Genomic DNA, 144,179 nt, shown 5'->3' with positions numbered 1-144,179 from the left:
AGAGCCCTTAAAGAATGATAGCAAAGTTGTGAGGTCCAGGTCGGCATGAGAGAGACAATTGGGAGGATTAGATTGCCTGGGAGGCTGGTGAAGTACCTATTGGCTGGTCAGCTTTCCATCCCAGGACCATATCCTTCAGACTCAGCCCTGGTCCAGCCAAAGCTCCAGGCTCCTTCCACTGCTGCTTTCTTCTGACCCAGTCTCCAAGCTGCCTTTGGGGATACCCGCCCCCAATGCAAGTGGAAAACAAGTTAAGTCTTTGCTTGTCTCTACTCACCAATTCCAGTTACCCAAGTTCATTCCTATTCTCCATTTCATCGTTAGGCATTTGAATACCAGAGATAAATAATGATGATGCTGTTGAAGAAGGAGAGGAAGTCCAGAAGGCCTTACTTCTTGAAAAATCTTTATGTTTTTCAAGGCTGTGTCATCTCTGCTGTTTCAGTGGCTTTTCACATCAAGCCTATAGACAGAGCAGGTGTTTTTATTCCCATATTACTGTTAAAGAAACTGAGTCATTGAAGAGCTTAAAAATGTGGCTAGACCATCAAAATGATTGGTGAGATGGCCGGCACTAGAAAGTGTTCTGAAGGCCCAGCTTAAGGCTCTTTCCAATATAATGAGCTGAGTGAGGTATGTGGTATTGTAATACCATGGGTCCCCAAGGGAGCAATCGGAGGGGTCCATCACTGTAGTGGGTTGAATTGTGTCCCCCTGAAAGATGTGTCCAGGTCCTAACCCCCAGTACTTGTGACTGTGACCTTATTTGGAAATAGGGTCTCTGCGTATGGAATCAAGTTAAGATGAGGTCATACTAGATTAGGGTGGGCCCTAAATCCAATGGCTGGTGTCCATACAAGAAGGGGAGAAGAGACACAGCCACACACACAGGAAAGAAGGGCATGTAAAGACAGAAGCAGAGACTGGAGTGATACAGCTATAGCCAGGGAACACCGAGGATTGCCAGGAGCAGCCGAAAGCTAGGGGAGAGGCCTGGGGGACGGGAGAGGGCCTCTTCAGAACCTTCTAGAAGAACCAGTGGAGAATCCACTGCCCCCACGGACATCCTGATTTTGGACTTCTGGCCTCTTGAAGTGTGAGAAAATAAATTTATGTTGGTTTAAGCCACTCAGTTTGTGATAATTTGCTATGGCTGCCCTGGGAAACAAATACAGCCTACAGGCTTGGGGTGATTCCAGTGGAGGTGACGTCTCAGCTGAGAACGGAAGGGCTAGAATAAGGATGGTGCTGGGAAGGCGTTCAGCCACAAATAACAAAAATCCCATCCAAGGTGGCTGAAACAAATAAGTTTCCTTTGTTTTCACATAACAAGAGGTTCAGAGATAAGCAGTCAGGGTTTCTGTAATTGCCCATGCCATAGGGGACCCGGGCCCTTCCATATTTTTACTCTACCATCTCTAACTTGTTGGCATCTTTTTTCCTCATGCTTGTTGCTTCATGGTTGAAGCTGGCCCCTGAGCCACTCGGCCACACATCTGCGTTCTAGGCAGAAAGAGGATGGAGGAAAAAGGAAGAGCCTTTTTCAAAAATCACCAGCAGAATTCTACTTAGATTTCTATGGCCAGAACTGGCTTACATTTCATATGGCCATCCCAGCTGCAAGGAAGGGACATAGATCTTTGTATTTTTAGCTTTCCAGCCTCTAAAATAGAATGTAATAGAAGGGCACATGTGAGAAGAAGTTGATAATTGGTGTTGAGTAAGCAATTCTACAATACCTCTAAAATACCATTGTTTTAGATCAAATTTTAGGACTGGCAGCATGCATTGAGAAAATCAAAATAATAGTAGTTTAAACACATAAGAGTCTAGATGTAGGCAATCAAGGGCTGGTACGGAGGCTCCATAATCATCGAGAGGAAAGATTTCTTCTATCTTTCTTTTCCTTTATCCTTAGCGTTAGCTTCCATCTTCATTGTGGACTCATAGACCAAATGGCTGCTGAAGTTCCAGTCATCACAGTTTCATTCCAGAAAGCAGGAAGGATGAAGGGGGATGGCAAAATAGCATACTCTAGACACTTGTCCTTCTTTGGGAGAGTCTTCCAACCAATATCTCCCATTCTACCTCACTGATCAGTATAAGAGAGAAGAGAGGGTGAAAGAAATTGCTTTTATTGAATAAAAACAGGGCTGTCTCAGTAAGGAAGAAGAAGATATGTATTTGGGTATGCAGTAAGCAGCTTCTGCTTCATAGGGCAAGTTAGTTTCAACTCAAGTGGCGATCTTATTTGTAGTGATTTCCCAGAGCACTGTGTTAAAAAAGATTCTGAGGCAAGAATCTGGGCTCAGCGTGTAGAGTACAATGGCTGATTTGGATCTTGATCATGGTCATGAGAGTGGGGGATAATGATCTGTATATATGTGTCTTGAATTTGCTATTCCTGGATATGCTAGCCAGCGAACACTGGGATTTAAGGAAAAAAAGAACCCGCCTTATATCCTTCCCTTCCCTTCCCTGGGTAGCTCCTGTGCTGCCACAGCGCCTGATGCCTTACCGGCCCCTGCACAACAACTGGTTGTTGAATGGATTCCTCTTCCCTTGGAAAGGGTGGGAGAAGCTCATCTGCTGGTGACAAGGGTGACTGCGGGAAGATGTATTAGTTTGCTGGGGCTGCCATAACAAAGTACCGCAGACTGGATGGCTTAATAGAAGCAATTTATTTTCTCATGGTTCTGGAGGCTAGGAGTCTGAGATCAGGGTGTCCGCAGGGTTGATTCCTACCGAAAGCTGTGAGGGAAGGATCTGTTTCAGGCCTCTCTCCTTGACTTGTAGATGGCCATCTTCTCCCTGTGTCTTCACATGGCCATCCCTCTGTGTCAGGGCCCATATCTTCCTCTTCTTATAAGGACACTAGTCGTATTGGATCAGGCCCATCCTAGGGACCTCATTTTAAGTTAATTACTTATTTAAAGGCTCTATCTCCAAGTACAGGCACATCCTGAGGTACTGGGTGTTAGGACTTCAACATATGAATTCTGGCGAGGGGTCGGGGGTAGGTTTTGTCCTGTTACAGCCCATGACAGAAGATGTTCTTTTCCCCCCTGACTGTGTCAACCTGCCAAGCAGCCCAGGGGTTTAATAACATTGACATCCAATTACCAATCCGTTATACTTCAGTTTAAATCAAAGGAATACATGCGTGTGCTTTAAGAAAAAATCCAATTGTTCTGAAGAGCTTATGCTGGAGGATGGCAGTCGCCTGTCCAGCCCCTCCCTCACCCAGCCCATCACGTATGGACCGCTTGCTTTAGTTCACGTGCTGACTCCTGCCCTTTTCTAAAAAATAGATTTTTTTTTTTTTTTGCGGTACGTGGGCCTCTCACTGTTGTGGCCTCTCCCATTGCGGAGCACAGGCTCCGGACGCGCAGGCTCAGCTGCCATGGCTCATGAGCCCAGCCGCTCCACGGCATGTGGGATCTTCCCAGACCAGGACACGAACCCACGTCCCCTGCATCAGCAGGCGGACTCTCAACCACTGTGCCACCAGAGAAGCCCTGTTAATTTATTTATTTAAAAATAAACAGACATGGCCCTACCAATCATGGGGACTATTAGGTGGGGTCATTTATAATACACCCTATGCCATTCCCCTGTCCTCAGAGACTGGTCCATGTAGAGTCATGTAGCTCAAACTAAGCCAACCAGAGCTCTTCCCTGGAATTTTTCAAACACATCAGAGAGAGAGTCCTCCTTCCCTTAGATCATTAAACCTGAAGGCTGTAAGCCCAGACCAGCCTGTGCCATGTCCCTTGCCATGTGGAGAAAATCCACTTGCAATAAAATAAATGAAGCCAAAGTACAAAAAGGAGCAGAGCAGATTAGAGAGACAGAGTTCTCCATAGCATTTGAGTCCCTGCTTCTGGGGCTCCCTAAGACCAGCTGCATCCATGACTGTGGATTCCGATACATCTCCCAGTTTGGGGTGGTAGAATTGGGCATCTGTCATTGGCAAAGAATCCAGATGATTCCCCAGTAGATGGAACATAAACACATTCAGCAAACTTTCTATCTAATCCATAGGATCACTAATCACAGGCCCAAAACTTTCATTTCTAGGTTTGTTTCTTGGGGGCCCTTTTCAATTTATGGGTCCCTGATTTTTAGCAAGGCTATTTACAGCACTAGCTAGCCTATAGCTATGGGCTGGTGGTTCCCAGAGGAAAATATTATACCTTTCACTGAGAAGATGTTTCAGGATACAGAAAAGTGGATAATATTAATATTAATTCATACAGGAACTATGATTATGTAAGTACCATTTACACATTTCTCTTTAAAATAACTTTTATATTGAACCTCTTTTCTATATACAGATGTGGAGCTCCTCTGATGGGCTTCTAACAGTGTCTAACTCATAAATTCCCTTCTTGCTTTCAACTATATGATATGTAAAACACTTACAAGGCATTTACATTTGAGTGCTGGTTAGTATATAGATATGATGGCCAGATTATATTTTCAATGAAGCATCCCATCTAAATGAACGCTTGTATCTCTGCTCCCAACAATATTTATAAGAAAACTTCATATTGTGACAAAATATACACATTCCATTCTGGTGAGGTGACATTGCTAATAGCAGAGAATAGTGGCCTGACAAGTCTATTTTTTCACTGGAGATACATAGAAACACTTGCCATTGAGGTTTTGTTTGCCCTTTAATGAATTGCATAATCTAATAATAACTAATTATACCTTCCTTCTGTCATAAAGCTCTTAAAGCACTTCACAATCAATTAGCAGCTCAGGGACATCATTATTATCAGACATTTTGCAATACGAATGTATTCAGAGTTAGTACAGAGTAAACTTGACTTGGTAACAAGTAAAAGTGGGGTGAGGTAGTAAGGCAAACCAGCAGGCTTTGAAGTTTCTGAGGAAAGCTTTCTTTTTCTTTTTTTAAAAAATTAATTAATTAATTTTTGGTTGCATTAGGTCTTCATTGCTGCGTGTGGTCTTTATCTAGTTGCGGCAAGCCGGGGGCTACTCTTCATTGCAGTGCGTGGGCTTCTCATTGCCGTCGCTTCTCTTGTTGCGGAGCACGGGCGCTAGGTGCACGGGCTTCAGGAGTTGTGGCACGCGGGCTCAGTAGTTATGGCTCTCGGGCTCTAGAGCGCAGGCTCAGTAGTTGTGGCGCACGGGCTTAGTTGCTCCGGGGCATGTGGGATCTTCCCGGACAGGGTTCAAACCCGTGTCCCCTGCATTGGCAGGCAGATTCTTAACCACTGCGCCACCAGGGAAGTCTCGAGGAAAGTTTTCAATGTCTCACCAGCTTACTGGCAAAGCTTCTTGGTCCCTCGCTTTTATTTTTCTCTTATTGCTTTTCTCATTATTTATGCATCGTCCATTAAATTCAGCACTGGAGCCAAGGTCTGGTGCTTCTGCTTTTCCAAGTTGCATTGCTGCACTGCTGCTCTTGCTTAGATAAGTTAAATGTGTGTACCCAACTGAGACAATGTTCAATACTGCATAATTATCCAGTGTATTTGGTTGGCACAGGTCAGCAAGCTGGGTGATTTAGGTCAGAGTGGATTTTAGGTTAAGGTCATGCTAGAAACTATTCAAGACTCAAATCTAAAATTCAAATGCCACCAACCTCTGATCCAGCCCTTGAAAGGCTGTTGAAGCCCTGTCCAATGAACTATTTGCTCATAACAATGGGTGACCTGAAAGACGGTAAAATAATATGGTACAGTTACATACAGTGTTAGATATAAACACTGCCCATGACATTTTTAGTTTACATGGTAAGTTTGTTTGAATCAAACATAGGCCAGATTTAAATAGCTCTTTATGGATCCTCCTAAAGGGAATTTAAGGTAGTTTGAAAAACCTCCCACAATTTACTTCCACTCTCTGGAGGTTCTCAACGTAACTAAAAGCTGAGTATTCTGTCTTATTTGCTAGTTTAAATCAGGGAGGGCCCTAGGAGCCTGGGATGACCTGTAAGGTGTCCCAAGCTGGAATGGACTACTCAGCTCTTTTTTCTTAGCTAACCCCTGCCTTCAAGTGAGAGACAAGTCATGTTTTAGCAATCAGTAACAGTGTGGTAGGCTGAGTAGTGGCCCCCCAAAAGATATTCCTTGTTTTAATCTGTGGAGCCTATGAATATTACCTTATATGGCACAAAGGAAAAAAAGAAAGAAAGAACTTTGGATAGGATAAAATGAAGATAGGCTAGGATATAATTAAGGATGTTGAAATGGGGAGATTATCCAGGATTATCTGGGTGAGCACTAAATGTAATCATTTATATCCTTATATGAGGGAGGCAGAGGAAGATTTGACACAGATAAGAGGAGAAGGCAAGGTGGCCACAGGGCCAGAGATTACAGTGATGCGGCCACAAGCCAAGGAATGCCAGCAGTCACCAGAAGCTGGACAAGCAAGGAATGGATCCTCCCTGAGAGCCTCTGGAGGGAGCATAGCCCTGTCAACACCTTGATTTTGGACTTCTAGCCTCCAGAACTATGAGAGAACAAATTTCTACTGTTTTTAGACATCGATTTGTGGTAATTTGGTATAGCAGCCCTAGGAAACTAATACAAACAGTGAAGTGAAGTGATATAAGGGCACAGAAAGGAGGATTCACAGCTGTCCCAGGATCTGCCTCAAATTAGGAAGTCTAAGGGCTCCAAAAGACAAACCGAGACTAATTGTTTGTGTCCAATAATGTTAATTGCTAAAGAAATTAAGGCGAGTTTGAGACTGGTGGTAGAAATCTGGGGACTTCCCCAAACTTGGATTACACCCTGCACCGCAGACTGTACAGTGTCTCAAATCTGTGTTGTGTGTGTGTGTAAACACGTTAGATGCTAATAGTCTGTGGAAGTTTTCCTTTTTCTCAGCTTTGTCTTGATCTAATGGAACTTCATTCTGAGAGTTATTTTCTCTGGTTCACTTACCTCTGTTTGTGGCAGGAGACTTTTTACAGGATGGCTCCTCACATGGTACAACTGCACTATGCAAATCTTTTTGAAACCCAGTATCTTGGTGGTTCTTTCAGGCAAAAAGGAAAGTCTGGCATCTTGGGGGCTCTGCCTGCTGGGAGTGGACATACTGCCCCCATCAGGCTGGGAAGTGTCAGAGCTTGTGGGGCACTGGAAAAGTGAGCCTGGAGCTGGGTGGAGGGGAACTGCTGCGCTATCCCGGGCTATCCGAGTTTGGCTGAGAAATAACATGTCTGTTGCAGTAGGGCTCTCACGTCTGACCAGAAGCCCCTGGGGGAAAGCACACACTGGGTGTGCTGCTCACTCTTAGGGGCTGGAAGAAATTTGGCTGAATAGAACAAAGTGATTCTGAGGACAAAATGGCTCAATCAAGTGAAAAGTGATTTCAGAGCTGACATCAGCCTGACGTTAACAACCAGGTTCTTATTATTATCTGCTTTTGAACCTCAGTAGGAGAACTTGCCTACCTTTGATACTATAAGCACAATGCTTCATGTTTAAAGATTAAAGCAGCTTTCTGGCGTGTTGGAAGGAAATCACATGGGAATGGTTTTCACAGCGAGAAGCCAGGCTCCCTCAAAAGGATGTCACTCTGCAGCAAGATTACCGTCTCCTCCCATGAATATCAAAAAAGCCCATGATTAATTCTTTCCATTAGGAGCCCCATCTCCTGCTACTGTTACGTTTAAGACTGAAACAATATAGTCTGATTACCATTGTCCTGTGCAGTTTCGATTGCAAGGGCAAAATGTGAAATGTAGGAATTTTTTTTTTTTTTAACGTCTTGTCACTCCAGATGCAGATATACTTTGGAAATGGAATTAGAAACAATGCAACGGTAATTAAAGACTGGTGTCTTCCCTGGCACTAAAACACAGCCCGTAATGCCAAGAGTTTGATTGGCAGTATGTAATTAAAAGCTGCTTTAAATGGTTATACTAAACATAACCAGCTTCAAAAAGGTGACAGAGGGGAACAATTTTAATATAGAAGTTTTTAAAAAAGTTAGACACATTTAGAATGTGTGTAAAACACCTGATTAAACACTTAAAAGGAAATCCCTAGGGTGCACTGAAAGGGTAATATTCCACAGTTTTTGCTTTCTTATTTACATGAAGTGATAATTTAGTGCACACTGTATTTGCAAAAATTACCAGTTAATGTGTATAAATTTTAGAGAAAAGGAGAAGTTTGAAACAACAAAATGATGGAATTTTAGAAGATAAATTTCAATATGCCTGAATTTATCCCTTTTCATTGATACAATTTAATATCATTCAAATAGAATTTAATACTTTTAAAATTTCAATTTTTGGCTTTACTGTATATAAATTATACCTCAAGTATAAATATTAATTGTTGGTCAATTTGAGTACAATATCTTGGTGGGGGAGGAGGAAACATTTAAGAGAAAGAAAAGGAGGAAGCAGGAAATGCTTCTTCCTGCTCCCTAAGCAATACTTACATGAAGGCCCATTTATTTGCAGAACCATTGGAGTTGCAATGTCACTAGGGAGTTACCAAAATGCAGAGAAAAGCTTGTTTTAAAGATAGAAAAAAAATTAACTTGATTTAATATACATATTTATGCGTTTAAAATGGTTCACATACATTTTGTTAGTGTGAGTTTTATTTGCTTTTGCTGAGAACACTACCCCTGACGCTCAAGCCTGAGGCTACCTGGTTATTCATATCCAGGCCCACAGCTGGGAAGAGGCACTGACAGGATCAGAGAGCATGCATCCAGGTCCGACAGGCCTTCCCCGGTCCCCTTAGATGACTGGTGGTTTTCTCACCACTGCACTTACAGTGCAGCAGACCCTGTTACTTACTCATGTAACCCGCCCTGAACTTTCTTCTTTTAGAGTTTAAGGAAGAGATGGAACTCAGCTGACCACAAGTAAACAGGCACAGGAAGTCCTGATTAGCATTATTAACCTTCCCTAAAGAGAAGCACAGCAGGGCCCTTGAAAATGGCAAGTTGAGAGCTTTTGACAAATCTGAGCAGCCCAAGAGAAAAATGCTGCTAAATGGGTTCACAGCCAGCCCCTTCCCTCCCTCCCTTCCGCTGTAAATTGCTTTGTGACAGCAGGAGAGGTGGAGAGGACCTTTACCTCCGTTGGAGCAGCGTGGGCTCTTTGTCAGGACTCGGTTCCATCCTGACTCTCAGATCAAGTATGATGACAATTGAGATAACTATCCGCAAGGGACCTGCTGTCTTTTTCAGCATTGGCAGTAACCGCTATTGTCTCATTAAGTGGCCCAATCACACATGGGAAAGTCTAGAACTGCTGGTAGGTGTTGTGGGGGTAACAAAGGTGTAAGGTGAAATCCATCGGGGAGCACTGAGTCTGCGTGGGAAAGTCACACACACACACACACACACACACACACACACACACACACAGTGCTTATTTGCCACCAAAAGAAGGAAGGGAAGAAGGATGGATGGAAGGACGGAAGGACGGAAGGAAGGAAGGAAGGGTGGAAGGAGGGAAGGAAGGAAGGACGGAAGGAAGGAAGGAAGGAAGGAGGGGAAAAAGGAGGTAATTTTATTTTATTTTTAACATTTTATTTTATATTAGAGTATAGCTGATTAACAATGTTGTTTTGGTTTCAGGTGTACGGCAAAGTGATTCCGTTATACATATACATGTATCTATTCTTTTTCAAATTCTTTTCCCATTTAGGTTGTTACAGAATATTGAGCAGAGTTCCCTGTGGTCTACAGTAGGTCCTTGTTGGTTAGCCGTTTTAAATACAGCAGTGTGTACATGTCAATCCCACACTCCCTAACTATCCCTCCCCACCCTCCCCTCCGTAACCATAAATTTGTTCTCTAAGTCTGTGAATCTGTTTCTGTTTTGTAAATGAGCTCATCTGTATCAAAAAAGAGGTAATTTTAAAACAAACCCCATTGCTTTCCAAGTGATCCCTGATCATTATTTTTAAACTGAATTATTTAAGATTAATTTATTAGAGGTTCAATGCTTAATTTTTTTAAAGACTAATTGACTTCTTAGCATTAAAAAAAAACCCCAGCATTTAATTCCTAGTAATGTGGGTTCAGACATTACACTACCTATGTCTTGCTACCTATTTTGCTCATAACAAAACAAACAGAAAAGTACTTCCCTGGAAAAGCTCTGCTTTTCACTGTGTTCTCATCCTTATTGTTTGTAATAGCAGTGAAGTAATATTCTTGCAGTATCCAGGAATCCTTGAGTTTCCGGGAAGTGAAAAAGAAGCTTCTCCACTTCTCCACAGACCCAGGAGAAGGGGGTGAGAGCCCAGGAGACATTGCGTTTAGTTACACGGGATCACAAACGGCGATTTATGCATTCCTATCTTTCCTTTAGTATTTCTCCAACTCTGTGGGATGTGAAAGGGGCTGAACTCCCATCAGACCCAGCAGCAAAAGAGGGGAGCCACAGCCCGACTTAAAAGCATTTGAGGGGCTTCCCTGGTGGCACAGTGGTTGAGAGTCCGCCTGCCGATGCAGGGGACACGGGTTCGTGCCCCGGTCCGGGGAGATCCCACATGCCGCGGGGCGGCTGGGCCCGTGAGCCATGGCCGCTGAGCCTGCGCGTCCGGAGCCTGTGCTCCGCAGCGGGAGAGGCCACAGCAGTGAGAGGCCCGCGTACCGGGGAAAAAAAAAAAAAAAAAAAAAAAGCATTTGATTAAAATACAATTCTTTAATATTTTGGGGGGAAATAATTACAAATTTACAGAAAAGTGGCCCGAATAGTAAAAGAACGACTATATAGCCTCCACCCTGTTTCCTGATCCCAAATTCCCTAATGTGGTATTAACAGTTTACCACATTTGCCTTGTCCTTTGCTCTCTTTCCATATTTTTTTCCACGTACAGGTTTTTTTTGAACCTTTGAGAATCAATTGCAGATATGATGCCTCATTACCCTCTAATACTTCACTGTACATGTCCTAAAAACAAGGACATTCTCCTACATGACCACAGTACAGTCATCAAAATCGGGAAATGAACACTCATACACTACTCCCATCTAGTCCTCAGAGCCCACGTCGATTTCTGTGGTCATCCCCGTCATGTCCTTTTCTGTCCCAGGATCAAACCCAGGATCACATGTTGCATTACTTGTCATGACTCCTTTGTCCCCTTCAATCAGGAAAAGTTCCAGGCTGTGCTGCTAAACTGGCTCACTGGGAGAAAAAAGAAGCCCTAATTTGTAGTGGTTGCCAATTTTTATGGGGTACATATTCCCATTCTAGACAATTTCAAGTTACCAACTTGATATCACTGTCACTGAGCAGCAGTGTTAGGAAGAGATGCACGCAATTGATTTTCTAAAGTGGGTCTGAGCCAATACCAGCTGGCTCCCATACACTGCTGACTTCCTCTGTCTTTTTGTATTTCATGACTACGGTATGATTTTTTTTAAAAGAGTACAGGCCAGTTACTTTTTAGAATGTCCTTCATTTGAAGTTTGTCTGATACTTGTTCATGTTTAGATTCAGTTTATCCACTTCGTGGCAGGAATATCACAGAAGTGATGCTGTATTCTTCTCAGTGCATTGTACCAGGAGGCACATGATGGTGATTTGTCCCATCACTAGAGATGATAAAAGAGATGTTCCATTCTGTTATTATGTGGTAAAACAGTATCTAACCAGATTTCTCCACTGTAAAGGTAAACTGTAAGCATTTTACACCTTATACAATAAGTCATCAATAAGCATTTTATAGGGAGATACCTCTAGACTTAAATGTCCTCCTGAAATTTTTACCTACTAGTTTTAGCATCCATTGATGAATCTTGCTGGATCAATTGTTCCTATTATAATCACCAAATTGTTCAGTTCCATGAACCCTTTACAATTATCAGTTGTCATTCTACAGTAGGTCGATCCTTCCCTTTCCCTCAATTTCTTTATTTTTATTTGTGGATTCATGGATCTCTATTTTATTCCATGAGTTATAATTTGTTACTATCATTTATTTTGATACTGAAATATTGCAGATTTGGCCAGGATGAGCCCTTTTAAGATGGTGCCTATGTTCTTCTGACAGACTCTCAGCATTCTTGGATCAATTTCTTACTTTATAGCACAAAATGTTCCAGGTATATCTTATGCTTTCCCTGCATCAGCCGTGAAATTAGCCATGTTCTGAATAGTCTTGGTTCCTTTGAGAGAATGGATTTCATTGCTCCTAGGCCTTCTCAGAGAGCCAGGAAATCTATGTACACACCCACACGCATGCACACACACACACACACACATATGCATTGTGGTAGACATGAAAATGTACCACTCAGATCCGCCTACAAGGAAGGACTTGTTGCGGAGAAATGTCTTGCCCGGTATCACCCCTCTCCTGGGCAGCCAGCCCGCATCTAATGACTGATTGAAGAAAGGGATACAGATTGGTCATTTTGGTGCAGTGAGAAAAAATCTGACAGGCCATGTGTGCTCCAGAGTGGAGCTGACCAAGACTGCCCTGGGCTGGCATCGCAGTTCAACGTCTTCTTCTGCCCAAGCTGTTTCCTTCCACGTGTTTTGATCCCTAGTAAATATCCTATACTCCAATCTTCATCTTAGTGTTTGCTTCCAGAGAACCCAATCTGCAACACACACACACACACACACACACACACACACACACACACACACACACACACACCCCTATTTCTACATTTGTAAATATATAAGTTCAGACCAATATTTCCAATTCTAACCGAACACCACGGGTTTATTCCAGTCTTCCCCTCCCCCACCATCACCAATATATTCACTTATTTCTCCATCCCTCCCTCTGTAAGCAGTCTCCTAACCAGGCAGGATGCCTCTTCATCCATAGCCCCAACACCAGGACCACGCTGGCCCTGCGGACCCCCCTGACTGTGTTAGCTGCATCCTCATCACTGAACAAGGGGAAGGGGAATCCAGTTCACTTTATAAGATAGGGGTTTAAAAAACTCCATATGGAAATACACTTTAGTCCATTCTCTACATCTGCATCTTTATTCCTGTCCTGCCCCTAGGTTCATCAGAACCAGGACACTGTGGGGGTGGGGCGGGGGAGGGTAAGCTGACAAAATGAGAGTGGCATGGACATATATACACTACCAAACATAAAATATATAACTAGGGCTTCCCTGGTGGCACAGTGGTTGAGAGTCTGCCTGCTGATGCAGGGGACACGGGTTCGTGCCCCGGTCTGGGAAAATCCCACATGCCGCGGAGCGGCTGGGCCCGTGGGCCATGGCCTCTGAGCCTGCGCGTCCGGAGCCTGTGCTCCTCAACGGGAGAGGCCACAGCAGTGGGAGGCCCGCATACCGCAAAAAAATAAAAAAATAAAAAAAAATAAATAAAATATATAACTAGAAGCAGCCACATTGCACAGGGAGATCAGCTCGGTGCTTTGTGTCCACCTAGAGGGGTGGGATAGGGAGGGTGGGAGGGAGGGAGACGCAAGAGGGAGGTGATATGGGGATATATGTATACGTAGAGCTCATTCACTTTGTTATGAAGCAGAAACTAACACACCATTGTAAAGCAATTATACTGTAATAAAGATGTTGAAGAAATACATTTGATTTGATTTGAGTGTACGTTTCAACAGTATATACTTACTTCCATTTTACTGGTGACTGAGGTCTATTTAAAATGAAATTCTTGGGCTTCCCTGGTGGCGCGGTGGTTGAGAGCCTGCCTGCCGAGGCAGGGGACGCGGGTTCGTGTCCCGGTCCGGCAGGATCCCGCATGCCGCGGAGCGGCTGGGCCCGTGAACCAGGGCCGCTGGGCCTGCGCGTCCAGAACCTGTGCTCTGCAACGGGAGAGGCCATAGCGGTGGGGAGCCCGTGTACTGCCAAAAAAAAAAAAAAAAAAAACTTTCTTAGAATTTCATCTTGTGTCAAATGGAGAAAGGGTTATCAAAATCAACATTCTGACACATATGATAGAAGAGAAGTGTCAGGAGACAGCCCTAATTACTTTAGGAAGTTGCTCAGTAGAAATAGCAATCTTTACCAGCTAAGTCTTCACAGAGGCAGTGGGGCTTTGAACTGGCTTCTCTAGGATGTATTGGATTTGAATAAATGGATCAGAAATGGATCAGGAAAACAGAAAGATGGGACGTGGTGCCAAGAATAGGTAGAATGAGTAAAAACAAGGAGTACTGGGGGGAAGTGAGTAGATCAATTTGGCAAAAGAGAAAAATTCATGCAGGGGGAATGAGGAACATAAACTTGGAAACTTAGTTTGTGGAGAGGATCCTGATGATGCTTCAGATTTTATTTATTTATTTTTTTCGGTACGCGGGCCTCTCGCCGCTGTGGCCTCTCCCGTTGCGGAGCACAGGCTCCGGACGCTCAGGCTCAGCGGCCATGGCTCACGGGCCCAGCCGCTCCGCGGCATGTGGGATCCTCCCGGACTGGGGCACGAACCCGCGTCCCCTGCATCGGCAGGCGGACTCTCAACCACTGTGCCACCAGGAAAGCCGCAGATTTTATTTTATAGGCAATGGAGAGCTACCTTTCATCCTTGGAGTGTAAAGATAAAGATGTATAGCAGCAATGGTCAAGAGGCGTTGGTGGGAGAGAAAACAGTTAGGCCATTATTGCTGTGGTTTGAGTTTTGATGATAAAGGCACCGGTGGGTTGCTGGATCAGTCAGGGTTCAATCAGGAAAGAAGATCCACTCTGAGTATATGGAATAAGGATTTGTTATAGATACAGACCTTAAGTATCATGAGAGAAGGCATGGAAGTAAGCGTCTGAAAGGGGGAGTTGGAACATTTGAGAAAAGTCCACTTACTAGTCTCCCTGAAGCACTGGCACAGGTGGAAAAGTTGGAGCTTCAGTTTGGAGGATAGGTATGTGTAGCCTCCAGGGTGGGACCACAAAGGAGAGGTGGTAGAAATCTCTATGGGCAGTTGCATCTCTGTGTAGCTACTGTTTCTGTAGGTTTCCAGCCATGTGTCTGGTAGTGAGCCCAGGCTACTGTTAGTCATAAGGGCCAACAGCTGGGAAAGAGAGCCAATCATGAAGTAGATGAGAGCAAGACAGCCAGATGAGAAAGAACCCCCCTCCAAAAGACCACCTCTGCATCTGTCTGTCTTCACTTCTCATCATTATGACCTTCAGAGAGCAGTGGCTGCTAATTCACCTCACCTTTCAAAACTTGCTCAGATTCTTTGAATTACTGTAGGTCCTCTGGGAAGTAGAAGCCAAAGTGGGGTTAACAATGCAAGAGACTTTTTTTTTTTTTCCTGGCTGCGTTGGGTCTTCGTTGTTGCACACGGGCTTTCTCTAGCTGCGTCGAGCGGGCGCCACTCTTCGTTGCGGTGCGCGGGCTTCTCATTGCAGTGGTTTCTCCTGTTGCGGAGCACAGGCTCTAGGTGCGCAGGCTTCAGTAGTTGTGGCACGTGGGCTCAGCAGTTGTGGTACGCGGGCCCCAGAGTGCAGGCTCAGTAGTTGTGGTACATGGGCTTAGCTGCTCTGCGGCATGTGGGATCTTCCTGGACTAGGGATCGAACCCGTGTCCCTTGTACTGACAGATTCTTAACCACTGTGCCACCAGAGAAGTCCCTGCAAGAGACTTTTTAAGGGAACCATCTGTGAAGGAAAATGGAGAGAGAGCCAGGGTAGGAGGGAGGCTGAAAGAACCATCAGACCATGAAGCAGGTCTGGCCCTAGGTGAAGGAGAGAGGGAAGAAAGGAAGGTTGGGTGGATCAGTATAATTCTAAGAGAGTTTGGCAAAGCCACTGGGGAGTCCTTAAACAAAATCAGAGGAAAGTCCATCAGAGGAATGTTCCATCTCACAGTACAAGCCTGCTTTAGTATCCCTGCCATGCTCAGTCATTGTCTGAGAGTGGCCAATGGGAAGTGTGACTTGGGTGCTTCATGGTGACGGACTTGAGAGTCCAGCATCTGGGGCCAGTCAGTTGCCCTCCCTCTAGCTATAAATCCAAGAATCTTATTCTCATGGCCACCACATTCTTCTCTTGATCAAGTCTCACCTGGAACCCTATAGGGAATGGATTAAGTTCCAGCTTTACCAAACTGGCTACCGTTGGTAATAGTAGGGATAAGCAGAGGACTTGGGAAATGCCTCATTAAGGCAGAAAATGACAGGATGGTGACTGGATGGATGAAGGGGCCCAATAGAAGACTAAGGTCAAAATGTGTCTTGTCTAGGCTGCGGGGGATCCTTAAGAGAAAGAGAGAAGGAAATTAGAAGCAAGAGCTGGTCTGGAGGACAGCTGACAAATCCAATTCTAGATGAACCGGAGGTCCTGGAAGGAGATGCAAGTAGAACTATCTAACAAGCATCTGGAAACACTAGACTGGCTCTTGGGCAAAAGTGCAGGGAGAAAGATTGGATGGCCCTGCATGTAGAAGAATTTGTGGAAGGCATGAGACTACGTGGGTTCTGAGAGAGTGGAGAAAGGAGAGGGGACTTAATCCAGGCTTGTGCCCACATCTAGGGGGACTCAGAGAGTAAAGGGACAGAAGGATCATTCCAAGATAGAAGGGAATTGAGAACCAAGATCACAGGCTGCCACCAGGGCCAGAGAAAGTAGAGTCTCAGGGAGGAAACACCAGCAACGTCAATGCTCCAAAGAGGCCAGGAGATTGAGGACACACCACAGCTGCCATGAGATTTGGGATTAGAAGCTCATTTGTGTTTTGGCATAGTGTAATTTCCAAGGAGAGGTAGAGGCAAACGCAGATCTCTGGACATGAAGAAATGAGCAGCGGGTTACAAAAATGAGGGATGTGAACGTAGGTTAGTGGAGCCGTCTGACCTGCATGGAGAACCAATGAAAGTTTCTCCAGCCAAGGCAGATTTGACCAGAGTTGTACACAGAGAAGGAGGAGCCAGTGGAAAAAAGAGAGACTGACAATATTAAAAAGGACAAAATCCTGAAAGAGCCTGGAAAGGTGGAATCAAGAGCTCAGGGGAAGGAGAGGTTAATGTCAGAAAGAAGACACGTGTATTCTTTTCACACATACATATCCCCTCCCCTGCTCCCAGCAGAGGAAATCCTGGCTCCTTCTCTAGAGGTCATGACCATTATCCTCAGACTAATTAGCATCATGCATTTTTACTACTAACAATACCTCATAAGCCGATCGTATGTTCACAAAGTAAAAATGTAAGTCGCTTGGCTTTTGCTTATGAAAACTAACTGCATGGAACAATTAATAAAGAGAAATATCTTGCAACTCACTAGAGAAGAATCCTCCATAGATGTCAGGGTTCTGGTATTTTATTCCTACATTAAATTTAAGGACATGGGGGCTTGTTAAACTGGCTTTCTATTTGGAGATTTGTGGAGTTAGCATATTCCGAATGTCTTTGGCAAGATAATTTAGGTAAGAAAGTTTGTGCCTATCTTTTAGTGCAGGTGACAACATTCCAATAACGTATTTTACAGAGAGCAGAACACAGTCATTAATAACGCAACATCCTCACCAGTCATGCATATTTCTTTTTTGTAACAAGCATCTTGTTTGGTAATGGCAGGACAGCAGAGTGGCTATCCTGTCACACTGACATTCATGAAGTCCAATCCATTTTATGAAATGCACATATAGAGACTTTCTGCTCGACTCTTTCTAAACTGCTGTCTCTATTCTTACGACTTAGGGATTTGGGAAATACTCTCCTGGTAAAATACTTTAAAATGCATCTCCCCTGCTGTATATCCATTATGTCAATTGAACTACATAAGAAATTCTTAAAATATAGCCTGCTTTATTTATTTTTTAAAAACTTTATTGGAGTATAATTGCTTTACAATGGTGTGTTAGTTTCTGCTTTATAACAAAGTGAATCAGTTATACATATACATATGTTCCCATATCTCTTCCCTCTCCCTCCCTCCCACCCTCCCTATCCCACCCCTCCAGGTGGTCACAAAGCACTGAGCTGATCTCCCTGTGCTATGCAGCTGCTTCCCACTAGCTATCTACCTTACGTTTGGTAGTGTATATATGTCCATGCCTCTCTCTCGCTTTGTCACAGCTTACCCTTCCCCCTCCCCATATCCTCAAGTCCATTCTCTAGTAGGTCTGTGTCTTTATTCCTGTCTTACCCCTAGGTTCTTCATGACAATTTTCTTTCTTAAATTCCATATATATGTGTTAGCATACGGTATTTGTCTTTCTCTTTCTGACTTACTTCACTCTGTATGACAGACTCTAGGTCTAACCACCTCATCACAAATAGCTCAATTTCGTTTCTTTTTATGGCTGAGTAATATTCCATTGTATATATGTGCCACATCTTCTTTATCCATTCATCCGATGATGGACAGGTGACTTCCATGTCCTGGCTATTGTAAATAGAGCTGCAATGAACATTTTAGTACATGACTCATTTTGAATTATGGTTTTCTCAGGGTATATACCCAGTAGTGGGATTGCTGGGTCATATGATAATTCTATTTGTAGTTTTTTAAGGAACCTCCATACTGTTCTCCATAGTGGCTGTATCAATTCACATTCCCACCAGCAGTGCAAGAGTGTTCCCTTTTCTCCACATCCTCTCCAGCATTTATTGTTTCTAGATTTTTGGAGGATGGCCATTCTGACTGGTGTGAGATGGTATCTCAGTGTAGTTTTTTTTTTTTTTTTTTGCGGTACGCAGGCCTCTAACGGCCGCGGCCTCTCCCGTTGCGGAGCACAGGCTCCGGACGCACAGGCTCAGTGGCCATGGCTTATGGGCCCAGCCACTCCGCAGCATGTGGGATCGTCCTGGACCAGGGCACGAACCCATGTCCCCCGCATCAGCAGGCGGACTCCCAACCACTGCGCCACCAGGGAAGCCCCATTGTAGTTTTGATTTGCATTTCTCTAATGATTAATGATGTTGAGCATTCTTTCATGTGTTTGTTGGCAGTCTGAATAATTTCTTTGGATAAATGTCTATTTAGGTCTTCTGCCCATTTTTGGATTGGGTTGTTTGTCTTTTTTTCATTGAGCTGCATGAGCAGCTTGTAAATTTTGGAGATTAATCCTTTGTCAGTTGCTTCATTTGCAAATATTTTCTCCCATTCTGAGGGTTGTCTTTTGGTCTTGTTTACGGTTTCCTTTGCTGTGCAAAAGCTTTGAAGTTTCATTAGGTCCCATTTGTTTTATTTTTTTTTAATTTCCATTTCTCTAGGAAGTGGGTCAAAAAGGATCTTGCTGTGATTTATGTCATAGAGTGTTCTGCCTATGTTTTCCTCTAAGAGTTTGATAGTTTCTGGCCTTACATTTACGTCTTTAATCCATTTTGAGCTTATTTTTGTGTATGGTGTTAGGGAGTGATCTAATCTCATACTTTTACATGTACCTGTCCAGTTTTCCCACCACCACTTATTGAAGAGCCTGTCCTTTCTCCACTGTACATTTCTGTCTCCTTTACCGAAGATAAGGTGACCATATGTGCATGGGTTTATCTCTGGGCTTTCTATCCTGTTGTTGGAAGATTTTTAATCACAGTTTCAATTTCAGTGCTTGTGATTGGTCTGTTCATATTTTCTATTTCTTCCTGATTCAGCCTTGGCACGTTGTGCATTTCTAAGAATTTGTCCATTTCTTCAAGGTTGTCCATTTTATTGGCATAGAGTTGCTTGTAGTAATCTCTCATGATCTTTTGTATTTCTGCAGTGTCAGTTGTTACTTCTCCTTTTTCATTTCTAATTCTATTGATTTGAGTCTTCTCCCTTTTTTTCTTGATGAGTCTGGCTAGTGGTTTATCAATTTTGTTTATCTTCTCAAAGAACCAGCTTTTAGTTTTATTGATCTTTGCTATCATTTCCTTCATTTCTTTTTCATTTATTTCTGATCTGATCTTTATGATTTCTTTCCTTCTGCTAATTTTGGGGTTTTTTTGCTCTTCTTTCTCTAATTGCTTTAGGTGCAAGATTAGGTTGTTTATTCGAGATGTTTCGTGTTTCTTAAGGTAGGATTGTATTGCTATAAACTTCCCTCTTAGAAATGCTTTTGCTGCATCCCATAGGTTTTGGGTCGTCGTGTCTCCATTGTCATTTGTTTCTAGGTTTTTTTTTTTTTTTTTTGCGGTACGTGGGCTTCTCACTGTTGCGGTCCCTCCCGTTGCGGAGCGTAGGCTCCGGACGCGCCGGCCCAGTGGCCATGGCTCACGGGCCCAGCCGCTCCGCAGCATGTGAGATCTTCCTGGACCGGGGCATGAACCCGTGTCCCCTGAATCGGCAGGCGGACTCTCAACCACTGCGCCACCAGGGAAGCCCTCTAGGTAGTTTTTGATTTCCTCTTTGATTTCTTCAGTGATCACTTCGTTATGAAGTAGTGTATTGTTTAGCCTCCATGTGTTTGTATTTTTTACAGATCTTTTCCTGTAATTGATATCTAATCTCATAGCATTGTGGTCGGAAAAGATACTTGATACAATTTCAATTTTCTTAAATTTACCAAAGCTTGATTTGTGACCCAAGATATGATCTATCCTGGAGAATGTTCCATGAGCACTTGAGAAAAATGTGTATTCTGTTGTTTTGGGATGGAATGTCCTATAAATATCAATTAAGTCTATCTTGTTTAATGTATCATTTAAAGCTTGTGTTTCCTTATTTATTTTCATTTTGGATGATCTGTCCATTGGTGAAAGTGGGGTGTTAAAGTCCCCTACTATGATTGTGTTACTGTCGATTTCCCCTTTTATGGCTGTTAGTCTTTGCCTTATGTATTGAGGTTCTTCTATGTTGGGTGCATAAATATTTACAATTGTTATATCTTCTTCTTGGATCGATCCCTTGATCATTATGTAGTGTCCTTCTTTGTCTCTTCTAATAGTCTTTATTTTATAGTCTATTTTGTCTGATATGAGAATTGCTACTCCAGCTTCCTTTTGATTTCCATTTGCATGGAGTATCTTTTTCCATCCCCTCAGTTTCAGTCTGTATGTGTCCCTAGGTCTGAAGTGAGTCTCTTGTAGACAGCATATATATGGGTCTTGTTTCTGTATCATTCAACCAGTCTGTATCTTTTGGTGGGAGCATTTAATCCATTTACATTTTAGGTAATTATCGATATGTATATTCTTATTACCATTTTCTTAATTGTTTTGGGTTTGTTACTGTAGGTCTTTTCCTTCTCTTGTATTTCTTGCCTAGAGAAGTTCCTTTAGCAGTTGTTGTAAAGCTGTTTCGGTGGTGCTGAACTCTCTCAGCCTTTCCTTGTCTGTAAAGGTTTTAATTTCTCAATCAAATCTGAATGAGATCCTTGCTGGGTAGAGTAATCTTGGTTGTAGGTGTTTGTCTTTCATCACTTTAAATATGTCCTGCCACTCCCTTCTGGCTTGCAGAGTTTCTGCTGAAAGATCAGCTGTTAACCTGATGGGGATTCCCTTATGTGATATTTGTTGTTTTTCCCTTGCTGCTTTTAATATGTTTTCTTTGTATTTAATTTTTGACAGTTTGATTAATATGTGTCTTGGTGTGTTTATCCTTGGATTTATCCTGTGTGGGACTCTCTGTGCTTCCTGGACTTGATTAACTATTTCCTTTCCCATATTAGGGAAGTTTTCAACTATAATCTCTTCAAATATTTTCTCAATCCCTTTCTTTTTCTCTTCTTCTTCTGGGATCCCTATAATTTGAATGTTGGTGCATTTAATGTTGTCCCAGAGGTCTCTGAGACTGTCCTCAGTTCTTATCATTCTTTTTTCTTTATTCTGCTCTGCAGTAGCTATTTCCACTATTTTATCTTCCAGGTCACTTATCCATTCTTCTGCCTCAGTTATTCTGTTATTGATCGCTTCTAGAGTATTTTTAATTTCATTTATTGTGTTGTTCATTGTTGCTTGTTTCCTCTTTAGTTCTTCTAGGTCCTTGTTAAATGTTTCTTGCATTTTCTCTATTCTACTTCCAAGACCTTGGATCATCTTTACTATCATTATTCTGAATTCTTTTTCAGGTAGACTGCCTATTTCCTCTTCATTTGTTAAGTCTGGTGGGTTTTTATCTTGCTCCTTCATCTGCTGTGTGTTTTTCTGTCTTCTCAGTTTGCTTATCTTACTGTGTTTGGGGTCTCCTCTTTGCAGGCTGCAGGTTTTTAGTTCCCGTTGTTTTTGGTGTCTGCCCCCAGTGGCTAAGGTTGTTTCAGTGGGTTGTGTAGGCTTCCTGGTGGAGGGGACTAGTGCCTGTGTTCTGGTGGATGAGGCTGGATCTTGTCTTTCTGGTGGGCAGGTCCATATCTGGTGATGTGTTTTGGGGTGTCTGTGGACTTATTATGATTTTAGGCAGCCTCTCTGCTAATGGGTGGGGTTGTGTCTTGCTAGTTGTTTGGCATAGGGTGTCTAGCACTGTAGCTTGCTGGTCATTGAGTGAAGCTGGGTGTTGGTGTTGAGATGGAGATCTCTGGGAGATTTTCGCCGTTTGATATTACATGGTGCTGTGAGGTCTCTTGCGGACCAGTGTCCTGAAGTTGGCTCTCCCACCTCAGAGGCACAGCACTGACTCCTGGCTGCAGCACCAAGAGCCTTTCATCCACACGGCTCAGAATAAAAGGGAGAAAAAGTAGAAAGAAAGAAGGAAAAAGGATAAAATAAAATAAAGATAAAATAAAGTTATTAAAATAAAAAATAATTAAGAAAAAAATTTTTTTTAAGTAAAAAAAAATGGACAGACAGAACCCTAGGACAAATGGCGAAAGCAAAGCTATACAGACAAAATCTCACACAGAAGCATACACATACACACTCACAAAAAGAGGAAAAGGGGAAAAAATCATAAATCTTGCTCTCAAAGTCCACCTCCTTAATTCGGGATGATTGGTTGTCTATTAATGTATTCCACAGATGCAGGGTACATCAAGTTGATTGTGGAGATTTAATCCGCTGTTTCTGAGGCTGCCGGGAGAAATTTCCCTTTCTCTTCTTTGTTCGCACAGCTCCCGGGGTTCAGCTTTGGATTTGGCCCCGCCTCTGCGTGTATGTTGCCTGAGGGCTTCTGCTGTTTGCTCAGACAGGACGGGGTTAAAGGAGCAGGTGCTTCGGGGACTCTGGCTCACTCAGGCCGCGGGGAGGGAGGGGTACGGATGCGGGGCGAGCTTGCGGTGGCAGAGGCCGGTGTGACGTTGCACCAGCCTGAGGCGCGCCGTGCGTTCTCCCGGGGAAGTTGTCCCTGGATCCCGGGACCCTGGCAGTGGCGGGCTGCACAGGCTCCCCGGAAGGGGGGTGTGGAGAGTGACCTGTGCTCGCACACAGGCTTCTTGGTGGCGGCAGCAGCAGCCTTAGCGTCTCATGCCCGTCTCTGTGGTCCGCGCTTATAGCCGCGGCTTGTGCCCGTCTCTGGAGCTCCTTTAAGCGGCGCTCTTAATCCCCTCTCCTCGCGAACCAGGAAACCTAGCCTGCTTTATTTATATAAGGATAATTATTTTTGGAGGATGCCATGCTTAGAAGGAGTAGGGGGAGGAACTAATCGCTGTATTGGAGGACCATCCTGGGACTCATCATCTTTGGAAGAGCAGCTAGGAGACCATTCAAAAATATTGGTTTGGCCAAAAACCTCGTTCGGGTTTTTCTATAACATCTTACACGGAAAAAACCTGAACGAACTTTTTGGCCAACCGAATACATCAAGCAAATCAAAATATCAGCATTCCTCTCCTTTTGTAAATGAAAGGGGAAAATGAAGAAGGCGCATGCTCAGCATCGCTCTGGTTAAATTCCTTCCTGTGGGCTGACCTGCCAAACCTGGCTTATGGAGACTACCTGGAGGGAAGTGTCTGATTTATAGAATGTTTTATAAGAAATGCACTTAGTAACTCAAACCTAAATGCAAATGGTAACTCAAACCGGGTACAAATTTTGCCAGGTGGGTGTCCTGGAAGCACCAGTTCCCAGACTGGAGCCGACAATGCTTTGTAATTAGCATAGCGACTGTGTGTGCAGTACGTCGATGCTCCTAAAGGGCTGTCTTTAAGCCCATTTCTTAATCTTCAGTATTCTCCCTGCAACTTTGTTTACCCTAGTAAGTACACTTTTGGAAATAAACTTTAGTCATGTCCCTGTTCCATGAACTCAAATTTAGTGAGACCTCAATTAAGGAGGATTTATTTGTGTGTGTTTGTGTGTGTGTGTGCACGTGCACATTTGTATGCATGTTTTTAGCCATTTTATTTTTAACCCAGGAAGGAGAAAAATAAAACACCAAGACATCACCAAGTTATAGGCCACAATGCCATATAAGTTCTGCACATGGTGATAAGGGCATGGTCCTCAAGGGAGGTGAATTGATATTGTTTGAATGTATGCCAAGTTCCAGACCCTGAATTAGGTGATTTTATATTAGAATCTAGGATTTATAAATCTCAGCCCAGGGATTCTTGTAATATAATATCCTAGTCATCTAACTCTTGTAATATCAAAATACACTCCCTTGAAAAGACGCAAAGAAGCTCAGGAGATAGCAGAGTAATCAGGAGTCACTTAGGTAGCAGCCTCAACTCGCTGAAAAAAGTAGATGACCTAGAATAAAGACAAAGAAGAAAAAACAACCAGAAAACGTGTGTCCCTCAAAACAAGACAACAAAAAACTCTGAAGCAAATCAAATACAGAGCAAGTAAAACAAACGGACTCAAATCAGCAAACTTGAACTCATGCACTTTTCTTATAGTAGAGCTTTACGACTTCACTGAGAATCAATATATTCTTATATTGGACCCAATTTTAAATTGCTTGAATGAGTGCTGTCTTAGCCAGCTGGAGATTAGAAGCAACCTGTTCAATTAAGGTGCTGTTGGTGGCAGCTCTAATTCTAACTGAAGGAAGAGCTATCGTCCTCTATGTCTAGCAGATGTCCAAACTCAACACCTGCCAATCTAGGATCTCTGATGTAGAGGATGAAGTGCTTCAATAATCCCCACATGTATTTCTATATTATAGCACAGAGAACTATGACCCACATTTAAATTTTATTTTACTTTTAAAATTTTTATTGAAATACAGTTGATTTACAATGTTGTGTTAGTTTCAGGTGTACAGCAAAGTGATTCAGTTATATATATATATATATGTGTGTGTGTGTGTGTGTGTTCTGTTTTACATTCTCTTCCATTATAGATTATTACAAGATATTGAGTATAGTTCCCTGTGCTATATAGTAGGTCCTTGTTGCTTATCTATTTTATATATAGTAGTGTGTATATGTTAATCCCAAATTCCCAATTTATCCCTTCTCTCCTTAAATTTTATTGATGAAGAATATTTCATTTGTGACGGAGATGGAAAAACACTATTTTTTCTTTTACTGTCATTCATTCTTTTCCTCAATCATTTACTTGCTCATTATTTTCATCCACTCAACAAAATCTGATGTGGTTGAGGTGTTTCTATATTAAGACGTTAAGGAAATACTGTATTTTCAGGTGGTCTGACTTCCGATTGATCTTAAATCACTTACACAGATCTAGCAACTTTTAGGATCCAAATGCAATCTGGGGAAATGTTTCCCTGATGAAAGGGAAATGAAGAACTCTGGAGTAGCCATGAGAATGAAACCACAATCCAAGGCAGTTCTTTTGAGAAAATTTTAATTGTGAGTGAATGAATGCTCTTTGTCATTAATATAGATCTTGTCCATATAAACAGAGAAAAACCACTGAGGCAATGTTATAGATTTAAAAGAATAAAAGGGAAAAGGAACGGAAGAGAAACAAAGAAGAAAGAAAAGGAAGAAAACATTAAATAAAACAAGAGGAGGTCCCACTCTGAGCAATGCGAATACGCATTAAGCTACTTCTCAGCTCAGGATAAAATAAACTCAACTGCACCAAAATAATGTACCGACCCAATAGGTACAGAGAACCAGCCTGAACTATGTCCTAAGGCAAAGTTTACCTTTGCTTGAAAACTCTCTTTCAGAATTCGGTTCCATTTATATATTCAGTTCTGTTTAGCTAATTTCTCAGACATTTATTGAGTCTTAAAATAGGGTAGGCCTATTCAATCTATGCACGCTGTTAAAACTGTCTCTTACCAATTAGTTCCCAAAATATTTGGAGACACACACACACACAAACACACACACACGCCTACATTTTTATTACTTTTAAATAACCCTAATCAAGTGTGCCACTTCCTTGTGATTACTGTCTTTTCTTTTCCTAAACAATTGGAAACCAGAGATGTCAAGTCTTACACAAACAGCTAAAAGTAACTATAATAAAACTGATTCAATAAATCTGTGAAATTGGCTAACTTGATTTTCTTTGCTTTCATGACTTGCCTTTCCTGTAACATCATTTAATTTCCTCATTATTGAGCACTTACTGTCAGGCATTAATACACCTTTTCTCAGAAAATATTTTGATATCAGTTATTTATTTACTTATTTATTTGTTTATTTACTTACAAATGAATATCTATCCATCTGAAACAAGAGGGAAGGGGACAGGGCACAACCTTTAAAAGAATGACATAGCCACAGGACATGACAAAAACTGGTTAGAACCAACTAGGTCCAAGATGGTAGAAGACTGACTTCCAGTAGACCTTGAGCCTCATTATACACTCATTGTAATACATTAGCATCTACATGACACACCCACCAGCACCATGACAGTTCTGAGGACAACCATAAAAGGCCAAAAAGTGGGCGGTGGCCCAGTTCCTGGAAATCTCCACTCTCTCCCCAAATAATTGCAATAATCCTCCCACTCATTAGTCTATGAAATTACCGAGCCCATAAAAACTAGCCATGCCGTATTTCAAGCTCTCTCTCACCTTCTGAGATGACCCACACTCTGTGGAGTGTGTTTCTCTCTAAATAAATCCACTTCTTACCTATAACTTTGTCTCTCACTGAATTCTTTCTGTGATAAGACATCAAGAACCTCAAATTCACCGGGAACATTATCTATCTATCTATCTATCTGTCTATCTATCTATCTCTTCCTTTAAGTGCCAGGCTAGGTACTGGTGTTTCACCAATAAACAAGATAAATATATTTACAGTCCAAGAGTATGGTCTGTAAATCAATGTGTTGTCTTCCCCAGGATATCTGCTTTTAAACTCTCTCAGATTGCAGAATAAAAGGCTTCGAGCTGTAAAAAATCGGAGTAAAAAACTATTTCCCTACCCTCTTATCATGTGTCTGAGGCCTGAGAATTAAACAGACAAAAGACAGACTAAGAGAAGAAAAGTCATACACATTTTATTTGATGTTAATATTTTAATTTTTAGCGCATAGAGGCCTTCGCAGAAAAGAAATGAAGACCCAAAGAGGTGGTTAGACCTGGGGGCTTATATACCATTTTAACAAAGGGCGATATATTTGTAGAAAAATGACAAGACAAAGGAAAAGGGGTTTGGGCTTCTGGGAGCAGTAAATTGTGGGAAGGTAAATATATGGGGAAAACTAATGGAAGATAAGTGTTATTTTATTAAGACTTGTTTGTGCAGACCCATCTCGGGGCTGACTTTCTATCTCCAGTGGTAAGGGTTGTTCTCCACCTTGTACGAGAGAGAGGAAGGAGAAAATGTTCCCAAAGGAAACTTTTTAATCTGCTTTTAGGCAGATAGGGGGAGGGCAAAGAGCTCCTTCTGTGTTTGCTGCTTCTTAATTTCTTCAGCTCAAAAGTAATCCTTATGCCAAAGTGGCATATTTTGGAGTGGCATATTCTGACCCCTTTCAGTACCTTATTAAAGGACTCGTTATAGTAAAGGGGTGGGGTATTGGGGCCTGGAGAGTGAATGGATGGGGACCACATCACCATCTGGCATTAGGAAGGTGGAGGCTTTCTTTCTGGAACAAGTTACTGGTTATCTGCACAGCATACTCTCCAGTAAACCTTCTGCGATGGTTTCTTCTAAGCTGTTGAACTTGCCTTCTTCTTTTAATCAGGCTTTAATTTGGGCTTCTATTCACTGAACTCCCTGGTTCCACCCCAGTGTTACGCTCTTCGTTTTCCATTTCCCCTGTCTTCCCCACACTCCACCCCCCTGACCTGGTGGAGCTAATTTCCTTGGGCTGTGAGCTTTCCTATTGGTTATGAATGTAGGTGAAAAGAGGGCCTTGGAGACAGAAAATCAGCACTCCTTAGTCTATAACTCAGTGACCTTGGGCAACTTACCTAATTTTCTAAGCCTAGTTGCTTCAGCTGCAAAAGGCGGTGTTAATAACTTCTGCCCCAATGTCTCTGTGAGAATTATATGTACGAGAAACTCTCAACTAATAATAGCTAGTGTTTATCGCGTACTATGGAATGCCAGGCACTTTTCTAAATACCTGAAGTGTATTTATCTCACTAAATCATTAACAAAAATTGTATAAGTAGAAATCATTCTTTTCAATCTCCTTTTTTAGAGGAAGAAATTGGGGGCAGAGGGGAAGCAGAGACACCTGAGGTCATATGGTTATTTAGTTGCTAGAGCTGGGTTTGGGATCCAATCTGTCGGTCTCCAGAGCTCTGTTTGTAACCCCTATCTTATTGGCAGCCAGCACAGGCTAATTTTCTCTCATTTCTTTGAGTGTTTCCAATGCTTGCCTACCGGCCTCCTGGTCCTCACTGCAGTGCCGTACTGGACACCAACACAACAGCACCAGTAGTCCCTTGGGCCACCGAGGGCTCCCTTTCATTAAAGCTTGTGGCAGATGAAACCTGGCAGGAACCTTCTCCTCAGGGATCCCCCTCTCCCTGCCCTATTGCATCACACCATCAATAGCCAGTCTCTGCCCACAGGTCTAACCAGCTGCAGAAACCCTGAGTCTCTGGAAGGCAAACATGAAAGCTCACAGGGTCTGGCGTTCAGATCCTTCTCTTCCAGTTTTGACCCAACTCCCCAGAACAGTCACTTAGACATAGTGCAGCGAAACTGGTTTGATGAGTGATTTCCAGGCTTCGGTTTGTTCTCTCTCCTGATAGCTGTTCTCACGTAGCTGAAGGCCCGTGGACTGGAAGAATAAGAAACTCTCTTTGCGGAGCCCAATGAGAAGAAACTACCAGAGGTCAATTTCAGCTCCACGCAGAGGAGACATTTTTTTTTTCTTCAACAATTGAGCTTGTTTCCATCTATAGAAAGGGCTCTCAGAAGGATGGACTCTCTGCCTGTGGAAGTGTTCAGGCCCAAGGAGGACTCATAGTCCAAGGCACTGGAACGTCATGGTTCCCAGTAAAAGCAACGTGGACTTTGAAATCAAGCTGAGCTGGGATCCCAGCAACACAACCTTCTTGTGCATTGAATGAGTCACTTAATCTTGCTGAGTTTCCTTGTGTATGAACCGGAGTAAGGGCTGCGGAGAGGGTTGGATGATAAGACACCTTGACTGGTGCCACACCTAGAGGGCACTCAACAGATGGTGTTTATTTATTTAACTGACACTCGTAGAGGCCTTATTATGTGTCAGACATTATTCCAATTGCCTTGCAAATATTAACTTATTGATTCTCATGATAATCTTATGAGGTAGTACTCTTTATTATATCTGGGTAGAATATTGGATGCAGTGATTTCTAAAGTCCTTTGCAACTCTGAGAGTCTATGACCAGGATCCTGTCATGGTGATGCTAATAACAGATCCAGCCGGGCAGCTCTTGGTGAACAGAACTGATTCTCGAAGGACTGTTTGATTATATTAGCTACTAGCTTTCCTGATCCTAAGGGTCAGGCATTTAGATGGATGCACTCCTCAACTCTCATACAGCTCAGGGCCCATGAAAATACCTCCCAATCAAGCATTTTCTCCCTTACAGTCAAGTCCATTAACAAAATTTTCCAGTGTCTTTGAAAGCATACTCTGCCTGCCTGGAAAAATGTTCTCCTTTTCCCCCTTCTCTCCCTTCTCTGCCTTCTTTTGCTTCTTATAATTAATTGCTACCATGTACTTAATACTTATGTGTGCCAAGATCCATGTTAAACTATACACATGTATGTGCATATCTATACACATACCTATATACGTACATACACACATTTTTGAGTGATGTGAAACAGTTGTGTTTTGGTAAATTCTTAAATATGGTCCAGTCTGATTTCATTCAGGTCCTTCGCTTATTTACATAGCTGCTTTATGTGCCTGGGATCTATTCCTGTCCCCGAAGATCCCTTCCTCCCTGTCTGGGAGCCCCTGCTCCAGCTAAGTAAATAGCAAACCTCAGGTTTCCCCTGACAACAACTTTCTCATTATTTAGAAGAAAGGAAAAGTGCTTTATAATGAAAGGTGATCAAAACAAGATTGAGGTAAAAGACAAGGCAATCAGAAGGTAGAAAATGAACATGGCATCTGAAGAACTGCATAAGGCCGTGAGAGACCAGGCCAGTACAAGCTGGTAATTATGTGTTAAGACTGAAGCATTACTCACAAGCTAACATTTTGCATGATGGATTTTCTGTGAGTAAATGCATGGGTCGTTTTTTTTTTGTTGTTGTTGCTCTCATAGATATTTTTAAACCAGAAACATAGCCTAGAAGGAGGGAGGAATAAAAGGAGAATCATTCCTTCATTATTGATATAATTATTCAATAGTCATAGATGAAGTTTTTATTTTGGCTAGTTTGGGGTCCCCTAGTATGGGAAGTATTTGGAAAACTATAAAAGCAAACAAATTGATAAAAGGGTAAAAAAATGGGCTTTGCTAAAAGGTGAAAAATGGTTATCCATTCAAGAAAAAATATGGAAATTTACCAGTCAGTGCCTTTAATTATAGGAGAGGTTATAATAAACAATAATGGTCAATAATTTTTCTTTGCCAGGTGGAAAAAATAAGAAGAAATAGGTCTCAGCTACAGCAAGAAGAGTTGAGAGGCTATAATGGAATCTCATTATAGAATTATTAAGAGCCCGTGTGACTGGGCTGTGTTAGCACAGGGCATGGCTGTGAGATAAGGACCTTCTCACTCTACTTTCTGTTGGTCTCATTACTCACTACACCCACACACCCTCAATCTCAGTTCCAGTGGGACAGATTGTTGGAGCTGCTCCTGCCACCTGCCTAATCGGCATTGCTGGGCGGCCTCTGCTGTGTCTGATTTGACTCCCAACATCACACCTCCCAGGCTCCAGCTGGGGCAGGGGACAGGGCAGCAAGCCCAGCATTAGGGGACCTGGCTGGCAGGTCCTGCTCCCCAGGTTGCTTTCCTTCTTTGGACCCCCGTTTTCTCATCTATAAAATAAGCAAGTTGGTCTTAATGCTAGTAGTTCTCCAACTTCGGTGTAGTGAAATCTTTACAATTATTGGATTTTTTTTTTTTGAGACAGTGCTTGTTTAAAATTTAGAATTCTACCTGTTTCCCCACATAAATTTTTATTTAGTTAGTCTGGAGTGAGGCACAGGACCAAAGATCCTGTGTATTAATAAGCATTTGAGTGATCCTGGGCTAGGGTATTAGTTTGCTTCGGTTGCCATAACAAAGTACCACAGACTGGGTGACTTAAACAACAGAAATATATCTTCTCACAGCTCTGCAGGGTAGAAGTCCAAGATGTAGCTGTCGGCAGCTGTGGTTTCTCCCGAGACCTCTGCCCTTGGCTTGCAAATGGCACCTTCTTGCTATGTGTTCACATGGTCCTTTTCCCTGGTGTCTCTGCGTGTGTCCTAGACTCCTCTTAGAGGGACAGTCAGATGGGATGAGGGCCCGCTCTTGTGACCTCATTTTAACTTAATCACCTCTTTAAGGGCCCTATCTGCAAATATAGTCACATTCTGAGGTGCTGAGGGTTCGGGGTTCAACAAATGAATTTGGGAGGGGGACACAATTCAGCCCCTACCAGCTAGATAATCTCTAAAATTCTATGACTGATGACAGCTAGTTCATACCTGTTTCCACGCTCAGCTTCCTTTATGAGTCTTCTTATAGAACTATCGTGGAAGAGCGAGACGCCTATATTTATAGTCTCTCCACTTCTCCAGCCAGAGTTCCCAGCATTACTTTGGTGACATCTGGCCTTAATCTCCTGGCCCTAATTGCTATTACCACCCAATCTAAGGTGCCTGCCACCCCGCCCCCCCAACTCCTGCACTGATCTGAGGTCTATTATTGCTTTATTTATTTGTTTCCTTATTTCCTATCTTTCTCCCCTGCTAGACTGTAAATTCCACAGATCAGCCTATCTGTATAGTGTGTTTTGTCCCTAGCACCACACACAGTGCCTAGCATACAGTAGGCAGTCACTAAATATTGATGCATGAATCAATGACTGAACAACTGATCTGAGTTGCGATGACCTTAGGGTCCCGTCAACCACAGATTTACCTTTTCCTCTTTATTCTTTCACAGGGACAATGTTTAAGAGACTTCTCCCCAGCCAGAGGGACTAAAATCTTTGGAATACTATCCACCATATCTATGTAGACGCCTGGGAGAGGTGAAAATTATGCTCACTTATCATCCTACTAATGTCTTAGTCACCAAAGTCTTCATAGTGCCCTGGATCTAATGTACCCGGACTGTACTACCCTGAGACAGGTCAGGGACAGAGGGAGGCAGCTCATCAGCCAGGAACAAACGTCACACACCACCCGCGATGTCTAAAGTCCTGCACGGATGAGTCTGCATGTGAGACAGGCTGGGACCTGGGACACTCTACCAGAGTGCTTGCACCTGGACAAAGTCTCCTCAAGCAACAGAATACAAAGAAACCATACAGGCCTAAAGGTAACTGCACGCAGGCATGGCTGGGGCAATGATGAACAATAGGATACCAAAAGGCCACAAACCAACTGCAATTTCTGAGGTGCTGGGAGCAAAAGCAGGGTATTACGCATGATCCCTGAACACAGCACCACCATAGGGGTGGGCAGACCACCTAAGCCACACCTCCTGCCCAACCCACCCATCCCCCCCACCCTCTCCCCATTTAAGGGACCAGCTCCCCCCTGCCCCTGGTTGGGGAGCAAGCAAGAACACCTGCTTCTTGTTTTTGCTCCCTTGTGCTGCAGCATAGCCCCTATAAAGCCTTGCCTGAAATTCTCATCTGGCCTTATTAATTTCTACTGATTAGAGAGTTCAAGAGCCTGGGGCGGTAACACATGGGTCCCCAACTGGAATCTAGATGTGGTCATCCATCTTCTTGCAGATGGCCAAAAGCTCTTTTTTATAAACTTTGGGCCTGAGACATGTGCTAGGAAAACAATTAAGCTTTTTATTGCCTGTCATTCTTTTAGCTTGATGGAGTAGATGCTGGATTATATCAATAAAAGCAATACTATTAATGCAATAAAACTAAAAATAAATTAAAAAACAAAGATATCAACAATAGTTTAAAACAGAGACAGTCTGCGGCACACTGAAGATAGGTGAATTTTAATCTCAGATTGGGTTGGATCTACATAAATGAAAGTGGGATCATATCTTCGGGCTACAAGGAGGCAATATTTTTAGATAGCGCTCATATGTATCTTCACTGAAGGCCTCAACCCCACACTGAGTTGATTGCTTTTTCCTTATATTTATTAAATTTGAGAGCAAATATTTGTTTCCATGCCTATTTCCTCTACTATACCAGTGGTTCCTAGAGAGAAATAATCACATCTTATTTATTTCTGCATCTCCTACACCTGCTACATGGCCTCAAAAATTGAATAACAAGGAGATTTAAATATTATTGACTAGTAGATATTGCCAAAATGTTTTATGGCAGATTAGACTGAGACACATTAATTATTGCCATGATCATTCTAACATAGCCCACTCTCAATAATTCTATTTACAGAATTAAAAAAAAACCTGGTTTTAGTCTAAGGCTAAAATTTCTTAGAATGGAGAATGCCACGCATGTTTGGGGGAAGAAAGAAGCCAGAAGAAGGATGCCTGCATGGCCCACCTCTGGGACTGCAAAATGATTTTCAAATTATCCCAAGTCAGACATAATCAAAAAAGTAAATGTATTGGAGCGGAGTCAAATATCTGTAGCACAATGCAAAGCATTTTAAAAAATCATCTTGTGCTCCAAATTCTACACAGTGTTATGCCACTCAATAATGTACATAATAGTGAACGAACTCTAATTATTAATATCAATAGTCCCATTCACTGAGAAATCAGTTTATAATAAAGAGTTATTTAGTTTCCAAGCTCCCGGGGCCATAGCCAAGCACCTACCTGCCAGAGAGAGGCAGTCATGGGGGATCACTATTAATTATCTGTCCTATTATTCCTCTTTCCCTGAGAAAGAGCAACAATATACGCTCCACATCTAATGAGGGCATGAAGGATCCATCCGTGCGCACCTCACTATTTCAGTGTCCTTCTATCAGGGAGATTGTCCTGCGCTGGCACCTAGGACCACTCAGCAGGTAACACAGCTCCTTAAGAAGCCTTTAGAGCTGACCAGAAATTCCCTTTTATTTTTTTTTAAGAAAACATCTTTAATCTTACAGTACAGTACCTTGAAAAGTACAGTAGTACGGCACAACAGCTGGCATACAGGGGCTGGCATCGAGTGAACAGGCAAGAAGAGTTACTGACTGGAGGAGGGAGAGGAGGTGGGAGATGGTAGAGCTGAAGGATCGTCAGCAACAGGAGATGGAGACCAGGCTGTAATTTCACTTACGCCTGATGTCGATGGTACAGGTCCTGGTTCCTTGCTGGATTCGATTCTGTCTACCCTCTTGAAAAAAAAAAACAACGATCCAGTGATGTCTGGGTAATAGCTCTTTTTTTCTCGTCATAGACGACACGGTAGCCCTGTATTGCATTCTGAATGGCTGCTGCAACTTTCGTGTTCCATTCTATGTTCAAGAAATTCCCTTCTTGAGCTAATCTTTCTCACTGTGCTCCCAACCAAACTGTTTTTTTCTTGGTGGGGAGATTATAAAAGAGCCATGAATCATCCTTAAGTTGAACAAGGCTTTTACAACTGTCTTTTATTTATTTATTTATTTATTTATTTATTTATTTTGCGGTACGCGGGCTTCTCACTGTTGTGGCCTCTCCCGTTGTGGAGCACAGGCTCCGGACGCGCAGGCTCAGCAGCCATGGCTCACGGGCCCAGCCGCTCCGTGGCACGTGGGATCTTCCTGGACTGGGGCACGAACACGTGTCCCCTGCATCAGCAGGCAGACTCTCAACCACTGCGCCACCAGGGAAGCCCTGAACAAGACTTTTAAAAAAAAATTATGGTAAAATACATATAAAATGTATCATTTTAACCATTTCAAAGTGTACAGTTTAATAGCATTCAGTTCATTCACGATGCTGGGCAAGCATCACCACTACCCAAGTCCTGAAGATTTTCATCAGCCCAAAAGGAAACTCCGTCACCATTAAGTAGTCACTCCCCATTCCCTCTTCCCCCACACGTGGCAACCACTAGTCTGCTTGTTCTCTCTATGGGTTTGCCTACTCTGAATATTTCATATTCAGTCTGTGGCCTCTTGTGACTAGCTGCCTTCACTTAGCTAGGTTCATCCACTTTGTGGCATGTATTAGTACTTCATTTTTTTAATGACTGAATAGTATTCCATTGTGTCACATTTTGTTCTTTAGTTGATGAACATTGGGTTGTTTCCATCAACCAAACTTTTTTTTCTTTTTAAAAATTTTTTATACAATTTTTAAAGATTACTTTCCATTTATAGGTATTACAGAATATTGGCTCTATTCCCTGTTCATCAACCAGACTTTTTAAGGAAAGCCACTATGCATTATCTCCACCTCCTTAATCTAGTGGGGTCTGGCTTCTGCCCTAACAAGAATAACAGCCAGTATCGACAACAGCCGATGGTTATGGAGAGCTTGCTCTGTTCCAAGCATTGTGCACAGTGGTTTACGAGTATAACCCCACTTAATCCTCATAGGGAAAAAGCTTGTGCAGGTTAGTCTTATACCAGGCAGCCTAGCAGAGGGGCTGGGGACTGAAATCCAGCTGAGACTCCACTGGCTGTGTCCATCCTGTGGGAGAGGCACTGGGCTCCCCAGTGTGCACAAAAGCAACTGTGTCAACAGCACTTTGGGTAAATATTATCATTATTCACAACCTATACTTAAGGAAAGTGAGAATTAGAGAGTTTCCATAATATTCAAGATTATACAAAGATCTAACAAAGAGGAAGACACCAGGGCTTAAACCCAGAGGCAACTGAGTCCATATCCTCTGCTACCATCCTGTACCAGGATAACGTTGGAAAGGACTTCTGTGGTCTCCCTTCTTCTTCCAAGATTTTCTTCTACCATAATCCAAAGTAAAATATGTATTTTACACTGTGACCCAGTACCTAATGCACATATATAACAAAATAAATTTCATGAAACTACACTTAACCTTAGTAACTGCAATGCACTTTTCCATATTATTCCATTAAAAAAAATACTGGTGAAGCTCCACTAAATTGACTTCTAACAGACAGTCACTCACACTTTAAAAACCATGGCTGAAAACTCAACCATCCATTTTTTCAGTTTTTTTTCACTTGAACTTCTGGTGACATTTGACACTGTTAGATGGACCTCTACTTCTTGAAATTCAACCTGTTTTTGGATCACTCCCTCCTGAGCTTGAGAACACTGTTTCCAGCTCTTTCCCCACAGCTCCACACTCCTAATCTCAGTTAATGCCTTCTCTACCTTTCCAATCTCTCAAGGTATATAAAGAGCTCTTACAACCAAAAGATAGAACAGACGCTTCAAAAAAGCATATATACAAATGAACAAGCACATGAAAAAAATGCTCAACGTCATTAGCCGTCAAATAAATGAAAATTAAAACCACCATAAAATACCACTATATATCCACAAGAATGTCTAAAATTGAAAAGACCAACAATGCAAGTGTTGGCAAGGACATGGAGCAACGTATATTGCTGGTGGGAATACAAAATGGTGCAAACACTTTGGAGAATTGTTTGGCAGTTTCTTGTAAAGTTAAGTTTACATTTACCATGTGCTCTAGCAATTCACTCCTAGTTATTTCCCTGATGAGAAATAAAAACATATTCCACACAGAGACTTGTACAGAAATGTACATAACAGCTTCATTTGTAGTAGCCCCAAATGGAAACCAACAGAAACATCCATCAACAGGTGATCATCGGTACATATAAACAAATAGAATTTGGTACATCCACTCAACAGAATACTATTCAGCAAAACAAAGGCACAAACTACTGACACAGACAGTATTCTATATGAATTTCAAAAATATTATGCTGAGTGAAAGAAACCACACACAAAAAAGAGTGCATACTGTAAGATTCTACCTATATGGAATTTTAGAAAAGAAAAAACTAAGTTCTAGGGACAGAAAACATATCAGCGTTTATCTGGGTTGGGTGGCGTAGGGGACTTGTTTACTGACTGTCGAGGGCATAAGAGAACTTTTGAGATAATGAAAATACTTCATGTCTTGGTTGTGTATATATTATATATGTATTATATTATATATTATGTATATATTTTATATATATTATATATGTGTATATGGGTATATATATTTGTCAAAACATCAAAACTATATACTTAAAATTGGCACATTTTAATTTTATGTAAAGCATACCTTTATAAAGTTAATTTAACCAGTCAACTGGAATTTTTTAAAAAGTGTTCAACCTCTTCCTTCTCTTCCTTTTTGTCACCTCCTACAACTAATCAGTTATTCAATCGTCCTGCCTCAACTTCAAACATTTCTCTCAAATGAGTCTCTCCTCTCAGTCTCTATTGCCTGGTCTTAGTTCGGGTCCTCAATATCTCTCTCCTGCACCGAGGTGAAAGCATTCCATTTTTCCCCACTCCCTCTCCCCTCAACTCCAGCCAATGCTTTCCTTCTCATCCATCTAATCATATCCTGTCACTCCCTTTATGAAAAGCTTCCATTGGCTACACTTTTTCTACAGGTTGAGATACACTTTCATACTTTCCTCTCTCCCTCTCTTCGTCCCACAAATAATTATTGGCAAGAGACAGGCATTCAGCACACCATGCAGAAACATTCACAAACTAGACCCTCTCCAGGCTCACCTTTAGTCACCTGGAACTTTCACAACTCCATATCTTAATACATTCTGTACCTGTCACCTGTTTTTTGCTCTTCCCTCTCGCTCTTCTTATCTTTTTCTATTTCTTAGAGATTCCCCTTCTGTGAAGCTTTCCCCCACCTACCCAGGCAGATATAGGTGTCTCGAAACCTTTTACTTAACCCTCACATAACATTGCCTGGTTATCATTTCACGGTCTATGAAGTCTGTTCCCTTTTTATTTTCTTTTAAATTTTTTAAAATTAATTTTTATTGGAGTATAGTTGCTTTACAATATTGTGTTAGTTTCTACTGTACAGCAAAGTGAATCAGCTATATGTATATATATATCCCCTTTATTTTTTTGGATTTTCTTCCCATTTAGTTCACCACAGAGCATTGAGTAGAGTTCCCTGAGCTATACAGTAAGTTCTCATTAGTTACCTATTTTATACATAGTATCAAGAGCATATATATGTCAATCCCAATCTCCCAATTCATCCTGTTCCCTCTTTCCCCCTTGGCGTCCATACGTCTGTGTCTCTATTTCTGCTTTGCAAATAAGATCATCTATACCATTTTTCTAGATTCCACATATATGCGTTAATATGTGATATTCGTTTTTCTCTTTCTGACTTCACTCTGTGTGACAGCCTCTAGGTCCATTGTTCCCTTTTCAGACGGTATGATTTGTTGGTACAGACTGCTGTATTCATACCTGTGCCTCTAACAACTAACATGATGGTGCTTAATAAATGTTTATTGAATTAGAAGAACCAGGCACATACATTGGCTATATTTCTGTTGATGATGAAGTTAGTTAGCAACATAAATTCTCCTGTTAAAATTAATCTTTCCTTCTCCTGTCCTCCCATAATCTTTTGTCAATGTCTCTCCTGTATCACTTATTATTTCCTCACTTGATTGTGAACTTTAAAAAAGTTTAGAAATATTTTAAGCACCTCAGAAAGTGTAGAGTGAATAATAAAATAAACTCCCAGGTACCCATTCTTGTCAAATCTTAGCACTTTTGCTCTATTTGCTTCAGATGTGTTAAAAAGTTAAAAATAACTTTTATAGATACAGTTGAAGGTTCCTAGGACCCTTTCCCAATGTCTTTCCCTTTCCTTCCCCTCAAAGGCAATCGCTGGGCTTCCCTGGTGGCACAGTGGTTGAGAGTCCGCCGGCTGATGCAGGGGACACGGGTTCGTGCCCCGGTCCGGGAAGATCCCATATGCCACGGAGCAGCTGGGCCTGTGAGCCATGGCTGCTGAGCCTGCGCGTCCGGAGCCTGTGCTCCGCGACGGGAGAGGCCACAACAGTGAGAGGCCCGCATACCGCAAAAAAACAAAACAAAAAGGCAATCATTCTCTTAAATTTGATGTTTATCATTTCTTTGCATATTTTTATACCATGTACGTACAAATTCACAAACAATGCATGGTGTTTTTACATATTTAAAAAATTTATATAAATAAATATAATACTGCACATATTATTCTGCAAGTTGTTTTGTCTTAACATTATATGATGATTTGTCCATGTTGATACCTGTAACTCTAATTTAAATGAGTGAGATAAAAAATATATGGCAGGGAATTCCCTGGTGGTCCAGTGGTTAAGACTCTGCACTTCCACTGCAGGGGGTCCGGGTTCCATCCCTGGTCGGCGAACTAAGATCCCACGTGCTGCATGGCGCGGACAATAAATAAATAAACTTACACATTAAAAAATATATATATGCTAGCATAAATGTTCAACGAGGTGTAATCTAACTTTGTGTAAGCAGAGAACGTGTTATATTGTGCAGTCATGATTCTCATAATTTGCCAGCTACAATATGTGACTTACCAATCATTAGCCTGCCTTCTGCTGACTGCCGTACTGGAGACCATGTCACAGTATAGTACAGATATCTCTGAAGACACATTACATTAAGAATCAGGACTGGACAGCATCTTTCATAAACTATAGAGATGGACTAAATCTACAGGTTTGAAATTTATCAAGGACAAGTGTAAGGTGCTGCTTTGGGGTAAAAAAAAATCCAATGGCACAAATATAAGAGGGGAAGATGTGGCTTAGAAGCAGAACATGAGCAGAAAATGGTTTTTTTTTTTTAATTGACAAATAAGAAAGGCTGTGAAAGGCAGCTCCAGTGGGGAACCGCTGAGCTGGAGTCTGGAATGAGGAAGTTGGGCAATGGAGGGCTGCTTGGACCTTACCGGAAGGCAGGCTTCAGTTTCTGAATGTGGAGCTTGTGCAGAAGAAACTAACGAGAATGGTTGAAGGAAAAGGTAATGTTTTCAAGAAAAGCGGTTGAGCCCCATGGGGATCTTGATGTATGATTTCCATGATGGAAAGGGAGTTCCGTGTGGCCCTGAGAGAGGCCTGGGCCAGTCCTGTTCCTCTTTCTGAATTGCTACCTCGGCACCACCACCTGCCCTATCACAGAAGCTGGAAACCTGGGAAGTGTCCTCAGCTCTCCCTCACATCCTGCCTTCCTACCTACCTGACCATCATTTTACCTAATCATTCAGCAGCTTTGGATATTGGAAACAGTCTTCCTGCATGAAACACTATCTTCTGTTGGTTTTGTGGGTCGCCTGTATTCCTAAATTTCCTCCTACCTCTAAGAATGCCAGAGGTGCAACTGGATTTTGTGGAGCCAGAAGGAGTTTCAATTTGGGGGTCTTTCTTTAGAAGAATACCAAATTATTAATAAAAGGCCTTGAATGGGGCCCATACAAGAGAGAGAATTATTTTTCAGCAAATCCATCTCAGGCCTTTTTACACTAATCTTCTTTCAAGCCACATGGTAAAATTCCTGAAGACACACCCAAACCCTTTTCTCTTCTAATGCTGTACACTTTCCTGGTTTGGAGGAATTCATATCTTAAATGTCCATGACTACCTGGTGACTCCCAAGATTATGTCTCCAGCTCTGGCCTTTCTATCTCCAGTCCCATGCTCAGACTTAGTCATCCTGACTAAGCTATCTCACAGACACTGCACATTTCCTGTTGCTGAGACTGAAAGGTGGCCTTCTCCCTCACCACCTGGTCCTTTCATAGGGTCCCCATCTCATCAAATGGCACCAGCATCTACCCAGCTCTGAAAGCTAGATGCCCAGGCACCATCCTGAACACCTCCTTACCCCTCAGCTTATATACAGTCACATTTAACTTTATCTCTTTTCTCTCTCTATCTACATTACCACCTTCCCAGCCAAGACACCATCAGGTCTTGGCTGGACCACCACAATGGTCTCCTGACTCATCTTCCTACATTACTGTCTGACATCCTCCCCCACCCCTTCTCTCTTCTACACAGCTGCTGGGGTATCTTTCCAAAAGGCCTTTCTGATCAGATATGAACCTGATCTTAGAATGTTTTGAATGCATCTATTACATTTAGGATAAAGATCAAATCCTTAACTAGGCCCTAAAGGCCCTGCCTGGTCTAGTCCTGCCCAGCTCTCAGCTCCCCTCCCACCAACCTGCCTCTGCTCTTCAGTCTCTCAGGCCCTCCGGCATCCTAGCCTTTGCCTGGAAATCTCTTCCTCAGCCTCCCACTCCTGACTCCTCAATCTAGGTCAGGTTCCCTGGTTACTCTCTCTTAAAGAGCATCATTTCACTCCCGAGTCTATGGATTCAGTATTACACATTCACTAGTGTGATTGATTTGATTGATTTAATGTCTGGCTTTCAACTAGACTCGGCTCCATGCAGGCTTAGACCATGCATGTCTCTGTTTGCTTTTCCATGTGTCTAGACCTTGCTCATAGCAAGTCCTTCGATACATAATTGTTAAGAGTGAATAGACCCCTGGGAAGTGGATAAAACAAAATAAAATAGGATGATGCAAGCCTAGCTTCTAGGTCTTGGGCCAGAGAATCTTTAACTTTGAACAAACAAGATTCAAGGACACTATAAGTTGTGGAGGCATGTGCCCTGCTACGCCAGAAAATATATTCCTCTCCAAAGGTTAGGATTTGGCAATTCCCAAAGTCCAAGGACACGGCTTTGCTGTCAGGGCCATCTGTCTGCATGCCTGTAGCTTTAATAGACTGTTTTCCAAGTATGCATTGACGTCAGCGGGAGTTCCTTGGGCTCAGAGCACCTGACTCAGCCTCTGCAGTGCAATTTGGAGAGAAGGATTTGTCCTGAAGACATTTCACCTGCTACCTCTTTGGGGCTTAAAGTGACATTTAGCTTTTATATGTTTTTTTTTTTTGCCGTGGTGTAATTTAATCTTCAGTTGCTCTTTGTATTTCCTATTTCATTATTTACAGACTATTAAATAAAAATCTAAATGTGGAGCTGGGGCTGGGGGAGGGGAGCAGAATCAAATTCTTTTTGGTCTTTTGCCAAAGTTCCAAACTGGCATAGTTAAAGGTACAAGGAGAAATGTTTTGTCACTTTGGGGTACGATAGAGGCTGCAGGATTTTAAGTGTTCCATGCCTTTATTATTATTAAAAAAAAAAAAATCACCTTCAACCTTCAAAATAAAATGGGATCCCAGAAAACCCTCGCCAAAGGACTAATCAGGGCAACATATTATAACACAAGAAATATGCTTGTAGGGCTTCCCTGGTGGTGCAGTGGTTGAGAATCTGCCTGCTAATGCAGGGGACACGGGTTCGAGCCCTGGTCTGGGAGGATCCCACATGCCGCGGAGCAACTAGGCCCATGAGCCACAACTACTGAGCCTGCGCGTCTCGAGCCTGTGCTCCACAACAAGAGAGGCCGCGATAGTGAGAGGCCCGAGCACCGCGATGAAGAGTGGCCCCCGCTTGCCACAACTAGAGAAAGCCCACGCACAGAAACGAAGACCCAACACAGCAAAAATAAGTAAATAAATTAATAAACTCCTACCCCCAACATCTTCTTTAAAAAAAAAAAAAAGAAATATGCTTGTAATGAAACAGATACCCTGTCAACTGTTCATAAAAAGTAGTCACATGAAACCTTACATTTCATACGGGCTTCTTTAAAGTACAATATAGCAAGATGCTACAATATTGTCAGAAATGTTTGCAAAGGCCTCAAAATAAAATTCTCCTTCATTAGTGCTCTCAAAGTGTCTTGGACGCACCTTCATATAGTGCCTCTCACAGCACTGTGGTAAGTTGTTTGAGTGTCTCCTTGTTGAGACTGGGAACCCCCTGAGGCTGGAGCACATTTTTTAGCTATTTGTGATAGGCCTAGCTTCAGGGTGTCTGGCACATGGTAGGTGCAAAGAGAACAGGAATCAGATTCAGAGAATTCTGTGCTCCAATCCTGCTCTCATATTTTCAGACTCTATGACCTTGGCAAATTCCTAAACTCCTCAAGTTCCATCATTCTGTAAAATGGGGAATCACATTTCCTCACAGAGCAGCTATGAGAATGAAATGTGTGTGTCCTGCATGTGTGTCCTGCATGCAGTAGGTACTCAATAAATGTTATTATTAAGGACTTAAGAACTAGGATTCTGGGCTCTGCCTTTTGCTAGCTCTGTGACCTTGGGCAGTCCCATAACCACTCTGAGCCTTGGCTTCTCCATTGCAAAATGGGAATAATAATATCTACCCATCAGAATTGCAGTGAGGAACAGATTTTAGACTATTGGATTCGAAGGACCAAAAACAGTCTAGTGACTAATACACGGTTGTCAATCATTTATTTTTTCATGTAGGAATGTTCCAAAAAATAAACGATCATCTACCCTCACCATAAAATAAAGCGTATTTTAACACCAAAAGAATAGGAAGAACTAATTTCTTTAAATGAAGATATCTTTAAAGAAAAATGTTTTCCAATGGCTTTATTTTAGACTGATGACAACTTTAGTCTTGTGCCAGCACTAGTCCACATCCAGCCTTTGGAAACCATTCACTATGAGGATTAAATGAGATGATGTGTGTTAAATAGCTGAGCATAGAGCCCAGCACACAGGAAACACTAAATAAGTTTAACTGCTCCTATTTCATATTATTTTATCATCATCATAAATTAAAATACATAACTCTTCCATTAAAAAGACTGATAACTGAATGAACAAATGCCTGTTATGTTTGTAATCAGTGGAGCTAAAGAAGGAAAAGAGGTAATGATACGAATGACTGGTCAGAGGCTTTGGGAAGAAGAATATTATCGGTAAACATTCACTGAGGGCTTCCTACGTTTCAGGTACTCCTCTTAAGTAATTTACACGTATGATCTCATCTGTGCTTCATAAAAGCCCCACTTTTACAGATAAGGCAACAGAGAGGTTACAGAGCTTGGTCCAGGTTACCCGTTAGGAAGTGGTGAGGCTGAGATTCCAACCCAGACAGACTCCATCACCATAATCTTCTGCCTCCCTCTAATAAACATAAGATATAGGATAAATTCCAATTTAAACGATACATTGAAAAAAATAGAGAAAAGAAGTAAAACACAATTGAGAGGGAGAGCAGCAGACTGTGTCATTGAACTAGATGCTGGGCAGCAAAGAAAAGCATTAGAAGATGGGCACGTTGCCCCATAATCATACCTAGTTTTATGTAAAAATGTCATGCTCTGGAAACGTGTCAGATACCATTTTCAGTGCAGTTCTGAAGAATTTCATGTGTCAAGGGCTTGGCACGTCATCTTTATTTTCTGCTGCGCTTCTCCATCTGGGTTTTCTGAAGTGTGTCATACCTTTGATAGCAATGCTTGGAAGGGGTTAGGGGTGAGAGTGAGGGGGAAGCATTCCCGTTTGTCTCTGAGTCTTGTTGAAGTGTTTTCAATCCTCGGTATTGCCAAGACCACTAGGGGGAAGTGCTGGGAGGGCACCATGTTCCAGCTGGGGTAGGGGTGAGAGGCCAAGTGGGCAGGGGTAGCCTCCTTGGCACTGGTCACCTGCGTAGAACCCAGGCTGTTGAATCAAACTGCCTGAGAAGTAGCCACTGCTTCATTGCTCTCCACCAGCTCCATGACGGGGGCCAAAAGCCCGCTCCGGAGACAGGCCCATGCAGAATAGAATGAAACAAGAGGTCACATTTTCCCAGAGCCTCACTGTCAACACGTGGCCAGCGCCTAGCTAAAATTGGCAGCCGTGGCCACCCAAACCTCCCTCCAGCCCAAAGCAGAGAGACTGGCTTCTTGGAGATGGTTCAGTCACAGCCATGCCCTGGATCGTTCCCAAGCTGATGCTCCACAGGGACCCGTGGAGGACCCAGCCAAGGTCCCAGTGTCTTGGAGGGGGCTGCCAACGCCAGTTGCTCTTTTGAAGACCGGATACCTCTGTGTGGGTTGAGATCAAGGCTCTGGGGTTCACGGGATGCCAAATCACACATGCTTTCTGCCGTCTCGTTATCAATCTTGTTTCTTATTAACCCAAACAAACGCTTTAGCCTTGACATCTGTGTTAGCACAAAAAATTATACCCTCTTCAAGGTTTAAATTGATAGCATTTTCTGTGTTCCAGGCACTGAACCAAGCACTTTATGTGGATTATCTACTTCTCCCAGCCACCCTTCGCAGAAAGTGATGGGAAAGCACAGAGAGGTGTAGTAACTCACCAAGGGGCACACAGCGAGTGTGCTTAGAGACCAGATTAACTCCAAAATCTAAGAGCTTTAACCACACATCAGCATCTCTCTCCCGTGAGGGTTGCAAAAAGAACGATTATTTAAGTGTTCAAGTCTCTATTTCTTCCTGAATGAATTACAAGCTCCTTGAGGGAAGGGACCATTTCTTACCAAGGTGCTTCCATAATGTCTCCGTCATCTTGTATTGCTGTAAAAAATGCGACAGGCTGGGTGGTTTAAATAACGGGCATTTATTTCTCAGGCTGGAGGTTGGAGATCAGGGTGGTGCCAGCCTGGTCAGGTCCTTGTTGAGGGCCCTCTTCCTGGTCATGTCCTCACATGGCTTTCCTTGGGGAGTGCATGCAGAGAGAGACCGTTTCCCCCTCTTATAAGGGCACAGATCCCATCCATAAGGGATGAGACCTAATCATGACATAATCATCTCCCAAGGGCCCTACCTCCTAATACCATCATGTTGGGGGTTAGGATTTCTACATACAAATTGGGAAGGGGATGCAGACATTCAGTCCATAATACATAGTATTCATTGGTGCATTGGGGAAACATTTATCAAGGACCTATTATGTACTAGGGACTGTGCTAAGCATTTGCCAAAGCAAAGATAAAAAATCATCAGGTCTGTTCTTCGGAAGCTAACAGTCCTATGAGGGTAATACCCAGGGAAGTCGATGAGTTATTACAAAATAACCAAGTCTACCTGGAATGACATATGCCATGCTAGCAGATCTGCGCAGTTTTTTACAGACTATTAACATATTTTACCTTAGATGCAATAAACCAGAGTGTTATGATCAGATAAAATCCTTAAATTAGTCCAGTGGTGGGTGTAGCATAATCAGAAATATATATTTGGTCTTTATTTCCAGTTCCTGACACAGAGCTCCTAAATCCTTTTGGAATTTCCTGAGTGATAAGGATGCTAGGATATTTTTTGTTCTAATGAGGTACTCTTGGTGGGGCCCCCAGATAGCTTCAGGATGGGGGCATGTTGCCAGAAAGACCAAATCTTGATTAGAAGCCTGTAAATTTCAGCCTCATTCCCCAGCCTCTGAGGAGGCGAGAGGGGCTAGAGATTGAGTCAATAACCCATCATGCCTACATGATGAATCATCCAGGAAAAAAAAACCCCCTAAATAACAAGGTTTGGAGAGCTTCTGGTTCGGGGAACAGATCGAGGTACTGGGAGGATGGCATCCCCAGAGAGGACAGGAAAGCTACGTGCACTGCCCTTCACTTTCAGGCCCTCTTCATCTCGTCCCTTTGGCTGTTCCTGAGTTCTAGCCTTTACAATAAGTTGATAATATAGCAAATGAACTGTCTTCCTGAGTTCTGTGAGCCGTTTTAGCAAAGTATCAAACCTGAGGCGGTGGTGGTGGGAACTCCCAACTTCTAGCTGGTCTGTCAGAAGTACAGATGCCTCAGGACTTGTGACTGGCGTCTGAAGTGAGGGCAGTCTTGTGCAACTGAACCCTTTAACTTGTGGGATCTGATGCTAACTCCAGGTTGATAGTGTCAGAATTTAATTTACCGGCAGGATACCCACATGGTGCCTGGAGAATCAGAATTGGTCGTTGGTGTTGGAAAGCACCTCAGTGGCTTTCCAACACCAACATAAATTTGTTCATCGTTAAACGCGATGAACATCAGAAGACACAAACTTTTCTGTCAAAAGTGGGTAGCCAACTCGAAAGCACATACAATTTTATTTTTTTAAAAAATAAATTTATTTATTTATTTTTGGCTGTGTTGGGTCTTCGTTGCTGCGCGTGGGCTTTCTCTAGTTGTGGCGAGCAGGGGCTACTCTTCGTTGCGGTGTGCGGGCTTCTCACTGCAGTGGCTTCTCTTTGTTGCAGAGCATGGGCTCTAGGCATGCAGGCTTCAGTAGTTGTGGCACACGGGTTCAATAGTTGTGGCTTTCGGGCTCTAGAGCTCAGGGTCAGTAGTCGTAGTACACGGGCTTAGTTGCTCTGTGGCATGTGGGATCTTCCTGGACCAGGGATCAAACCCATGTCGCCTGCATTGGCAGGCGGATTCTCAACCACTGTGCCACCAGGGAAGTCCCACAATTTCATTTTTTATGAATTGTATTAAGATCAAAATAAGAGATGGGTGTTCAGACATTTTACCTTGTGTAACCTCGTGTCCAGATTCTTAAAATGCCCTCCTAACTCATCTCCCTGCTTCCACTCTTGTCCTGCTCTAATCTTTCTTCACTGAGCAGCCCGGGGATATTTTTGTTTTGTTTTGTTTTTGTTTTTTTTGCTGTACGCGGGCCTCTCACTGTTGTGGCCTCTCCCGTTGCGGAGCACAGGCTCCGGACGCGCAGGCTCAGTGGCCATGGCTCACGGGCCCAGCCGCTCTGCGGCATGTGGGATCTTCCCGGACCGGGGCCCGAACCCATGTCCCCTGCATTGGCAGGTGGACTCTCAACCACTGTGCCACCAGGGAAGCCCCCGGGGATATTTTTAAAACAATAAATCAGACCACGTCACTTGATGTGCAAACTCCTCATCAATGACTTGCAGTTCTTTTTAGATTAAAACACAGATTTCCTACCACGGGCTGCAGTGACCTGCATGATCTACCTCCTAACTCTACAAACTCATATGATGATGATGATTGATAGACAGATAGCACTTATTGAGCATCTACTATGTACTCTACACCCTTTGTCTCACTGAATCATTTCGACAGCCCTAGCTCCCCTGCTCTGAAATTTACAAAGCAGCCACACTCTGCTCCTTTCTATTCCAAATACCCACAGAGCCCTGTCCCACCTCTGGACCTCAGCATTTTCTCTTGGTCCCAGAGGCTCTTGTTCCAGGTCTCATGGCTGGCTCATGTGCCATCCAATCAGGAGTCTGTGCAAATGTCACCTCTTCAGAGAGACCGTCCTTGACTTAATCTAAGCAGCTCCCTCCCATTGTGAAATCCTTTCCTCTTGCTGATGAGGACTTATTGGAGCCTGCCATGGCTACGTTTATTTCTTTTCTTGTGTTCGTTTTTCCACCTCGAACATTTCTTTTTCTCTAACAGCTCTTGATTTTAATACTGTTACTGGTTTTTCAACATAATGAATACATTTAAAAATTCATAGCAAAATCCATACACCTGTGGTCAATTAATGACGACAATGGAGGCAATAATATATTAATACAATGGAGAAAAGACAGTCTCCTCAACAAGTGGTGGTGGGAAAACTGGACAGCCATATGAAAATCAATATGAACACTCCGTCACACCATACACAAAAAAACTTCAAAATAGCTTAAATACCCAAGTATAAGACATGACACCACAAAACTCCCAGAAAATAACATAGGCAAAACACTCTCAGACATAAACTGTAGCAAAATGTTTTCTTAGATTAGTGTCCCAAGGCAAAAGAGATATAGAAGCAAAAATAAACAAATGGGACCTGACCTAAAAAAACTTAAAAGCTTTTGCACTGCAAAGGAAACCACAAACAAAACGAAAAGGCAACCTAGGGAATGGGAGAAAACATCCGCCAATGATGTGACCCACGAGGGGCTAATAACCAAAATATACAAACAGCTCATACAACTCAATAAAACAAACAACCCAATCAAAAAATGGGCAGAAGACCCAAACAGACACCCCTCCAAAGATGACACACAGATGGCCAACAGGCACCTGGAAAGATCCTCAACATCAATAACCATTAGAGAAATGCAAATCAAAACCATCACGAGATATCACCCCACACCAGTCAAAATGGCCACCATCAGAAAGTCCACAAACAATAAATCTGGACAGGGTGTGGGGAAAAGGGAACCCTCCCACACTGCTGGTGGGGATGTAAACTGGTGCAGCCCTCATGGAAAACTGCGTGGAGATTCCCCCAAAAAACAAAATTAGAGCCACCACACCCAGCAATTCCACCCCTTGGCATACATCCCCAAAAGATGAAAACTCTAATTCAAAAAGATACATGCACCCCAATGTTCATAGCAGCACCATCCACAAGAACCAAGACACTGAAGCAGCCCAAGGGCCCATCAACAGATGACTGGCTTAGGAAGATGTGGCATGTTTACATACAATGGAATATGTATTACTCAGTCACAGAAAAGAACTAAATATTGCCATTTGCAGCAACATGGATGGACCCAGAGAATATCACACTAAGTGAAATAAGTCAAACAGAAAAAGATAATTAAAGATTTCACTTATATGCGGAATCCAAAAAAATAATACAAATGAATCTACACAAAAAACAGAAGAACTCACAGACAAAGAAAACAAACTTACGGTTACCAAAGGGGAAAGGGAGGGGTGGTGGGATAAATTAGGAGTATGAGATTAACAGATACAAACTACTATACATAAAACAGATAAGCAACAAGGATTTACTATATAGTACAGGGAACTATATTCAGTATCTTATAATAACCTATAATGGAAAATAATCTGAAAAAATATATATAACTGAATCTCTTTGCTGTACACCTGAAACTAACACAATATTGTAAATTAACTATATTTCAGTAAAAAAAAATATATATATATATTCAATGAACAATGCTATGACGCACCATACTTACCCCACCTCACTGTCTTGTTCTTCTCGGAGCATAGCAAGCCACTGCTGTTTATACACAGAAGATAGCCATTCTGAAGGTACTAGAGAATCTTGTTCGATAATTCTCGCAGAGGCCAAATCACTGATAATATACTGTAACCTTAAATGTCTGAATACTGACACAAATGGTTTTCCTTGCTCAGTTTCAAGGAAGGTCATACCTTCAAAATCTTTTCTCCTCTTAGAAAACCAGACATCTGTTTCAGTCAAAAGCTGTTTTAAAGATCCATTCCAAGAAAGCACAAGTTGAAGGAACATCCACTTTTTGTTTTGCGGTACGCGGGCCTCTCACTGCTGTGGCCTCTTCCGTGCTCCGTTGCGGAGCACAGGCTCCGGACGCGCAGGCTCAGCGGCCATGGCTCGCCGGCCTAGCCGCTCCGCGGCATGTGGCATCTTCCCAGACCGGGGCACGAACCCGTATCCCCTGCATCGGCAGGCAGACTCTCAACCACTGCACCACCATGGAAGACCAGGAACATCCACTTTTTAAGGTCTGTGTATACATCCATCTCCACTTGCATCACAAATAAGTTAGATGAACCAATGAGTTGTTTCATGACATTTATACTGAGTTCTTTAAAAAGTTCAACATTCTGGTGAGTCATCAAATTGTTTAGAAGCCATTCAAGGCACTTTTTCTTTACAGAATCCAGTCCATAGGTCCCTGCCGATGTGTCATAGCCACATACGGGTTTTCACATTAATTGTTTCCTTCATTGTCTCACCACACTGCTGTATTAAACCATCCAACTGTAGCATACGAGCTGCTGCCAAAATGGCAATAACTCGACTGGGCTCTATTAAGACATCATCTCGATACAATGACCCAAATGTCACCTGCAGTGCTTCTATATCAATATTCTGGTCTGGAGTCTCCAGTTCAATAATATTCATGCTGGACTCCTTCCATGAACCACTGAACATACTAGGAAAGTAGCCAGATTGACATAAATACATTTTGTGTAAGCTCCACTCTTCCAGAGCACAAATCTTAATGTCACTGTTTTCACCATTTAAAAATAATGTTTGATAAATATATTTGGATGTACTCTTCAGTGTTTTCCTCCGAGGGGTGTTGAGGAGTCGCTGCAGCCCGTCCCCTTCCTGCTCATCCTCGTCTGTCTCGGAACCGGGGTGACAGTAGCAGAAGGCCCCGCTGCTCCGCTTGCGCTTGCGGCTGCTCGGACAGTAATAGAAGCCGTGCGCGGCCGCGTCGCCACCAGTCTCCGGCCTCCGGGCCGAGCCCCCAGCCCCAGAACCCAGCTCCTGCTGGGCTTGGGCTCGGCCCTGGTGGCGCAGCACTCGGCTGCTCAGCGAGCGCATGGGTCACGGCTCGCAGGGACTTCAGAGAGCGCACCTCAGCGAGCCCGACGAAGGCGGTTTCCCGCCATGGCCCGGCCGCCACCGCCGGCCTCCACGTAGCCCGCGTGCCTACACCGCCACCTTCTCATGTGCAGCCCGGACCGTTGCAGAGGGCGCTGCTGCCTCCATCCTCCGCCCTGCTCCCCGCGTCTGCCTGCGCCGCGCGCCCGGACCGCAGGTGAACATTTTTTTTTGAATTTTAGTTTTTTTAATACAGCAGGTTCTTATTAGTTATCTATTTTATACATATTAGTGTATATATATGTCAACCCTATCTCCCAATTCATCCCCCCCACAATGTTTTGCCCCCTTGGTGCCCATATGTTTGTTCTCTACATCTGTATCTCTATTTCTGCCCTGCAAACTGGTTCATCTGTACCATTTTTCTAGATTCCACATGTATGCATTAATATACGATATTTGTTTTTCTTTCTGACTTACTTCACTCTGTATGACAGTCTCTAGGTCCATCCACATCTCTACAAATGACCCAATTTCATTCCTTTTTATGGCTGAGTAATATTCCATTGTATATATGTACCACAACTTCTTTATCCATTCGTCTGTTGATGGGCATTTAGGTTGCCCCCATGACCTGGCTATTGTAAATAGTGCTGCAATGAACACTGGGGTGCGTGTGTCTTTGAATTATGGTTTTCTCAGGGTATATACCCAGTAGTGGGATTACTGGGTCATATGGTAATTCTATTTTTAGTTTTTTAAGGAACCTCCATACTGTTCTCCATAGTGGCTGTATCAATTTACATCCCACCAACAGTGCAAGAGGGTTCTCTTTTCTCCACACCCTCTCCAGTGTTTGTTGTTTGCAGATTTTCTGATGATGGCCATTCTGACTGGTGTGAGGTAATAACTAACTCATTGTAGTTTTTATTTGCATTTCTCTAATAATTAGTGATGTTGAGCAGCTTTTCATTTGCCTCTTGGCCATCTGTATGTCTTCTTTGGAAAAATGTCTATTTAGGTCTTCTGCCCACTTTTTGATCGGGTTGTTTGTTTTTTTGATACTGAGCTGCATGAGCTGTTTATATATTTTGGAGATTAATCCTTTGTCCGTTGCTTTGTTTGCAAATATTTTCTCCCATTCTGAGGGTTGTCTTTTTGTCTTGTTTATAGTTTCCTTTGCTGTGCAAAAGCTTTTAAGTTTCATTAGGTCCCATTTGTTTAATTTTTTTTAATTTCCATTACTCTAGGAGGTGGGTCAAAAAAGATCTTGCTGTGATTTATGTCAAAGAGAGTTCTTCCTATGTTTTCCTATAAGAGATTTATAGTGTCCAGTCTTACATTTAGGACTCTCATCCATTTTGAGTTTATTTTTGTGTATGGTGTTAGGGAGTGTTCTAATTTCATTCTTTTACATGTAGCTGTCCAGTTTTCCCAGCACCACTTATTGAACAGACTGTCTTCTCTCCATTGTATATCCTTGTCTCCTTTGTCATAGATTAGGTGACCATAGGAGCGTGGGTTTATCTCTGGGCTTTCTATCCTGTTCCATTGATCTATATTTCTGTTTTTGTGCCAGTACCATACTCTCTTGGTTACTGTAGCTTTGTAGTATAGTCTGAGGTCAGGGAGTGTAATTCCTCCAGCTCTGTTTTTTTCCCCCCAAGATTGCTTTGGCTATTTGGGGTCTTTTGTGTCTCCATACAAATTTTAATATTTTTGTTCTAGTTCTGTAAAACATGCTGTTGGTAATTTGATAGGGATTGCATCAAATCTGTAGATTGCTTTGGGTAGTATAGTCATTTCACAATATTGATTCTTCCAATCCAAGAACATGGTATATCTCTCCATCTGTTTGTGTTGTCTTTGATTTCTTTCATCAGTGTCTTATAGTTTTCTGAGTACAGGTCTTTTACCTCCTTAGGTAGTTTTATTCCCAGGTATTTTATTCTTTTTGTTGCAGTGGTAAATGGGAGTGTTTCCTTAATTTCTCTTTCTGATCTTTCATTTTTAGCATATAGGTATGCAAGAGATTTCTGTGCATTAATTTTGTATCCTACAACTTTACCAAATTCATCGATTAGCTCTAGTAGTTTTTTGGTGGCATCTTTAGGATTCTCTATGTATAGTGTCATGTCATCTGCAAACAGTGACAGTTTTACTTCTTCTTTTCCAATTTGTATTCCTTTTATTTCTTTTCTCTGTTTGCCATGGCTAGGACTTCCAAAACTATGCTGAATAATAGTGGTGAGAGTGGACATTCTTGTCTTGTTCCTGATCTTAGAGGAAATGCTTTCAGTGTTTCACCATTGAGAATGATGTTTGCTTTGGGTTTGTCATATATGGCCTTTATTATGTTGAGGCAGGTTTCCTCTATGCCCATTTTCTAGAGAGTTTTTATCATAAATGGGTGTTGAATTTTGTCAGAAGATTTTTCTGCATCTATGAGACGATCATATGGTTTTTCTTCTTCATTTTGTTAATATGGAGAATCACATTGATTGATTTGTGTATATTGAAGAATACTTGCATCACTGGGATAAATCCCACTTGGTCACGGTGTATGATCCTTTTAATGTGTTGTTGGATTCTGTTCGCTGGTATTTTGTTGAGGATTTTTCCATCTATAGTCATTAGTTATATTGTTCTGTAATTTTCTTTTTTTGTTGTATCTTTGTCTGGTTTTGATATCAGGGTGGTGGTGGACTTGTAGATTGAGTTTGGGAGTATTCCTTCCTCTGCAATTTTTTGGAAGAGTTTGAGAAGGGTAGGTGTTAGCTCTTCTCTAAATGTTTGATAGAATTCACCTGTAAAGCCATCTGGTCCTGGACTTTTGTTTGTTGGGAGATTTTTAATCACAGTTTCAATTTCATTACTTTGTGATTGGTCTCTCCACCTAGAATATTTTGTAAGCTCTTTTTGGCAGTTTCCTCATCAGTCTTGCCCGCTACTCTATCACCAATACCTAGTGTGTGCAAGGAACAGAGGAAGTGCTCAATATGTATTTTAAAAAATTTTTATTGGAGTATAGTTGACTTACAATGTTGTGTTACTTTCTGCTGTACAGCACAGTGAATCAGTTACACATATACATACATCCACTCTTTTTTAGATTCTTTTCTCATATAGGTCATTACAGACTATTGAGTAGAGCTCCCTTTGCTGTACAGCAGGTCCTTATTAGTCATCAATTTTATATATAGTAGTCTGTATATGTCAATCCCAATCCCCCATTTATCCCTCCCCACATTCCCCCCTGGTAAGCTCAATATGTATTTGGTGAATGATATCTTAAGAATATTAAGTAATAAATTCTAAAAAAATCCTATACATTTCTTTGTGAGTAGTGACCACCTAACCATGTCAATATTTGTAACTTAACATGCCTGGTTTTAGTACGGTCACTAGATAGGCATGCATTTGTTGCCTGAGTAGCCATACAAAAAGCAGGTCAGGTGAACCTTGGGGAAACATACCTAAGGGTTTCAGATGTAACTGGATGATCAGGTGAGTACTGCCACGCAGTTAAGAGCAGAGACCTGTGAGAGGAAGGAGTGAGAGCTGTCTGGGGCTGTCAGAAAGTCAGCTGGTACGTGCTGTTTTGTTGGGGAGTGGTTTGGCGTGGGCTGGGCCTTGGGATAGAGGGTTAACGATGGAGGGGTGAGGAGTGGCAGGAGATTAGGTTGAAGGTTAGACCACAAACCATGGAGAAGGGTGCTGAATGCCACGCTAAAGAGGACGAACTTTGCGCTGGAAGCATGGTTGGCCGTGGAAGTGGGAGAGAGCTTAGGAAATCAGAGCGATTAGATTAATGCCACACAGGTGAGGGAACATGGATTAGAGAAAGCAGGGCCTGTGGGCAAGACATGAGGCCTGTGGTGCAGTAAGAATGAAGAGGATGCTGGGCATTGAGTTAATGTTCAAAGTGTTTGCTCAGTAAATGGCAGATGTTCAAAATATGCAAGATGAAATATACAACACATCATATGAACTGGTTAAAGGAAATCTGGGTGGTGCGATAGAGAGGCATATGCTTCTTTAACCCCAGTGTGACTGTTAATGTATAGACAAGCATTGTGTGTCCTTGAATGAAGGATTGTAGATACAATTTGTAGGTAAGGCACAGCATTAAGAACTAGAAGGGCTTCAGAGCGGACCTGTGCCCTATTCTCATTCTCACCTGTGTAGCCTTGCTCTTTTTTTTTTTTTGTGGTATGCGGGCCTCTCACTGTTGTGGCCTCTCCCGTTGCGGAGCACAGGCTCTGGACGCGCAGGCTCAGCGGCCATGGCTCACGGGCACAGCCGCTCCGCGGCATGTGGGATCTTCCTGGACCGGGGCACGAACCCGTGTCCCCTGCATCGTCAGGCGGACTCTCAACCACTGTGCCACCAGAGAAGCCCTAGCCTTGCTCTTTTCACCAGGGCTTTTTTCACATTCCCTGACTATGTCACATGCTTGCCACCTCCAGATTTTTGCCCCGATGGTTTCTTTCCCCTATCCCTGCTGGCTGAGATCCTACTCATTTTTCTTGGCCAAGATACATAGTCATGTCTGATGCCTTCCTTACTTTCATTCAGATGAAATCCATTGCTCTGCTCTATGCTCCTGTGTCATTCGCATTGAGGTCTATTATGTGAATATGCACTGGGCACAATCTGTGGTGAGTAACAGGGTAGACTCTTTTTTAAATTGAAGTTTAGTTGATTTACAATATTGTGTGACTTTCAGATGTGCAGCATAGTGATTCAATATTTTTGCAGCTTATATTTCATTATAGGTTATTATAAGATAATGGGTATAATTCCCTGTACTGTACAGTAAATCCTTGTTGCTTACCTATTTTCTATATATAATAATATCTGTTGATATCATGGTCCTAATTTGCCCCTCCCCCCTTCCCTTTCCCCTTTGGTAACCAGAAGTTTGTTTTCTATATCTGTGAATCTCTTTCTGTTTTGCATATACATTTATTTGCATTAATTTTTAGATTCCACATATAAGTGATATCATATAGTATTGATATTTGTCTTTCTTTGTCAGACTTATTTCACCAAGGATAATATTCTCTAGGTCCATCCAATTTGCTGCAAATGGCAGTATATCATTCTTTTTTATGGCTGAGTAATATTCCATTGTGTATATGTACCACATCTTCTTAATCCAGTTGTGTGTTGATGGGCACTTGTGTTGCTTCCATGTCTTGGCTATTGTAAATAGTGCTGCATCAATCTTTTCAAATTAGTGTCTTTATTTTTTCTGGATCTATACCCAAGAGTAGAATTGCTGGATCATATGATATTTCCATTTTTCATTTTTTAAGGACCCTCCATACTGTTTTCTATAGTGGCTGCAGGGTGGTCTCTTAAACCAGACTACCTATGTTTGCTCTTGACTAGCCAGGTAAGTGACTGAACCACCCTGTGCTTTAGTTTCCTCATTTGTGAAATGAAGGTAATAATAGTATGGATAATACTATCCACTTGTTGGGTTGTTGGAAGGATCTTATGAAGTAATATGTATGAAATGCAAGAACAACCCCTGGCACATAGTAAGGCATTGAGTGTGTTAGCTACTTCCCTGCTTGACTGTGGGTTTCTGAGAGTAAGTGGTGTAGGTCTTACTCTTTTCTGTGACCCCAGAGCCTGGCCAGTGGGTGGCTCACTGTGGTCCTCAGAGAGTGCTGCTGAGTGAATGGACGGCACAGGTGAGGAAACTGGGGCTCTGAGCAGTTAAGGGGCATGTCCACAGCCCCACGGGAGCATGCACGCAGGGCCTCCTGAGACTCAAGTCAGTGCTCTTAGGTTGGCCATTGAATTGGTCATGTATGAATGTAGAGTAAGCTATTCTGTCTGTGTGCCTTTAGCACAGAAGACTCAGTGCATTTAAACTCACTTTTCAAGTTGCCTTTTATGACATCTAGGAGAGCGACATTTACAGTTACAGAACATAAAAAAAAAGTGAATGTAAATGTAACCTTCTGAAATTACTGTGATTTAGGGAATGATAGGTGTTATTTTTTCACAAGCTTTATGTACTGTGAGTGCATGCTATAGAATAATCTGAACAACAGTTGAAAATAAGCCTGAAGAGTACTTATTTCTATGATAGGATATGATGGCAGTGTGTGCCTTATCTTTCAAACATTTGCAAAATGTGTGGCATTTCTGACAGTTTAAGTGTGAGATATTTCCTCACGATATTTATTGGCCTAAGGCACTGTGAAACAGAGGCATATGCATGTTTTGGGGCCCTGATTCAGAACCTCCATTCCCTAAGTGTGTGCGCTAGGGAGAGGCAGGAGGGCAAGAGAGGGTCCAATTTCCTTCCCTCACAACGAAGACCTCTTGTCCTCTACCTGCAGCTGTCCCCTCTGCCCCGACTCTGGGTCCAGTTCTGGTTTGAGTGGGAATTTAAGGAACCCAGATCCATTGCAGGTTAGCTCTGCTGTTGGGCCTACTGATCTGGGTCCTGATGCCAGGTGAGGAAAACAAGTTATGGATTGCCTTATCTATGTCAGGCTCCTACATGCTTTATCTCACTTACTCTTCGTAAGAAAGCCACATGTGATGAAACAGGTGCCTAGAGAGGTTAAGTGACTTGACTTAACCAGGATTCAAAATCTGGTGCATGGTGGAAACAACCCAAATGCCCATCAACTGGTGAATGGATTAACAAAATGTGGTATATCCGTACAATGGAATAGTATGCAGTCATTAAAAAAGTGAAGTACTGATACATGTTATGTATTAGGATTCTCCAAAGAAAGAGAACCAATAGGAGATATGTATATATGTATGTATGTGTGTGTGTGTATATATATATATATATATATATATATATATATAAAATATATAACACCTATATCATAATATATATTAAATATATTAATATTGGTATACCTATATATCTCCTACCAATAGGAGACATCTAAAATATATTAATATATTATACACACATAATAAGGAATTAGCTCACATGGTTATGGAGGCTAATAAGTCCCAAGATCTTCAGCCTGCAAGCCAATACTCAGGAGAGCCAATGGTATAGTTCCTGTCCAAGTCCAAAGGCCTGAGAACTAGGAGAGCCAACGGTGTAAGCTCCAGTCTAAGTCCAAGTTCATGCTTGAAAACAGGCAGAGAGAGACAGAGAACAAATTTCCCTTGCTCAGCATTTTTGTCCTCCTCAGCCCCTCAGTGGATTGGATGAGGCCCACCCTCACTGGGGAGGGCAATCAGCTTTACTCAGTCTACCAATTCAGATGTTCATCTCATCCAGAAACACCTTCACAGACACACCCAGAATTAATGTTTAACCAAATATCTGGGCACCCCATGGCCCAGTCAAGTTGACACATGAAATTAACCACCACAGGTTACTCCATGGATGAAACTTGAAACCATTATGCCAAGTGAAAGAAGCCAGACACAAAAGGTTACCTGTTGGGCTTCCCTGGTGGCGCAGTGGTTGAGAGTCTGCCTGCCGATGCAGGGGACACGGGTTCGTGCCCCGGTCCAGGGAGATCCCACATGCCGCGGAGCGGCTGGCCCTGTGAGCCATGGCCACTGAGCCTGCGTGTCCGGAGCCTGTGCTCCGCAACGGGAGAGGCCACAGCGGTGAGAGGCCCGCGTACCGCAAAAAAAAAAAAAAAAAAAAAAAAAAGGTTACCTGTTGTATGATTCCATTTATATAAAATGTCCAGAATAGACAAATGCAGAGAAACAGAAAGCAGATGAGCGGCAGCCAGGAACTGGTGGGCAGGTGGAATGTGAGTGACTGCCTAATGGGTATGGGGTTTCTGTTGAGGGTGATGAAAATGTTCTGGAACTCGACAGTAGTGCTGGTGGCACAGCACTGTTAAGGTAATTAATGCTACTGAATTGTACACTTTAAATCAGTTAAAAGGATAAATTTTATGTTCTGTGTATCCTGCCACAATTAAAAAACCAGCACATCTATCTTTGAAGACCTTGTTATTCTCATACAGCAGGATGTGCTTTGGCTGCGTCCCTGATTCACGGTGATTTCTCTCTGGAGAAACTGCTTAGTCTTCCAGTTCCCCTACTGCAGGGGCTCCTTGCTTTTTAAGGCCACCCCTCCATGTCTCTCCTCTTCCTGCAACAGCTGGGTTGGAGCTTTGTCCTGGGGGGCAGGGGACCTATGACGTCACTCATTCTGACTTCCTGCCTGCTTGTAGCTTTTGGCTGGGTGCTCCTACACCTCTCTGGTTCCACCTGATACCTGCTGCCCGTCTAAACGCTCATCTTCGGCCTGTCATTTTGCGGGCTGGATTTCCATAGTCTGTTGCTGGGCCAGCTTGGCCTGGCCCCATCTCAGGGAGCTGGTCAGGCTGACCTGAGTCAAATGCTTTACGTGTCCTCCTCTCACTCACCTTATGCCCTTTCCCTCGTAGACACTTCCTCACTCTCCTACCCTACTCCTGACTTACCTGTTCTGCTTTTCTGACTGCCTGTACCTGTCAAAGTGTCCCCAAAGTGACAACTAGTCCTCTGCAGAAATTGGGTGAAGCCTACTCATTCTGGTGTTTCTTACCCTTCACCAGCTGGGCCCATCTTCCCAGAAAACCAGTGTCACGCATACCCACCCCACCCCTAATTAATCTTCCTAACATGTGCATCTAAGGCAAGACAGTGTAGAAGGAAAGAAGCCACATGATCTAAAACAGAGAAGAAGTGAAATGATAGGAATTTTGAACACAGAAGGAATGAAGAAACCATCACAAGCTCAAAGGAACATGGTAGGGGACCCTTGGGGTCTTACAGCATCACTGAAATCACATGATACAGGCAGCTATGGCTTTCATCCAATTCCCCCATCCCAAGGACCCTGTCCTCTCCTGTGGGTGCCTAATGCTACTGAACCCTTTCCTCCTGCCAACACGATCCACACACCACCTCCTCAGCAGCCTTCGGTCACCGGGAGACAGGGCACAGCCTGCTGATTCTCTGAATAAGCAGCCATACTTCATTGCCATGAATTTCCCAATGTCCCCGCCTGAGAAGGATGATGTCATTAGACATGTAAAGGGAAAAAAGAACGCTTTTCATCTTCCAGCTACAAAGGAAACAGGCTGCCTCTGGAAGAGGTGGTAGAGCAGGAAAAAAGCCCCAAGTGAGGCCGGGCTCACCTGTGCGGGGCAGGCTGCGTAGAATGACTTGGAACCTTGTCAGGCTTCCCCGGGAGGAAGGAGAGGTACAGAAGCTGGGCAATAGGCTCAATGCTTTGGCCTGAAAAAAATCGATCTCCTGCTGATTGAGAGAATCAAGCACTTTCCATCTCTCAATCCTATCAGGTACTGCAGTAAATACAAAGAGGAAAAGGACACAGTCCCTGCCCTCAGAGAGGATTTTTGCTGAAGGGGATGGGGGTTGGGGGCGGCAGGGAGGCAAGATACAGCCTCTGCCAGGCGATCCCTGCACATGGTCAGTGAGCAGTGGGTGGTGTAATAAACGGGGATTCGGAGGAGGCCGGAGCACTGGGGGCTGAGAAAGCTTCTTGGAGAAGGGGGAGCCATACCCTGAGGAATGGGGGGATTTGGGACCGAGAAGGGAGAGCCATTCTGGGTGGAGGTCCCTTGTGACACAGTCAGGGGACGGTGAGGAGAAGCCCGGCTGAAGCTGAGTACAGAAATGGCCGAGGAAGGATGGAAAGGAAGGTGGCAGGGAAATGTGGGGAGGGCTTGACCAGTGTGCGACTTTGAATGACCTCGAGCCTGATTTCCTCATCTCCAAATGGCCGTGAAAAGACCATGATGCTCATAAGCATCGTTTAAGGCACTTGATGGGAAACCTAACCAAGCACTCACCACTGTCCGGGGCCTCAAGAAACGGCAGTGCTGGGCTGAGATGCTTGGGCGTCATCCCGCAGGCTGTGTGGAGACACAAGGTTGCTGAGCAGGAGAAGGATTTCAAAACCCAGGCAGAGAGGGAATTATGAAGGATGTGAGAGGGGCTTGTGAAAGGTTAATCCCCGTCTGCTCTGACGGAGGCTGGCAGAGACCGAGAACTCTGATGGGAGACACTGAGGTCCTGGAGTTACCGGAATGGGAAGCCTTTCAGTGATCTCTCAGACGCTGCTTGAGGCCATCAGATCATGTCGGAAATCTTTTCCCGAAAGCTCTCTAGAGCTCTCAGGCGGTAGGGGCTGCCAACCCCCAGTTCCCCCAAGCAGAAGCAGCATGTGAGGGATAGGACAGGAGAGACCCTCCTCCCTTATCAGTCATCACTGCCAGCCGTTTTTCACTCCAGCAGAAATTTAGCAGGTATATTAAAATGCATCCAGGCACAATAAAACCTTGTTTGAGGTTTAAAATACAGCTTGTCAGATGAGTATTTAGTGGTGTGTTTTAATATGCGTAAGTGCAAACTGGAATTTAATGTGTAGGCTAAAGTACACATTAGCAATTTCATAAGTGAGCTAAAATTGTAGTGTACATGAGCAACTCGGGGGGCCTGTGGGGGGAAGGGGAGAGAGGAAACAAAATAGCATAAAACTTTGGGATCTTTTTTTCTCTTTATTATTTATTTTATTTTATTTTTTAAATTTAATTTTATTTATTTATTTTTTATACAGCAGGTTCTTATTAGTTATCTATTTTATACACATTAGTGTATATATGTCAATCCCAATTTATTATTTATTTTATTTTTTAAATTAAATTAAATTAATTTATTTATTATACAGCAGGTTCTTATTAGTTATCTATTTTATACATATTATTGTATACATGTTAATCCCAATCTCCTAATTCATCCCACCACCACCAACCCCCGCTTTTCCCCCTTGGTGTCCATACGTTTGTTCTCTACATCTGTGTCTCAATTTCTGCCTTGCAAATTGGTTCATCTGTACCATTTTTCTAGGTTCCACATATATGCGTTAATATACGATATTTGTTTTTCTCTTTCTTACTTCACTCTGTATGACAGTCTCTAGGTCCATCCACATCTCTACAAAGGACCCAATTTCATTCCTTTTTATGGCTGAGTAATATTTTGTAGTATGTATGTAGCACATCTTCTTTATCCATTCGTCTGTCGATGGGCATTTAGATTGCTTCCATGTCTTGCCTATTTTAAATAGAGCTGCAATGAACATTGGGGTACATGACTCTTTTTGAATTATGGTTTTCTCAGGGTATATGCCTAGTAGTGGGATTGCTGGGTCATATGGTAATTCTATTTTTAGTTTTTTAAGGAACCTCCATACTGTTCTCCATAGTGCTGTATCAATGCACATTCCCACCAAGAGGGCAAGAGGGTTCCCTTTTCTCCACACCCTCTCTAGCATTTGTTGTTTGTAAATTTTCTGATGATGCCCATTCTAACTGGTGTGAAGTGATAGGGATATTTTTTCTTCATTCCTCTAAGTAGGCCCTTGAATTCCCAGGTGACTTTATAATGGAGTTTCCTCTGACTTATTGACTTTTTAAAAGATTTATTTATTTAATTTATTTATTTTTGGCTGCATTGGGTCTCCGTTGCTGTGTGCAGGCTTTCTCTAGTTGCAACGAGTGGGGGCTACTCTTTGTTGTGATGCGTGGGCTTCTCATTGCAGTGTCTTCTCTTGCTGTGGAGCGTGGACTCTAGGCGCTTGGGTTTCAGTAGTTGTGGCACGTGGGCTCAGTAGTAGTGGCTTCACGCTCTCGAGCGCAGGCTCAGTAGTTGTGGCACACGGGCTTAGTTGCTGTGCGGCATGTGGGCTCTTCCCGGACCAGCGCTCAAACCCATGTTCCCTGAATTGGCAGGCAGATTCTTAACCACTGTGCTGCCAGGGAAACCCTGATTGATTATTTTACCGTATGTTTTACTGAGATAGAATTCACATAATATAAAATTAGCCCTTTTACAGTGGATAATTCAATGGCATTTAGTACATGCACAGGGCTATGCTCTGCATCCATCATCTCTTTCTAGTTCCATAACATTTCCATCACCCCAAAAGGAAACCCTGCATCCATTAAGCAGTTACCTCTCCTTTCCTCCTCCCTCTGGCGCATGGCAACCACTCATCTGCTTTCTGTCTCTATGGATTTAACTATTCCAGATCTCTCTCTCTTTAATTTTAAAATTTATTATTAATTTTTTGCTTTTCTCTGTCTTATGATTCATAGAAGTGTGTGTGTGTTTCTCTGGGTCACAGGCAATAATGCCTGCTGCTTTGGAGAAATTCAGAGGTAGCAATGCTGGGAGCCAATATGTCAGGTTGTTGAAAGGAGAGGAACTACAGGATAGAAGGTATACAGGTAAGGCTGTAGAACCAATACCCGTAAGGCTAGGAGACAGTCCTACCAAATTTTTCCCAAGGGGGCTAGTAACCTTTTTGTATTATCAGCCCCTTGGCAGTCTGATGAAGCTCTTGGACCTTTTCTTAAGATTATAATTTAGATGAAATAAAGCATACAGGATTACAAAGGAAGCCAATTATACTGAGATGCAGTTATAAAATATTAAAGTATTTGGTGATCAAGTGTTATGTATACCTCGTTAATACATTGACTAATGAAACCTAGCTGTGGATCTAATAACACTGTAATTTTAAAGTAGTGAGAGGTGTAAATTATATTTTGAGATATCTGCAACACTATAATGTGATATGAAAATATCTGAGTTCTATTGATGCCAAAGTCACAGGTATTGCTAATAATACTGTGGTTTGTTGCTTATATTCATAATGGAAAGGAACAAGCATGGAAGCTAGTGAAAGCAAAGATATCATTTTCCCCCAACCAGATTTATCCACAGACTTTGCTTAAGAATCCTTGTTCTGGAATCAGCGGTTTCTAACCTATTTTCAGCCACGGATTCTTTGAGAATCTAATGAAAGCTATCTGTAGGCCATCTCACCCCCAAAATGCATTATCTACAGGTATAAAAATTATATCATATTTGTGGAACTCCTAATGGACATCCATGGACCATTTCCAACCATGGACCCCCCGTTAAGAACTCCAATTCTACATGTACCAGCAGTCAAGGGCAGTGTATGATTTAGCATTTCTTAGCTGTAAATAACAGAAACTAACTCTGGAGCCAGGCAGTTTTAGAGGACCTCTGTAGCAGAAGCTTCTGGACAGTCTTATCTGTATCCCATATCTAGAATAAGTAAGTTCCATCTGGGGCCAGGTTTTCAACCCTTGATCATTGTTCCAATGTCTGAGTGGGCTTAGCTCAGGTCAGGTGCCCATCTCTGCACTAGAGGAGAGCTGGGCACCTGATCAAATACCTCAGCAGACTGTATCTAGTGAGGAAGAATAATTTCTCAGAGGAATTTGAGGCACTATTATCAAAAAAGAAAGGAAGAAAACAGAAAAGAAAAAAAAATTACTGTGGCTATAAGGCAGGCAAAAGAGAAGATAAATTTTAAGTCCCATGAAAACTAATGATGAGTACTGATTTTTTAAATTATTATTATAAGACATACTTTTTGGGAACATGTTGATGTTTCTGAAATCAGGATATCGCTCTCAATATGTGTATACACTGAAAGCAGCTCTCTCCTCCCAATGCCCAGAGAAGTAAACTGTTGTTCAATCAAATCAGCGTTGCATCTTACAGCTGAGTCTTAGAACCGGGGAACTGTGGTCTCTCAGAGTCAATCAAAGCCATACAGGCCAGATTTCCTGAAGCTTCAGAAAGTGCTTCTATTCCTATACTCATCATGCCATTTTCTTTTTTTTTTTTTTTTTTTTTTTTTTGCGGTACGCGGGCCTCTCGCCGCTGTGGCCTCTCCCGTTGCGGAGCACAGGGTCCGGACGCGCAGGCTCAGCGGCCATGGCTCACCGTCCCAGCCGCTCCGCTGCACATGCGATCCTCCCGGACCGGGGCACGAACCCGTGTCCCCAGCATCGGTGGGCAGACTCCCAACCACTGTGCCACCAGGGAAGCCCGCCGTTTTCTTTTAATCTCTGCTCTTCTAAAGCATACTTACTTTGTCTAGTGTGGCTCTTCTTTCATATCAGATGTTTACCACACAAGTAAACGCTGAGATGAAATCCAATTCAATTAAGCAGGTGTTCACTGAACAGCAGCTACAAGGCAAGCTCTTTTCTAGGCACTGTGAGCATCGCGCAAGGAGAATAAAACAGAGTCACCTGCTCTCCAAGAGCTTACAGCTTAGGTGTAGAGGCTGCTCACACACAGGAACCAGGAAAAACACTCACCTGGACTGGTAACCTAAGTGATCCTCACTTGATGTGCTCACCCAAGTGCCGCCGCCAGGAATCAGGAGTTGAGAGAGCGGAGTGTGGGTTGAGTAGTGAAGGAAGACCATCCCTGTCCTGTGTCTGTACCTGTGAGCCCACAGGTCTCCCAGGACCCCTCTCTAAAAAGCAATGAGGTACCGTGGAGTTCCACTCCTTGTCCTGGCCATCATCCAAGAAATACAGACTCCCTGGGTGAGGAGGACCACTACCCCAGCATGGGCTCCCCATGGAGCCACCCCCCATTCATTTCGCAGGTCTCTGCTTTAAGGTCACTTCCAGAAAGGTCGTCCCAGACCTCTCAATTTAGAATTAGGTCCTGTTATTAAACTTTCTCAAGGTGCCTTGTTCTTTTTCTTCAAAACACTTAAAATCATTTGTAATTACATGTTTATTTTTCTCTCCACTGGTCTGTGAGCTTTTCTAGGGAGGGAAAGGACTGTGTCTTTTTTGCTTGCCTCTGCATTCACGAAACTCAACAGCAGTGCCTGCACATACGAAGTGCTCAGGAAATACGCGTGGAGTGATGGGAGAGTTAAGTATAGGCTAGAAACCGCATCAGTGCTTTCTGATGATGATGAAGCTCCTTTGAGGACAAGCGCACAGTTGATAGGAAATGCCGTTTGATATTAAAAAATGTGCCAAACCACAGGGGCAGCTGGTATATGAGTCATTGATGAACATCTTAAGGGTTATGAGTCTGAGAGTTAAGGTAGTTAAGAAATATTGCTTTTTGGTTTGGAATTGAAAACCTGTGGTGAAATACTTACAACCTATGCAATAAAGGTGGGGTCTCCTGCTCTGTTCCACCCACGCCAACCATTCCAACTGTTCTGCCTTTAACGGGGCTCTGGGGAGTTGTGTGTTACTGTGGTCTTACTTTCCCGAGCCCCCCCCCCAAAATGCCATGAAACCCTGAAAGGAATTAGATGACCATGAAGACAGGCAAGTTAATGAAGCTCTTATTTCTGTTGAAATAGAAACTTAACACTTGTCAGCAGGGAGAAAGTTGTGAAGAAATTAAGTTGAAGGAATCCACTGGTGTTGCTGGCTTGAGAGTTTGCTTTGGTTGCTAGCGGTGGGGTGGAGTAGGGATTCCTTTCCATTCTTTAGCTGAAGACTTAAATTTCAGAAACCCAGAAGCAGTGAGCATGAAGATCTTGGTTGAACTTTTCATTACTGCTCCAATGTCTTTGTACAAATGAAAGCAGAGATCCTAAAACTTTCCTTATATGGGATTTTACAGCTTTATAAAAATGGGCAAGTCTCCCTTTACTGCAGAATTGAATAGGTATAAAATTTGGTTTCAAGGCTTTATTTTTTTAAAAAAGTATATATGTATGATATTACTACCAGTGAGAAAAAGACTTTTTTTTTTTTTTTTTTTTTTTTTTTGCGGTACGCGGGCCTCTCACTGTTGTGGCCTCTCCCGTTGCGGAGCACAGGCTCCGGACGCGCAGGCTCAGCGGCCATGGCTCACGGGCCTAGCCGCTCCGTCGCATGTGGGATCCTCCCAGACCGGGGCAGGAACCCGTGTCCCCTGCATCGGCAGGCGGACTCTCAACCACTGTGCCACCAGGGAAGCCCCCAAGACATTTTTATTATAATATTGATACTTATGCAGTAGTCTTCTCTGAGGAATTCAAATTCCAGCTAAGAGTATGAAATGGGTAGGCTAGCTTCTGGTGGAAATGTAAATGTATGGGACTTAATGCTACACCGCTTGTCAAATACAAGAAATTGGGTATTTTCCTCAGTTTAGGGAAGATAAATTTCACCCCTTTTCTAGTTCTAGAAGAGTCTTTCCAGAATGTCAGCTTCTGGGAATTCTTATTGGATTTAACTTTAACACCAGTTGTGTACCTGTGGAGGGAAACATTGCCAAAGGTGTTAACTGTTTGACGTCTGTATTCAGTTGGGCTTTAGGTGAATTACTTAAGTGTGCTAGGTCTCAGTTTTCCCCTTTGTAACACAGGGATTAAAAACAATATCTCCTCTTAGGAGTAAGTAGCCCCCCTCTGTTGGAACAGTGTTGGTGACCTAGAAGGACTCCCTTTGTCACAAGCACACACCTACATGCCTGCATGCATACACACGTGCACACGCACATACACACGTACTCTGTCATTGACCAGACCCCAAGCCCAGAGCCTCATTCCTGACCGGACATCTCCGGAGCCACCACCAACCTCCTCCTGACCCACGGCCACAGACGTGGTCCTGGGAGTGAAGCCTCTTTAGGCTGTACATTCTAACCAGCTAATGTGTCTGCCACGTAGGCGACAGGCAGGAAAGGAAACAGAGGCACGATTCAAACAACAACAGCTGAATGAGTGATGGTCTATTGAGTCTGCTGAGCCTTTGCAGGGGTCACCCAGGTCTCTGAGATTGTAAGGTAGTAACGTCCAAGGCTTTCAGGTTGCATGGCCCTGTAACATTACAAAGACGTTTAGGGGGGGTACTGAGATTGCCAACTTTTTATTTTGCTGAAAAATGGCTGAAAACAAAACCCCAAGCTCTCACAAGTCTCATATTCATTGATACAAAAATGGAATGCATTTAGCTTTACATTGCTCTAATAAGATCTTGTTTTGCCCCTGAGTAGTAAAAACATCTCCAAGGACCTGCGGCCGTCAGCAGATGAGCCTGGAACCCTGCTGCAGAGGCTGCACAGCCGGGTACGGAAGGGGCCGAGGGAGCAAGTTTATGAACATACGCGGCTAACCTGTGCTCCTGGCAGCTGCAGCCAGGCCACGAACCCAGTTTTAGCTTTGAGGCTTCCTACTTCTGCAAACACACTCTGAGGCACGCTGCCTTCACCACTCTAGACCTCCCCTTTCTTACTTCACTGCTTCTATAATTTATCTCTCAAGACTGGCACAGCCCAGCGCAACATGGCACATCTAATGCACAAGGTAGTGTTTCCTCCTTCATCCTGAGTGTGAGTTCCTGTCCTCTCCACAGTGTCACAACAAGGTGTGTCTTCCACAGACCTATACCCTCATGTTCTCTTTGTTTTTTTCACCATTCTTACAAAGCTAATGTCATGCGGACTGAGTCAGAAGAATCATAAGGCCCATATTATTCATTCATTCATTCATTTAATAAATATTGAGAGCCAATTATGCCCTAGGCTCCACACCAGGTGTTGGGGATATAGTAGTGGGTAAACAAGCACAGTCCCTTCTCTCGTGGAGGGAGACCATGACAGAAACAAACAAACAAATAAATATATATTTATAAAATGTGATGAGAACAGTGAAAAATCAGGAGTGTCATGAAAGAGTATCACAGATGGAGTAGTTAAAAGCTTCCCTGAGAAAATGACATTTAAGCTGAGGCCTGAGAGATAACATAGTGGACGTTCATTGGCTTTGGTCACCTTCCATCCACTTTCTCTTCTTTTGGTAACAACACCTGATGATTAATTTTGGGGGATTTCATTCGGGGAGCCCCATTCTTCTTGGGTTGGGGTTGTGATCAAGCTAGGTCATGTGACCAAGCCAGGTCAAGCTGGCTTTCATTCAGGGCTTGGAATCTTGTATGGAGTGACGCGAGGACAGAAAAAAATTGGAGTGGGCAGAGTGTTCTGAGGGATGGGTTTGCCAAACGAATGCCTCTGGAGGGCTAGCTGCACCAGACCCTGTGGGGCAAGATGAAGACTTTGGATTTTATCCTAAATGCAAAGGAAAGTTGTAAAGCTCTTTTGAGCATGGGGAGGATATTTTTAGTAGCAGCCAATGTCACAAAGAAAAAACAACCCACCAAACAATCCAATCCAAGAAACAGCGTAAAGATCTTTGAGTTGGTCATCTCAGTTTTGCTCTGAGCCAGCTCCAGGACCCTAGGAATTTGTAAGGCTCTTCTAATCTCACTTAGCCCCAGTGTCTTTATCTATAAAATGAGGTGGTAGATTAGCGGATCTAACTTCCCTTCCTTCTCTGATGTTCATGATCTATAGTCAAACCTTGTCAAATTGGACAGGGTGTCCATCATCAAGAAGTTAATAATAAAATAGAGAGATAAGGACTTCCCTGGTGGTCCAGTGGTAAAGAATCCACCTTCCAATGCAGGGGATGCGGGTTCCATCCCTGGTAGGGGAGCTGAGATCCCACATGCCACAGGGAAACTGAGCCTGCACGCCACAACTACTGAGCTCACATGCCTCAACGAGAGAGCCCACGTGCCGCAAACTACAGAGCCCACGCGCTCTGGAGTCCGCGCACCACAACCAGAGAGAAGCCCGCGCCCGCAACAAAGAGCCTGCGCCCCGCAACAAAAGATCCCACATGCCGCAACTAAGACCCGATGCAGCCAAAAAAAAAAAAAAAAGAGAGAGAGAGACATAAATACCCAACCTCTGTAACACCTGCTGTGCTCCAAGGAGTTATAATGTTTAACGTGGTTTTAAAGCTGATTTTGCCAGCTTATTGTCCTTTTGGCTGCAAAAGGATTTTAACCAGCACTAGGCTCAGTAGCCATTCAGTGAAGAACTTTGAAAGAAGGAATGACTTAAAGTGTGATACTCTGCTAAGCGGAGACACATTAACTTCAATTGAATGCTTCATGACAGAAAGCACTAGTGAGAGTATTGACTCTTGGCTGAATTTCACCGAGACCTTGCACCTGTCGAAACGCCTGTGTGTGATGTGTCTATCAGTTATCTATTGCTGCCAGCACTTAGTGGATTAAAGCAACCACCATTTTATTTTTCACAGCTATTGGGTTGCCTGGGTCATTTTGGCTAGTAGTGCCTAGGCTCACTCATGTGGCTACATTCAGCTGGTGGGTTGGCTGGGGTTTGCTACAGCTGGGGTGGTGAGCCTCTCTCTGCCTGAGTCTTTCATTTTTAAGGAGGTTGGACCAGATTTCTTCACTTTCTTCACAGTGTTTCAAGAAGGCAAGGAGCGAGGCACACGTGCTCATCAAACATCCCTGCGTTTGCCATGTTTGTTGATGTCCCAGTGACCAAAACACGTCGTGTGGCCAAGCCCAGGGTTAATACGGGAGGGGGCTACATCATGGGCATGGGTAGGCGGTGTGATACATTAGATGTCCACAGTATGTGGACTTTCCCTCTTAGATATGCATTGCAAGATATGCAACTTTAACTTATAAGTTCTGGTGCTCTCACAAAAACACAATGTACATGTTATTTCTAGTATAAGGAAGCATTTGGAGTCACCTTATTAAGGGACTGAACCCTACATCAAATGGTTCTGTTTGCCTCACAAAATTATCCATTAATTTTTTGCAGTGGTCTTGGAAAGTTATGTACATATTTAGAGGAAAATGGCATTTACAATTATAATGAATTGAAGCAATCTATATTGCAGAAACACTGCCCCAATTTGGAACTGAGGCTTGCTAATTTCATATTAGCAGCATGTATATCCTCCCAACCCCTCTGCCCTAGCATGTGGGTGCCTGTCTCATCCACTAGACCTCAGACTCCTTTGAGTGCAAGAATCGTACCTCACCAATGTTTGTTTCCCTCACTCTTCCAGCACCTACAACACTCAGTGGATGCTCCCTAAATGCTTGTTAAATAAATGAATCGATAGTTGCCTTTTATTAAACACCTATATGTTCCAGGGACTTCACTCACAGACTGGATCACCAATTCTCTCAATGTCACAGATAAGCATCATTCTCCACAATTTACAATTGAGGGGACTGAGGTGCAGAAAGCCCAAGGCGGATGGGCTGGGATTCCAGCCCAGTCCTGTCTGATGCCACTTCATTGCACTCACTGCTGTTTTATGTGCAGAGCAGGAAGGAGACTGTTAAAAATGAAAAGACGGCCTCAAGGTGTTGAGAGAGGGCAAGGAGAAAACAGGAAGAATCTGTAGACCACAGGGGCCCTTAAACATTGACTGCCTTTGCAATAAAATAAACACTTGTTCATTAAGAGATTGGCCACCGAAACCCCGGGGGAAAACCTACAGGAGAGCCAGTTCTACAGCTCTTAAGACCAGCTCATAACTGGTCTTAAAACCCAAGACCCGTTAATTCTTCGGGGTGGGGAAGAAGAGTGACTGGAAAGGCCTTGCTCCCGGGGCTGGCTCTCCTGGGTAGGTGACAATACCCCACATACAAGGGTATTAAGGTGTCCCCAGATGAAAAGGTAGCCATTATTTTAATTTTTGCCTGTAGTTTTTATTACCTACTAGATTAGTAATAATAGTAACAGCAGGTACCACTTAGGTACGGTATAGGTGGGGTGGAGGGGTTGAGCAAAGTGCTTTACACAGAGTGCAGGATCTCAATTAATCCTCACAACAACTCCATGAAGTAGATTTTATTACTCTTAATTTATAGATGAGGTAACTGCCCAGGGAGATTAGCTTTCCCGAGAGTTCCCAGCTTTTAAGTGGTAGATCTATGTAAAACCTAAGTCTGTTTGACTAAAGGCCCTGAGTAACTTAGAGCTGCGGGCCTTGTGCAACTTTGGTGCTAGTCTGAGGTGGGGAATTGTGAATCCTATTTGTTCATGCAACGCTGCGCAAGCGTGTGTGTGTGTGTGTGTGTGTGTGTGTGTGTGTGTGTGTGTGTGTGTGTGTGTGTGTGTGTGTGTGTGTGTGTGTGTGTGTGTGTGTGTGTAATTTACAACAAAAAAAAATCCAGGTGGGGATATCTGTCCTCTGGAGGTTTAGAAGCCTACGTGGGTGGAGAGCGGCCCAAATCTCTACTCATTCATTCACCCTTTCACTGCTTCAAGAAGTATTTGTTGCGCCCTTGGGTACTCCAGGCAGGGCGCTAACCTAGCCCTAGGAGAGAGAATGACGAACACGAGAGACGTGGCGTTTGTTCCCCAACCCTATTTTACTTTTTCGTAGGCGAGGCATTCAGATTTAGAGAAGCAGGAAATGTATCGACCCAGGTGGGGCACGGAGGAAGGGCGCCGAGAGGCTGGCTGGTCAGGGCAGGCTCCCCGGAGGCAGCGGCGGGGCCGGGGCCGCCACAAGGGAGGGTCTCCGGCAGAGCGGAACCGGGCTGGGAGCGAGCCTTGGGGCGGGGGCGGCCGGCGAGTTAGGGTTAGGGCGAGAGGATTCGCCTTCCCGGCGGCAGAGGGCGCCTGGCGCTGCGGTCCGGCGCGCCGGAGCCGCCCGCGCGGACGCCGAGAGAAGAGGCGAGGCGGGGAGCTCGAGCGGCGGCCACTGCCACGTCTTCCCGGCAGTGGCGGCGGCGGCGCGGGAGGAGGTGAGCGGCGGCGGCGCGGGCGGGCAGGTGGGCAGGGAGCGGCGCGGGCGGGCACCGGGCACCGGGCGGGGGTGCCGGCGCCGGGACAGCGCGGTTCCCGCCACGCCGGCTCCTCCTCTGCGCCGGGCGGACAGCCGAGGCCCGGGCGCCGAGCGAGTCCCGAGCGCAACTCGTGCCGGCGGGGCGGGCCGGGGCCGAGGGGACACGAGCCCGCGCGCCATTCGCGGCGCGGGACGCGGTATCCCTGCCGCTGCGGGGCCGGCGCCGCGGCCGGGAAAAGTTGGGGCGGACAGAGCCCGAACGGGCCGGGCGGGAAGTGCGGGTGCACGGCTGACACCCGGGGCGCGGAGGGACGCGGGGAGAAGGGGGTCTGGGCCGGAGGCGGGAGACGCGGGTCCTCTGCGGGCGGAGAGAAAGGGGCGCGCTCAGATTCTCGGGCTGGAGCAGGCAAGTGTCCGGCGGGGACCCCGCGAGTGAGGAGGGAGGGAGGCCCACGGGGGGCGGCCACTGGGGGGACCGGAGGCGAGTGGGTGGCGGGGTAGAGCGATGGGCAGTGGGCTTTGCTTCTTCGCGCCTCTGTTGGGGCAGACGCTGAAAGAGGGGTCGGGCTCAGAGTGGGGGACGCCTCTTGGCGTCTGAAGATCCGGTGGGGAGTTCCAGTAACTGGTGGAGGAGGGAGCGGAGCGGTGCTTCCTCTAAGGCTTGGGTCAAATACCGTCCCTCCCGGTCTGCCAGATTCACCTCCCAGACTGCAGTGCTTTTGTCCTGGGGAAGTTGAGGAGGGACCCCTGAGTGGATGGGATATTTAGATGTTCCCAGGGGAGTAAGATGGGGCTGCATGAAATCATAACTGTTGCCGGGAGAAAACGCAACTCTGACCCTCCCCTAGCCAACCCCCCACCCCCCCCACCCCCATTCCCTCTCCAGTACCGGCAACGTCTGGATTCCCTGGGCTGGGCTAGCAGATCCCCAAAGCCTTGCAGCGCATCTGCTCACAGGGTCGTGGGTATCCTAAAGGGGCATAAGACATGGCCTTTTATTCTCTGGGACTGAGGTTGGCTGTTTCAGAAACAAGTGGTTCTGGAGATGCTGGATGCTTTATTAGAACAATCTGTGTGGTGCCCCTTGACAAAGGAGATGACTCATGTTAGCTTTTTTTTTTTTTCTTCCCCTTCCAAATAAACTTCGTATTCACGACACAAGTATGCCAGGTCATTTGCAACAGTGATAGAGCTGGAGATCTACATTGTAGGCCTTGAGCCCTTGTGCTAGTCCTAGATATATTAGCAAGGATTATGGCCTTGGATGCATCACTTCCCCTCTCTGGAACTCAGTTTCCTTATCTGCAAAATAGTGTATAAATAAAGAGCTAGACAGTCTGATGACGCAGGAGAAGGTGTCTGAGGGAGACTGACATCTTTTTCCTTGTAAGTCGAGATCGGCCACACAAAATCAAACTCAGCCTATTACGAAGAAACTAGGGTGGGCTGAACACAGCTAAGAAGCAAGAAAGGCTGCATAAAGTAAAACAAACCCCAAAACTAATAATAATTGGTATTAGATTTACAGTATGGATATTGCTTTCATGTAGGCAATTAGTGTACATGGCTGTCCAGCTGTCATTACCATAAAACTGTTAACTGTGCTTAAAAAAATTACCTATGTTTCATCTGTGGACCTGAATTTTATTCTTTTGTTTGAACCTTCAAGCCTGGAGTAGGTGCTCAGTTGGATGGGTCTTGGCTCAGCCTTCCTCGAAGGACCTCCCCAGGATCTCTCATTGCCATAGTAGCCTAGATTTCCTCCTGTCTGACTGATGCTGCCTTCCTTGTACCAACACACTTCTGTCATCTTTTCCGTTCTAGCTTGAGAAGTGGGGAGCTGATCCCTGTTGCATCTGGCATTTCTGAACTTCCCAGGTTTCTTTCCAAGTGAGTAAAATTAAGTGAGGCAAACAACGCGTTAGATGCAGCACATTAAAAATAGCTCAAGGTAATAATGTATCTGCCCCACCCCTATTCCCCAGACCTCCTGGGCGACCTCTCACTAGAACATCCGTGTCACTTGCCGGCCATCTCGTTTTGGACACTGAGGGTCATCACAGAGCTGAAATGACATGGTTGGGTCACACAGCACATTCATGATCAAGCCGTGATGCTGGAGGGAGAGGAGGATTTTTTGTGTATTTTATCATAACTGAATGCTCCTGCCGTGTTCTCTTCCATTCGTAGCTGTCAAAGTCCGTATTGGGTTTGACCACATCACGTTCAGTAATCCTTTTCTGTCAGTGTCTTGGCAGCAGCAGTTAGTGGTTATCTCTAAGTTTGAGGTAGTGGTAAAATTATATCCTCTCTAGCAGGTAATTAAGTTGAATCTTTAAAATATCTGTAGTTTATATGTGTGTGTGTGTGTGTGTGTGTGTATAAATTTTACTTTAGCTGAGGGCTATTAAATGAATAAAAATCATGTTGCTAATAATAGTTGTCATTTGAGCCCGTACCATTGATCTGGCGCTGTGAGGTGAGGAAGCAAAGCTTCGACAGGGTACAACTCTAAGTGCTACCACTGGCTTTCACAAGTTACTGGTGATCTTTGAAACCAAACAGTGTTTTACAATAGTGGAAAAGTAATTCTTAACTATCCTACAGGGCTGTGATATTGAATGAGATCTCGTATATGAAAAGCAATGTGGAAACTTGTAAAGCGCCCTCCAACCTAGGACAGTGTTTTACCCTAAGCACCTGGGGACACCCAGGTGCTTAGGGTAAAGCTTATGAGTCCATGAGTCTTGATGTCTGATGGGCCTGGTGTACATGCTGAGCCCATCGCCTGATCCCTCTGAGCCCGATTTCCCCGTGTGTAACATCAGGATGATAGTATCTGCCTTGCATTAAATGAGATGCACTTGTGAGTTGCAGTGGGTGCTCAGTGACGGTTGGCATCCAGCCCTTTCTCTCCCCTCGCCCATGGGCACTTGGGATAATGGGATTAAGTCTTCCAGTAGGAATTGTCCTCGAGGGAGAAAGGCTTTTAAAGTACATTTTTGTACTTATAAATAATTCTTTTAGCTTTTAGCTGCCCACTCCATCCTCAGCACATGCAGTGGATATTCTAGGACCTACCGTCATCTAAAAGGAGGGAATTGCTGGGACTGGCACAGCATTGTGAATCAACTATATACTTCAATAAAAATTTAAAAAAAAAGAAAAAAAAAAAAGAAAAGGAGGGACTTGAACCAAGCCAGAAGCCAGAAGGGACACGTCTTTGGTAGGAGGCTGAAGATGGATGTAGCTAGTTTCCCCTTTGCCCATTGTGTGCCCTTCTCTCCTCTTTTATTCATTTTGTGGGACAGGGAAAAGATACTGAGTTTTGGGACTTCGAGCTGGTAGGAGGCATTGTTAGAGCTATAGTATAAGGTGGGAGGGCAGTGCAGATGTGGGCTGGGAAGGAGATGGAAGAGTTGACTTTGCCAGTAAAACCTGGACAGTTTGGTGTGGGGGAAGTCTCTTTTAGATGTAGGATTTGGCTAAATATGGGGCCAATTTGTATCGAGTGCTATAGGCTGTCTTGTGGGGCTTGGAAGTTCTTATGCTCCAAGCGGAGTTTGACTGGTTGCGGTGGCATCATAAATGAGTTGCCATAGTAAGTTGTATGCGGAAAAGGAAATTAAATTCCGGGAGGGTGTTTGTTGTGACTGATGCCAGAATTTCTCTGCGAATTTTATTAAGATTCAGTCAGTCTATAAAAGTACTTCTTAGTCCTCTGAAGGTATTAATTAAGAAATAGTTTTTTTAAAAAAACCAGAAGGGTCTCCTTTGTGAGCTTTTGAAATGTAATCTTCCTAAATCTTTGGAAAAAATGAAGTCTTTAAAAAAAAAAATCACAGAGCTGTCTATTTTAAAAGCAGTCCCTCCAGAGTAATGTTTCCTTCTCTTCCCATCCCTTCATTCCTCTCACATTATTTTGATAATGAGTTAATTTTGGGGTCCTCTACATCTTGGGAGCCTAATGTGTACGCCCCTTCATTTTTAGATCTCGGATATGCCTTCTTCTGCGTTTACTCGTATTCATTCGTTACGAGGAGGCAGCACCGCAAGGTGGTGAAGAGCAGAGAGGCTGGAGCCAGCTTGGGGACAGGGAGAGTCGTGGTCATTCTTGGAGAGCCGGGCTCTCCTCAGCTTGGATTACCCCCCGTAGAAGCGCGGGAGGGCGATCCTGTTATTCCCGTTGCACAGATGAGGAAACAGAAGCCTGCGCATCCTCATGGTTGGGGGCGGGGTGGCATGTGTCACAGTCCGAGCGGCAGCTGCGATCTCTGTGACGGCACAGCCTGGGCAGGCCGAAGTCGCGCCCACCCTGCCAAGGTTGGACTCCGTCCGGAGGCTGTGGTGTAGAAGGGTGGCTCTGTAGGCTGTGTGGACTATGAAATGCCCTGAAGAGAGACAAGGCCATCAGGGTAATGGGCATGAGAGAGGATGAGGGCTTGAACTCAAGACGTTAAGACGGTGGCAGGGGTGATGCAGCAGAGGGAACGGGCCAGCATGGTTGGTGCTCAGTGCTCTGGACTGGGGTTGAGAGAACGAGCAGTCAAGCCCTCTTTTCTCTCCTCACCCCTTCCCTGTTGCCCCTCTCATCCTCACAAGCTGGGTAGTGGAGACACTGTCTGTAGACTGCAAGCATCTCTGTAGAAACTCAAATTTGCCTCCTTTGGTCTCTCATGACAGCCAGAGAAAGGTGCCTGAGGAAAACCCCAAAGCGCCTTCCCCTGTCTTTACCCACCCACCCTGGCCTTAGTTTCTGCCTTTCCTGGAGCATCTCAGGATGGAAGTCAGGTTCTCAGACCCCATTCAGAGAAGTGCTGGTTTGAACATTCAAATGTATAGTGAAACTGTTGAAGGGGAAAAGCCCCCAAAGGAGGAAGTCTCCCTGGGGTGCAGTCGGCACCCCACAGTTCCCTGGTGGACCCAGTGGACCACAGTGGCTGTGGTCCTCAGTTCGGGCTGTTCCCCAAGGGCTGATCTGCCTCTAGGCGGGGGTGACTTGTGGTCACCAAGCATGCAGGGGCTGGTCGGGAACGGGGAGTGGAGGTGGGCGAGTTCTCAGTGGTGGCCAGCCCTGCAAGGAGGGGAGAACACCCTCCCCCGAAGGGTGCAGCCTCGGTGGGGAGCTGAGCCATACTCAGGAGAACCGGAGTCAGAGCGAGGGGACACGGTTGGTCCTGGTTGCTAGCGTCCGCATGTCCCCACCATAGGACGCACCACTGCCGCATCAGAAATATGCTGGTGCCGTGCCCTCTCCCCTAGTCAGTGCCAGAGTCTGTAAGAAACTTGCCCAGGCGTCCGTTTTCCAGAGTGCATAATAGCCGTGCCCTTCAGATAGTTTGTTCTTGCTGGGCTCTGGCCAGTTGGTCGGGTTCTGGCTTTGCTTGGGCTGCGTCCTCATGGAGAGGAGGCTGAGAGTTACTTTATTGGTCTGCCTGCTTCCTGGTGTCCGCAGTCACGGCCATCTCTGCGGTGAGTCACTGCACAAGGACTCCGCTCCCCTACTGTTCGATGGTCACCCCTTTCCCTCCGAGATGGGACTTCTTTTCCTTGTCCTGTGGGTAACCCCCAGCCGTGGACTGTTGAAGTGCCCAGTGAGTGTGGCGCACTAACAGGGTACCTATTTAATGGGAGGAGAGCATTTTGTGTGGGGATGTCAACTGTCAGGCTGCCTCCTGAGCAGCATGTCCTAAGCAAAGCCCCTCTGGTTTCCTTTTTGCTCCGTGTTTAGCTGCGTATGTTTAGCTGCGTGTGTGTGTTTGGGCTGCGTGTTTGTTTTAATTATTACTAGGAAGCCAAAAAAGGTATTTATCAAATGTTTGAGTTTACAGAAGTGTTACTATGGACAAGTAGAAATAGTAGCTATATGTTTATCCAGGATACCACTGATTTATCTCTCCTTGTTCCACCTTGTTGCTGTTTTGTTGGAAGAACCCTCTGATTTGTATCCTGGTTCAGTTTGGATTTTACTGTTGAATGTGAATAGAGGCTGGCCTGGTTGTTTGCTGAAGTGGAGGGACTCGAACGGGTGGGCTTCAGGCTGCCAGCCTTGGCTGTCCCTGCAGCCCCAGGAGCCTGACACGCAGTGCCTTTGTCGGGAAGGTGGAGTTTGGCCAGGCTTTTTCTTTGGCTTCGCCTGGGAGCAGCTCTGCTGGCGACAGCAGGTGGCCTCCTCTCTGCTGCGGGAAAGGGAATTCTCTCTTCATCTGGTTTTTACTTTCTTCTCATCCTATGGAGGTGAGAGGGAAGAGAGTCTCAGAAAAGTGCGTCGTGGAGCCAAGCGGGTTCAGGGCAGGACAGGTTTGCAGCTTCCACAGAGCTTACCCCAAAGTTTTCCTTGCACCCGGCATTTCCCTTCTTCCCTGTTGATCCCGATCCAGTCTTGTCATCTGTGGCTTAGAGACTGCACTTGAACTTTATCAGTCACTCTTGGGAAGACCTTGGAGTGTGGCACTAAAACTTGTCCAGATTGCTCTGTCAGTTTCACACCAGAACACGAAACCCTGTTTCGGTGGCTGTGGTGCTATTTTTAAATCAGTTCGATGGCTTTTTTCTAAATGATATAGGGGATACATGAATATATTATGCTCGTGCACCTCACCCTCCCATCCAGATAGTGGAGAAGTGAACAGCAGATGTAGAGTCCTCCTTCCTCTGGCACCCTTCCCCCCTGTGCCGCCTCCCTGCTGGGTCCTCAGCACTAACTCATTGTAATTTCCATCAGCCTATACAGACGCAAACACATACAGTTTTGTTTCTTTTGTAAGCATAAATCTGACTGCATGATATATATCGTTTCATTATTTTATCTTTTCACATAATGGATCTTGTAGATCTTTTCTTGCATGTAGTTCTTCTCTCTTTTAATTTGTCTACAAAACATTTTATAGTATAGATATATCATAATTTATGAGTCAGTCCCCCATTGATAGGCATATAAAGGGACTCATTAGTTTTGCTATTATATCTTCATACATACATGCTGTTATGCACACATGCGTGTGTTTCTCTAAGAGTGGAATCAGTATGCCACAGGTTCTACTCATTTAAACTGTTACAGCAAATCCCGACACTGTGCTCGCCAGGGCTGTACTGGTTTAAACTACCAATAGTGTATGAGGCTGCCCATTTTCCCACAGGCTGCCATTCTGCTAGGTGATAGAAATGGACAGTGTTTAGTAGGCATTTCACCCATCACTGGTATGGCTATGAGACTCGTTTGGCTTCCGGATCTTAATTGGGCGGGGGGAGGTGTCTATCATAACCATGGAGGATGAGGGAGCTGAGCCCCCGAGGACCAAGGCTCTGCTCAGGGTGTCCCGCCGCCAGGGGTGGCAACGTGGCCCTGGAAGCCAGCGCTCCTGGTTTCACGTTCTCTCCGCTTTTCCCAGAGGCTGGGCACTGTAATAGAGCACTATAATTTTGGTGTCACCTGCCAGAGTCTTTCTGCGAGCCTCTCCCCGAGGAAGCAAGTGCTTATAAGCAGCACATTGATACCAGTTGTGTTCTGCACAGCCAAGGCAGGGATTCCAGGCTGGTGAGCTGAACTGGGGGAACGTATAAGGATCACATGGTGGAAAATCAGACTCTCTCGCTTCTGAAATAGCCTCCATGCATGTAGTGAAGCGCGGTTCTGCGTGTGGTGGGGCTTTCCTTCCAGCAGTGTGGTGATCCGTGCCCCACTTCCCTGGTTTGTTATGGGAATATTGTGATGGTTTGTCTCTGAGCAGGGCTCCTTAGAAGGTGTTCCAGGGGCCTGATCTGGTAGAGGATACATCTGGAGGCCGTCACCTGGGCCGTCCCTGCAGGCTGAGCAGCCCAGTGGGTTTTGGGAGGCTCTGACTTACTGAATGACAGCGTCCTTTACCTGTGGTTCAAAGAGGGCCAGGGAGAAGGAGTGATGGAGGGGCAGCCCGGGGTGGTGAAGAGACTCTAGGATCATTTCCAGCTCCCACTCCGTCGTTTATGGCTATGTGACTTAAGCACGGTTACCCTTTCTCCCTGGGCCTCGGTTTCCTCACCTGTAAACCAGGAATAGTATCAGTACCCACCTCACAGGGTTGTTCCGGGGATTCAGAGCGTAATGTTTGTAAAGCTCTGAGCGTATTACCCAGTGAGTACTCAGCAGTTGTAAGCAACTACTACGCTTATTTGTGTCCTCCTGTCCTTAATAAGTGTTTTTTAAATGCATGAACGAGCGTTACATTTGCTGACTGTAAAAATGCACATCCTCTAGTAACGAATGTCAGGGAGGGCAGAGGCAGACCTGGATCAGCTGGGGTTGTGGGAGGGTAGCCGGCGAAGGTAGCAGGTTGGGCAGGAGAGCACATTTGATGTCCTCTTCCGACACCAGTCCTGCTGTGAGACGCCGAGGCCCCAGAGCAGAGGCCTTCCCTTTTCTTAAGTAGATTGGGTGCTGGCGATCCTTCGTGCTGCCTCTCCCTTTTGTTTTGGAGGAGGCCGAGCCAGGCCCTGAGAGGTGAGGTGCAGCTACGGGCCTGGTCGTTCAGAGCAGAGGTGGGACCAGGTCTCCAAGCCCTGGGAGGTTGAGGCTCCTTACCCTGCTCTCCACGCAGGGTGAATGGGCCACGTGCTGCCCATTTCAAGATGCAGGAAAAGAGAAGCACACGGCGTTGGGCGCTTTGCAGAGCCTGCTGTCTGCTGCTACTGAGTTCGCTGTGAGCTGAGGTCGCTCGAGTGCAGGGAAGGTAACGGAGGTGTAACCCGCAGTGGGGCGGGGCTGGGGCTCACGCCTGGGTCTGCCTGGCTCATGCTTTACCTTCTGCCTCGTCACAGCCCTAACGGTGCTGGCCCTGGGATGCTGTCTGTGCGTGTTTCATACCCCCGACCATGCACGTGTGCGTGTACGACGGCAGGTTCGTCTAAAGTCCCTGCTTTGTTTGCTGATGGTTTACCCAAACTGGAGAGACCTGCGGTTGAGTGTGGGGAGGACTGTACTCAAGGCTCCAGAGCCGCCCAGGCTGCCCAGGCGCAGGTGGGCAAAAGGAAACCTCACTCCTGGGAGTGGAGCTCGGTGGAGGAGCCTGGTGTCTGCGGGCCTGGGAGGACCAGAGCTGGCTGGCGAGGCCTGGGCAGACTGCAGGGCTTACAGAATGCCAGGTGCAGAGGCCTGAGATGTGAGTCCAGTAGTGTGTGTGGAAGTGAACTACGAAAGCAAGATCAAGTGGCCTGCGGTGTGAGAGAGGTTTCAGAGGTTTCAGAGCGCGTGGTGTGTGCCGGAGGTGCTGCCCTAAGTGTGCATCAGCGGCACGGAGATGTCACCTTGGCTCCCGGGGTCTGAGAGGGCCTCTCAGAAGCGGCACAGATTAAAACAAGCCTTGCTTGCTCCTTGGAGAGCAAGTCGACCTGGCTTGTGATCCACCCTCAATTTGCAGATGCGGACCCTGAGACCCGGTGAGCTCCCTGGTTCGGGGTCACAGCCCTAATGAGGACAGGCGAGCCTGGAGCCTGCCCTGCCTGCCCTCCGCTCCACACGTGTGCTCACGGAGTGCCGCATATAGCAGCTGTTTGCTCGGCACCTGGAGTTGCTCAGGGTTACTTCTCAAAGGAGCAGGCTGGGTCCCAGTTCAGTTCTGGTCCTGGCTCTGCTGTCTCTGAGCAGAGCTGGGACGTTAGCCCCTCAGTTTTGCCCTCTTGTAGGGTGGGTATAGCACCCTATATGTAGGGTGGGTATAGCACCCTATATGTCTCCTTTCTAGGCTTGTCTTTGTTCACTCAAGAGCTGTTCAGCAAATACATTTTTTTATTCTGTGTGTCGGGCGTTTTGCACCAAGCAAAGGATGTCAAAATCTTGTTCTCCTGGAGCTTATTTTCTCCTGAGGGGCAGCAGACAGTAGCTGGTTATAGTTGATGGTACGTGTCCTAATTTCTTAGGGTGCTGTGACAAAGGACCACAAAGCGGATAGCGTAAACCTCAGGACCTTACCCCCTTGCGCCCTGGGGCTCTGAGGGAGGACCTGTTCCCTGCTTCTGCCCCAGCGTCTGGTGGTGCCGGTGTGCTTGGTGCCTGGATCTTGTGGTTGCACAGCTCTGCTCTCTTGCCTCCCTTACCACACGGCCTCTTTCCCGGGTCTGTGGCCCCTCTTTTCTTATGAGGGCCCACCCCCCTCCAGTGTGTCCTCATCCTAACTACGTACTTCTGGGAAGACCCTCTCTGCAAATGAGGTCACATTCTGAGGTTCCAGGTGGACGTGGATTTGAGGGGACGCTGTCCGACCCAAAACGGTATGCGAGGTAGTAATGGCTGCTGAAAAGTCCGGGCAGTGCCTGGGGCAGGGGGTCGGTGAGGTGCTGAAAGGTGGTGCAGGCAGGCCTTGCTGAGCAGGTAGTGTTTGAGCTTCCATGTGGAGGAGGGGGGAGGGGTGGAGGAGCTGAGGTATGGAGGGGATGTGGTCCAGGCCGAGGGAACAGCAAACACGGAGGGCTTGAGGTGGGCATGTGCGCCTGCCAGACTGGTATGGGGACAGTGACGTGGAAGTCGTGTGTGTGTGTGCATGCACGTACGCGCGCGTGTGTGTTCGTGAGGCTTTGGCCTTTTGCCCCCGCGAGATGGGAGCCACTGTTGAGTCTGCGAGCATGCCGACAGCAGCGTTGGCGTGTGGACCAGCTCGTCAAGGGTTTTTCCAAGTTCAGACAGCCATCGCAGCGCCTCGTCCGTGCGCCGAGATGTTTTGCAGTGATGGTTACTCGGCAGTTGCTTTTTGAAACGTCAGTGCTCTGTTGACCCTTGATCCACCGCCCTTTCCAGTCGGTTCTCTGTTCCTTCTGGATGCCTTTCCACCCACCTGCTTCCCCACACTGAAACCACAAGCATGAAGAAGAGAAAGTAGACAAGGCTGGGGGTGGCCAGGGCTGCTGGGAAGCCCGGCACGCATGGCAGCCCTGGCGGGAGCTGCGCCTGCCCGCCAGCCCCGGGCCATCTGGTGAACGCTGTGCCCATGGTGAAGGTGTTCCTCGCCCTGGCAGATCTAGAAACTGCTGAGGTCAGTGTGAGGTCAGTGCGAGCTCAGGGCGCTCAGCTCCCCGCATCCTTCTGTAGATCAAGTCACTGTGCCGTGAAAAGAGGTGAGTCAGCCGCCTCGGGCAGCGGCCTCCCTTGGCCTGGAAAATTCGGGGCAGGGAGGGACTTGCAGAAGCACCTGTGCAGAGCCCAGGAGCCTGTCGGGCAGTCACTGCACTCACTCGGCCCGGGGCCCTCACTGCCACCCACTTTGTCACTGGCCTGCAGAGCTTTACATTCTCATTCACATTTGCTATAAAAACACTCAGGCCTGCGATGCGAGTGCCGTCATTACAGAGAAGAAGGCACCCCAGGTGTGGCTGGCCCCGTAGTCCGGGGCCCTTGCCAGTTTGGTTTGCGTGGTCCTGGGGGGAATCATAACTTTGGATTCCCTGGCGTCAGAGCTGAAGGGAATCTCCTTATCTGGCTCACATTTAATTTCCTCCCTAGGCCTCCCAAGGAAAGGGCCTGGCATGTCTGTGACTGGGGCTCCGGAGGAGCGGGCCACGGGTGGCCTTGATTTCAGGCGCTCTTCCCGGCCTCCGCCTGCGAGGGCGGTGCCAGGAGCAGCCCGTCCAGGGAGGTGATCCGGGAGGCCCCTGGCGCCGCCGCCCCTCCGGGGAGCACCGCTTTAGAAGATAGTTCCGTGTAAGCGGAGATGGAAATAGAATTCCCCGGCGCTAGGAGCAGCTGCTCCTCTGTAGGATTTCAGGAGCTGCCTTTGGGCACCAGTCACTCACTAACCCCTGCCTCCCAGCAAAACACACACCCACGCAAAGTGAAAGTGAGGCAGACTGTGCCTGGCTAGAGACGGAGCGTTAGAGTGTGTTTTGTGGGACTGTAGTTCCTCTCCAGAGTCTTTTCTGAGGGTGCTTCCCCAGCACAGCAGAAGAGCTTCCTTGTTTGCCAGACGCTACAGGAAGCTTTGAATCAGGTAGCGTGCCCAGGAGTCTGTGGAGTCTGGCCTCGATTCCGCATTAGAGGCAGGGAGGCCATGCCCAAGAGTGGGAGCCAGGCAGGGCCCCAAGGGTTCTCGCAGAACAGGCTACTTGTCCTGTGCCCAGGTGGCCTTTGTCTCTGTGCTGATGGATCTCAAGCACTTGGTAAAGAAGTGCTTGTACATAAGTACAGGATATGGGCCCTGATTTTTGCTTGTTTGTTTGTTTGGTTTTGGTTTTGGTTTTTTAAACTGGGCATCTGTGAGTTAGCTCAGGACCCTGAGAGCTCAGTCTCCTGGCCCCGCAGCGAGACTGGTCTCATCCCTGCAGCCTTGGGGCATCTTTAACCTGGGGGTTGGATGACATGGTTGTCACGCGTGTCTCCTTCCTTGTGCTCCTCGCAGCCCTTTGCACAGGTCCTGGGGTGATTCGCCTGCACCTACGGTGGGAGCTCCCTGAGGGCAGTGGGAGCCTGGCACATGCGGAGCTTCCAGGAGCTTCCCTGCGGCCCTTGTCCTGCTTGGCCAGATCCCCAGTGTCTTGCTTTCTGGGTGAGCGTTGAGGCGGAAGGAGGAACAGGTGGGGGGATTTGATGTGAACCCCGCTCCTGGCTCTGGAGGCAGGCGTCCCCAGCTGTTCAGCGTGAGCTCCTTGTTCCCGTCTCAAGTTTCATGCAACTTTTGATCCTTGTGCTAAACAAAGTGCCTTTATTTCTGGATGTTGTCATGAGAGTTGTTTTTGCAATTATTGGTGAGGCAGAAAAGAACGGATCATGATGACAAAGTTGTCTGTATATTCCAAATTTAAGAAATGTCTCTGCATTAGAAAAATACTACAAAGAATTTAATTTCAGTGGTTGTGTCTGGATTCTGGTATTACAGGAGGTTTTTTATCTTTCTGTTTTTTGGCATTTTCCATGTTGAGCATGTATTGTCTAGATAATAAAAGCTATAAAAATTACTACAAATAATAAATAGCTGTGTATTAGGATCCAGTATGTGCTGTACACTGTAAGAACTTGCCATTCCACTCTTATTTGATCCTCACCATGAACCTGTAAGGTTCTCTTTTTAAAAAAAATACAAATGCTGACGTATTTTATTTTATTGTGGCGAAATCTACAAAACTTACCTTTTTAACCATTTTTAAGCTCTGTGGCATGAAGTACATTCACTGTGAGATCCTTTCTTTCAATTCCTTGTTTTATAAATGAGGAAGCTGAGATTTGGAGAAACACAGCTGCTTAAGGTCACAGAGAGTAAGTTCCAGAGGCGGGATGTGGATGTAGGGCGATGATACTCGGAGGTCTGGGATCTCTGGTTTGTGGCTGTTGGAGTCTGTGATTACTTACCCTGCCCCATGATCGCCGCTTGATCGCAGAAAGCCTGTGTGTGTCTCGTGTGTGTGTCTCCTTTGACAGCTCTAGGGTTGGGCTTTGCGTTTTTACAGGGAGGAGCGTGGTGAGCCTGGCTCGGGGCACGAGTGGCTGACATAAGTGACACCAGGGTTGATGATTTCCGTAATCCTGTTTGTCTTTGTTCGACCCGTGGAAGCGTGTGTGTACATGGGGTGGCAGGGTGGCGAGGCCTGTGTGTTAAGAGTTCTGTCTCCAGCAGGTGCTCAGCCGTAGGGGACAGTGGAAGGAGCAGTGGCCTAGAGCTTAGACACCTGGCTTCCTCGGGTCTGGGTGCACGGCGCGGGGTGATTTTAGAGAAAGGGCCTTGCACTTGGAGTTACAGGTTCTGTGCTGCAGTCCTGATTTTACCACGTGGTTGACACGCTTTGACCTCAATTTCCATATTTCTAAGTGGGTGATAAAAATGCTTGTTCTGCTTGCCTCCCGTGATTGCAGAGGATTAAATGTCATGATGGGGGAAAAGCGCTAAGTAAACGAAAGGCCTACCAAGGAAATGTCTAAGATGGGAATTTTGAGTGCTCAGTGGTGGGGGAGGAGTGTCTGTGCCTGACCCCGGAGACTTGAGAAGGGAGGATTTGGCTGTGAAGAGTGGCAGGTTTGCTTTGGCTCGTTTTCTTTGGTTGGGGCCATCAGCGTGCTTCCTCCACCATTGCTTAGTTGGTGATATATAGGGTCCCGTTGCCTGCCTGTATGTTGGGATGCTCTGGGATTTTACTGGCATGTGACTCTGCCAAGGTCCTTGGTCCACGCCCCCCACCCCCAACCTCCCCAAGACTCACATCCGCCTAGTGAAATGAATTGTAACGGAGGAGGTCACTTTGTAGCCACATGGTGGTTGAAACTCTGCAGCAACTTTCCCTAGTTTTGTCTGTCTTCCTCGTCTTTACAGCAAGTACCAGTCTGTCTGTTTCTATTCCCTAACCTTGAGGAGACAAACACAGGAGTGGGTGGGGCCTGGAGGATTGTGGCTGGTGAGGGAAGGCTCTCCCCATCTTACGGTGGATGCAGCGCTTGCGTCTTTCTGCACCAAGACACCGTGCTATGCAAGACGCTGTGAAATATCACAATAAAGAAGACAGGGTCTCAGCTCTCAAAGAGCCCACTGTGTCCTGGAGAAGACGCAGCTACTCCAGAAACATCTAGGAGGGTGAGGGCTAGGTAGCTTGCAAAGCAACTGTCAAGAGAGCTGGTAGCCCTTTGTCTAAATGAATGAAAATGCATCATAGGGGCTGAATTGTCAGCATGACTTTGGGACTCTTTGCTTTTTAACAACCACTTGAATCAGCTGTTTTAAAGCTAGGGCTTCTGTCTGGCTACCCCCAAGATAATTTTTTGAGCCATCACTGTTTCGGTGCACATTTCAAATGACAGGAAAGCCAAGGATTCTGTGTAGGGCCCTGCGGAAGTCAGTGGTCCCATCTCACCGCCTGCTTGCTTTTGGCTTTGGGAATGGTACTAGAAGACTAAGTAGGTCACGGAGATCTATTTTGAACTGAGTGTGGCTGGGCTGCCTGGACATTTAATTTCCGGATCAAATCCTGTTGGACTTGTTTGCCCAGGAGGTTGGCAACGGGCATTCTCTGGTCAGTCGTGTTGTATATTTATAAAGTGTGAAGAGTCTGGAGGTAGGGAGACATGCCAGCCACTTCTCCGTTCCTGTAGGTGCGCCGGTGGTGGAGAGGTTTCAGAAACCTTCCAGAAGCCAGGGGAGTGTAGTTTTCCCACGCTGCTTCCTTGAATTTTCTGAAAATGGTCGGTCCTCCCTAACTTCATGAAACCTTTTTCTTTTAAAGAATGAAATTTAGTTAGTACCCAGAGCCGGTTGGCTTCTGTTTATATTAGTAAGAGCTGCTAGTTGCTGATTGGACCTTTTATGTACATTATTTTTTTTAATCCTCACAACAACTTTGGAAAATGGGGATTACTGTCCCCATTTTGTAGGCCAAGAAACAGAACCAGAGTGATGCAGTAATTTGCCAACAGACCCGGTGTGTAAGTAACAGGGCCAGAGATTTGAACCCAGGTCCTTCTGACCAGAGTCTGGTCTTTTGTGCCACGCCACACTGGTCTTGGGAGCCCTGGGAATGGAAGACGTGCCCCGTTGGGAGTGGGGAGTGTGGTAGCAGCTCCTGGGCCTGTTGTGAGGCAAGGTGTGGCCTTCCTCCCAGGAGGGGCCCGCCGTGGGCGTTGAGGTTGCAGACCCCCCAACTCAAGGGGGCTTCTGTGTGCAAATGGAGTTGTTTTAAGCTATCGCTCTGATATAACTGGACCACAGAATCCTCAGAATTTTTACTCTTTGTTGGATTTGTCTCCCGTTTCACTCTTTTGCTCTAGGTGTTCTTGCCTAAGACCTAGGGTGAGTGCCGTGAGGGGGTGAGGTCCCTGAGAAAATGTAGGTGGTGATGGAGTCATTTAAACCTCCTCCCCTGCGTGCACGGGCTGTCCACCTGAATATCCCTCTGTCTTCCCTACATTTTTGACAAGGAAACACAAGCTTTTGGGTATGCGTTTGCTTTGTCTTGCTCTGCAGTTTCTTCCCCCAAGCTGCTTACAGAGTCCCAGCAGTAATGCCGCTGCTCGAGGTTGTTTATATTTGTAGATGTGTTGGAGTTTTGGGTGCTTTGCACAGACATGGCCTCACCTGATGTTCCCAGCGAGGCTTCATCACCCCCAGTTCACAGACAGGGATTCTTAAGGGACATCACAGACCTGAGACTTTGAGGTAGCATACGCCATAGCCTCCTCTGAAAGTTTCGGACACATCAGAGGAGGAGTTTATTTAAAATCAGTTGTCTGGGGACTTCCCTGGTGGCGCAGTGCTTAAGAATCCGCCTGCCAAGGCAGGGGACACGGGTTCGAGCCCTGGTCCGGGAAGATCCCACATGCCGCGGAGCAACTAAGCCCGTGTGCCACAACTACTGAGCCTGTGCTCTAGAGCCCGTGAGCCACAACTACTGAGCCCACGCGCCACAACTGCTGAAGCCCGCGCAACTAGAGCCCATGCTCCGCAACAAAGAGAAACCACTGCAATGAGAAGCCCGAGCACCGCCACAAAGAGTAGCCCCCCGCTCGCAGCAACTAGGGCAGCAACGAAGACCCAACACAGCCAAAATAAATAGATAACTAAATTTAAATCAATAAAAAAAAATAAAATCAGTTGTCTTCTGAAAGTGAAAGCATGCCCCCTTCAAGTGCTGTCCCCGCTGGCGGGTATGCAGTGGGGCTTGGGGGCAGCATCCTAGTTGGATGCTGGACCCAACCTAGTTTCCCTCCCAGTCATTTCCTAGCTTTTTACTTAACCTCTGAGTCTGTATCCTATAAATTGGGCATGATAATAATATCTAAAAGAGCTGGGTGAGATGTAAATGACACAGTATACATGAAATCACCCAGAACTCAATGAACAGGTTATTATTTTCTGTCTTTATTTTATTTTATAGTTAATTTGGGTTTTCATTTACCTTCATTATGTAGAAAATGACACTCTTAAAAAAAGAGAGAGAAAAGAAAATAGCATTCTAGACCTGAAATTCAATTCAGAAGCAACCAGTAAGACAATTATTGGATCTCATTCTTACAGAATTCTGAGCAGATACATAAACTATGTGACACCATAAGCAATCTATTATAATATTAAACACATGTTCTACACATGTTCCGTCTTTGTTTTAAACCAGCATGACTTGGAGAAATCAGTCCTCAGCTATAGGAGCAGAGACCTGGGAAACTGTCCCCTCCCTAAGAGCCTTAGTAACTGACCTCTCCTGTAAACTCCCTCCTCCAAAGCAAGAGGGAGAGGATGAACTATAAGGACCCTAATTTTAACTAGAATTTTTCCAAGATTTTCCTATTCTTTTTGGTTTTGCAGTGGAGTAGCTGATGTATGCTTCATTTGCTGGGACCAGAGCTCTGAGGAGTCCTTATTAATAACCACATGGCCACTCTCAAGTGCCCAGGCCCAGTATTTTAAAAAATGAAGAGATGCTGAAACAGGATTTTAGAAACAGGTATTTTAAATTTACACACTGGACACATTAATACTTTTAACCTACACACATGTAATGACTGTATAATTATGTTGAGATGATTTTTTTTAACATCTTTATTAGAGTATAATTGCTTTATAATGGTGTGTTAGTTTCTGCTTTATAACAGAGTGAATCAGTTATACATATGTCCCCATATCTCTTCCCTCTTGCATCTCCCTCCCTCCCACCCTCCCTATCCCACCCCTCTAGGTGGTCACAAAGCACTGAGCTGATCTCCCTGTGCTATGCGGCTGCTTCCTACTAGCTATATTTTACGTTTGGTAGTGTATATATGTCCATGTCACTCACTTTGGCCCATCTTACCCTTCCGCCTCCCCGTATCCTCAAGTCCATTCTCTAGTAGGTCTGCATCTTTCTTCCCATCTTGCCCCTAGGTTCTTCTGACCATTTTTTTTTCTTTTTTTACATTCCATATATATGTGTTAGCATACGGTATTTGTTTTTCTCTTTCTGACTTACGTCACTCTGTATGACAGCCTCTAAGTCCATCCACCTCACTACAAATAACTCAGTTTCGTTCCTTTTTATGGCTGAGTAATATTCCATTGTATATATGTGCCACATCTTCTTTATCCATTCATCTGTCGATGGACACTTAGGTTGCTTCCATGTCCTGGCTATTGTAAATAGAGCTGCAGTGAACATTTTGGTACATGAATCTTTTTGAATTATGGTTTTCTCAGGGTATATGCCCAATAGTGGGATTGCTGGGTCGTATGGTAGTTCTATTTTTAGTTTTCTAAGGAACCTCCATACTGTTCTCCATAGTGGCTGTATCAATTTACATTCCCACCAACAGTACAAGAGGGTTCCCTTTTCTCCACACCCTCTCCAGCATTTATTGTTTCTAGATTTTTTGATGATGGCCGTTCTGACGGGTGTAAGATGATTTCTCATTGTAGTTTTGATTTTCATTTCTCTAATGATTAATGATGTTGAACATTCTTTCATGTGTTTGTTGGCAATCTGTATATCTTCTTTGGAGAAATGTCTATTTAGGTCTTCTGCCCATTTTTGGATTGAGTTGTTTGTGTTTTTAATGTTGAGCTGCATGAGCTACTTGTAAATTTTGGATATTAATCCTTTGTCATTTGCTTCATTTGAAAATATTTTCTCCCATTCTGAGGGTTGTCTTTCGTCTTGTTTATGGTTTCTTCCCTTTGCTGTGCAAAAGATTTTAAGTTTCATTAGGTCCCATTTGTTTATTTTTGGTTTTATTTCCATTTCTCTAGGAGGTGGGTCAAAAAGGATCTTGCTGTGATTTATGTCATAGAGTGTTCTGCCTATGTTTTTCTCTAAGAGTTTGATGGTGTCTGGCCTTACATTTAGGTCTCTAATCCATCTTGAGTTTATTTTTGTGTATGGTGTTAGGGAGTGTTCTGATTTCATTTTTTTACATATAGCTGTCCAGTTTTCCCAGCACCACTTATTGAAGAGGCTGTCTTTTCTCCACTGTATATTCTTGCCTTCTTTATCAAAGATAAGGTGACCATATGTACGTGGGTTTATCTCTGGGCTTTCTATCCTGTTCCATTGATCTATATTTCTGTTTTGGTGCCAGTACCATACTGTCTTGATTACTGTAGCTTTGTAGTATAGTCTGAAGTCAGGGAGCCTGATTCCTCCAGCTCCGTTTTTCTTTCTCAAGATTTTTTTGGCTGTTCGGGGTCTTTTGTGTCTCCATACAAATTGTGAAATTTTTTGTTCTAGTTCTGTGAAAAATGCCAGTGGTCGTTTGATAGGGATTGCATTGAACCTGTAGATTGCTTTGGGTAGTAGAGTCATTTTCACAATGTTGATCTTCCAATCCAAGAACATGGTATATCTCTCCATCTATTTGTATCATCTTTAATTTCTTCCATCAGTGTCTTATAATTTTCTGCATACAGGTCTTTTGTCTCCTTATGTAGGTTTATTCCTAGATATTGTATTCTTTTTGCTGCAATGGTAAATGGGAGTGTTTTCTTAATTTCTCTTTCAGAGTTTTCATCATTAGTGTATAGGAATGCCAGAGATTTCTGTGCATTAATTTTGTATGCTGCTACTTTACCAAATTCATTGATTAGCTCTAGTAGTTTTCTGGTAGCATCTTTAGGATTCTCTGTGTATAGTATCATGTCATCTGCAAACAGTGACAGCTTTACTTCTTCTTTTCCAATTTGGATTCCTTTTATTTATTTTTCTTCTCTGATTGCTGTGGCTAAAAGTTCCAAAACTATGTTGAATAATAGTGGTGAGAGTGGGCAACCTTGTCTTATTCCTGATCTTAGTGGAAATGGTTTCAGTTTTTCACCATTGAGGACGATGTTGGCTGTGGGTTTGTCATATATGGCCTTTATTATGTTGAGAAAAGTTCCCTCTATGCCTACTTTCTGGGGGGGTTTATCATAAATGGGTGTTGAATTTTGTCGAAAGCTTTCTCTGCATCTATTGAGATGATCATATGGCTTTTCTCCTTCAATTTGTTAATGTGGTGTAACGCGTTGATTGATTTGCGTGTATTGAAGAATCCTTGCATTCCTGGAATAAACCCTCCTTGATCATAGTGTATGAACCTTTTAATGTGCTGTTGGATTCTGTTTGCTAGTATTGTGTTGAGGATTTTTGCATCTATGTTCACAGTGATATTGGCCTGTAGTTTTCTTTCTTTGTGACATCTTTGTCTAGTTTTGGTATCAGAGTGATGGTGGCCTCGTAGAATGAGTTTGGGAGTGTTCCTCCCTCTGCTATATTTTGGAAGAGTTTGAGAAGAGTAGATGTTAGCTGTTCTCTAAATGTTTGATAGAATTCGCCTGTGAAGCCATCTGGTCCTGGGCTTTTGTTTGTTGGAAGATTTTTAATCACAGTTTCAATTTCAGTGCTTGTGACTGGTCTGTTCATATTTTCTATTTCTTCCTGGTTCAGTCTCGGAAGGTCATGCATTTCTAAGAATTTGTCCATTTCTTCCAAGTTGTCCATTTTATTGGCATATAGTTGCTTGTAGTAATCTCTCATGATCCTTTGTATTTCTGCAGTGTCAGTTGTTACTTCTGCTTTTTCATTTCTAATTCTACTGATTTGAGTCTTCTCCCTTTTTTCCTTGATGAGTCTGGCTATTGGTTTATCAATTTCGTTTATCTTCTCAAAGAACCAGCTTTTAGTTTTATTGATCTTTGCTCTCGTTTCCTTCATTTCTTTTTCATTTATTTCTGATCTGATCTTTATGATTTCTTTCCTTCTGCTAACTCTGGGGTTTTTTTTGTTCTTCTTTCTCTAATTGCTTTAGGTGTAAGGTTAGGTTGTTTATTTGAGATGTTTCTTGTTTCTTAAGGTAGGCTTGTATAGCTGTAAACTTCCCTCTTAGAACTGCTTTTGCTGCATCCCATAGGTTTTGGGTCGTTGTGTTTTCATTGTCATTTGTTTCTAGGTATTTTTTTGATTTCCTCTTTGATTTCTTCAATGATCTCTTGGTTATTAAGTAGTGTGTTGTTTAGCCTCCATGTGTTTGTATTTCTTACAGATTTTGTCCTGTAATTGATATCTAGTCTCATAGCGTTGTGGTTGGAAAAGATACTTGATGTGATTTCAGTTTTCTTAAATTTACCAAGGCTTGATTTGTGACCCAAGATATGATCTATCCTGGAGAATGTTCCATGAGCACTTGAGAAGAATGTGTATTCTGTTGTTTTGGGATGGAATGTCCTATAAATATCAATTAAGTCTATCTTGTTTAATGTATCATTTAAAGCTTGTGTTTCCTTATTTATTTTCATTTTGGTTGATCTGTCCATTGGTGAAAGTGGGGTGTTAGAGTCCCCTACTATGATTGTGTTACTGTCGATTTCCCCTTTCATGGCTGTTAGTATTTGCCTTATGTATTGAGGTGCTTCTATGATGGGTGCATACATATTTACAGTTGTTATATCTTCTTCTTGGATGGATCCCTTGGTCATTATGTAGTGTCCTTCTTTGTCTCTTCTAATAGTCTTTATTTTAAAGTCTATTTTTTCTGATATGAGAATTGCTACTCCAGCTTTCTTTTGATTTCCATTTGCATGGAGTATCTTTTTCTATCCCCTCACTTTCAGTCTGTATGTGTCCCTAGGTCTGAAGTGGGTCTCTTGTAGACAGCATATATACGGGTCTTTTTTTGGTATCCATTCAGCCAGTCTATGTCTTTTGGTTGGAGCATTTAATCCATTTACAGTTAAGGTAATTATCGATATGTATGTTCCTATTATCATTTTCTGAATTGTTTTGGGTTTGTTTTTGTAGGTCTTTTCCTTCTCTTGTGTTTCCTGCCTAGAGAAGTTCCTGTAGCATTTGTTGTAGAGCTGCTTTGGTGGTGCTGAATTCTCTTGGCTTTTGCTTGTCTGTACAGCTTTTAATTTCTCCGTCAAATCTGAATGAGATCCTTGCTGGGTAGAGTAATCTTGGTTGTAGTTTTTTCTCCTTCATCACTTTAAATATGTCCTGCCCTCCCTTCTGGCTTGCAGAGTTTCTGCTGAAAGATCAGCTGTTAACCTTATGGGGATTCCCTTATGTGTTATTTTTTTGTTTTTCCCTTGCTGCTTTTAATATTTGTTCTTTGTATTTAATTTTTGACAGTTTGATTAATATGTGTCTTGGTGTGTTTCTCCTTGGATTTAACCTGCATGGGACTCTCTGTGCTTCCTGGACTTGATTAACTATTTCCTTTCCCATATTAGGGAAGTTTTCAACTATAATCTCTTCAAATATTTTCTCAGTCCCTTTCTTTTTCTCTTCTTCTTCTGGGACCCCTATAATTCAAATGTTGTCCCAGAGGTCTCTGAGACTGTCCTCAGTTCTTTTCATTCTTTTTCCTTTATTCTGCTCTGCAGTAGTTATTTCCACTATTTTATCTTCCAGGTCACTTATCCGTTCTTCTGCCTCAGTTATGCTGCTATTGATCCCTTCTAGAGAATTTTTAATTTCATTTATTGTGCTGTTCATCACTGTTTGTTTGCTCTTTAGTTCTTCTAGTTCCTTGTTAAACGTTTCTTGTATTTTCTCCATTCTATTTTGAAGATTTTGGATCATCTTTACTATCATTATTCTGAATTCTTTTTCAGGTAGGCTGCCTATTTCCTCTTCATTTGTTAGGTCTGGTGGGTTTTTGTCTTGCTCCTTCATCTGCTCTGTGTTTCTCTGTCTCCTCATTTTGCTTAACTTACTGTGTTTGTGGTCTCCTTTTTGCAGGTTGCATGTTTGTAGCTTCTGTTGTTTTTGGTGTCTGTCCCCAGTGGCTAAGGTTGTTTTAGTGGGTTGTGTAGGCTTCCTGGTGGAGGGGACTAGTGCCTGTGTTCTGGTGGATGAGGCTGGATCTTATCTTTCTGGTGGGCAGGTCCATGTCTGGTGGTGTGTTTTGGGGTGTCTGTGGCCTTATTATGATTTTAGGCAGCCTCTCTGCTAATGGGTGGGGTTGTGTTCCTGTCTTGCTAGTTGTTTGGCATAGGGTGTCCTGCCCTGTAGCTTGCTGGTCATTGAGTGGAGCTGGGTCTTGGCGTTGAGATGGAGATCTCTGTGAGATTTTCGCCATTTGATAGTACGTGGAGCTGGGAGGTCTCTTGTGGACCAGTGTCCTGAACTTGGCTCTCCCACATCAGTGGCACAGCCCTGATGCCTGGCTGGAGCACCAAGAGCCTGTCCTCCACATGGCTCAGAATAAAAGGGAGAGAAAAAAAAGAAAGAAAGAAAGAAAGAAGAAGATAAAATAAAGTTATTAAAATAAAAAATAATTATTAAGAAAAAACAATTTTTAAGTAAAAATAAATAGACCGAGACAACCCTAGGACAAATGGTGAAAGCAAAGCTATACAGACAAAATCACATACAGAAACATACACATACACACTCACAAAAAGGGAAAAAAAAATATATATCGTTGCTCCCAAAGTCCACCTCCTCAATTTGGGATGATTTGTTGTCTATTCAGGTATTCCACAGATGCAGGTACATCATGTTGATTGTGGAGATTTAATCCGCCGCTCCTGAGTTTGTTAGCGGAGATTTCCCTTTCTCTTCTTTGTTCGCACAGCTCCCGGGGTTCAGCTTTGGAACTGGACCCGCCTCTGTGTGTAGGTCGCCTGAGGGCGTCTGTTCTTCGCTCAGACAGGACGGGCTAAAGGAGCAGCTGATTCGGGGCTCTGGCTCACTCAGGCCGGGGCCGAGGGAGGGGCACGGAGTGCGGGGCGAGCCTGCGGAGGCAGAGGCCGGCGTGACGTTGCACCAGCCTGAGGCGCGCTGTGCATTCTCCCGGGGAAGTTGTCCCTGGATCCCGGGACCCTGGCAGTGGCGGGCTGCACAGGCTCCCCGGAAGCGGGGTGTGGAGAGTGACCTGTGCTCGCACACAGACTTCTTGGTGGCGGCAGCAGCAGCCTTAGCATCCCATGCCTGTCTCTGGGGTCCGCGCTGATAGCCGCGGCTCGTGCCCGTCTCTGGAGCTCCTTTAAGCGGCGCTCTTAATCCCCTCTCCTCGCGCACCAGGAAACAAAGAGGGAAGGAAAAGTCTCTTGCCTCTTCGGCAGGTCCCGACTTTTCCCCGGACTCCCTCCCGGCTAGCCGTGGCGCACTAACCCCCTGCAGGCTGTGTTCACGCCGCCAACCCCAGTCCTCTCCCTGGAATATGACCTCCGAAGCCCGAGCCTCAGCTCCCAGCCCCGCCCGCCCCGGCGGGTGAGCAGACAAGCCTCTCAGGCTGGTGAGTGCTGGTCGGCCCTGATCCTCTGTGTGGGAATCTCTCTGCTTTCCGTCTGCACCCCTGTTGCTGTGCTCTCCTCCGTGGCTCCGAAGCTTCCCCCATCCGCCACCCGCAGTCTCCGCGCGCGAAGGGGCTTCCTAGTGTGTGGAAACATTTCCTCCTTCACAGCTCCCTCCCATTGGTGCAGGTCCCGTCCCTATTCTTTTGTCTCTGTTTATTCTTTTGCCCTACCCAGGTACATGGGAGTTTCTTGCCTCTTGGGAGGTCTGAGGTCTTCTGCCAGCGTTCAGTAGGTGTCTGTAGGAGTTGTTCCACGTGTAGGTGTATTTCTGATGTATTTGTGTGGAGGAAGGTGATCTCCGTGTCTTACTCTTCTGCCATCTTGAAGTTCCTAGAGATGATATTTAAAGTCTAAATTTGCGGCCTCTGGACTTGCCTCTCAGAAGGCCTACTTAAGCATCTAGCAGATTCAGTCTCACATTTTTTTTTTTTTTTTTGCGATATGTGGGCCTCTCACTGTTGTGGCCTCTCCCATTGCGGAGCACAGGCTCTGGACGCGCAGTCTCAGCGGCCATGGCTAACGGGCCCAGCCGCTCCGTGGCATGTGGGATCCTCCCGGACCAGGGCACGAACCCGTGTCCCCTGCATCGGCAGGCGGACTCTCAACCACTTCCTCACCAGGGAAGCCCCAGTCTCACATTTTTGACCGTCTAATGGGAGGCCTTTCATCCTACTTACCCTCCCTACCTCTTGTAAGTTTGATTCTAGACAAGTATAGAGCAAGTTCCAGAGGAACTGGAAGAGTGGTCAGCAATTTTCGATCATTGGTGATTCCAGTTTTGTGAATACTTGTCATGTGATCTTGAGCAGTTCACCTTACGTCCAGCCTAAGGAACTTATCGTCTCATCGGGGGGGCAGCCCTGGAGTTGTGACAGTCCTGATATTGCTGTGGGTGCAGACAAGGGTGCTTTTCTTCCAGGCTTGAGTCTTGGCTTGGTGGTGGTGGTTTCTAATTCTTAATACATGAGCAATTTGTTAGCTTTGTTTTTTTCTACTAAAAGAATTATAAATAGGATTGTGGAGTGGACTTTTCAGCATGAGCTGCTCTCTCCTTGGGCTCCTGGGCTTCAGTTACACCGTCTGGCACAGTGGGTTACAGTCAGCTGTTTACCTTTCCATCTGCCCAGCTTGACGGCAAGCTCTGCAGGGGCAGGCACTTGGCCTCGGCCCTGTTACAGCTTACATGTCATGCTTTCACGTGGGACACAACAGTTACCTACAGAAAAGATTTGAAGGCGTCGGGATCACTTGACATGATGGAGAGGCTGTCGGGGGAGTCGTCAACCGCAGCCGTGTATTTTGCAGAATTGGCTGTCAACCACCAGGGGCCGTTGGGAGCTGTGTGGGCCCAGAGAGGCTGACAGTCCTCGGATGTTCAGGCCAGTCCTACAGAAGAGGCTTGTCTCCCTTCCCCACCCCATGCCCATAGCACCTCTGTTGAGGAACGTGGAACCAGGTACCAGGCAGGTGTCTTATAACAAGCCCAAGGGGTGAGTAGTATTATCTCCTATTTTATAGGCCAAGATCTGGAGGACTCACCCAGCTAATACGCAGGCAGGTCAGTCACCATTTGAATGCAGGTCTACAGATTCCAGATCCCAGGCCCTTAACTAACATGACACACTGCTGCCTCTGCCCTGGAGACATATCCAACCATACATATTTAATTAACCTGACAGCCCAAGAAACTTAAATTAGACGTAAGGGAGAACTTTCTGATATTTTTTGCCTTTTTAAAAAAAACCTTAAAGTTAATGGGGCATTCTAGAGCAGGACTTTTCAAGCTGTCATCCAGAATCCATAGTCACAGAATGAGTTTAGTGGGTTGACACATTTAAAAAAAAAAGGAAAGGGACCTAGGGGGAGGAGATTAAGAGATACAAGCTGCTATGTATAAAATTAATAAGCAACAAGGATATTCTGTACAACACAGGGAATATAGCCAATATTTTATAATAATTTTCAATGGAGTAGAATCTATAAAAATATTGAATCATTATGTTGTACACCTGAAACTGTAATATTGTAAATCAACTGTACTTCAATTAAAAAAAAAAGGAAAGAATTAAAAATATCAGTGCCTCACACATGGTAAAGCTTAGTATATGTGAATGTGTCCCAGATTGTGATGGAAATACATTTCTGACTGGAAATACATTTCATGGCCAGAAATGCCCTAGAGAGATAGGGATTCGTTTAGATCAGTATAGGTTAGATGGTAAAGTCCTTGGGGGTAGGGATCTGCTTCCTCTTCCTTTTTATGCTCCCACCATCCTTAACCCAGTGCTGGGTACATAGTTGGTCAGTTGGTCTGTCTGGGACAACTCGTTAGAATTTTCCCTTCAGACTGGAAGAAGTCAGAACCCGCCCTGCACTCTCCTCTAGAAGAGATGACAGTGGTGGTTCTTCCTGGGCTTTGTGTGTGAGGAGAGCAGAGAGCCACCCAGTGTGTGATCGTTTAGAGCTCGGCTCTGAAGTCCGAGCAACCTGGGTTCGTATTGTGTGTGCAGCGCCCAGGTGTGTGGCCCTGGGTCACTCTCTTAGCTTCTCTTACTAAGCTTCACTTCCTCTGTCTTTAAGCTGGGCGTAGTAACGAGGGCACCTACCGCAGAGTATGGTGAGGATGAGAAGAGGGAACTTGAGCTGAGGGCCTTTAGTACAGTGCTTGGCATCCGTTGAGTGGCAGGAAGCCTTATCTGCTGCTCTTGTTTCTATGATTCATATTAAGAGAGATTAAGTGACTCATGCTGGACCTACTGCAGGTGGCCCCTTTTCAGGGCTCCAGTTCTGTGATGGTTGTGGATCTTGAACGGAACTAGCAGCCCAACCCTGTGGTTTGGTTGTGTAGTAAAAGGACGTGGTTGTTGCAGTGGAGCAGGTGTCTGTGCAGGGAGATGTTCTGGTTTCATAGTTTCGAGAGAACAAAGCATCTTCCGCATACAATGGGATGGCACCATTGTTGTAAAATCTGAGAATATAATGGCATTTCTTAGAAAAGTCAGGTGCTTTTTATTTAATGAAAAGGCATCAGTTTCAACTTAATGTTATTTTTTTAAACCACAATTTTCAAAATAACTGTTTTCTGAAACTGAACATAGCCATGTATATGATTAAACTGGTGATTTTGTAATGTTTTTTTAATCTTTATTGGAGTATAATTGCTTTACAATGGTGTGTTAGTTTCTGCTTTATAACAAGAGTGAATCAGTTATACATATACATATGTTCCCATATCTCTTCCCTCTTGCGTCTCCCTCCCTCCCACCCTCCCTATCCCACCCCTCTAGGTGGTCACAAAGCAGCGAGCTGATCTCCCTGTGCTATGCGGCTGCTTCCCACTAGCTGTTTTACGTTTCGTAGTGTATATATGTCCATGCCACTCTCTCACTTTGTCATATTTGAAGCTCCAAGATCTGGTACATACTGATTTCTGAAATCGCCACCTGGGCCTGGCAGCACCACCGTCCAGTCAGAATTAACTATGTGAAAATAAATATGTGACTTGTTGAAGGTGTAAGACACTGGGCAAAATCCCAAAGGGACGCGATTTTGGCTTCAGCTTCTAATTTTTCAGGTCTGAGTCTGATCAGTTCTGTTGTCTAGGCTGGAGAGCCTTGAGCCTTCCTTCTCCCCATAGTTAAAAATATTTTTGTTCTTTATATCCCTTAGTGCTAATTGGTTTTTTTTTATGTCTTGGAGGGAAAGGTGATAGACACTAAAAATTATCTGGTGAAAGAAAGTTTCTGGTGTATACTTTAGTTGAAAATGTGATTTCCTCCCTTGCTTGGAAGCAGTCAAGTATAAATGTTAAGAGCACGGATTTCAGCTAGACCTAGATTTCCATCCTGCCTGTGTAGCCTTTTTTCCCTCTTATTTTTTCCTGCTTCATTAAGGCATAATTAACAAATAAAAAGTGTATATTTTTAAAGAATACAGTGAGATGATTTGATATACATATACATTGTGAAATGATCGTCACAATTAAGTACATTGACACATCCATCTCCTCACATAGTTACCACTTTTCTGTGTGTGTGGCGAGAACGTTTAAGATCTACGTAGCAAATTTTAAACATACAACACAGTATTATTAATTAGTCTCCATGTTGTACATTACACCCCTAGAATTTATTCATCTTATAACTGAAAGTTTGTACTCTTTGACCATCATCTCCTTGTCTCCCCACTCCCCCAGCAAGCACCATTCTGTTCTCTGCTTCTCTATGAGTTTTGACTTTTTTAGATTCCACATATAAGTGAGATCATACAGTATTTGTTTCTCTGTGTCAGGATTATTTCACTTAACATAATGCTATCCAGGTTCATCTATGCTGTTGCAAATCTGCCTGTGCTTCTAACAAGCTGTGTGACTTTGGGCAAGTAGCTTAACCTCTCTGTACCTCATCTGTGAAATGGGCTAATGATAGTACTACTGCCTTATAGTTTGTTGAGGACTGAATGGGATAATATATGTAAAGCCCTCATTGTAATGTCTGCTCGTAAACTCTTCAGCATGTGGGTGCTATCGTCGTCGTCGTCATCATCATCATCATCATCATCATCGTCATGAATGTTGTTTAGAGGAAGGCCTTCCAGGAGACCAGGATTATAGACCTGGCTTTGCCATTGTTAACAGTTGGTCCTGGATATGTTGCTGAACCTCTCTGTACCTCGGTATTGTTTTCTCTAAAACAAAGGAGTGGCACGGATGCCTCACACTCCTTCTGGCCCTAATACTTGGCTTTGCATGCCAAGCATTCTGTTTTTTCTTGGGCCCGAGTGACGTGATGCTGGTTGCCAGGAGGATTGCACTTTCTGTGAAGGAACTGTAGCTCTCTGCCAGCTGTTGGTCCTGATAACCTTTGTTTGTCTTTCCTAGATTTTATATTCTCAGCGAATATCTCTTCCCCTAGCTTCTGTCAAATGACTCCTTGTGCTTTTCTATATTCCTTCCAGTGTATTCAGACCATACGTATGCCTGGTGGGCTGGAGTTCTCAAGTCTCAGTTTGACAGAGCCTTGCATGTAAGGGTTGTTTCAGATAAGGGCGATCCCATCACTTTGCTGTTGGTTTTAAAATCACGTCTGTGTTTGTCTTTATCACATTCCCCTGTCCAAGCACCAGGGCTGCCTGTATCTGAAGCAACCAGGGAAAGCCACTCACAAGAAAAGCATGACTTGTTTGATTCATAATAAGCTACCTTCTCGCTTTGTTTCCTTCCTGGGTTTAGTTCGAACTTCAAAGGGCTTACTAGAACTAATCTGGGTGTGATTTTATCTTTTGCAACTGCATCTTTGCTAGACTCTGCTTTTGCCAAAAGTGGAGCTGTGGAGTTAATCTCTGGCCTGCCGCTGGTATTTCAGGTGTATCTTTGTGTTCTCTGGGACAGGCGTGCACAGTGAATTAATTGAGTTGTTGTCAGCCCGCTTCCTAATCGAACACCTGCCCAGCGAATGCCACCAGCACGCCTGCCTGTTTCCTGACTTGCCAGCCGTCCCAGTCATGTCGGTGTCTTGCTTGTATGAGAAGAGTCGGTTTTGTCATTTGTGGTTAGCTGACTGTGCCTTCAGAGAGCTATTTTCTTCTTCACTTAATTTAAAGGTGGCGACGTGTCCTCTTTTGGTACAGTCCCTCTGCGTTCCCATCTTGCTACTGTCCTCCCAGCTAAAATCATTGGTGATTATCAGCCTCATAAAAGCTTCTGGAAGCAGATGTAGAGAGAGGGTATATGTGCACCCTGGGCTGCTTCTCAGGCTCGCTTCACTCTCCCTTGGTCCCAGACTAAGTTTCAAGCGAGTCATTCTTAAAGTGGTGCTCGTGGTTTAGAGCTGATTCGAAATACTACTTTAAGGGACAGGACGTACAATTATTTTTATTAAGACTTTACCTTTTTAGCGCAGTTTCTGGTTCACAGCAATCTTGAGTAGGAGGCACAGTGATTTCCCACATTCTACCTGCCTGTCCCCACCACATACGTAATCCCCCCATTATCAGCCTCCCCCACCAGAGTGGCACGGTGGTTACAATTGACGACCCTATGTTGACACATCGTAGTTGCCCAGAGTTCATAGTTTCCCTTAGGATCCACTCTTGGTGCTGTACATTCACTGGGTTTGGAAAAATGAGTAATGACATGTATCCATCATTACGGTATCATACAGAATGTTTTCATTGCCCTGAAAATCCTCTGTGCTCTGCCTGTTCGTCCTTCCTTCCCCACTAACCCCTGGCAACCACTGATCTTTTTTTTTTTTTTTTTGCGGTACGCGGGCCTCTCACTGTTGTGGACCCTCCCGTTGCGGAGCACAGGCTCCAGACGCGCAGGCTCAGCGGCCATGGCTCACGGGCCCAGCCGCTTCGCTGTATGTGGGATCTTCCCGGACCGGGGCATGAACCCGCGTCCCCTGCATCAGCAGGCGGACTCCCAACCACTGCGCCACCAGGGAAGCCCAACCACTGATCTTTTTACCATCTCCATAGTTTTGCCTTTCCCACAATGTCGTATGGTTGGAATATACAGTATGTAGCCATCTCAGATTGGCTTCTTTCACTTAGTAATATGAACTTAAAGTTCCTTCATGTCTGTCCATGGCTTGATAGCTGATATGTTTTTAGAGCTGAATAATACTCCATCGTCTGGATGTATCACAGTTTATCCATTCACCTACTGAAGGACGTCTTGGTGGCTCCCAATTTTTGGCAGTTGTGAATAGAGCTGTTATAATCATCCAAGTGCAGGTTTTGTATGGACATAAGTTTTCACATCTTTTGGGTGAATGCCAAGCAGTGTGATTGCTGGATTGCTGGTAGAATGTGTGTAGTTTTGTTAGAAACTGCCAAGCTGTCTTCCAGTCCAAACTGCTTTATATTTCCACCGGCAGTGAATGAGAGTTCCTATGGTCCCACATCCTCGCTAGCATTTGGTGTTATTATCAGTGTGCTGGGTTTTGGCCGTTTTAATAGGTGTGTAGTAGAATCTTGTTGTTTTAGTTTGCATTTTTCTGATGACAAATGATGTGGCAAGATGGTTTTTTAAAGGGTGCTGGGGGGTTTTTTGGGGGGGTTTTTTTGGCACCAAGGGTTTGTCTTTCCCAAAAGAAAAATGGTTTTACTAAAAATGAGAGCCAGAGCAGAGAATCCAGTCTTCCCTGATAACAGGAAGCCTTCCCAGTTTAGGGCCTGTGCTGGGTCCTCTCGGCTGTTTTCTTTGGTTCAGAAGTCTCAGAGCCCACCTCGTGGTTTTGAGTGGACCCTTGGCTTGGGTGTGATTTTGTTGTTAAAAATATTGTGGAGACACTGCAACCCTTGTTAATTATTTGCTAGAACTGCATTTCTTAACTTTCTCTTCTTAGTGTTTTTGGCCTTTTAAAAAGAAGTGTACCGTTTGGGTTCCTTCTGCCCAGATTCGAACTTATGGAAAGAAGGGGTGAGACTAGAAAAACATTTTTTTAAAAAACTTCTTTGATCTCACTGAGGTTTTGCATTTTGCTTTCAGTGTCCTTTTGGCTTTTTGTAGTATTTCATAGTTTCAAAATATTTTAAAGGGTTCCTCAAAAAGTTAAATGTAGAGTTACCGTAGGATACAATAGTTCCACCCTCGGTATATGTGTGAAAGAATTGAAAACAGAGATTCAAATCTTTATGCACATGTCCATAGCAGCACTGTTGACAATACCCAAATGGATACAACCCCGATGCCCATCAGTGGATAGATGGGGAAACCAACTATGGTATATCCATACAATGGACTGTTACTCAGCCATGCAAGGGAATGGAGTACAGGAAGATACTGCCACATGGATAAACCTGGAAAACGTTATGCTGTAGGTGAAAGAAGCCACAAAAGGCCACATGTTGTATGATCCCATTTATATGAAATATCCAGCGTAGGTAAATCCGTAGACAAAGAGGAAGCAGGTGGTTGCTAGGGGCTGGGGCGAGGGGAGCATGGGGATTGACCAGTTAATGGTACAAGTTTTCTTTTGGGGTGATGAGAATGCTTTGGAACTAGATAGAGGTGATAGTTGCATGGCATTGGGAATGTCCTAAATGCCACTGAATTGAACACTTTACCATGGTTAATTTATGTTATGTGAACTTCACCACAGGTAAAAAAATCTTCGGAGGGCCAGCCCATATGTGTCCTTGCCAAGGGTGGCTTTTCCAGTGCCAACACACAAGAGTCGCTCTCCAGTGAGGCTCTTCAGTGCGGGTGCAGCAGGGAGCGTGCGGCCCACCTTCTGGGACTGGGCTGGGCCTCGCTCCTAGGCTCAGCTGATCACCAGCGGGGAGTTAGTCCAGAGAGCTGCCTGCCCTCCCCCCCTCCCCTCAGCCTTTTCCCTCTTCTGTAAAGAGGGCTTGCCGTGAGCATCAGGTGAGACAAGGGAGGAAGAGCTTGGCACCCTGTGGTCAGTAAATACCAACCTTTGTTTCTGGTCTGTGGAAGGAGACAATGAAGTGGACTCAGCTCAGGGAGAGAAGCAAAATGTTGGAACTAGAGAAATGGGGGTGATTTCAGTCATCTAGATTTAGGTTAGACCTTTGAGAAAAGTATCAAAAACTCCCACTTCTTCGATTCCTTTTAGAAGCCACCATAACCACGTGCGGCCAGGGGAGCCAGCGACAACAAAGAATATTTGTAGAGCACGAAGAACTGTGCCTGGCAGGTAGCGAGGGCGAGAGAAGTGTTTGATTAAATTAAAGGAGAAGAGGGACTTCCCCGGTGGTGCAGTGTTTAAGACTCTGCACTCCGAATGCAGGGGCCCCGGGTTCGATTCTTGGTCAGGGAACTAGATCCCATATGCATGCCACAGCTAAGAGTTCGCATGACACAACTAAGGAGCCTACACGCCGCAACTAGGCAGCCGGCGAGCCACAACTGAGGAGTCCACGAGCTGCAACTAGGAGCCTGCCTGTCGCAACTAAGAGACCCGGCACAACCAAATAAATAAATAAAAAGAGGACTCCCCTGGTGGCGCAGTGGTTAAGAATCTGCCTGCCAATGCAGGGGACACGGGTTTGAGCCCTGGTCCGGGAAGATCCCACGTGCTGCAAAGCAACGAAGCCTGTGTGCCACAACTACTGAGCCTGTGCTCTGGGGCCCGCGAGCCACAACTACTGAGCCCGTGCTCCACAACTACTGAAGCCTGAGTGCCTAGAGCCCGTGCTCCGCTACAAGAGAAGCCGCTGCAATGAGAAGCCCGCGCAGTGCAACGAAGAGTAGCCCTCGCTCGCCGCAACTAGAGCCCGTGCGCAGCAACGAAGACCCAATGCAGCCAATAATAATAATAATAATAAATAAATAAAAAGAGAGACACGTAGATCTCTTAAAAAAAAAGGAGAAGGAAGAAAACCCCGGGTGGGTTGTAGCCGTGCTAACGAGGCAGCGGCCGGGTCCGTGCCTCCTGCCCACTCCTTTCCCTTACACGGGGCCCCTCTGGGGGCTGAGTGTGTTAGCCTGTCAGTCTCTGCAGAGAATTGCACTCCCGCCTTCAGCTCGGTGGACTTGGGTTTGTGTTTCTGATTCCTGGTTCCTTCCTCAGAAGGGACTTTAGCAGTCCTCTGTGCAGAGTAGAGGACTAAGACGACGTGGACCTAAGGAGAGACCCCCTTCACTCAGTTGTAAGAACGGAGAAGGGAGGAGGGGAGGAGAGTCTGACGTTCATTGATGAAGAAACACAATGTGTATTTCTTCCTAGCACAAAATTCTGGCGTGGAGATCTCTAGCTTTAGGATATTACTCAGATGTAGATGGGTACGTTGGTCTCTCTCTTTTCTAATTCTGTTTGTACTAAGCGTCTTTACCGCACGATTAGCACCGTGTTATGCACTGGCTGTTCTTTACTGTTGTTGCTTCACATTTTAGTGCCAAGTAACGTCAGCTGTGGTGTAGAACAAGTGAGGTCGCTGGACTTGGGGTCTGAAGAGCAGTGGCTTAGCAGTTGTGTGTGCAGGATTTCTACTTCTTTTTATTATTTAATCTGCCTTAAATAAGCCTTCTTCCTTCGTTTGGAACTGATACTTCTTCCCCCTTCTGGAGAAGTGCTTCTCTTCTGCCTACTCTTGGGACCTGCCAGGTGTGGTTCCTGATTGGTCCCCTGTGCCGTTGGTGGACCACTGACCCGACTGGGCCAGTCGGGGCCCTCCTCGAATCTTTTTTTTTTTTTTTTTTGTAAAAGGGAAGAATTTATTATGAGGCCCCAGGTATCTCAGAGACTCCAAGGCAGTAATTTCAGCCATGTGATAAGGAGGTTAAAATGGGGCTTGACCCCGCCTGTTTCTACAGAGCTGCCAGTGCAGGGCTATCCTGTACCAAAGGGAATGTGAGGCAGCCTCCTATGTGGAGATTACAAAGGAAAAGCGTAAAACCAGTTTTACCACTTTGGGAGCCCTCAGCCAGATCAAAGAAATTAAGGGGAGGCGGTGCAGACTGTGGAGAGGGGAGAGGATTTGATGGAGGGATGTCTTAGGACATCATTTCAAACGCATCTCCCTGGAGTTTTGAACTCGAGGCCCACGAGCCTCTTCGTCTGGGGTGGTGAGGCCAGGGACATGGGGGTCTGGCACTCCAGTGGCCCTGGTTTCCTGTCTGGAGGAGAAAGCTGGGCTGCCCGGGGGTGGGAGGAAGCTGCAGGCAGAGAGAGGCCGGGAGAGGGACGGGGTCGCTGGGAGGCCCTAGTTGCCCAACGGCCCCGCCGCTACAGCTGGTTTTCTCTTGTGCCCGCACCACTCAGAGGTGCTTTCTTTTGTTGCTTATGACAAAGTTCTGAGTACTAGGCATGGTGACCCTCAGCGACTCACTGAACTTCTCTCAGTCTGGTTTTCTCTCACGTGTGCAGCAGGTAACCATAATTGCCTCAGTGACTGAGATGTTCAAATAACGTATGTGAGAGCGTTGGGCAGAGTGATACATAGGAGATAAGCCGTTACGAGTTTTGTGATTATTTTATTAACTACTTGACACTAATGATTTGATTATTCTGAGCGTTGTTTGTTTCTTAGTTGAAGTTAAACATTCTTGTTTTTGAAAAGTTTATTTTTATTTTTTTTTGGCCCCGCTTGTGGGACCCTAGTACCGGGGGCCGCTGCAGTGGAAGTGCGGAGTTCTAACCACTGGGCGGCCAGGGCATTCCCTAAACACTCTTTCAGAAACAAGTGATGCCTTTAGCACGTTCCATTTGTTGAAGTCATGGAGTTAAAATAATCTTGACCTATGTATTTGTAGGAAGTGAATGAATGGGTCTTGTTAAATTGTGGCCTTCTCAAGCCTAAAAAAGCTTTCTCCGAGTTGAGCCCTGTTTATGTCTTTGGTGAGTATGGAGTGTGGACTTCATATCAGATGGGCTGTTTTCCAGCCTCTGTGCCCGGGAAAATAGTGCTAAAATTCTAGAGTGATCGCATGCTTATTTGACTTTGGAGTTGAGCAGCCTTGGGTTTGAATCCCAGTGTTGCCACTTACTAAACTATGTTGTCTTTTTGAGTCTCAATCTTGTCATCTGTAAAATGGAAATAATCATCCCAACCCTGCAGATTGAGGATTGTAGGAGATGTATTTAAGGTCCTTAGTTGTGCATTGTATGTGGTAGGTACTTAATAAATACAACTGTTACTATTAAAAATGCCAGCTTTAGTAACAGTTGCAACTAAAGGGGGTAAGACTAGAAAATATGAATTTGGAATTTGATGCCAAAATAAATTAATCAGTATAAAAATCAGTCAACTACTATGGGGTGCCTTGTCTGTGCAAGGGATGGGGGTGGATGAATAAGAAGGTGTGTAATACCGTTCCTGTCTGTTGGGGGTATAGGTCATGTATATGTAGGAAAAACAGGTGACATACAAGGAACTGGGCTTTGGAGATGGCAGAGGATTGGAAACAGAGAGACATGCCATAGAAGGCCTTGAGCTGATGGCAGAATGTAGCAAGCGAAGTGATGTAAAGAGTTAAACATCCAGCATGACCTTTGGACGTTTCCTGTTCTATATTTGGTCTTTCTGATTCTCTCCCAGACCCGCTTAGTGTTTCTCATCATTATGATGAAGATCCCCACACCCATCGTGCATTCCAGAGTCTTAACATTTTTTGAAGACTCGTTTTCTCTGTGAACAGTTGGCCTTTTGTTGGCTCACACCCTTAAGTGACCAGAATTCTCCTGGCAGATTCTGCCTCCCCACTCCCATCTGCCGTGCCTTGTCTCAGTTTCCTGAACTGTAAGTGCCCTTTTCGGGAGTTTTATCCCGTTGCATCGCTGAATTGAGCACCTACCAGAGGCAGTGGGTAGGGCAGCGTGCTGGGGAGGGCTGGCGAGCAGAAAGATGGTGGGGTGAGCCAGGGTGGTCCCTGCCCTAAAGCAGCTCACTTAGTAGAGGAAACAGATGGGCAGACGGACTCTAATTAAATGTGTTTAGTGCTGGATGTTGGTCAGATAAGGAAAGACATTTGGCGGGAGCCCCAAGTCCCCGGGTCCTCCATCAGGCACTCACTCACTTCTGGGCATGGTTCACAAAGGCTGTCCACCTCCCCAGCACAGTCTGGAAAAACGCATTCTGTATCAATAGCTGTGGTTCTGGTGTGAGATCTCTCTACGTGGTTCCCTGCTTGGTGGAAAGCGTTTAAGTGAAGGCTCCCTTTGTCACCTCACCCAAATCCTCCTGGCAGGAAGTTTAGAACGTAGAGTCTGATTCCATCTCCTCCCACAGACGTACCTGGTTCCCCGCCCCCCGGCCCCCCCCCCCCCCCCCCGCCGCCACCACCGCCAGGTTCCCGTCTCAAATGGTACCATCATCATTCCAGAGGCTTGAGAGTCACCTGACACCTCCCTCTCTCCCCTGTAACTGACTAATCATTCCCCAATCCTATCAGTTCTCTCTCCTCCATTGTCATCACCCAGGTCCAAGCCATCATCTCCAATTGGAGGTCATGACCCCAGTGACTGGGTTCTGAAATTAATTTAGAGGGTCTTTACCAGCGTTAAAAAAACAAAACAAAAAAAGAAGTAGAACGGAAAGCATGAGAGTGGAGTACACATAGTAAGGTTGAGTTTTATTTTGTGAAAGTTGTGTTTGTGTATAATAAGAGTTTTACAGAAAAAGGTTAACATTGTGAAGGGCTTTTCATACACTGACTTACTTCTCCCTGCAACAGCTGATGCAGTGGTATCGTTGTTGTTATCTCTGCCTCACAGGAGAGGAACTGAGGCTCAGGGAAACTAGCCAGGTCAGGCTGGTAGCCTGCCTCTCAGACACTGTGTGTGTGGACACATACTGGGTTACACAGTAAAGTGTCTTTCTCACTCTGCAAGTTGTGGTAAAAACAAAAGTTGGAAAGTTCTGTTTGACAGACATCTGTACCTTTACTCTTATCCTCTCCCCCTCTCCAAGCTGCAGCCCCAGTACTCTACATTGCAAATTGGATGCTGCGGCTTCTCTGTAGCAAGGCCCTACGCTTTTAGGAGGGTGTGCAATCTATGGGGTCACAAGGCCTGCCTGCGCAGCCTGGTCCTGCTGACCTCCTGAGCCTCGCAGCTCTTCCTGGCTCGAAGGAAGGCTTTGAGAACCGCCGGGACCCCTGCCTGTGCTCCCACGACCTCTCAGACTCAGGCCCTGCATGCAAGTTCCTAGCACCTACTACATCTATAGAGAAATAGTTCCTTGTTCACTTGATGTCTGTCTGGGGTCCAGGGGTGCAGAGACTGGTGTTCCATTAGCTATGGGTGGTGAAGAAAGGTGGAGCCTCGTGTTTGGCTTGAAGAGCTGTTGGTCCACGTCTGTTGGGTGGGCTCTCAAATCCCCGTGAGGGTGGGCAGTGTGGTCGAGTGAAAGAGTCCTGGGCCTCACATCAAGAGATAGGGGTCGGGGCCTCCCTGGTGGCACCGATGCAGGGGAAACGGATTCATGCCCGGGTCCAGGAGGATCCCACATGCCGCCGAGCGGCTGGGCCCGTGAGCCATGGCCGCTGAGCCTGTGCGTCCGGAGCCTGTGCTCCGCAATGGGAGAGGCCACAACAGTGAGAGGCCCGCGTACCGCAAAAAAAAAAAAAAAAAAAAAAAGAGATGGGGTCCTGGCTACACCACTTCTTTGCATTTCAGCCCTGAGATGTAAAATGGGGGTGATGACACTGTACCCATCCGTATCCTGGCTGATTATCACAATCAGGGGAGATAAATTGTGCATGAAAGTTACATGACAGTGGCGTTGGCTGTTTCGGAAGATGGTGGTTTGACTTTTTCTCCCTTCTTACTTGGGACTTCTAGTGCTTGGCATGTCCCTTTGAGATTGGAGACGCCCTCGGGGCCCCGGTGGTAACAGGCCCACAAGGTCAAGGGCAGTTCTCTCATCTGTTGAGTGAGTGTAGCCCTGGGCCAAAGCCATTCAAATTCCTTCTTTAAGCTCACATATTGGTGATTTTTCAAACCATCATCTTTGACCTTGGGAGCTTTCTGGCTTAGAGTAGCGTAGTGTCAACTCTGTATTCTACATAGGCCCTGAAATCATAATTACAGTGAGAATAATTACAGCTTGCGTTTACTGAGCACCTGTCACATGCCAGCTGCACGCTCACTTCCCTCTTCTGCCACCAACTTTGGGGAGTCCATGGTGGACTCCCAGTCTTGCCGAAGAGGAAACTGAGGCCAAGTTTGAGAAACTTGCCAAGCTCTTCTAGTTGAGTTCTTTAGAGCACACCATTCTCATTTTAGTTATAACTATCCTATTGATTTTTTGTTTTGTTTCTGTTTTCTTGACTTAGAAAATAATGACTCTAAGCTCCTCGAGAGCAAATTTTAATAGCTGTGTTTGTCTCTTCTCTGTGTTCTTGATTGGCGTAATCCACCTTTTCCTGGGTGAGACTCTTGTCCAGGCGAGCATTTCCGTTCCGGTGGTGGACTCTGCACGGGCCGCCTTCCTCTCCAGGTGCTTCCTGCACCCTTTGCCCCCTGCCCTGTGGTGGAGTGGATAGATTGCACGCTCTGGAAATAGGAGCTGATTTTCCCTCCTCCCGACTTCTGTTTATTTCTAAAGGCTTCTGTTTGTCTTCTCTGGGCTGCATCCATTTTCCCTCTTTATTGCTGCGGTTTATTGCTCTTACTGGCTCCTTTATTTTTATTCTTCAGACTTGCCCCAAATGCATCTTGATTTTGGTCTCTTTCGATTTTTAAAGCCCTGGACTCTGTTACTGATGATTTCCCTCATTTTGCAGTATTCTAGTTGGTTGCAAGTCTATTTTGCAAGACCCTGCTTCTTTCGCTTCCATCATTAAATTTTAATACATTTCTGTTCCTACTCTTTTATAGAAATTTATATTTCAGTTTTTAGATTGTAGTAATGGACCTTCAGTGTGCTACAGTTTGACTTCCCATCAGACTGACTTGCTTTTAGAATCATAAGTTCATGGAGCAGAGGGCAGCTTTATGTTGTCCTTGCTCTTTCTTTAGAAGGCAGATCTGCCCGTGTCACTTTGGTGCACTACACCCCTTCTCTGGTTCTTGTCTGATCAGTTCTGAACCCCTCATCACAGTGCGGGAGGCCACTGCTAGCCCTCTCCTGCTGCCTCTTCACCCTTCCCTCCTCACCACCCATGACCGGCAGCTCGCCAACTTTTCGTTTCAGGACCCCTTTAAAAATTCTTAAAAACTAGTGAGACCCTCAAAGAGCTTTCAGTTATGTGGATTATATTTAGCAATATTTACAATATTAGCAATCAAAATTGAAAAGATTTTAAAGTATTCATAAAATTAGTTTAAATATAGCAATAATAAACGCATTACATAACACAAATAACACTTTTAATGAAAAATAACTATTTCTAAAGCAAAAAACATTTAATGAGAAGGGCGCCATTGTTTTACTCTTTTCCAGGTATCTTTAATGTCTGCCTTAATGGAAGACAGCTGGATTCTCATCAATGCTTTTGCCTTCATTCTGTTGCAGTATGTTGTGTTGGTTGAACTGTATGAAGAAAATACAGCCTTACATGGAATGTAGTTGGAAAAGGGAGGAATGGTTAATAACCTTTTCGGTTAATTGTGGAGAGTCTTTGAAACTACATCGGAGCTTGACAAGTGACAGTTTCTTAAAGGTTTGTTGCAGTATAGAATCTGAAACCATGTATCAGTGAACTTCTCATATTCTGTTACATTAAAATCTTTTGGTCTGTCTTGCACTTTAAAAGGATCTTTTATGCATTTTGTAACATCATGCATGACTTATTTGGGTAATATCACGTTTGTTAATGTCACTGCTGCTGTCATCTGAAAAGCCAAGTACTGGGATGCTCTAAAGCTCACAGTGGCCAATACAAGTTTTTCCAAATTTTAATGTTTGCTTGAAAGCTCAAATTTTTCTTTAGCAACAGATACTGTCAGTTTTCCTTGAAATAACAAGCTCACTTTATTCCTTCTAAAAATACCCAAATCTGAGTCACCGTAGTTTTTCTGTCAGTCATTCTTTCAGTTTAAAATGGTGTTTGGTGGAAAGGAGTGGCTAATTCAGCTTGCAGCTCAGTTGTACGAGTGCTTTGTCTTCCCGAAAACCAACCACCATACTTTGGCTTGTAGCAGAAGTGCTTTATGAGCGCTTCTCATTTTGTCACAAGGGATTTTAAAAAGATGTGTACTCGAGGTTAATATTTAACGAAATTAATAATTTTTACTGCTTCATTAGGATATTCTTAGTTGAAATTGACCTTTTTTTTTTTTAAACCGTGAAAGTATGGCAGTAGAGAACACAATGACCACTAATACAGTCAGATGCCACTGCCTTGATTCTTGCTAAGGTACCAGCAGTTTTCCCCACCATTGTTTTCGCACCATCAGTGAAAATATCACACCGTTGAAGTTAGTTTTGACCTGGCAGCACCCTCCGAGAGGGTCTTGGACCATACTTTGAAAACCACTGGAGAAGAACAAACTGTCTTCATTCCTCTGCACACGTTGGACGCTCCTGCTTCCCGTCTGCCTGGAACACTCTCTCCCTTCTTGTGTCTAAGAGTGCCGATATTCACATATGTATGTATATATGTATGTATACATGCATATATGCGCATGTGTCTGTCTGTCACTTCAGTTAGTACTGGTTGTACTCATCGTGTGCTCGTGGGTCTCTCCCAGTAGACGGTAGACTGTGAGCCAGGTTTCTTATTTATCTTGGGTGGCAGTAGCCCCAAGTACCATGCCTATTAAATGTTAACTTGTTTAACGTTGCCTGTCTTCATCATCATCATATTATGATCATTTCAAGGGCTTAATAAATGGTCTTTGAACAAATGAAGAATCTGTGTTAGTATTTTCCCAGGGTTACCTTAGAACATTCGTTCTCTGATATCAGTAAGTGTTAATCATGAAAGGGCTTCTGTGGTTAAGTTGATTTGGGAAGTTCAAATAGGTATTTAATTGAAAGCTTTCCCATATTCTTTATTATATAACATGCATTGTGAATTTTTAAGGGGGATGGGAGGCTACAGAATGTAGTGTTTCTCCTGTTGAATAGCACGTGAACCTTCTTTTCTTGGTAGATCTCATAGGATTAGTTTCCTTGGAATTTTCTTTGGGAAATAATTTTGTAGACTGGCTTTTCCGTTTTTACAGATTACGAAATTGATTACCCGTGTTTATTCATGCATTAATTTATACCTCAGGTATTTAACGAGTACTTCTTAAGGTTAGACGCTGGTAGATTTAGGCATACAGTGGCAAGCAAAAAGAAAAAAACAGACTTTGAGAAAATAGTAATACACTATTTGTGTGAAGTAGATGGTTAAGTGGGAGATTCAAGGATCATCAACTGATCCCCCGAAATTACAAGTGTTGTGTTGATAGTATGTTGGAAGGTACAGCTGTCTGTTGGTATCCAGGGGAGATTGGTTCCAGGACTCCCGCAGATACCCAAATCCCCAGATGCTCAAGTTCCTTGTATAAAATGGCGTAATATTTGCATATAACCTCTACACATCCTCCTGTATACTTTAAATCATCTCTAGATTACTTATAATACCTAATACAAGGTAAATGCTACGTAAGTAGTCGTAAATACAATGTAAATGCTATGTAAATAGTTGCCAGTGTGTGGCAAATTTGTTTTGCGTTTTGGAACATTCTGGAAATTTTTTTTCTTTTTTCGAATATTTTTGGTCTGTGGTTGTCGAATCGGTGGATGTGGAACCTGCAGACACAGAGGGTGGACTGTACACAGTGCTAAACCATTTGCTTTCTGTTGTTTTCATTTTCAAAGCTCTGCCGGTCCTGTTTAGGTATCCCTCCCAGCATTTTGCTGCTGCTGGCGTCCCTGTGATCCAAAAGACTGATGAAGAAGCTCAGTAATGATGGGGGCCGCATCATCTGAGAGTATACCGCATCATCTGAGAGTATAGCGTGTTGGAGATAGGGTCTTTTAAAATGTGAGCCAACCTCTTCTTAGTGCCTGGCACATAGTAGGTGCTTTTATATGTTGATTGGCTGGACAAAGAGCGAATAGATGTGCTCAGAGACTAAAGGATAAACCCCACGCTGTGGTCCCATTACTCCAGTGCCCGAGCTTGCTGCGCCGTACAGGGTGGGCTGAATAAAGCCATATATATGCTTTTCATGCCTCGCGGCTCTGACCTGGCCCATGTTGGAGGGAACCAGTGACTTTTGCCTTCTCTGCCCCAAAAAACAACACACGAAGCACATCCTCCTTTCTGTTCTGATCCAGTTCTGCCCATATATTGCGGGAAAATGTTAATACACTCTTTATATGAAAATATTTAATCAAAGGATGTGATGTTGATACAGTAAAATTGGGCTTTGGTCCTCTGAGTGCCTGGACAGATGATAGCAGGAGGGTTTTGCAACACAATAGGATTGGACTCCGGGCTTCGGTAAGAAGATTAAGCCGGTGTTTAATGCGATGATTCATTCTGTGAAGTCACCTACAGAGAAATCAAACATTTCCATGCTTATTAACCAGAGCTCTTGGTTTTTGGTGTGTGGCCCACACCACTTTGGGCTGGCTGAGCTCTGGGAATGCGTAAAGACCTCCCTCTGGTCCCTCCTCCCCATTGCCACGTGTGGATAGAGAGACAGGAAAACATGCAGCAGCTCAGATTATCCTCTTGTTTCAAAGCCTGAAACTTCTTCAGCCACGTCATGTTCCTGCCAGAGTCTGAAAACAAATAGGCTTTAGAGAGGCTGAGGGTTGAGTGGAGTCACTTAGGGAATGGAATGCACCTGGGTGGCTGATTTTTCAGGTTTTGTTCTGAAACTGAATTAAGAAAATTCTCAGGGAGTTTTCTTGATTTCTGATTTTTATGATTGAGTTAGAGCTGCAGAAGTATGATGAGTTGCTAATTTAAAAAATTTTTTTCTTCGTTTCTTTGTAAAAGGAATTCACATTAATTGTAGAAATTTGGAAAAATACCAAAAGGCATAATGCTGAAAATTACCCATAATTCTAGTATTCAGAGATAATCACTACAAAACGTCTTGTTGTATTTGCATGCATTTTTATATGCATAATTAAGATCATTGTGTATAAATTTTGATTTCTACTTTTCCCATTTAACATATGAATATTTTATCTTGCGTTGAGAGCAGTACAGCATGGGAGCTTGTGTTAGTTTCCTGTGACTGCAAATTTCCACAAACTGGTTGGCTTAAAGCCACAGAAATTTATTCACTCAGTTCTGGAGACCAGAAGTCTGAACCAAGGTATAAGGATTGTACTCCCTGTGGAGGCTCTAGGGGAGAATCCATTCCTTGACCCTCTCAGTTTCTGGTGGCTGCTGGCATTCCTTGGCTTGTGGCCCTATCTCTTCAATACCTGCCTTTGTTTTCACATGCCTTTCTTGTGTGTGTGTGTGTGTGTGTGTGTGTGTGAGAGAGATCTCCCTCTGTCTCTCTTTGAGAGCATTTGTGATGGCATCTAGGACCCACCCAATGATCGAGGATATCTCTCCATCTTAAGATTCTTCATCTGCGGAGATGCTTTCTCTATCTAAGGTAGCACATATAGGTTCTAGGGTTAGGACCTTTGGGGCCATCACTGTATTCAGACTATCACAGGATTTAAGAGTATGGACTTTTTTTTCTTTTTTTAGCTTATGATGGTCTGCTTTATTTAATATCATGTTAATGTATGTTTTCTTCAATGGATATATATTTTTTTATTTTTCAAATTCTTTTCCCATTTAGGTTGTTACATAATATTGAGCAGAGTTCCCTGTGCTCTACAGTAGGTCCTTGTTGGTTATCCATTTTAAATATAGCAGTGTGTACATGTCAATCCCACACTCCCTATCTCTTCCCCCCACCGTTCCTACCTGGTAACCATAAGTTCGTTCTCTAATTCTGTGAGTCTGTTTCTGTTTTGTAAACAAGTTCATTTGTATCATTTCTTTATAGATTCCACATATAAGTGATACCATATGATATTTCTCTTTCTCTGTCTGACTTACTTCACTCAGTATGATAATCTCTGGGTCCATCCATATTGCTGCAAATGGCATTATTTCATTCTTTTTAATGGCTGAGTAATACTCCATTGTATATATGTCCCACATCTCCTTTATCCATTCCTCTGCTGATGGACATTTAGGTTGCTTCCATGTCTTGTCTATTGTAAACAGTGCTGCAGTGAACATTGGGGTGCATGTATCCTTTCGGACCATGTTTTTTCCAGATATAAGCCCAGAAGTGGGATTGCAGGATCATATGGTAGCTCTATTTTTAGTTTTTTTAAGGAACCTCCATACTGTTTTCCATATTGGCTGTACCAATTTACATTCCCACCAACAGTGTAGGAGGGAGGGTTCCCTTCTCTCCACACCCTCTCCAGCATTTGTTGTTTGTGGATTTTTTGATGATAGCCATTCTGACTGGTGTGAGGTGATATCTCACTGTAGTTTTGATTTGCATTTCTCTAATACTTAGCAGTGTTGAACATCTTTTCATGTGCTTCTTGACCATCTGTATGTAAGAGCATGGACTTTTGAGTCAGGTTGTGTGGGCTCAAATCCCTGTGTGGGCTCTTACTAGAAGGATGATCTTGAGCAAGTGTCTTAACACTTGGTGCCTCCATTTTCTGATCTGTAAAGTGGGAATAATAACAGTACCTACTGGGAATTCCCTGGCGGTCCAGTGGTTAGGGATGTGTTCTTCCACTGCAGGGGGAACGGGTTCCATCTCTGGTCAGGGAACTTAAGATCCTGCATGCCGTGCAGCGCAGCCTAAAAATAAAAATAACAGTATCTACCTAAGTAGCTTAAGAAGGTTCATATATGTAAAGCACGATAAGCTTAGGACAGTTCCTGGCCCATGTAAGGATTAACTGTTATTATTGTAGTTGTTACTTTTATTAGAAATACTTTGTAAAATGTCATTTTTATGGCTGCGTAAAACTTGATTCATGAATCTACCATAATTTGTCTAATCATTTCCTTTTCTTGGCTATTAACTTCATCTCTAATTTTTTAAATCTCATATATAACCCTGCCATGGATATCTTTGAGCATTAAGTTTTGTCCCCATTTCAGATTCTTTCCCTAGTGTAGAGGTCTGAAAATGGAATTACAACATTAAAGGGTGCGTCCAATTTTAAGCCATTTAATAAGAATTTGTCAAATTGCTTCCAGGAAGATTGTGCCTGTTACACTCCTACCAGAAGTTGAGTGATGGGAGTGCCCGCTTTGCTGTGGCCAGACCTGCATCAAGTGTTATCATTTTAAACATTCTCTGGTATTTTGACATGGTCTGCGCCTTAAGGCTGAAATGTAACATAGCAAAAGGAGTCAACATAGTAGTTCCTTTGATAAGGAGTGTTCTTGCAAGGTAAGAAAACTTCTAATGAGAAATGAAATCCTTGCTTTGTCAAATTTCCAAGCGCTGCCTCCATCCTGTTATGAAGCCTGGAAACTTCCTGAGTGTTTTCTGACGTTACAGGGCAGGATGTTGGGGGAGAGGATATGTCAGCAGCAGGACAGGTACACAAGGATTTTAATAAACCAGTTTTGTTTCTGTTCTCAAAGTTGGACATTGAAAACTCTGAGCATTTGATGGGACGAGGGAGGCACACTTGAACAAAAAACCCTGATAAATTTAATCACTTTACAACTGAAGCCATTTGAGGGACGGAGGATGGGGCAGGGAGGGAGCGGCTCCTGCACTGCCTGCAAGGTAAGGTGGGAGACCAGCCTTGGGAAGGGCTGAGGGAACAGTGTGCACCTGCCCCTCACCGCCCTGCCACCCGGCAGCCTCCTTTCCTTTACCAGGGGTGTCCGTTGCCGTCTGGTCTTACCCGGGCTCCTGGGCTGCAGAGGAAGAGCTGGGGTCACAACTGAGTGAGAGGCAGGGCAGCGTTTTTTTTCTCCAGCAGTGAACTGATATGAGTGTACAGTGCACAACATGTACAACTGGTCACGCATGAATTCCACAGTATCCAAAGCAGTTGTAGTCGGCGGTATGATGGCCCCAAAGATGGGGTTTGCTCTTTACATTTTCTTATATTATTGTTGTATATTTAAGTTTGGTTCTAATATGCTGTTGAATTCGGTTTGCGAGTATATTGTTGAGTATTTGATCAGGACTCTTGAGAATGAGGAGATGTTACACTGGCTTCATTTACTCTTTTATGTGTGTCCCTGCTTATATCAGGGCCCTGGAAGGCAGGAATTGAGAAGCAGCTTATGTCTTTTGTATACCTGTGTTAGGAAACGTAGTGTACCCTGTTGCTCCCTCCCTCCAGGGTGATCTCCCTTAAACCACGTCATTACGTTGCCTTAGCAACTGCTATTTGCTATGCTTTTCTTTTCAGAAAAAGTTGTATAAGCTTTTCCAAATAAGGTCCAAGTAATGTGACCTTATTTGGAAAGACGGTCTTTGTAGACGTAATTAAGATAAGGATTTTTTTTTTTAAGAAATTAAGATTTTATTCTAATGAGAGTCCACCAAGATTTCTACCCAAGGAGTGACATGATTTAATTAACATTGCTTAAATCTTGTTGTCCTTTCTTTTTTCTTTGGCCCTGCCATGCGGCCTGTGGGATCTTAGTTCCCTGACCAGGGATGGAACCCGTGCCCCCTGCAGTGGAAGCTCGGAGTCTTAAGCACTGGACTGCCAGGGAAGTCCCAAGATAAGGATTTTTGAGATGAAGTCATCTTGGATGACTTCTCTAGTGGGCCCTAAATGCAATGACAAGTGTCCTTATAACAGAGAGGAAGAAAGAGATTTTACACACACACACACATGCACACACGCACACACACACAGAGAAGGCAGTGAAGCTGAGGAGTGATGTGGCCCCAAGCCAAGGAAAGCCAGCAGACACCAGAAGCTGGAAGAGACAGGGAGCATTTTCTTCTTCCCTAGAGTCTCTGGAGGGAGTGTGGCCCGGCCGACGCCTTGATTTCAGGCTTCTGACCCCCAGAACTGTGACAGAATAAATTTCTGTTGTGTTATGCCACCCAGTTTGTGGTAATGTATTATGGCATCTGCAGGAAACTTGTACACCAGTCTGTGATCTGTTCAACAAGACATTTCCACTGATCGCATGCTTGGCTGTGTAGCAATGTCATAAGCAGTAAAAGCTTCAAAGCTGCCCTTAATTTCTGTACTTATTGTGAGCCAACAGCAAGGAGGTGGTGGATGGCACTGGTTTGCAGACCACCCTCTGAGTGCCACAGGTCCTGTCTCCCTCCCTGGTTTTGTGGACAAGGAAACTGAGGCCCGGAGGGGAGAAAGTGGGGCTGAGTTTAGAGCACAGGTGCCTCTGCTGCTGGGAATGGACAGATAGGATGTGGCACCAGCCTCCCGGGGGCCAGGTCTGGGGTGAGCGGACAGGATTGCTGCCCTTCAGCCTGTCCTGCAGGCCCGCTGGTGTCCCTGTCGCTGTTCTGCACCCTGCAGAGTGAAAGTTGATGCTCCAATGAGCCCCTGGAGCACTGAGCTGCCTAGAAGGCCCAGAAGCCTTTGCTGCAGCTAATGAGGCGAGAGTAGCAGGCGAAGCACCCTGTCAAGGGTAGAAGTCACAGCTCGCTGTCGACTTAATTTCTAGCTGTCTGCTTTAGTCTTTGTGGTTTGGGTCATATTTTCTCTCTGTAGCCCAATTTTAACATGCTACGTTTTCGGAGGGGTAATTATCTCTTAGAGAATATGGGATTAGACTACAGTCATCTAGACTCTTAATGCTGCTTGAATAAAGTCTGTCCAACTTAACCTGGCATTCAGACCCCCTGAAGACCCTTCTGCTCTCCAGCCCTGCCTCCCAGCCCTCTGTTTCACACACCCTCATCTTTGAACTTCACAAAAACCATGCTCCCTAGCAGAGGGGACTAGAAGGTGTTAAGAGTCTTGAAGCCCTACAGTAGGTGAGTTCATGGTTGACCAACTCAAGAACCAATGGAAAAGTAGGTCAAGGGGTTAGAGGGCATAAATCTTTCAAGATCTCAGGAGAAAAAAATGTTCACATTTACTAAAGTAGACTCTAAAGGCAGTGCGAACAGCTAGTGCCAATCACTAGCATATGAGCTAAGTCATCTGGTCTACCATCTGGCGCCGTTGAGCCACCACATGACTGTAGCCACATGAGTAGACCAGAAGAAAAACCGCCCCGCTGAGCCCAGCACTAATTGCTGACCCACAAACCATGAGTAAATAAAATGTTGATTATTTAAGACCAAAAAAAGCACAGCACAGTAAATCCAGACTTATCCTTGAGTTATTACATTTCTCTTTTTAGTAATGATAGGCATTGTATAGTTACTCAATTATTCCTTACTTGCTATAGACACTTTCAGAGTCTCCCACCTTTGTATTTCATTGAAATTCTTATTTTGTTTTGTTATGGATAGTACCCATATTAAGAGCCCCTTTTCCCCAGTATCTGGGTCTCCATCTTAATATTTAATACTGCCGGACTTTATGAATTATTTGTTGGATCTACCCACTGGATTTCCCACATCTCTCTCTTCCTTTCCTCTCAGGTGTTACGGGACAGTAGTTCAGAGGCCCAGGTCACTCCCTCTCATCTTTTATTTTTCCCAAGGCTTTGTTTCAGAAGCCTTTATTTCTTCACCCTCTGCTTGTGTTTGTTTTTTTAGTCCCAACCCTGGATCTCTTATTTTTGAATAAGTAATTTTTGTTTGCAAGGAACAGAAATGCTCTCATGCCAGCTGTAGTTAGCAGAGGGTCTGTTGCAGGAATCTCAGGAATGCAGGGAGCAGGCTGGAGCAGGAAGGCTCCTCTGGTTCAGGGGCTGTGCGGTCCTGTTCATCTCATGTGTGCGTGCGTGCGTGCGTGCGTGCGTGCGTGTGTGTGTGTGTGTTTCTCTGGATCAGGGCTCACTGCTGCCTGCCTAAGTTTGCATGTCTTTATTCTCAAATGAGGAAAGAAGGAAGGGAGGGAGGCAGTATGGCTGCTGCAACACGCCAGTCCCTCGGGGGAGGGGGTGACTGACGCGAACGGGCTTGGCGGGGGTGTCACAAAAAAGAGGTCTGTGGAGGTAGTCCCACCAAACCTATTATACCTCTTTTTCTGATTTCTCAACAGGAATAACCCAAGTCACCTTTCCTGGAAATCAGTTTGCTGAAACTATTGAAACAGCAGTTCTTGAAGAAAAGGTAAATAGAAGTGAATCTGTGTCCTACTGAAATTCTCTTAAGAGGGAAACCATGTTTGGAGGGTTGCCCGTCCCTGTCGTTCCTTAAACACACCCAGTTCTGTATGTATTATTTTACCTTCCTCTGCCTGGCCAAGTTCCTAGTCATCCCTCAAGGCCTTTATCAAGTGCTGCCTGTTTTGAACCCCACAATACTCTCTCCTTCTAACTGACACGTATCCCAACGGGCTTTACGTTACCATTCGTGCCCCTCCTCTGACCGTTCTCTTGTGGCTGTATGGAATGTAGGCGCTCCTTCTCTGTGACCCCCACCCCGTCGTAGCAGTTCCACACTTGATTGTAGTTGCCTGTTTTCCCCAGTTACTTCCTCGAGACGTATCTGAATTGGGCCTTGGGCATAGTAGATGCTCCGTAAACGTTTATTGAATTCATAGTGAATTGGCCTCCACTCTAGACGGTCAGCTCCCAGGCGGATTCACTTTGTACCTCCACCGCTACACCCTTGTAGGGTCTGTACTATAAATCCTTCTCCAATCGATTCTGTTCTTTGAGCATGCATCAGAAATTGTTAATCTTCTCTAGTTGTCCTTTGTGTTTTGGCTGGTGGTGAAATGAAACAAAGCTTTTATATCTAGTTTTTATTTTCCATGGGCATTTTGGGTCCATGTTAAGAGGAGTGATCCAGAAGCGGGAAGGGAGGTGACAGGCGGGTCAGGGAACCAGTGACGGTGGGAGCATGGCTCCCCACCCTGCCTCTGCCTCCGCCTCCCTGTGGTTGAATGGGATTACTCGAGGTGGGGTTTGGTCATGCCCCTCTTGTCTGCTGGATGGCAGATGCCCTCCCCCATCCATCCATCCATCCATCCATCCATCCATCCATCCATCCATCCATCCATCCATCCATCCATCCGTATGATCTTCCGAGCTACCTCAATCAACAGACAGTTGCATCTGAACCCACCTCCCTGCTCCAAACCTTTTTTGCTTTAAATCATTGAGTCAGCGGATTCCTTTTCTCACCTGCTTTTACTGCACCTGCTGAATATCCCGAAGACGTTCCTCACTAATGTAGGAATGTCATGTAATGTTATCTGTTTTGTTGGTCACCATCCTCTTAAGAGGACTTGTCCCAGCCTTTCCTACCTGACAGTAACCAGCAGTTGTCTCTTCCATTTGAGGAGTTCTTCTCCTTTTAGAGGGTGCTTCTACACACAGCACCAGAGTTTCTTCTCCTACCAATTCTAGGAAACAGGCAGGGGCAAACGGTAACTTCCCATTTCAGTAAACAGGCTCAGAGCAGCTAGGTGTCCTGCGTGAAGCCACGTCGCCAATGCGAATGGCATCTGGTTTTTCTCTCCCCTGAGCCACCTTGCGCATTCCCCTTGGAAGCAGCCGCTGCTCTCACAGAACCCAGGGGCTCTGTCTCACCCACTCCAGTGTTCCTCTCAGTGGGGGGAGCTTTGACCTGCTGTGGAGAGATGCCGTCTGACCCTCGTGTTTCCTCTACTGCCAGCCAGGCCGCTTTCTTGAAAAAGTAGTTCTCTTCCTCCCGATCAGTCTTATAAGTTTTATTTTGGTTGGGGTTTATTTAAATGCAGGAACTTTTAATTAGTTTACGTGAATGCTGTGCTGTCTTACTCTAGGAATACATAGGAAGACACTCACAGGGGCTAGAGCAGCTTAATCTAGCTGTATCTAATGATTTTCTTCCCTTGCCTTCTCCTTTAAATAATTGCAGATGGTACCATCAGTCAAGGTGGCAGAGCACACTGCTTTATTGCCATGTAGAATTGTTTAGTTAACTGTGATTTTTAAAAAAATGGCTCAACTTTTAATTAGAAAGCAGATGGTCAAAGAGATTGGAAAATAGACCCATCATGATAGGAAACCAGGTTCCGGTCCAGAAGGGAGCATGTTAACTTAAGAGCAGGATGTGATTTCAGTGAGTCATTGTTTTCCTAAAATAGGCCATCTTCTCCGGTGTTTTTTTGAGAGAGACACCTTCCTCTACATCTGTACCGCCTTAGATTAACATTTTCCCGGGGGAGATTCTACTTGGAATCCCCCAAACAGGATGGTACAACCCAGCAGCGGAACTGTCAGGGCACAGGGCTAGATACCGAAACCCTTCTGCCGGGACTCCTTGAAAACATCAGTGTCAAGAAATCAGCAGACCTGTTATGATGCTTGTAATTGAAGAATTATCAGGCTACATACTTTACTTCCCATTGTGGTGTGATGCAAATCCCATTTTACTGTTAACAGCACTGTTTTCTCAGCCCCAAAGCTGGTGGTATCTGCTTTACTACTGGAGATCATCTTAGACGCAGCTTGCACACGTCCTGGCCGAGTCTGGCCCCATGAGCTCCCTGTGTGGTGCACCCCCCCCCGAGCTGGCACAGTGGTGGACACACGAGCACCCCGAGAGGAAGGTGGGAAGGATCCCCTGTGAGAACGGCCCCAGGCGTCCATCACGCCACACGACTCCTCTGTGCTTTGTAGCTCCTTTTATACCTTTGATAGCAGCTAGTGAACTTGGATAGGTCATGGGCACCTCAATTTCAACTCTTGCTCTCCTATCACAGACCCTTTCCAGACCTCCCTTCCCCCCATTTCATTAAGGTGCACAGCTGTTAATTCACTTTCTCAAGCCAGAAACTGGGGAGTCATCTGTTATCTCTCACCTTTCTCTTCCTCCAAATCACCAAGTCCTAGTGGTGCTTCTGAAGCAGATCTTGAATTCTTCTGGCTGCCCTTCCACATCCGTCTCCCAAGTCCAGTGACATCGTCATTTGCCTGAGTCACTGCAGAGGCCTTTGAACGGTTGCCCTGCTTCCACTTTCCCTCCGTTCTGCTCACCATGTTGGACCCAGGGGATCTTTAACAATGCTTGTCATATCATTTCACTCCCTTGCTCGAAGCTGTCAGTGACCTCCTCCCGCACTGGGATGGATCCCATGTGCCCAGCATGGCCCACAGAGGGGACTGTGCGATCTGGGCTCCGGGCCTGGCTGGAGATCCCACAGCATTGCTGCCATCATGTTGAAGTAACTTGTGAGATGCTTTGCCCTTTCACTTTTGACTTCCTCGGCAGATCGCAGTGACTGATTTTCCAAGTCACGTTCCGTGCAGTGGAATGCTCCCGGGGGACTTTACACTGGGGAGATCCTGGACGTTTGATTTTACAGTAGGGATTCTGTAGGCTGGGTCTCTACTTCTGAGGCTCCCTCCTGGATGGCAGTGATCTGATTCAGACATGCAAGTCCGTTCATCAATTCCCACGGGTGTGGGACTCAAAATTCCACAGACTTCCAAGTTTAAGGCATGACTGCAGGCTATCTACTAGTAATCACAGGGATGTCATTAAAAGTTACTGGAAAAAAACAAAACAAAAGAGGGTAAGGGTGCGATTTCAAGGATTGGATATGATGCGATGGGCCACTGTCTCTAACTTACAAGATGCCTTCCTCCCTCAGAAGAGGCAAAACCCACCTGCATCTAAAGTGGAAGCCCACCAAGGTCAGTCACAGGGTTCTCAACCTCCTAAATAGGGTTCAATGGGTCATCTTCAAAACGACTTCCAATATAAAATAAATGGCAAAGTGCAACTTACTTAAATTTAATGAGAATTTAATACATAATACTATGTACTGTTTGCTAATGCTGAACTTTTCTATTTTCATGAACTTTCAATAATTCATAAAGTTGTACATAATCTTAAGAACAAATCTCAAGATTAAGGTTATCTTGAATAAATTTCATCTAGATAAAACCACACAAAAAAAATGTGATTGATGTTAAATTACAGTCCATCCTCCATGCAGGTTCTGCACTGGGGGATTCAACCAACCATGGATAGAAAATATTTGGGAAAAAAAACGCCAGAAAGTTCCGGAAAGCAAAAGTTGAATTTGCCACATACCAGCCTATTCACATAGCATTTACATTGTATTAGGTATTACAAGTAATCTAGAGATGATTTAAAGTGTATGGGAGGATGTGCCGTAGCTTATATGCAAATACTATGCCATTTTATAGAAGGGACTTGGGTACGTGGGGGAGGCGGGGTCCTGGAACCCACCGCCTGCGGATCCCGAGGGACGACTGTACTGCAGGCTGGAGTTTCTGGATGACTGCCTCATCCTCCACTAGGAGTCTGGCTGCCTCGCCACGCACGCAGCGGTGTGTTCCAGGCTCCCATGGAGCGTGGACTTACACAGGCCCTTGGATTTCCCGTAGAATTTGGAAACAGTACCCTTAGAGTGCACTGTCACCACCGTCTTGAATCTGTGACAGTTTTTAATTGCTAGGAATCTAGATGTTTAATTGTCAATCACTGTTAGCTCGGCTTTCTCATTATTAGTTTAGGGGCTTCCCTGGTGGCGCAGTGGTTGAGAGTCCGCCTGCCGATGCAGGGGACACGGGTTCGTGCCCTGGTCTGGGAGGATCCCACATGCCGCGGAGCGGCTGGGCCCGTGAGCCATGGCCGCTGAGCCTGCGCGGCTGAAGCCTGTGGTCCGCGGCGGGAGAGGCCACGGCAGTGAGAGGCCCACGTCGTACCGCAAAAAAAAAAAAAAAAATCTTGCTTATCATTATTAGTTTAGCACCATTTGGTTGGTTGTTTACCTTGAAGAGTGAAGTGGTGCATATTTACACCAGGGATGTGTTTTGGCTAACACGTTTCCAACAACTGGACTTTAAAACGTGTGAGATTTAAACGAGTCATTCATCCCCCTTTCCTGAAGCAGACGTGCACCTCTCCCGCATTTGCTTCTACAGTGATTCTTCACAGTTAACCACTGCGTATGTTTTGCTGGGAAGGGGAAAGTGTGTGGGGCGGGTCCACACCCATCCACGGGCAGTGATTTTAGAGGGATTTAGAAGTGTTTGTCCTAGTTAGGGCTTGAGAAAGCGGCGAGGTAAGGCAGGGAAACACAGGTTAGGCCGTTGCAGAAATCCGCATGAACCAGACGAGGGCCTACTGGTAGTGGGGATGAAGCGGGAGGATGTGCTGGGAGATGTTTAGGAAGAGGGGTTGGTAGGTCTTGGGGGACAATTTGATACAGGGGATGGGGGGAGGGGAGACATCGAGGAAAACCCCCAAACCTCTGGCTTGGGCACCATTAGCAAGAGGAACAGGCTTAGATCATTCATCAAATACTTACTGAACCCCTGGTGGGGGAGGTGGACAGAAATGATGAACTCTGAAAAGAAAAGGTGGAACGGAAGAAGGGTTATTTTAAAGGTGTAGAAGTAGGTGAAAGGGCACCTAATTTTGACTAAGGGGATCAGACAAGTTTTCTCAGCAGAGAGAGTGTATAATGCAGGCCAAGACGAGAAGCCCCGGGCATAAATGCACGTTGGCCTGTTCTGTACCACGTGCAGCGGGACAGGAGTAAGGGCTGCACTGAGGAATGGGGAGGCTGGAAGCAGGAAGACGTGCGGGGTGAGGCCTCGGTGAGGGCGGGGAGGACAGACGGGCTCTGGGTATGGGTGCAGCGTTGATTTCACTTGGAGGTGGGGGGGCGGATCTAGAGTCAGGGCAGGAGGAGAATAATCAGGCCCTGGTGAGGGCGGCGGGGGGAAGCGGAGGGGAAGGAGACCAGGGCTGCCTTAGGAAGCAGCCTCACCGTGGTCAGCGGGGTCTCTGTGGCGCCTGCAGATGGGCCACAGGCAGAATCAGCAAAGCCGATTTCGTCTTCAGCGCTCCAGGCCCTCTTGTTCTGTGCCCTTTGCCCAAACCGTCCTCATCAACCGTTCAGGTTGGTAAACAGGCTTAAGGTTCAGCAAACAAGGCGGCCTTCAAATTAAAGATCAAATATGTATCACTTTGTTAGTGGCAGACCCCACTTCAGCAGCCCGAGTTCGTTGTCTGATGGGGTCCTTCTCCTCCCCCGACCCCAAGCTGACCCTTCAGAGACTCCAGAGAACACCTGGCATGCCACCGGGTAAATATTGGATAGCAGCCCAGTTTACCGCCTGCCTTTTGCAGAGTATTTGGATTTTGGCAGCGGTCAGGGCCTGCAGTGAAGCACAGATGATGGGCTTGGAGCCTTCGCCAGCGGGTCTGTAGCGTCCTCTTTGGAGTGATCTGCTCGCCTCTGCTCCTCCTCTGGCTCACCGGCTGTCAGCCGCAGGCCCCCGTGACCCTGCATCGCGGTGCTGCAAAGGCACACTCGTTTCAGGCGTCCTCCTGCCCTAGTTCTGCTCGAGGCTTGCTCCCACCTTGTTTTGTGGCCTGTGCTCTCTAATCAGAGACGCAGCCCCTTGTAATGCTGTCTGTACTACAGCACGTCCCCCGCTCTCTGTCACCTTACGCTGCTTTGTCTTCCTTCATAGCACTTCACTCCTTGACACACTACATATTTATTTGTCTCTCGTCTGCCTCCTTTTCCTGGAATGTACGTTCCGTCAGAGCCAGAACTTCGTGTTGTTCATTATTCCATCCCCGCTGCCCGGACAGTGCCTAGCGCATCGAGGTGAATCAGTACCTGATGAGATGGACCAGTCAGTTCATCCGTCTGTATATGCACAGCAGTTGAGCAGTGCCTGGCCTGTGGTAGGTGCCCGCTAAGTGTTTGATGGAGTGAATTGGTGAGTGAGTGACTGTGTGATTGGCTCGTCCCCAACACTTAGGTGCCCAGCAGGTGTCTGTGGAATAAATGAATGGATGTGAGAGCTTGCCCGTCTCTTTCTGAAGCTGGCCCTCTGGGTGGGGTGAGCCCCAGTCTCTGTATCTGAGGAAGGCCCAGGCGTGCAGCCTTGGGCGCATGTTAGTTGCGGCTGCTGTTTGCATTTGACGCTGCCGCCAGTCCCTCACTGTCTCTCAGTATGTGTGCCATCAGCCAGGCGCTGTAATTAACTTGCTGTAATTTAGCTTAGGGATGAATTTTTCATTTTAAAAATCCCATAAACAACTGGTGCTTGTGATATGTTGGTTGTTAATGAAGCTCATGCCTAAGAGAACATGAGGACGGTGCTCCGCGTCTGGGAGAGAAGGGCTGTGAGCCCGCTCCCGGCCACAGGAGTGTGAGGAAGGCAGGGGAGTTCTGGCGGACCTGTGGCTCTGCATGCCCGAAGCGTTCCCCAGCGTGTAGGCAGAGCCCTGGGGTGCGTGTGGGTCCTGTTTACCCAAAGGTTTGGGGGAAATAACATTTAAAGAATATTAAAACAAATATGGTTGGTTGTTGGAGGAGAATTCAACATAGCTTCGTGGTTACAAGCAGGGCTCTGGAACCAGACTGGGTGCGTTTGAATCTGTCCCACCACTTATTTGCTTCGTGGTCCTGGGTGAGTTACATAACCTCTCAACACCCCATTTCTCGCCTCTAAGATGGGGAGCCTGGGACGCAGTGAGAGCCACGGCAGGCTCTTATCACAGTGCCATGCCCGTTACGAGTAAACAGCAGGGGATAATGCTATATATGATCGCTTGACATTTAAAATAAGACACAATTAAAATTTTATTCTTGCAGTGGCTTTGCCCCAGACTTGGCCTCCAGGAATGAATGTCCCCTCTCCATATTTGAGATGGAAAAGTTAGAGAAGCACTGCCTGAAAAAAAAATCCAAAACAGTGCATACAATTGGCTGGTGTGCATGTCTTCATGAATTTCCCCCCAACCTCGCCTTAGCCTTGAGCTGCCACAGAGTTGAGCTGTCAATAACAAAGGGATAAATTAGTGACTCTTGCTTTTAGTACCTGCTGTCTTAAAGTACCTAATTGAATAGCACATGAAATCGAGAGAACCTGCAGGTTTGGATAAAGAATTGCTATTTAAGGAATGACCACACCTAGAAGAGCTTGTAAATTTTCTCGTTCATTACTTCCTTTCATTCTCATAGGAGCTTATTATTCATCAAGGTAGAAAGACTGTCAGGGTGTTTCGGTGACTTCTCCTGGGAATGGGATTGAAACACCTACCAGCCCTTCCTGCCTTGAGGTCTTCTCCATCCAGTGTTTTTCGGAGGCAAGTCACTTTCCATGGGATTAAACTGACATTTTTTTCTAATGAAATGAAACAAAGTAGAAAATTTCCGAGTGTGTTGCACATAATAAACTTACATGCCATGGCATAAAACTTTGGTTTTAGTTTGTGCTGTTAATTGTATTTCTTTCTGTGCATCTTAACCGTTTCAAAGCAGTGTTTTGTACCTTCTTACGGGAATTTCACTTAACTGCGTTTCTGTTTAGTCATCTCCTTTGTCCTTTCCCTGGTTGAGTTTGCTTCAGGTCAACGAGTGAAAACAAATTACTGTGCTTGAAGTTGCTGATCGCTGTGAATTTAACTCTAACTTGTCTGGGTCACATAACGAGATCCGTCAAAGGCTTTTTTGCCCACCCGTCTTCAGTGGGAGGAACTGATGGTTGAGCCGCACCTGCAAAGCTTGGTGGAATTGCAAGGCAGGTCCCGGAAAGCCAATATTTCCCCAAGGCTGGGAGAGCCTCTTCACTGCTGGTTCTTGGAAGAAGCGTGCGGGGACTAGTCTGCCCTCACATGACCTTCTTTGTTCTCTGAGACCAGCAGGAGAGGCCTGGGAAATGTGACAGTAGCTTGAACAGAAAAGGGAGGGAATTGGCTTAGTGGAACGAACAGAATTGAGGCTCCTGCAGAGTTTTCCGCTCCTGAGCTCTGTGTGTGTTGGGGGTCAGGGAGGCGCACGTGGAGGGAGTGGGGCTCCTTGGACAGGCCGCTGAAGCCTGAACAGCGGCAGCGCTTCAGATGCCAGGTCCTGGGCCAGGCGCTTTTCTTTTGCAATCTCATGTAACCCTCACCTTGTGTCATAGTGGCCTGACAAAATCCTGTCCTGGTTAAGTCTAACATCCCCCGACTCCATCCCCTGTACCTGCACCTGCGCGTTGGTGCCAGCCCCCAGCCGCCTCGCTCTAAGCTCTGAGGCCTCTGACTGCAGGCTGGTGGTCACCCGTCGTGCTCCGATGCATCCGTCCCGCTTGCCCGCTGTTTCACAGCTTCTCTCTCTTCAGACTCCAGCATCTCCTCCCTCTTCCTGCCTCCCAAGCTGATGACCTTCTTCCCATTTCACCGAGAACCAGCAATAGCCCTGCGAGAACTTGCACAGACTCCCACCGTCACCTTGGGCCCATCCGGGGCCAGCCCAGCTGGTGCTCCAGCTCCCCTGGGCGGCTCGCCAGCACTTCTGTTTCCTTCCTTCTCCTGATCCATCTTCCCCTGTGACACAAACATTCTATAAGTGCCTTAAAAAACAAACAAGTAGAACAAAACTCTTGTCCTTATATCCCCTTCTGATTCTGACCCTGTTTTCATAGCGACGATGAGGATGACGTTGCTGATGGATGACGATACTTACATAGTAAATACTACGGGCCAGGCATTCTTCTCATATACCAATTCCTTAAGGGATTATTCTCCCCGTTTTTCAGATGAGAAATGTGAGGCACGGAAAGATTAGGGAACTTGCCCGAGGTCACAGGGCTGATAAACGGCAGGACTGGGATTGCAGTGCAGACACTCAGCCCCCGGGTCCTGCCTTGAGAAGCGTTGGTGACTCGTGGTCTCCGTTCTCTAGCCTGCTCCCTCCCTCCCTGCGACCCCCTCAGATCCGGGCCCCCTCCCCACCTCGCCACCCCACCAAAACTCTCCCCTCAGGTCACCGATTACCTATACGTGACCAAGCCTGATGAGCGGCTCCTTCTTCCTGGAACACTTTCTGCACTTGCCTTCCAAGACACCTTACGCTTCCAGTTTTCTTCCTTTCATACCTTTTTAGTCTCTTACTCGTTGCTCTTCAACTCTGCAAGTCCTAAACCTCAAAGCGCACTGGCCCTTCTCTGACTGCGCTCGCTCCCCAGCCTGGCGGCTTGCAGTGCTGACAGCTGCCATGCTCCTGTCTCCAGCCCAGCTCTCTCCCCAAGCACAGCCTCATGCATCCAGCTGCCTGCTCAGTGTCTCCACTGGGGACAGCCAATCGCGTCTCAGACTTGACGCATCCCATTGTCCCCACACCCCTACGTGGCGCCGCCATTCCTGCACTTCCTTGGGCCATAGAGCCTTTCATCATTTTATGTTTTCACACTCCAGTTCCAATCTGCTGGTGAATCTTGTTGGCTGTCCCCTCAAAGTACCCGACCACTTTTCCCCACATGTGCCCCTCCCTGGGACCAAGCCACCACGTACCTCCTGAATAATTCACTCACGTCCTCACCGAGCTCCTGGCCTCAGCCCTTGCCCCCTGCAGTCAGTCGTCCAGCAGTGCTTTTCCTTAGCACACGCAGAGCCCTCCGGTGGCCCCCGTCTCGCACGGGTCACTTCCTCACCTCCTTTGAGCCTCTGGTCCGGTGTCACTTTCTCATGAAGCCTTCCTTGATTGATTTCTCTAATTTTGCAGCCTCTGTTCCCCCAACCTTTATTTTCTCTAAAACACGTAGCATCATCTGACACATATTCTGTTCATTTGTTGGTTGTCTGTCTCCCACATTCCCTGTAAACTACCCAGCATGTCTCCTGACATACAGTTGATGCTCAAAAAATATTTAAATGCTAGGTAGTTTTATCCCTGTTTTACAGACAGAGTAATTGAAGGTCTAAGGGCCACAGACCCCAGAAGAGCCAGGATGGGGATTAACACCCAGACGTGAGCTTAATTGCTCTGTCTGCTCTTTTTCTTGTGAAAAAGGACAATAATAGGTAAGATAAAGAGTTACCATGAGGAGGAAAGGATTACTGCACAGGAAAGCACTTTGCAGGAATGTTACTTATCCGATTTATTGAGAACCCTAGCTCTTTATGTCTGTGTTATTCAGCAACCCACCCCAAAGTTCTTTTGTGTTCTCGGGTTTTTATTTAGGAGTAGCTGACACTGCCACCGAATTACATAGTTTCTTCTTCCTTCACCCTCGGTGAGAGAAGTATGTACACGTGTTTGTGCCTGTCAGCTTCCGTCTGTGGCTCTGACCCTCCCCACAGGCCGGCCGGTCGGGAGCTCCCCGACCTCTGAGGCCGGTCGGCAGCGGGGCGCTGGAGCCAGCGTGCGTGGCTGTCACTGCTCACGTCTGTGTTCCCGGGAAGGCGCTTGTGTTATCAGCTGGTGCCTAGCGGGTGTCGGGAGCCCCATCCCGCTCAGTTCTCCTGGCAGCCTGCCCAACCCCTGTCCCGGTCTCTGCAGCAGACAGAAGTGAGGTGATCACGGCCCATTACGGCTAAACCCCAGGGACATACAGTGAAGTGAGCACACTCCATGAGCCACAGAGCTGCTGTTCTCGGCGCGCAATTTTGGTTTCCCTGAACTCAGGGCAGCTTCCCTGGGCTCACGGCGTAGAGCATGGAGTGGTGCAGCCCTCCTGACGCTTCATGTTTATAATGACGCAGCCAAGAGCAGAGCTGGTGGAGATCTGCCCCACATACACCCTTCTTACGTGTTGTTTATTCATTTGTGTTCCTGATTTTGCAGTAGGAGAAAAACGCAGCCATTTTCTCAGTGAGCATCTTACACCGCCTTTTCTGGAGACAGGAGAGCTGCAGGGCTTTGAAAAGGTGGACAGCGTGGAGGATGGGCGGGCAGTCTCTGGCCTCCATCCCTGGGAGCGGCCCTCCAGGCGGGCCGCCACCTGGGCTGGGTGTCTGTCCTTGCATTGACTGTGTGGGGAGGAGCGGGTGCAGCCGACAGTCTGCGGCCACTTAATGGCGGCCCTGCAACAGCCTGGGACATCCTGGGGGCCTTCCTACTGAGCAGCCTGGCCCACCATGAGAGCTCAAGCAACCTGCAGTGCGTCTTTAAGCCCAGGACAGCTTCTGGGAGTCGGAGCAAGTAAAGAACAGGCTTTATCCGCTGCCAAGTGAGACAAGCACCTGGAGGGCCTGTGCTTCTGCTCACATACCCTCCCTCCTCGTGTCCTCAGCCTCCAGAGTTGACGGGCAGGAACCCGCCGTGGACTCTTGACCCTGTGTCCCGTGACCCCATGGGATGGCCCGGCTACCTGGAGGCAGCTGGGTTGGATGGGAGGCAGACAGAGCTGGGTCTGAATCCCAGATGCACTCTGACTTACTACCTGGGCCCTTCCCTTCTCTGAGCCTCAGTTCCCTTGTCTGAAAAATGGGATAAAAGTCGCAGTGCGGTTTGCGTGTTTGTAGAGGGCTTTAGTGCGGTAGCCTGACAGGTAGTGCGCAGTGCGGTTTGCTTGTTTGTAGAGGGCTTTAGTGCGGTAGCCTGACAGGTAGTGCGCAGTGCGGTTTGCGTGTTTGTAGAGGGCTTTAGTGTGGTAGCCTGACAGGTAGTGCGCAGTGCGGTTTGCGTGTTTGTAGAGGGCTTTAGTGTGGTAGCCTGACAGGTAGTGAGCCTTCGGGATGTGATAGCTACTGTTCCTAATTGTGGGCCGACCTGGAGGCACTGTTACTGTGGGGTCATGCAGAGAGGATGGGTGCACTTTGGAATTAGGTCTGAGTTCAGATCCTCAGTCCATTCATTCACTCAATATTTAATGAGTGATTGTTATGGATTTTATACTAGGGTTGAGACTGTGCTGGTTTCCTAATGGTCTTTGATCTTGGGCAAGTCACCATACTTTTCTTTTTTTATTTTTTCATAAATTTATTTATTTTATTTATTTATTTTTGGCTGTGTTGGGTCTTTGTTGCTGCGTGCGGGCTTTCTCTAGTTGCGGCGAGTGGGGGCTACTCTTTGTTGCAGTGCGCGGGCTTCTCATTGCGGTACCTTCTTTTGTTGTGGCGCACGGGCTCTAGGCATGTGGGCTTCAGTAGTTGTGGCATGCGGGCTCAGTAGTTGTGGCTCATGGGCTCTGGAGCACAGGCTCAGTAGTTGTGGTGCACGAGCTTCATTGCTCCGTGGCGTGTGGAGTCTTTCCAGAGCAGGGATCAAACCTGTGTCGCCTGCATTGGCAGGCGGATTCTTAACCACTACACCACCAGGGAGGTCCCCATACTTTTCTGAATCTCACCTTCTTCACGTAAAATGGGAGTGAGCATACCAATCTTGTGTTGAGAATGAAATGAGCATTTCTAAGTGGTAGCTAGCTGGTTTATTATCTTCTGCTGTAACCTTTTCTCCTCTCCTGTAGAATTTTCTGCTGTAACTCTGTGCTTAGTACATGAGATGACTGCTTGTCCTCCAGCTTTGGTGTTCGATTCAGAGATGCTTGCTGAGCACCTGTTATGTGAGAGGCGTCCTGCCAGCCCAGGGCAATATTATTCCTAACAAGACACATTTGCTCGCAGAGGAGTGCTTAGTCCAGTAGGGACATCAGGGGCCCAGCCAGTTAGGTGGCGGCCACCGGTCAGTGCTGCAATAAAGGCATAAACTGAGTGCCGAGACGGCACTGAGGAGGGAGTGCTGAAGGCCAGGCACAGGGGTGACCAAGGACGAGCGTCTATACCAGGAGGATGCTGGTGCATGGGGGAGGGCACGCGGCAGAGCTCCTGCACGGACACGGGCATGGGATGTGAGCGTGTGGGGTGGGCACTCAGGCGTGTTGGTAGCCGTGGGTCATGTGAGGTATGATGAGGCTGGAGAGATCTACTAGGGCGGGGCTGTGGGGGCCCCGGCGTCCTCACCGCTGTGAGTTGAGGCTGTGATGTGGGAAGCTTATCAGGGGGCTGGACCTGGTGCTTATTGCATGGGGCAGGCACAGCACTGCCCAGTTGAAGTGTCATGTGAGCCACTCGTGGAATTTGAAGCTTTTGAGTCGCCCACATTAAGACAGTGAAGAAAAACCAGGGGAAATTAATTTAATAATACGTTTTATCGAACACAGAATATCCAAAATGGTATCATTTCTCGTAATTAGTATGGAAGATTTTAATGAGACAGTTTATATTCTTTCTTTTGGTACGGAGTCTTCAAACTCCGGTGTGTATTTCACACTACAGCTCAGTTTGGCCCACAGCCACGTTTCCAGCGCTAGTAGCCGCATGTGACGAGTGGCTGCCATACTGGGCAGTGCAGCATCAGCCTGTCTGGGATCCGGGAGCTGGGGGTGGTCGCTGTGATTCTGAACCTTCCCTCAATTGCCCAAGCCAACCTTCTTCTCCCATCAAGCCTCTGGGAAAACCTGCCCAGCAGCAGACTGGTAACCGGTGGTTTTCAGCAGGGAAGAGAGAGAAACTGGGGGGTTCCATCACCCAGGGGTTATATGGTTCAAAACCAAAAAAAGGGCAGCATTCCCTGGTACCTCCCTCCGTACGTGCATCTGCACTGGAAAAACCTCCCTGGAAAGGGAGTTACTCTGTACCATTTACTGAGCATCTGGTTTGGCCTGTTAATCAATACCTCAGATAATACTTCAGTCTTTCTCTCCCGATGACTCTACAAAGCAGGTTTCCTTATCCCATTTTACAGAGGAGGAAAGTCAGGACATGAGAGATTAAGTACATTGCCCGGGGTTGTATAACTAGACATGGCAGAGCTGAGGCTCAAACCTGGTTTCAAACCCACGTTCTTACCTCTGCTCCTGGCTGTTTCCCTAATAGGTTCTAAGGCTGTCATGTACATTATGATTTCTAAGTAGGAAGAAATATACATAAGGATTTTAATAAGCGTGTGTGTGCACAGTATATGTATATATATGTATATAGAAAAAGGACTGGAAGGCTGAGCCAAAAAATCATAAAATGATTCTGTCGGAAAGGATGTGTTTCCCCTTCCTCTCTGCCCCCCCGCCCCCCTGCCCACGCACCCTGGGGACCGGTTGGAACATTCCAGTGCTGACCAGTTGCCATGGGCTTGTTGGTGGGGGAGGGGCACCGGTGGAACTCAAGTGTTTGTGAAGTTTCCGATCCCTTGGTTAGGGGAGCCAGAGGCAGGGGGTGGCCAGGTGGCAGTCGCGGTCGGGTTGTGAAGCTGGAACTCGGCTAGTGGCTTCTCTGTCCTGCCTGGGCTGCTTGCTGGGAAAGAGCCAGACTGCCCCTTACAAGCTTCATCTCTGATTTCCTCTCCGCAAGGGGCTGGTGAGCAAGGACGTGGCCCCAGAGTGGGTAAAGGGCCGGGAAGGTACGTGGGGAAGGCACTGGAGGATGCTGACTCTTCAGGCTCCGGGGTCAGGCTGATGTGCGTTTGACTTTTGACTCTGACACCCCTAGTTCTGTGACAGCGGCAAGGCTTTGGACTCCTCATTTGCAAAACTGGAGTAATCATTTTAGCCGGGGCTCCTTCACTGGAAGGTACAGAGACCCACTGGAGCCAGCTCAAGTTCAAAGAGATGTCTATCCTAAGAGTCAGAAACAGGTCAGCATAACTCAACTCAGGAGCCTGTATAGAGCTGGGCCTTGCCGGGGCTGTGCTGGAAAGGTAAGAGCAGAGTCCCCAGTGTCCAGCTCTCAGAGCGCTCCCCTCGCCTCCCGTCTCCTCTCCCCAGCTTGGCTTCCTCTGTTGTCTTCCGCACGTGGCATCGGATGGCTTCCCCGGTACCCCCATCTGCAGGATTTTCCAGCTTGTGTGCCTTCATGTTTCTTGGTTTAGATGTCTGAGATAGAGGCTGATTGGCCCACTCCACTGAAGTTCCTCTGGTCAGTTCTCCAAGCCGCCGGATCCAATGGCCGCTGCCTTACCTTCACTTTGTCTCGGCGGCGTTTGGAAGCCGTGCTCTCTTCTTCACTCTTGGTCCCTGGGTCCACACTTCTGTTCTCTCTTCACTTGCGTCTTCTCCACAGGCTGCTTTGCTTGCCCTTCCCCTCCTGTTCTCTGACTGTCACATGCTCAGGGCTCGGGCCTGGCCCTCATCTCCATCTACCTTGTCCTTGGTGAGCTCACCTCATCCGTGGCTGATGACTTCCAAATATAGATCTTCAGCTCAGACCGAGCTCTTGACTCATGTCCTCAACCGCCTCCTTGATATTGCCATGGTGATGTCTAATAGGCATCCTCACACATGGATAGATGTGAACAGAGCACTTAATGTCCTTTCTCAAATCCATCGCCCCTTCCTGCCATTCTCCCTTCACCTCATAAGGCTGGATCACCATGCAGCCAGGTGCCCAAGCTCCAGACCTTAGGTCCACCCGTTATTCTCTTTCCCTCACGCGCCATGTCTCATCTGCCATTAGGTACCCCCCAAATAAAAGCCCACTCCATCCTCCTGTCCATCACCACGGGCCCTCCCTGCCCTGCTCTAAGGGCCTCCCTTTTCATTCCCCTGTACCCCAGTCTCCACAGACCGGCCAGAGGAGCTATTTGAAACTTGCACCTCCCCGTGTGAAGCCCTTCAGTGCCTCCGTGCTGCTTTCGGAGTGAAACCCGACTCCTCACGGTGGCCCGCCAGCCTAAGGATGGCCTGGCCTCTGCGCCCTCTGCACTTCCCCTCCTGTCACCCTTCTGGTTCCTTCCGCTCCCTCTGCCTGCGGCTCTTCCCCAGCCTGTGTCCTGCTGGGCCCTTTTCCCTCGCCTCAGCTGTCATCTCAGAGGTGTTTTCCCTCCCTCCTCACCACTCTCTCTTCAGCCCCAGGGAAAGTGCGGGGCTGCGGTTTGAGGCCCACAGCTCAGGTGAGTGAGATCAGGGAGGCCACCCACTGGAGCCTGACCAAGACCCCAGACTTCAGGCTGGCGTGTTTGTCCTTTAAATCCTGACCAGACCGGCACTGTCCCCAGTGACGAGGCCTTTTTTTAAGCCTTGGAGAACTTCTGAATGCATCTCACAGGTGTCAAGAGCTGGTCGTCACGGGGGCTGCTGCCCATGTATGTCCACCACACCTCTGTGGGAGGATGCAGCCAGCAGCCGAAGGAGCGGGGCTGGGGCCCTTGTTAACTCTGGGCCTCTGGGGCTACCTGCCTGCGGCCAGTCCTCTGCGGGGGCGAGGGGGGGTGCCCTGTGAGGGTCCTGTGGGAGAATCCTGTGAAGGGTCCTGTGGAAGAGTCCAGCGAGGGGTCCTGTGAGGGGCCCTGTGGGGGGCTGGGCGACGGGCCACAGCGGGGTCCTCCTCTTTTCACAGGCCATTAGGTCCACAGGGAAATGGCTACAAATCAGGGTGCTGCCAATGGCCTCTTTTTAGACAATCTCGTGCAGCTGTGTCAGGGAGAGAACAGACCATGGCTCATAGCTTTGGACGAGGGATGCCATCCACTGCTCTGTTAGATACTCTTTACAGACCAGCTGACTGTGCGCAAGGCGTTTTTCCTCTTGCCGCTTGGTGTCCTCATCTCCGAGCGGGGGTAACGAGCCTGCCCGTCTCCCCGCAGGCTGTCTGTTGGGTGGGCTTCGGGAGCGTCAGCTCACGTGGATCCGGTGCCTTCTCCGTGCCCGGTGCCGTGTTACCGGGATTCTTGTCTCCTCCTCACCACGGCCCTGCGGGCGGGGCACTGCTATTACGCCACCCCAGGGGGCGGCTGAGGCCGGTGAGCTCCGTGAGCTCTGGCCAGGGCCCCGGAGCGGGCAAGCGGTGGGGAGGGAGGAAGCGGCTGCGTCCGGCTAGCAGGCCCGTCCTGCCAGGTGTGGGCGGGCCAAGCACCATGAGGAGTGTTTCCTTTTCAAATCCTCGGTCACTCCTTCCGAGAGAGAAATTGTCCTCATTGTTCACATGATGACATTGAGGCCTCCTGAAGCCCAAAGCCGTTCAGCCCGGAAGTTGTATGTCCTTAGTTTGAACCCAGGCCTGCCTGCAAGTTCTCTGAAAGATTTGAAAAGGAGAATTTGTAAAGCCGGTGGTTCCTACACCTGTCAGGTCTTAAGGAAGTTAAGAGTGGCTGTTTTCAAAAGCCTGATGGAAGGCGTAAATTTGCCTAAATGGGGCTCTCCAGAACTTTAGTATTTGCTTTTGGCTGGCATCATGTCATTCCAGGGCAATAATTTCAGCCCTCTTGCACCAGGAGAAACTCCACCTGATTATGGAGAACAGGAAAAAATTTCCGGGGTCCAATCGGGGATGAGAGGAGTGGTGAGATTAGGATCCCTCTACCGATAGGGAGATTCACACAAGACTTTTCCCGCCTCGGAACCCACATTCCACGTCCTGCCTGCCACTTGACACGTTCACTTAGGTGTAAATGTCATCTTCCTCATCAGGGTGGTGACAGGCCACCCACTGTCCTGGGGCAAAACTGGGTACTCAGTATCATGATACAAAAGTCTCTCTGTTAGAGGAATATTGGTGTACACTGCTCATCTGCCTCAGAGAGTGCCTCTCTACCAGTCCCCCAGGATGTTTTATGAAGGACATTTGTCTTTTTCATTTCCCTGCCCAGTAGCCAACCCCCCCCCCCACCACTCCTTCACTGTGTTTAGAAACACTCCCCCTGCTTATAGAGGTTGGAAGGCTAGGCTGCGGGTATATTGGGTCTCAGCTTGGCTGGTCACATGCACCTGGTGACACAGAGGAGCCAGGGCCCTGGAGAATTCGTCCTGAAGGCAGTGACAGCAGCTCCGTCTGGTTTCCAGGGGCAGTAGTGGTGGCCTCAGTGCCCCCTGCTCCAGCGGCAGTGTCCAGGTGATGATACGGCCTGAGGCCTCCTCCAGGCTCGTGGTGTGAGTGGGGCTCAGGTGACGGCTGCACAGCTCCTTGCCCTGCTTATTTGCTGAGCCAGGTCCTCTTTTCTGGGGATCCTACGAGGTGCCAAAGGCCTCTGTGTAAACTCCATCTCAACTTGAATTAGCCGAAGTCTGTTTCTGTTGCGTAAAGCTCAGAATCAGGCTCGTATGGAGCTGTTGCTCTATAGTTACCCACGGCCTTCGGTTCATCCCCCAGGCCCCTGACAGCACCGCTTCACCGCCTGAGCACCTCCACGGGGCACAGAATTTACGAGATCCTAGGTTGAGTGGGTGGCTGGACCGAAGGCTCAGCTGGTCTCTCTTTATCGTCTGTCTGACCCAGCTCTCGACTCTGCTTGCAACCTAGGGTGCACCCCTAGACCGTGGGCTCTGTGAGCACAGCCCCGCGTGTTCCACCTCTTCCTCCCCGCCCTGAGCAGAGCCTGGCACATAGGAGGTGCTCAGGAAGGTTTGGGTGGATGGGTAAAGGATCAAATGGAGATCAGAAAAGTCGGTGCCTCCGGGCTCTCTTCGGCCCCAGAGAGGCTGCCGCAGCCTGCGATCAGGCCCTGGGCTCGGGCAGGAAGGGAGCCACGGTCCTGGGATCTGCAGGCTGCCGGCGGCTCAGCGCTGGAGGTTAGCTGGGGAGATGGTTTTAGAACAGCGAAGTAAATAGGTGGAGCCTTGGAAGGGAGAAGGGTGCCCCCCTTTCCGCTGAGTGGAGGCGGCATAGTTAGTGCTTCCCAGTCCCTTCGTGTCATGAAAGCAGTCTTGTTCATCTGGTGCCCAGCGCCTGGCCAGCTGCCCCTGGAGCTGAGAGGCCCTGTCTCAGTGTGCCGGTCACCTGTGCACAGCACACCTGCAGAAGCGCTGACGGTGATAGAGCCCCAGGAGCATCCTGCTTAGCTCCACCACCCACCACTCAGAGGGGCTACAAGACCTCTTCTGTCCTTAATCCTTGGGCTGCTAAGTTGCAGATACTCTTCCTGGTTTAGCGTTTGCCTTTGCCTTTGCGATTCCTTTTCCTTTCACTCCGTTCATTCTTGATCATGGTTCTCTCTACAGGAGATTCTGCACCTTGACCAGAGGAGCGTGACCCTTCCTTCAAATCCCTCTCCGGACGCACCCTCCTAGCATCCCCTAGGAAAGATGCGGCAGCTCAAGGGGAAGCCCAAGAAGGAGACGTCCAAGGATAAGAAGGAGCGAAAGCAGGCCATGCAGGAGGCCCGGCAGCAGATCACTACGGTGGTGCTGCCCACGCTGGCTGTGGTCGTGCTGCTGATCGTGGTGTTCGTGTACGTGGCCACGCGCCCCGCCATCACCGAGTGAGGGACCTCCCCCCCAGAGCGGAGGCACGGGAGGGGAGAGCAGAAGAAGAATGGCTTTCATCCGCAGAGATTTTCGTGATGCTGAGCTCTGAGCCAGAGGACCTCGTCTTCTCTGGTCTGTGACTTGATTAAAGTTTCTCCACTTTTCTTGGGAGGGAATAGGGAACGCTTTATCAGTGAATGTGCCACACACCTTATGGTCCACTTCATGTGCCTTTCAGACTTCAAAGCCGTGTGTGTGTGTGTGTGTGTGTGTGTGTGTGTGCGCGCACGCGCGCGCGTGTGGTTCTCGCCTACAATCGATATGTAGCTCCACCTGGTGAGAGGAGGAATCTCTGGGTCATGGATCAGTTGGAATCAGTGCTCACCCCATCCCCTTTGCTTTGAACATGACTCTTTGCTACATGTGTTCATGATTTCCAAAGGGACTGTATTTCTTCTCTGTGCTTCATGTGATTTGAAATATGTCGACTCAAAAGTGAAATATTTATTTTTTGAATAAAGGAGATAATAGCCTTAAACTGGATGTTTATCTTGTTTTGCCAGGAGGTGGCCTTGCTCTCCCGGGAGCACAGGAAGGTGCTGTCCGTGCGGGTCCCCTGGCTGGGAAGTATGTCCCTCTCACCTAAAGTCCTCTGGGCTTTCTCCATCTCCCCCTTCACTCCCTGCTGTGAATCACTTACGGTAACATTGTGTTTTTTGACTGGCTCATTTTAAGTTTGAGAGACTCTTGAGAGAGCCAGAAAGGATGCATGAATTGGTCCGTTTCAGCAAAAATAAGCGTTCTAATTGGAATGAGACCACAACTGCTTTTAGCGAACAGCAGCAGCACAGACGTGGTCCTGGAGGTAAAGGTCAGGCTTGGTTCAGTTCCTGCAGGGGTACAAATTGTCAACAGTCCAGCTGAGTTTGGGATGCAAATTGGCTGTGCTGGAAGGGTTGCTTCATTGTATTTTAGGGCATGGTTAGCCGTCCTGGTGGCTGGTGGAGTGGGCCCCTTTTGGAAGTCAGATGCATGGTAACTGCTCTGAGGGTGTCTGCTCCTCTGTCATTGCTGATTAGGGGGAGATCTGTGGGGAGACAAGTGCTTGTCTAATCTCGGTGGCTGCATGACTCGCTCACTGATTGCACAGGCGTGTTCTGGGGGCATGGAGCGTCTTGGAGTGAGTCTCTAAGAAGACGAAGCAGCTGCTGGAAGGAAGGGCTCCAGCTGAAGCTCGGATGCTGGGCTGGGCAGGGCCGACGGAGCTCTGCGGGCCTCCGAGGGAGACCCTGTGCTGCCCCACGTTCACTCCATTGCCTGTGGCCCTGGAAAGAGATTCGCTGAAACATTTATCAAATGCAGAGGCTGCTAGCGTCAAGTTCCTCTTAGGTTTCCGTTTTCCTCCCCCTTTTGGTTCTCTGAGGAGCCTTAGTGCTTGCTGGTCTGAGAAAGACTGGAGCCTGCTGCCCCCAGGATGGCTCATTGGGGTGAAGGAGGGGGCGGGGCTTCTGCACCATCCCCGCCCTCACGATGGCCACTTAGCCACGAAATGCAGAGCTCCGCCCCCTCCCTCCCCAAGGACAGCCTGTGTGAGGACAGCCTGTCCGCTCCAGAAGGAAGAGCCCAGGCTGTGCTGGGTCCTGGCCTCATCTGTGTTCAGTTTCCAGCCTACCCCTCAGAGCTGTGGATTTCCCAAACCCCCGGAGCTCAGTTTCCCCATCTGTAATAGGCAGTCCAGGCACTTTCAGGGAAGTGGGCCTCTCGGGGAAACAAGGCTTTTAGAGCCAGCCTGACTTTTTATGCAGGTTTTGCTGCCAGAACC

The 144,179-nt window shown here is 45.7% G+C and overlaps 1 protein-coding gene and 1 long non-coding RNA gene across 2 annotated transcripts; one reads left to right on the top strand and one right to left on the bottom strand.

The window, feature by feature from the left end:
- Positions 1 to 50,001: 50,001 nt before the first annotated feature.
- On the bottom strand, positions 50,002 to 51,366 carry LOC132525343 (germ cell-less protein-like 1). The gene is given in 3 exon segments (XM_060157890.1): positions 50,002 to 50,304; positions 50,514 to 50,732; positions 50,734 to 51,366. Coding segments are annotated over 3 exon segments (1,155 nt in total).
- A 21,296-nt stretch (positions 51,367 to 72,662) lies between these two features.
- LOC132525342 (uncharacterized) lies at positions 72,663 to 142,190 on the top strand. The gene is made up of 3 exons (XR_009542221.1): positions 72,663 to 72,788; positions 122,530 to 122,600; positions 142,112 to 142,190. It is a non-coding gene; the product is annotated as an uncharacterized LOC132525342 (long non-coding RNA).
- Positions 142,191 to 144,179: the final 1,989 nt, after the last annotated feature.

Source organism: Lagenorhynchus albirostris, chromosome 9 (genome assembly GCF_949774975.1).
Source record: "Lagenorhynchus albirostris chromosome 9, mLagAlb1.1, whole genome shotgun sequence".
Taxonomy (NCBI): Eukaryota; Metazoa; Chordata; class Mammalia; order Artiodactyla; family Delphinidae; genus Lagenorhynchus; species Lagenorhynchus albirostris.
The sequence above is the reverse complement of the archived record's forward strand: the minus strand, read 5'-3'. Positions and strand labels throughout refer to the sequence as shown.